Genomic DNA, 144,179 nt, shown 5'->3' on the forward strand with positions numbered 1-144,179 from the left:
TTTTCAACACTGTTACTTTTTCCCCCACTTTGTGAGAATGTCTTTTCAAACCTACGTAACATTATCAGATGAAATCAAAGCCGCTCCAGGTGGCAGGACAGGTGCAGGGGAGCACAGAGGGGAGGAAGGAACAGAGACTGTTCAGCTCCCCATCACCCCATGAGACCCTTCACTCCATAAGTCTCTGACCCAATGACATGGGAGAGTGAGCCTCTATGACCAGGAAGACGCAGTCTGAAAACCACTGCTGTGACATGCCAGCCCACAGGAGGCCAGAGGGAGACGGGCATGGAACCAAGGCCCACTGCAGGTACAGAAAAACCAGGTTAGATCCAGGGCCTCGGGTGCTTTTCTACATCCTCCACCCTATAGTATACTGTTTATCTGTTCCTATCCCTCCCCTAAAAGTTATGAAACTGGTAAGGATTCAAATCTACACTTGGAAAGAGACTGGAGTCCAGACTCAGACTGCTGGCTCTCTCTACCCACCAGCAGGGCCTGGGAGCGATGCTGCTTCTCACTCATGCTGCACCAGGCCGCCTTCCTTTCTTCCCCAGGCCTGATTATTTTAAGCCGCCTTAGAGGCCCCACCGGGCTGTGCCTAGTGTTATCTCCTAAGCACAGTCGCCGCCTTGTTAAAAGGCAATCAGAGGAGCTGACTTTAATAAATGTTAACACCCTCAGTGTGAAGCCTGGCAATTAAAACACCTCACCAAGACCTCTGCAACAGGCCTGCAGAATATCCCCCATCTTAATAAGCTCCTGTCATCAGAGGACACTGAGAGAAAGGAGAGATGAAAAGGAGGCATTAAAACTTTCAAACAGGAGGGAAGCAACCAGGAAAGCCTTTTCCCCCAGTTCTCACCCCTCTCTCTGAGAATCCAACATCAGGTCAACGTCGTCCAACAGGACTTCTAAGCAAACACAGGCAGTCAGGGCTGGAAGGCCTTCAAGACCTTTGGGATCATCTAATCCCTTGGTTTTCAGGCTGTAGCTGCATTAGACTTGCCTGGAGGGTTTGCTAAAACACAGACTGCCTGTGACTATCCCCAGGGTTCCTGATTCCAGGGCCTGCGGGCAGGGGTGGGAGAGATAGGAGAATTTGCATGTCTAACAAGTTCCCAGGTGATGCCCACACTGCTGGTCCAGGGACCACAGCTTGAAATCACAGATCTAGCCCAAAAAACCTCACATCACAGATGGGAAACCAGAGAGAGAGGGACTGGCCCAAGACCTCACAACTAGTTAGTGCAGCCCTATTCGAAAAGACCTAAACAAGCCTCTTGAGAGTGAGCCCCAAATATATTATGTAAATTCATTTTCTCCCCAGGTACATAATGCTTATTAATAGCCATCACCACCGTCATCATCATCATCATCATCCTAAAATGAGAACTCTGGAAATCAAGGGAAGAAACAACTGGTGGTTAACACACTGAGGAATGGGACAGCCTGTCTTGTCAAAACACATGAAACCAAGTTGAAAAGGAGCTCTCCTAAGTGAGTCCTTTGATTTCCGCAAATGACAAGACTTCCTTTGTTTCTTCTTCCATTAGATCAGTTAGAGAGATTTTCGGAGCCCTCAGACATTGTCTAATCACTCCTTTTCCATGAGAACCAGAGAGAGCAGGAGGTCTCCCACAGCCACGCAGAAGGGTGAGTGGCAGAGTAGCTCCCCGGTTCTCAGTCCAGTACTTTCTCATCTCCTTGGTGCTCCTGGGCTTCTCAAGCATCAGAATTCCCCTGTCTAACCAGCAGCCCAAGCTCCGCCTCTCCAGAGTGAGGAAGTAGGAGCTGTCTGCCCCACAGCAGCAGGCATCAACCACGTGGCTGAGGTGCAAGGCTGCATTGTGCCTCTTGTTCCAAAGCGCTCTCCTTCTGCCCCCACCCAGCCAGCAACGCCCCTGCCGGAAAGCCTACTTGGCCTTTCTCACCTGTTAGCTGCCACAGTGGAATTCACAGGGGGTTGTTATTTCTTCTGTCTGGAGCTCAGAATTAAAATCCTCTCAGGGTAGGAACTAAGATCTAGGAAACAGAAGGCAGTGCCATGGAGTCATTAAGAACATGGGCTTGCCCTGGTCTGTGGCTCAGTTGGTTGGAGCATTGTTCCGTGTACCAAAAGGTTAAGGGTCTGATTCCAGTCAGGGTGCATGCAGAGGGCAACCAATCAATGTTTCTCTCAGTTGGATGTTTCTCTCTCTCTCTCTCTCTCTCTCTCTCTGGTCAATGAACAGATTCTTGGGTGAGGATCAAAAATAAAAACAAAAGAGCAAGGGTTTGTGTGTTATTTTTCTCAGGTTGCCATAACAAAGTACCACAAACTGGGTGGTTCAAATACTGGAAAGTCACTGTCCCACAGCTCCGGAAGGTACAAGTCTGAAATCGAGGTGCTGGCAGGACTCATTCTTTCTCAAGGCTGTGAGGGAGAGCCTCTCTCCTGGCTTCTGAGGGTTTTCTGGCCTTCCTTGGCTGTGGAAGCACCACCCCGATCTCTGCCTTTACCTTCACAGGGTGTTCTGCCTGAATGCATGTCTCAGGGAGATTTCCACTCAGATTCCCCTTCTACAAGAATATCAGTCATACTGGATTATAGCCCTCCCTATCTAGTATGACCCATTTTAATTTAACTAATTACCTCTGCAATGATCCTATTCCCAAATAAAGTCACATTCTGGGGTACTGTGGGCTAGGACTTCCACATAGGAATTTTGGGAGACACGATTTAATCCACAACAGCTTGGATCACCACACCGGAGTTTGCCTGCCCGCTCTCTCGGCGGCCAGCTCGGACACCCAAACGACAGCCCAATCCCTCTGAGCCTCATTCTCCTCAGCAACAAAAACAGAGGATTGTTTAAGGAACGAACAGTCACAAATGGCAGCTACTATACCAAACTGGCAAATCTGGGGGGAGGATAAAGACCACAGCTTGAACCTCAATCCCACTGCTTGCTAGTTTTGTGGCCATGGGTGTTTTAATGCATCTTTAACATCAGAGTGCAATTTTTCTCATTAGAAAAATGGGAATTACAGTAATCTAAACCCAAAGAATATATTAAATGTTTCATGAAAAAGTACTTTGAAAACTATTGGGTGGGGCAACCAACATTGGAAGTGATTACAGACAGTGAGTACAATCTTTGTGACGGGTAGCAAGCGGGTGCCGTGAGGAGGGCCAAGTGACTCGGACAGGATGCTGAATGGGAAATTTGCACCTGGAAGTCAACAGCCCTGGGGGCTTGCATGCAGCAAGACAGCCAGCCCCTCAGTGGGTTCTGAGGACCAGCACTCTGGCAGAGACACACCCTGAAGGAAGCTAGTTCTCCCAGATCCTGGGTCCCGGGTGCTGCAGGCAAGGCCCGAGGGTCTCCACAGGACAGGTGGTTTGTGTTCTCTGAGGCTGGGACGGATGAGTACAGCACCCCAGAGGCAGCCCAACTCCACCTCCCTGCCCCTTCCCAGATCTAAGCAGCCTCCGCCAGTCTATCAGGTCTGTAGGTCAGGGAAGAGGAAAGAGGAACTGGGGGCCTATGCAGGACTGGGAGATAAACAGTCTGGGGTCCGAATCCTGACATTGTTCCAGCTGACTATGTGACCTTGACAAAGATACTTCCCCTCTCTAAGTTTCAGCTTCCTATCTGCAAACCATGAATAAATGCCATACCTACCTCATTCACAGGGGGTTAATGCATGTAGTGAGTGGAAAGTGTTTAATACAGTACCCACTCTATAGAAAGTATGTTTTTTAAAAGAAAGAATGGATAAGAGAAAGAAAATAAAATTTCCAATGATGGAAAGCGCTCTGGTTTGAAGAAACTGCTACCAACTTCCTATGTAATTCTGAGCAACTCATTCAACCTCTATAGGCCTCAAGCTTTTTCTGTAAATGAAACAGTGTGATTGAATGGCTTTCTGCTCTGACCCCTGAACCTGTTATCTCAGACTTAATTTAGTCTCTGCAAAAGGGGGAAGGACCCAAGGAGTCAAAGGTAACAGAGGAGGGGCAGCTGTTCTCATGCTCACAGATAGACAGTTCCATCCAGCACGGCCCTGCCCCTGGAGCCCATGGGTGAGGAACCCTTTCCCCCCACCTCCCCTGCCTACTTCACATCAGTTTAGTCTGCTCCATCCACAATCACCTTTTCCTGTTCCTGAAATACCCAGAGCCAATTCCCACCTGAGAGATTTGTACATAGAGCTGCTCAGGCACTCTCTCTCTCACTCCCCCTCTCTCTCTCTCCACATACGCGTACACACACCCCACTGTATCTGCGGCTGCCATGTCCACACCCTGCTGGAGAATGCTGCCATCATCTGCTGGCAAGAAAAGCCCCCAGAAGAAAGTCAGCCCCTGTCCCAGTTCTGACATCCTCACATCGTGGAAACAGTGCTGCTGGGAGCTTTGCTGCGGGGAAGGGGATAGACGTAGGGAGGCAGAGAGGGAGGCAGCAGCTTCCTGGAGGGCCAATTCCAACTGTCTGGGAATGAGCCCCATATCACCTAGGAGGAGGCGAATCTGAGAGTGCCAGGGCTGGGGTGGGACTTCATTCTTTGGGGAACCTGCACAAATTAGTATGAAGAGCCTGGGCCTCAGAGTAAGACAGGTGAGAGCTCAAGTCCAAACCCTGCTGCTAACTTAAGTTAAGAGCTAGAGTTCCAGGGTTAGATCCAACAAAGATATATTGAGTGCTTTGCATGTGCTTGCAAGTCCATCAAAACAAAGGATCCAGCAGGAAAAAAATCAACAGACAAGGATTACTGCCTCCATTGAACTAACCTTCTGGCAGGAGGAGACAGATGATAAACATAATAAATACCTCACTTTTTTATTTCCCAGGGAACTGGGGAGACTGGTCAAAGGGTACAAACTTGCAGTTATATGATAAATAACTTCTTAGGATCAATATACAACACGGTGACTGTAGTTAACAAACAGTTCTGTATTGTATACATCAAAGTTGCTAAGAGGCTAGATCATGAATGTTCTCATAAAAAGGAAACATTAATTAAGCAATGTGATCGAGGTGTTAGGTAAAGTTACAGTGGTAATCATATTGCCATATACTGGGTTGGACAAAAATAGGTACACAGTTGTTCATGCGGAAAATAATAAATAATTAATAAATAATGATATAAGAACAAATTCTGTTTCGCATACTTATAACTATAAACCTACTTTTGCCCCACCCTGTATAAATGTATCAAGTCAACACTTAAAATTTACACAATGTTATTATGTCCACTACATCTCAACAACAAGAAGAAGAAAGAACACCCAACCCAATATCTCCCCAATCTTCCCAATACATTCACCTCCAAAAATACTGGCAAAGGGTCTGTAATTACAGGTATGGTGGAGCCTGTTTACCCTCCGTCACTAACCAGTCCTGGAGCCTTGGGAACATCACCTCTGAGTTCCAGAGCACCCTCCAATCCGATAATATTCAGAGACTGAGCATCACAACTACATGTAAATCGGGTCATGTCGTCCAGCTGACTGCTCTTGTCCGTGAGGGGCCCCGCTACTCTCAGCCTCATCTTGATCACTTTCTCCTCTTTGACCTTCTCCTCCCCCTTAAACATGCCAAGCCAGTGTCTCACCTCAGAGGCTTGGCGTTCACAGCTCTCCCTGCCTGAAGCACGCCTCCCTCAGCATTTCCCACAACTGGCTCCTTCTCTTCCTTCAAGGTTCAGCTCAAATGCTACCTCCTCAGGGCTGATGCCCTGACCACCCAAACAAAATACATTCCATTATATTATCCTTACCATTTATGTTTCTGAAATTCATAATTGTTTATTTTCTTGCTTCCCGGTAACCCTCTCTACTAAAACACAGCTTCCACAAGAGCATGGATGTTCTTAGACCAAGGCATAACACAGGTTGTTTTTTTTAACCTTTTTTTTAGACTATTTCTTTTTTTAAGATTTTATTTATTTATTTTTAGAGAGAGGGGAAGGGAAGGAGAAAAACAGGAAGAGAAATATCAATGTGTGGTTGCCTCTCATGTACCCCCCACTTGGGCACCTGGCCCATAACCCAGGCATGTGCCCTGACTGAGAATCGAACCGGTGGCCCTTTGATTCTCAAGCTCATGCTCAATCTACTGAGCTATGTCAGCCAGGGCAGCATGACACAGGCATTTAATAATTATTTATTAAATTAATGGATGTTCTTAACGGAGTGGGAACCGTATTAGCTAAAGAAGAATTCAGACTGATGAATTGATTGACACAGCAGGGAACTAAGTCCTGAGGACACGGGGTGGGTAAGATTTGATCAAGCAGAAGGCGGGAAGGTCATCCTGGCTTCCAGGAAGCAGCAGAAAAAGGGTGCTTCCAGGGCAAAGCGATTCTAAGAACCAACTCTAGCCTCTGCCCCTTACCCCATAACACACATATGAACACACACTCTCACACACTCTGCCTCCCAAGCAAAACAGCTTAGCAGCTGTGCTCCCCAAATCATGCCGTAAAATCCCAGACGGGGGAATAGCCATTCCTTATGCTGTGCTGTGCAGGGCCTTCCACACGGCACCCTGCTCAGAGCCGGGGAGCAAGCCAGGTCACAACAGACAGCTTGTCAAATTAGCTACTGCATCAAATCAATGAGCACTTCCCAAATGGTTTTATTTCTTTTCCCTCCTCCTCTTTTATCCATGGGTTTTTAATGTTCACTTTCTTCTTTTGACTGTTTAGGCTTCCTCTTAGGTGCTTCCCTTTGCCACATTCACAGGAAGGAGTTTATACTGGATTGGCCAAAAAGTTCATGTATGATGGCTCTAGTAGTGCTTAGTTGTCTTTAACTTTATTCAAAAAAATTTTGTTACATTGCATTGTGACAGCTGTCATATCAGCATGCATTTTTTAAAAAGCATATCAAAACTGGTGAATTTTTGTGCAGCTTACTCACCAACCCTGGCCTGCATCCAGCAAACACACCTAAAATGGATTAAACACACCTAAACTGAGGATTAAAGCCAAACACTCACAAAGTCAAGCACTCCCAGAGAATCAGATGGAAAGACAAAGGAACCTAACCTACTGCCCGATCCCAAGCCTTCTACATACATTACCCTATTTAGGAGTCAAAGCAACCTTATGAAATAGATTTTATTTTTTTAAAGATTTTATTTATTTATTTATTTATTTATTTATAGAGAGAGGGGAAGAGAGGAAGAAAGAAAGGGAGAGAAACATCTCTGTGTGGTTGCCTCTCGAGCGCCTCCAACTGAGGACCTGGCCCACAAGCCAAGCACGTGCCCAACTGGGAATCGAACCAGTGACCCTTTGGTTCACATGCCAGTGCTCAATCCACTGAGCCACACCAGCCAGGGCTGAAATAGATATTCTTAATCCCATTTTATAGACAAAGATTTTGAGATTTTGGTTAAGGAATTTGTTCAAGAAAAACACAGGAAGCAAGAGGCAGCATCAGCATTCAAACCTAGGTCACTCCAATTTCAAACCATACATTTTATCCACAGCACCAGTGTCAACAACGTCGGTCCTCACTCTGCAACTTCAGCCCTACAACTTCACTGAAGAAACAAAAACTCAGCCAGCCAAACAGGGCCTCGCGTCTCGAACACTGTCTTGAAAATAATCAAATACTGCATTGTGCTCTTGCCCTAAGTACAACTAAATCTCTCCAACAGTGTCAGACATATTACTAATTACATAATAACATTATGCAGTCATGTTGATAATAAAATTCTGGGAGTGCTTGCAGCAAATTCAAGTTCTAAGAGAATAATGGCTTGCTTTAAAATTATTTACTAAATTAAGCAATTCTTTATTCAACACTGTTTTTCATAATTCAAGAACAGGATGTTTTATTATGAATGTTTCCCCAAAACAAGTCTTTTTTTAATTCCATTCTTATTAGTATGTACAGGATTGCTCCGGTAAAGTATTTTTTTTAATGTTTAATATTCCTGCCTTGCTAAGGACCAGGAGGTTTTTCAACCTTTTGATTTCTTCAACTAGGATTAAACTGCCTTTCCCTCTGCCCTCAGGACTGGCAGAGCTGGGGAGGAAAGGCCACAATTTCATTTACTTTCCTCAGCAGGTGACCACAGATGTTTGCAAATCCTTGGGAGGAAGAAATTTTAAGAAGATACCATGACAGAAATTCTTCTCTCTTTCCAAAGATAGCTACAACACCCCTCCCCCCACCACACACATGCTCTTCTGCAAAGTGACTTGCCTCCCCCCACCTACTTGCTCTCCTTGAACCTGGGTGGGCCTGCGGCTGCAGAGATCAGTGGAATACAGCAGAAGTGAAGTGAGCTCAGCCCTTAACAGGCCCAGCAACTTCTGTTTCCTTCCTGTGGGACACTCTTGAAATACCTGCTCTCGGAACCCAGCCACCATGCTGTGAGCCATCCAAGACACACAGAAGGACCCACCTGACACCCAGTCTCAACTGCCAGCCATGTGAGAGATCCACCTTGAATGTCCAGTCCACAGGAGCCTGCAGCCCCAGCTACCATCTGAGCAGAGCAAACCCAAGAGAGAGCTGCCCAGCTGAGCCCATCCAACCTGCAGACACGTGATGACAAATTGTGATGTACGCCACTGGATTTGGTTTGGGAGGTTTGTTATGCAGCAATAGATAACCAGATACCCCTCTTTTAATTAGTCACATGCATGAACCAAGATGAGACTTGGCCACAAGTCAGTGATTATGTCTCCATGAAGGAACAATTAGAAATTTCTTGCTCTGCTTTGTATCTCTGTTTTCCCATTTCTGAAACACAGAGGGTAACAACCTAGAGGTCATCATGGATAGTCACTGGTCAAAGACAACATTTCTAAAACCCCAATGGAAGCTACACACTTACATGTGACAAGGCCACACTGGCTAACTCAACACCGAGTCTTCTTGGTTTTTTTGGCTGGAATTATACAACCCAGTGTGTCAACACTGTTCCTTTCTGCTAGTCATAAGCTGACCAGCAGTCACATATGGCTTTGATATTAATAGCAAATAAAGAATTAAATGCTGCTTAATTCATACAAAAATATATTTCAAAATGTGAGCTTCCAGGCTGAAAAAGGTGCCCTCAGGATAAAAAACACAAGAGGGAGGGTGATGACTGGGCACTATGATCTGTAATAATGGTAACAGCTATTATGTACTGACCACTCACTACAGACCAATACACACACTATGCTAAGTGCATTACAGGAATTAGTTCATCAAATCCTTCAAATAACAACTACCATCCCCATGTGGCAGAGGGAAAAACTGAGGCAAGAGGAACAAACTATGTTGTATGAAGCCATACAACTAGTCAATGGCAGGGCCAGGATTCAAATTCATCAGATTTCAGAAGTCTGCATAATGCTGGATTCCTCCCACAAAAAAATCTAAATTTGTGTCTAACTCAACTTAAAGGTCCCAAAAGACTATCCTTTGCACCTCCCTTTATCTTAGAGTCATGTCAGGAGGACTGCTGGTGTCTGACCCAGAGAGTACAGGCCGTGAGTAAGTGGAATTAAGTATTTCATCATTTGGGAATGAGCTCTATACACTGCTTGGGGTGGGAGTGAAGTGTGCAAATTGGTACCAACACTTGGGAGACTTGTCCCAACACTTGATAATGTTGAAGATGAGACTACACCATGTCCCAGCAACCCCTTCCCTAGGCATGTTCCTTATAAGTTTATCACAGAGTGTTGGTTATAGCAAAAACATAGAAGCAAGCTAAACATCTATTAATAGGTGAGGGGGAAGTAGACTGTATACTATTGCCATTCAAGAGATTACTATGCAGCATCTAAAGTGGATAACTAAAAGTACAAATTTCAATGTGGATAAACATCAAAATAATATTGGAGGAAAAAAGTAAATTGCAGAATGATACATATAGTATAATTCCATTTTTATAAAGTTATAAAATATGCCAAAATGTTTAATTTACTTATACACACATATATAGGTACCTATATATATGTATATATAGTTTGCATATATATATAGGTACCTATATACGTATATATAGGTACCTATAAAAATATAAAGCATTATGGGAATATTAAACACTGCTCATGGACATGAGTAGCTCTGGGAATGGGAGAAAATGGGGAAAGGCTACATAAGAGTCATATTTTTTTGTAGCATTACATTTCCCAAACTAGGTGGTAAATACATGGGCGCTCACTATATTGTCAATTCTCTTTGGATGCTATAAGATTTTATAATTTTTTTATTGCTTAGAGACCCAACTTCCACACCACACCAGGCTTTCTGGCATTAAGAATCCTCTGTTTAGCTCTTTCTTTCCTGTGCCTGCCTTCAAGACCCTAATCTGAATCCCAGGCTTTGTATCAATAAAAAGATGGTATTTACTTTGAGCTTAAAATGAAAACAAAAACAAAAACCCTGAGATAGTTTGCATTTTAAAACATGCCCAAATGTGAAGGACTTTCAAGACCTAAAAAAGTAACTTGAAAAACCAGGGAGCCCAGGTCAGTGTAGTTCAGTTGATTGGAGTGTCATCCAATAAACCGAAAGGTGGCAGGTTCAGTCCCCAGCAGGGGCACATGCAGGAGGCAACTGATCAATGCTTCTCTCTCACATCGATGTTTCTCTCCCTCTCTTCTCTTCCTCTCCCTCCCTCCCTTCTCCTCTTTCTAAAGTCAATGAGCATGTCCTTGGGTGAGGATAAAAAAAATTTAATTAAAAAAAAAAGAGTGGAATGATTCTCATTGGGTCCTGCTGAGCCTCTGCTAAACCATATCTAGTCATCCTACAGGTACTTAACTGAGCACCTACAAAGGGCCAGGGACCCAGAGGCTGGCACACCTCCAAGGAAAGGCTGTTCCCCTGCAGTTCTGCTCTGCAGGCCCTGGACCCCCGGTTCTGTGAGACACAATAGCAACAAGGCATCAGAGGGCCATGCTCTGTTCACATAGGTGACGGCTCCAGATGGAACAAGAGAATATTCAGTCACGGATGATCTCTGTTGTCCAACTGCCTCATTTTACCAAATGGGGGGGAACAGAGGCCCAGAGAAGGGGGTGGCGTTGCCTAAAGTCACAGAGCAGATTAAGGATGAGAACTCAGATCTCTGGACTAAAAGCCAGCACTCACATTTCTGCCCTGTACTGTCTTTCTCTACACTCCACAAGGCTGTCCCTGAGCAGGGTAGACAGATGGAATAAACGAATAAAAAGAAAAAATAATTCCCTGTGCTTTGTTCCTTGAAATAATGCTACTTCTCTCCCCACTTTCTTCCTTTCACCACCTGCCCTGGCTTTCAAGTAGCAGGTGCTAAAAGGTTGAAACTGATTCCAGTGCTTGTCACACCCTTGCTGTGGATCCATCATTACCATTAATCGCCCACTCTACAAAGCAAGTGTCTATACTTTTCCATCAGGACTTTTGAGAACAGCTCTTCCAAAGCCGGTTGGGGAGGTAGGGAAACATGAGGAAGAGAGATACAACCTGACTTCCCCTCTGAAAACCCCACTCTCTACTACTTCAGCCAATGGGCTTTGGAAAAAGTTCCACCCCTAACTCCATGTGTGGATCACAGAACCCCCCATCCACCACCCTAGTCAGACCACGCTTTCCCCACTGGACACAGCAGGTGGTGCAGAGAGATGTGTTTAAAGCAGAGCCAGTGAGAGAAACTGCCTTTTGCTGGTTTGAAGTGAAAGTAGATGCTCTTCCCTGCTGGGTATAAAGCTGAAAAGATGGTAAGACTCAAGTTTCTGCTCCCATCTTGGAGCCTGAATGCCAGCTTGATCAGCAAAAAGTGGAGCCAAGGGATGGAGAGAAATAAACTGGTTCCCTTTGATATCACTGGAACTCAAGTTTCAAATCATCCCTGAAGCCATCCCTCTTCCTGAACTTGGAGTTCCATGAACCATTACATTTTCTTTTTAGTTACAGGCATACCTCGGTTTATTGTGCTTTGCTTCATTGCGCTTCACAGAGGCTGCATTTTTTACAAATTGAAAGCAAGGCCCTCCACCAGCACAAAGATTACAACTCTGATTGTGAGACTTGCTTTACTGCAGTGGTCTGGAACCAAACCCACAATACCTGTGAGGTATGCCTGTACTTAAGGTAAGTTTTCTATCACCTACAGTTGAAAGAATGCTGAATGACATCTTGTCCCACACAGGAAAGTCATTGGGACTCTCTTTGATTGTCTTCAGCAACAGGGATCACTCTACTTCTTAGCATTTTTTCCAAGCTTATTGTTTCCCTGCCTCTCCAATCCATTCCAAGGGACACATGCAGGGCATCTGAGAGGAGAGGAAATGACAGATATGAAGAGTGAGACCATCCACAGCTGCAGGACTGGCTGACATTTATGGGAAGTGTTAAATCACTAGGGTTTTCCAGGTTGTTTAATATCATATATTGATTTTCTTTTGTTTCCCTGAAGGGATGAAGGATTTGACTAACAGCCAATGTCCCCATGAGAGCAAATGCCAAAGGGTTTTACTGAATGTAGAAGAATGAAAAGCAAGAAAAGAAAAAGAAAAAAGGGAAGAATGATGGGTTATGAAGATGGAAAATAACATGTACTTCACTGGGGCTGACACGGTCCTGAACAAGCAAGTGAAGAAGGTGACATTTATCTTGGGCATCTTGCCACTTCCTCTAATAGCATCAGTAACCTCCTTCCTACTTCACTGCTCCCCTCCCCAAGGAGGCGCCGTCTTATATGTCAGAAAACAAACGTAATTAGAGTTGTTCTTAAGTGCTTTTCACACATTCAGCACTTGGTCCGTTCACATACTCTCATCTATCTACTAAGTATTTGTTAGGTGTCTATCATATGCCAGGATAATCTTTTTTATTATTGTCATTCCTTTCAGAACACAATTTGAATTTGCAATTCAATTTGTAATTATGATTTAAATTGCTGATCCTTTCTACAGTATTTCTGTGAGCATCTGGTCCTCTCAGTGTCCCCATGCAGTGAGCACGAAAGAGACTGTTCAGCTGGACACCAAAGGAGAGCCAGGATGTCCTCTGTCTCTCCACACCTGGTTCAGTGCCCAGCACAGAGCAGTCAGCAGTTCACAGATGAATTACACAGACACCTTTTAACAGAGTAGGAACAGAAACTCAGAGAGGAGAAGCACCAGCCCAAGTGAAAGTCGGATGGATTGAAACCAGGTTTTTTAACACTTTCTGAACCCAGCAATCTCCCCACCACCATCCCATCCTACTGGTACTCCAGCCACTCCAGCCTGCCTGGCTGAACCCCAACCAGGTTCCCAGCCCTCTTTCTTCCACTGCAGTGGTACAGGAAGTGGCAGGCCACACAAAAGACACACACAGTGTTGTCTGCCAAACCTATACCCCACGAACACCAAAGACAGGGGATGATAAAGACAACTTCCTCAAGGATCATTGCCTGGTTTCCTTTTGACCCAACTCAGATCTAAGGCTGATCTGATGTTATCCCCTACCAGAGACCTTGTCTGCAACCCAGGCATATGCCCTGACTGGGAATCGAACCAGCAACCCTTTGGTTCACAGGTCAACGCTCAATCCACTGAGCCACACCAGCCAGGGCTTGATCTGATGTTATCAATGTCATTGGTGGCATCTTCATCATCATCGCTGATATTTACTGAGTGCTTACTATGTATCAGGCACTGTCCCAAGCCATCTCATATGTAATACCTCATTTAACTCACCAGCAGCCTTATAAGGCTATGATATAATTATGAATAATGATGAATTATCCCTTATTTGCCAGTGAGAGAACTAAGGCTTAGAGTTAGCTGCAAGTCTGTGTGGCCAAAAATTGGCAGAATCTGGATGTAAATTCAAGTCTGTCTTATCTCCTCTCTCCTCCCACCAGGTCCTGAACTAACCAACAGGCAGTTTAAAAAGAGAGAGAGAGAGACATATTTTCCAATGCAGACAGTCCCTAACTTTTCACCTGCTTAATTTCTTTTTTTTGTATGTGTCTTTTTTTTTTTTGCTCAATCCCTCCCCCCAGTACAGCTCCTGCCCCATACTGGTAGCTGTCAGCCTGCTCACTATCTATGAGTCTGTCACTATGTTGCTTGTTTGTTCATTTTGTTCATTAGATTCCACATATGTGTAAAATCATATGATACTTGTCTTTCTCTGATTGGTTCAATTTACTCAGCATAATGCTCTCCACATCCATCCATGCTGTCACAAAGGGCAAGATTTCCTTCTTTTTTTGTGACCAAGTAGTATTCAATTGGGTAAATATACCACAGCTCTTTTTTATCCATTCATCTACTGATGGGCAGTTGAGCTGCTTCCAAATCTTGGCTACTGTAAATAATGTTGCAATGAACATAAGGGTTCACGTATTCTTTCAAATTAGTGTTTTTCTCTGTAATAAACTAGCTGTGTGACTTTGAGCAAGTCACTTAGTCTCTCCAGGCTTATGTGTTTATATCTGTAGATGCAAGGAGTTAAACTACAGCTATCTGGCTTTACAGTGTCCTTCCAGCTATGACATCCCATTTTCAGATTCCTTCAATTCTCTGCTGCCCAAAGGCCACATCTACCTTTCGGGAATTAAGACTATCATGGTAAAAATGAAAAGTACCCAGTGTTTTCCCTTTTCAGAAATCCTTAAAGGAGATTGTTATAGGAAATCACTGAATCCTAGAGAGCCAAGAGAATGTTCTAGTTGCAAATTAATAGCCACACATTGCTCCACTGAACCCTTAAACAACCCTGTAAAATCTGTGCTTGTATTATCCAAATTACATCGAGGAAAAAACTGAGGCATAGAATGGCTAAGCAAGTGCTCAAGGTTATACCATTGGTAAGTGGTGAAGCTAAACTTGAAATTCAACTAGTTTACTCCAAAGCATCTCTCAGAAATCTTCCCACCCAACTGTCCAACCCAGAGCAGAAACTGTCTCTGAAAATCCAAGTTAACGGGCTTTGCCTGAAGACCTGCAATAGTGAGGAATTTCCAAAATATACAGGTTATTTTAAATGGAGATCACCAGCCAACAAAACCTGGGGACTGTGTCCCAATTAAAGAGAGAAGAGTACCACTCTACGTATGCCTCTATCTGGAGTGGTTCACCAAAAGCAAAAGGAACTTGGTGTTATATCTGCTTATAGCAAAACAACAAGAAACACCTTTTTTAAAAAACATTTTTAAAGTGCACCAATCAGTCTCCCGTGCAATGCCCACATCATTAGCCTAGCCAACAATAAGAAGGTAAGCCAGGTGACATCAGGATGACTATCGATAGACTGCTGCATTAGAGTGTATTTCTTGCCTCTAAGCAGGGAAAGGTGTGATGATAATGATTCCTGTGACAGCCACCAGGACAGACAGCAGCTTATGGAAGAATCTTGCCTCAAAGACCAGGCCTCCCAGTCCTCCCCACAACTTGGAAAACCTGTACATCACTATAGACGCTGCTCTTCTCTCCACCTGGCCAAATCCTCTCAGGTCCAGACACTTCCAATCTTTGCTAGAAATCCTGCCCGGAGTTTTCTAGCTCCACTGGCTTAGCTCTTCATTGTGTTCTGATTCTCTTGTGGGACAGTTTTACCCCCACCACCAAGAAATGTGCAGTTCTAACTCTAGCTCCACAATGTGACCTTGTGCTAGTCAATTTCCCTCCCTGGACCTCTATTCTTCATCTATAACAAAGGGACTGGATAAAGAATAGCAGATCAGTTCTATCTCATGAGATTCCTCCATTCATTTACTAGTGGCTGTCTGGAAATTCTATGCTAAGAAGGATTATGAGGCCAACTCTGAACTTAGCATAAAACACTGTCAAGGTTGATTAGTGAGATCTGCCCCTGTGTGCTATTGTGGCCATCCAGAAACTCGATGATACCTGAGGCTCTTCTGCTCTGACAGTTCATCATTTCTCTTCTTTTGTATCTACAATACCAGTAGTACATTCGATCAAACTTTCTCAAATTTTCCCAACAAAGTATCCCAAATGGCAGAGGTGAATTAACTGACACAGATTCCCAGGAGACAAATGGAATAAAGATGTAGAGAAAAGCAAAATGGAGTCACTGGTTCTAGACTTACCAGGTCAGTCCCTGCAAAACCAGCTAGATTGTATATCTCATCTTTGGTTGCCTTGAGATTGCCTGTTATTTTCTTCAAAAAGCCTTCTTTTATCTGAGCTAAACTGAGTTGATTACTGTTGCCTGCAACCAAATTAACTCTGCTCTTGCCAAGAGCCACTCAGTAAGTCACCACTTACTGAGCACTTACATTTACCAGGCATTGTGCTAAGAGCTAAACTTAATTTCATTTAGTCTCTATTTCTATTCTAGGAAGTAGGTATTATTACCCCCATTTCACACATGGTGGAATTGGGATTCAGAGGGGTTAAATCATTTGCTCAAGCTCACATGTGCCAAAGCCAGGATCTGGCACAGTTCTGCCTAACCACAAGGCCTGTGCTCTTTACCTCTACATTTGCAAAACAGCTTCCAAATTATATCCCTATTAATTTTAATCTTTAAAAGAAGAGGAGGAGGTGCCAAGACCAACTGGTACTACGGAATATGTCATGTTTATTCTGCAACCTCACATGCCTCTTGGGCACAGCCCCATGCCAACTGGAAACACAAAAAAATCAAATAGGTCAATCAAAACTTATTCATAAACAGCTATTCTGAGAGCATCTTTTTAGAGAGCATTTGGTTAATTTTCTGAAACTGCCAGCTCCACTAGGCTGGGGATCTCAGGCACCTACTCCATCTCAGCAGTAAGTCTGGCTGTAGCAACTTGACTGCACCCATTGCAGAAGCCATCTCCTGGCTTCAAGTCTTCTACTCTTGGCCTTGGCTGGGTAGTTCAGTTGGTTGGGGCATCATTCTGATACACCAAGGTTGCGAATTGCTGGTTTGATCCCCGGTCAGGGCACACACATGAATCAACTAATGAATGCATAAATAGGGGGAACAAAATTGATGTCGCTCTCTCTCCCCCCTCCCTCCCCTTCTCTTTCTCCCTCTTTCTCTCTCTTTTTCTCAAAATCAGTTTTTTTAAAGTCCTCTCTACTCTTGCCCTCTTTCCAGAAAAACTTATTTCTTCCAAAAAGGCACCCCAAAGTATTTCATATGCTTAGTTATTTGGGAGTGATCAGGAAGTGGCAATATTTAATTCCCTCTCCTATTTTTTTAATCAAGTGTTTGATTTTAAGACACAAAGTTGGCAAGCTGAGCAATAATAACATGCCCGAGAGTGGAGGAATAGTATGCTATTAATGAATGCCTTTAAGTTAATCTGAGGATATTTCCAACATGGAAATGCTCCTCTTAACACCCTTATCTCTTTTGGGACTCATGCACCTGGCTGTGGAAGAGATTTACCCTCGCAAATTCTAAGCTCTAACAGAGTAATATTTCTGCTTCCATCAAGCTTCAAGCTCTTCAAAAGAAAAAGAAAAGACTTTGTTGTATTTGGCATTGAGATTTGTTCAGTGCAAAAAGGTGGCATTTGCAGAGATGAAGGAAGAAGGAATATTTAAGGACTAGCATAAAAAATGGAAAGAGTTGATCGTTTGTGGGACTTCAGAACAGACCCAATGGGAAGAAAGACTTGTCTATTTCTGCACATTTAGTTCATTGTTATTATTTTGTTTGGTGGGGGTGAGTCTGGATTTGACCCAAACAGTTTGCTAGTTCCCTCCAGGTGAGAGAAGACAGCATAATAAGAACTATAGGAACAATTACAGCTGTTTATTAAATATGTACCATGGGCTGGGCACTGTGTTCAACTTCCTACTTTTTATTATTTCATTTAGCTTTAATCTTCTCAGCAACCAAGGATGGAAGTCCCTAACAATATAATATGTGTTATATTATTAATATAATAATAACATTATTAACACTATTTTATAAATGATGACAAATGAGAGGCAGATAGGCTAGAAAACTTGCCCAAAGTCACGCAGGTCATAAGTGGCAGAGCTGGGCACTCTGAGCCCCGAGGCTGCCCTCCCAATGGCTCTGTAATTCTGCCACTGTGAGGAGGTCCCCCAGGCCCCAGAGCTATAGTCCTAACCAAGGTCACCTTTTCCAACAATGGAAAGAACTTAGGCTTCAGCGTGAGGCCAGCCTAGCCTGTTCTGTAGTATTCTATTTTCCACAGACCCCACGGACTTGGGATCCCTTGTAAGTGATAGAGAGCTGTAAGATAATCTACTCCCCTTTCCCACTCCATTATACTATGAGGTTGCTCAGGTCCAGAAAGTCAAAGTAACCTGTCCAAGGTCAGAAACAAGAGCAATGTCTTCAGGATCATCCTTTGCTCACTGCCACATCTTGACTGCTAATACCATACCCTTTCCACCTGGGACTACCCATCACAGCACATCTGCATTCAGTGGTACATCTCTTAAACCCACCTCCCTCATCAAAACTCATCCACCCAGCATCACAACACAAGTTTCTGCTAGTTGACTGTTATGTTGAGAAACTGAAAGAACCCTAAAATGTTAGAATAGGAAAGTCTTGAACACATAATCTTATTCATTTCCCTCATTTTAAAGATAGGAAACAGTGTCCCCCCAAAAGTAGGGACTTCATAGTGTTTGTAAACCTCAGGGGGTATGCAGAATTGGAGTACAGGAAGAGAATAAATCAGAACCTCTTCTTATATTAATTTTTATGTTGAAATTGAGAAATAAATTGACCTTTACTGCTACATAATATGCAAACAACGAGGTAGTACATTATCTAAAGTACATGATGGATCCTGAAAGAAGAATGAAGTTGCACAGCTCAGAGGAGACAAAAGTGGGCCCTCTTTGGTTTGTTTTACAGTGTTACAATGTGTTAAAGCTTATATGCTCTAGGACATCTCTAAGGTTGTTAACTTATAAATGAAATAAGGCTGCTAAATAGTGAAATATTGATACTGCTCTTAAATGAAGTAGAAAGTAATCATGATTCATCTTTTATGCCCCACTGAGATTAGCTGTTTATTTTAAGGGTAAATACTGAAGAGTTGTTGAAATGAAATTAAAGCTACTCTTTTTTATAAACATTTCAATCTTCAAATTTTGACTAAAAAAAGAAAAAGCTCTTAGTATAGAAAGAGCATTTTGAAAAGGATGTTTGAAAGGTTCCCTATTTTATATTGCCTAAGTTGTATCCTGAAAAAAAAATTCTACTTTCTAACCTGTTTAAAATCTTCCAAATGAAGAACTTAAGTAGTTCTAACCCAGTTTTAAAAATAAACCAACTAACTGACATCTAAGAAGATAGAAATTTACTAGCTAAATTTCAACCAAAATCTTTACATGAAATGGATAGAATTTTAAAATGAGCTTCATGATTTATAAGGTACATCCAATTACACCCTTTTCCAACTGGATCAACATCTCTCTCTGCAATATCTGATTTTGATGGCAAAAATCAAGTGTCAAAATAAATTCAACTTAAACAAGAATTTAAGATATCAAAGTCCTAAACCAAGATTTCTTAAAAAGCACAGTGAAGCATTGTTCAATCATATTGATATCTGTAAAATATTAATAACGTTTAACTATTTTACATGCTATATGAATTTACATGCTATATTTAACTGAGAGCAAAAAAGATTTTGCTTTTATTTTAAATGTTTCATTTCCATTTTCATGCTTTTAGAAATTTAACTGGCTGAATATTTTATAACGTACTAAATATCTAGTACAGTAGAACTTGAATATAATTTTAACATGCATATATTTGAGGTGTATGCTCAACAGTACTTTACTGAGAGGAGAACTGATTCAGGATGTTTGGCAGCTTCTGCTCTAAAGGCTCCCTGCAGCTGGGGATGCAGCAGCCCAAGGCCCAGAAGCGCTGCTGGCCTCCAGTCACCTTTGCCAGAGGCAGAGCTGCTCCACGTCAGATGCCAAGTTCCTGCCATGGCGGCAGCCAGATAAGAACAACTAAGTCCTTTGAGTTCCCTGAATCCAGAGGAAACCCCAAGGGTCACCCTCCAGCCCTATCTCCAGCCCAACAGGCTATGGGCTATTTGAAAAGCTTTACAGAGTTTGAAATTTTGTGCCAAGCTGGTACCCAGTCATGTTAATACTCTCCTTGAATGTCTTCAAAATCTCCCCCTTGACCAAAATTTACAGCCCAGGGACCTTTCCTCATTTTCTACTGGGTTTCTTTTACCAAATATGAAATCAACCTCACAAGAGGAAATTGGGTAAAGATTTTGGGGACATCAATTCGATGGAAGTATAAGTAGCCATTAAAATAAGGAGGTAGACACATAATTATTGATATGTAGAATTATGTCTATGATATAGTATAAAGTAAAAAATAATATGTACAGGATATGTACAAATATATGTAAAGAACAGTTTCCCTCAACACACACACAAAATCCTAGCTAAAGTTATCTCTTAATGATAGGTTTAGGGACAGTTTTTTTTTATTCCTTATCTGTATTTTTTCCTATTATAAACTTGCAGCATTTGCATTAAAAAGTTAGTTTTTAATTGAATTGATCCAAACACACATTTCCACTGAACAGACCCTAGTAAGGGTTTTATTTACAACAATGAGAATGACAACTACCCCTAGCCATAGAATGGTAGTTTTATTTTAAAAAGCCCTTTTTAGTGCATTATCTCCTCCAACCTTTACAACACAGTGATATTCCCAAAGCACCATATGAAATTGTCTCTCCCCTCCAAAAATCCCTTTCTAAGCCTATCTGCTATTTCATGGGAAAAGCCCAAAATAATTTGCATGACATTCACATCTTTCATAATCAGGCCTTATCCTACCACTTCAAGTTTGTTTGCTTCTGCTTCTTACCACCATGCATATTCCAAGCCATCCTTTGCTGAATCCACCACATATTTTCCTGCCTCTTTTTGTGCCTTTCTCTCTACAATGAACATTCTGTAAGTTCTGCTTTAGAAACACCTGTCTGATCTTTAAAACAAATCAAGTGTTTCTGTATTGAAAAGTCATTACTCCAGCATTCTATTCTCTCTACCCCCATAGCCCTTCCCATTTTCTTTTATAGAATGCTCTTCTATGAGAAAAAGCCTGTTTATTCAATTCTAAGGTCTCAAAAAGAAGCATGATTCCTGGCACATAGGAGGTGCTCAATAACTAGTAGCTGCCTTAAAGAAAAGCAAAGCACCCCTGCACATGACATAGAAAAAAGTTAGATTAAGAAAGTATTCCCAAGAGACCCAGCCAGACTGATAATGGAAATCTCAATGTGGTTCAACAATAAGTGACAAGACAGACCCACCCAGGAAAAAAACCTTCTGCTGCTACATTTGAGTCACCCCACTCAATCAGGACTCCTGAAGGTCTGAACTTCTGTGGTCTCTGCCATCTAACGACAGAAATTGGATCCTCTCCAGGGACGACCTGCTGGGAGCTTTCCATGGTCCTGAAGCTTCATCTACACATTTTCCTTCACTGTAAGGAATTGCGACACCCGTCCTTCTGTAACAGAATTGTTCTTGGCTCTAGATTAGAAATGCAGTGGTCAACAGACAAATAATAATTCTGCCTTCTTGAAATTTACATTATATTTGTGGATAGACATTGAATAAAAAATATATGCTCACTCCTGATAAAGACTATGCAGAGAATTAGAATAAGGTGACATGACAGATAAAAATGGCCTACCTCAGGCCTGACCAGTGTGGCTCCATTGATTTGGCATCATCCAGAAAATGAAAGGTTGCCAGTTCAATTCCCAGTCCGGGTACATGCCTGGGTTGCAGGTTTGGTCCCTAGGCGGGGCACATACGAGAGGTAAATGATCAATGCTTCTCTCTTGCATAGATGTTTCTCTCCCTCTTTTTCTTCTGCCCTTCTGCTCTCTAAAAAATTTTGTTTTAATTAAAAATACATACATATGTACATACATACATAAAGCTACCTTAGAAGGATTGGTCAGGAAAGGCCTCTCTGAGAAGATGGTAAGTCAGATGAGGTCTGGAGACAAGAATCTGCCAGCCAAACTAAGGGCATTCCAGGCAGATAACACATTGTGGGGAACTTGGTGTGCTCCAAGAACAGAAACAAAGCCAGTGTGGCTGCAGCACGCTGAGTGGGGAAAACAAGATTTGGGAGAAAAGGCATAATCGAATAAGGCTTTTTACACTCTAGGAAAGGACATCAGTTCTTTCTGAATGTGACAGCATAATCTTGCTGAGGAGGATTTCCAGGCAGGGCCTACAGATGGATGGAGAACTCCTCTGAACTAATCCTGAAACTTAATCCTTGGAACTAGCCAACCTTGTGATTTCTCTAGTAATGTTCTCAATCCCTAAGATCAGATGATCTAATTTTGAGTTTAAAATAAAGTAAAATTGAATGTAACAATCAAGCCAGAGAAAATACGGGTAAGGACTACACAGAGTTGAAAGAGTAGAGTATTTATAAATCTATGGTGGATGAACATAAAACCCAGGGAAGTCCAATGGAAAATTGATAATCAGACTACTAGAATATAAACTTCATGAAGGCGGCACCCTTCCTGTCTTATTTAAAACTAGATCTCCAGAGCCCGTAATGGTGCCTGGCTATATTAGGTCCTCAATGTATACCTACTGAATAAAAATGGGCAAAATATGTGGTGATAATATAAATCTTCATCTTCATACAAATCTCATACATCTTCAGCCCCAGGGAACATGATTCACCAAAGACCCTGCTGATGACCTCCACCAAGTTTCTCCTGGCCTGCACCCAACCAATGGCTTAGTGTGGTAGGGACACTATAGCATCCCACTCCTGGAGACACATGAACCCTGATAGCCTCACTGAGCTTTTCTTTTACTGCATATCACCTATGATGCTTCCACCAAGGCTTCCTTCCCTCTCTCCTTCATTAGGAATCAGATTCATGATGCAGTCAAACAGATCTCCCAGACTCCCCTGCCTCCCTCCTCAGTTTTTTCCCAGTTGTTTCCACTAGAGAAGTCCTTGGACATTTAATCCCATCTTGGCTTCTGCTTCTTGGAAGACCCAGACAAAAGCAAAGGATTTAGGGCACTACCCAAATAAGCAAGATACTTAACAGAATCTCTTACTCCTGTAGAAGAACATCTACTTATGTACTTACTTCCAAGGCAGGAATTGTGTGACCCTGGAGCTAAAATGGAGGGCAAGCAAATAACCACTCCTAAACGGAAAGGGAAGTTCAGAGAGACAAGTTGAAGGAAGCGTCTGAAAGTCTTTCTTCTACTTTCTCCTATTTCTTACTGTATAGGAGCTACTTTTCTATCCCTAGTTTCATACCATAGTAAATTCTATTTTTAATGTCTTTAAAAATTAGTTCCTGCCCTGGCTGGTGTGGCTCAGTGGATTGAGTGCCAGCCTACAAACCACAACATCGCCAGTTCGATTCCCAATCAGGGTGTATGCCTGGGTTGCAAGCCAGGTCCCCAGTACAGGGGTGCATGAAAGGCAACCACACATTGATGTTTTTCTCCCTCTCTTTCTCCCTCCCTTCCCCTGTTTAAAAATAAAATAAATAAAATCTTTTTAAAAATAGCTATAGCTATAATTTCCTCTCTAGCTATAATTTCCATAACTCAAAAGTATTTGAACAGAAGGCAGTTTCTCATCCAGTCCCTTGAATTGCATTTGGTTGATAAAGGAACCAGTGGTTGTGGATTGTAAAATATTTGTGCTGTACTTTAAGATTTACAAGTCTCTTACACATCCTTGATCAAAATTTATTCTCCCGATAATCATGCAAATTGAGTGAGAAATATTAGCTCCATTTCACAAGGGAAGACACTGTCATTTAAAAAGGCAAAGTAACTTTTTAGTAATTTACAGAATACAGAGTACTCAGACCTAGGTCTTTTAACTTGGAGCAAGGATCTCTTTCTCCAATGACACTATTGTAGATACTCCATAAAGTGGATGCCTTTTTCTTTCCCAGGAACCATTCTACTTTCTTCTGGTAAGAGTATCATGTGTTAATTATGGGATGAATTACATTACAGCTCCAAAGGTGAACATGTGACCCAAGACTGGCCAATCATAACACTGAATTACCCACGGAGAGGCACATAACCCAAGTAGGGCCATGAGAGCCACCTGAAATCCTTGCTGAATCCATTGGGGAAAATGTATTTTCACATGAGTTGCTAAGTTGGTAGGCTATAAAGCATGTTACCACCATATGCAAACTCCCTGCTGGGATGAACCAAGACAGCAAAAAGCGGGGCTGAAAAGTAGAGAAACAGGAGCCCCCGATAATTTCATTTGAGAACCTGGATCTAGCTATGCCTAAAACCATGTACTCTAGACTTTACAGTTATGAGAACCAATAAATGCCTTTTCAAAGATCTAGATAGTTTTAGTTGTGTATCAGTCAATTGTCAAAATCTCGACCAATTGAATCAATATTATATAAGTAGCAATAGGAACAAAGTTACCTTAGAAAAGAAAAACATAATAAGTAAACAATTTTTATGATTTAGATACAGAATTTCATGTGGCCTTATGCAAACCAATGCCCTCACCACTCATTTTTATTTCCCATTTCTACGAATGGCAGAGAATAGAACTGAAATGAAGAACTTGCAAAAGCATTTTTCCTTGAACTTCAAGAACTCAGTTGGCTAATTCTCCCTGGACATGTTAATGTTTTCACCAGAAAGAATAAAAACATAGTAACTACAATTCCATGAGCTTTAGATTGGGGAGGGGTAGTTGGTCACTGAAGTAGAGATGAAAAGTGGGGATGATAAAGCCGTCTCTCTCTAAGGTTCTCAAAGGAAAAGAGGAAAAACTTTAGATCACTACTGGATAATGTTAGAATGTACGAATGCAGTCTCATCCCAGCACTCACAATTCCCCTTTCTCTATTTCTCTCCATAGCACCTACCTGATACCCAGTGTGTGTACTTGTTTCTGTACAGCCCGCCCCCACCACGAACATGGAGCTCTGTGCAGGCAGTGACTGTGCCTGCTCTTGTCCACTGTTCCCAGAACAATGCTGGTGCCTAGTGAGGACTCACACATAATGGTGGAATATTTGTTGAAAGATATTTGCATTTCTATAACTCTCATTCTAAAGTATGTATTATAGCAACATTAAAATATTATAGCAACACCAATTGATAGTTGTGTTCAATTATTTAAATAAACAGACCTATAACAAAGCAGAAATGTGTATTATAAGCCACACCTCCATTTACCATATAAACTGGGACCATGGTTAACTGAGTGAGTCATGAATTGCGGCAGCATTGTCTTTGCAGGGAAAGCTACTCAGAAGCAGCAAATAGGCTGTAGAATTGTGCTGTTTAATACACTAGCCACCAGCCACATGTGGCTATTGAGCAATTGAAAGGTGGTGAGTCTGAATTGAGATGTGCTATAAGTATAAAAAGTACACAGAATTCAAAGCCTGAGTACAAAAAAAAAGAATGTAAAATGTCTAACTGATAAGTTTTACTTCATTACATGTTGAAATGACAGTATTTTTTACATATTTGGGTTAAATAAGATATATTTAATAATCTCTCCTGTTTTCTTTAACATGGCTATCAGAAGTTTGAAAATCTCTGCCTCACATCCCTGGCTTATGGCTCATACCAGGAAACTGAAAACCTGAGCCTTGAACGGGTGGCCCACCTCCTACTTCTGTGGAACGGATCACTCTGGGGTGACAGTGGTGCAGACTCAAGCTTGGAACGTCGAACGATGGACCCTGAAGTCCTTTGCCATCCTCTGGCTTGATCATTCCAGGAAGGATCGTTATAATAATTGTTATAATAAAACTTTCTCTTGGCTACATTCTTTTTTCTTGAGCCAACTTTCTAAAGGCTTCACAAGATACTGTATTTGTTGTGCCAAGGATTTCCAGTAATGGAAGCCCTGACAAAGCAAATGCCACGGGAGCAGCCATGATGGGCCCTGGGTAAGTGAAATGTTTGACTCATCCATTCTGATGCCAGAGACAGTTTGGTATCTCTCTGTTTAAAAAATCTCCCATACCAAATCAGCAACTGTGAAAAAAAAATGGCTTCTCTTAATCCTTTTTCCCTTTCTGCATTGCAGTTCAGAATGTTCTCTCTTCTTGGGATTCCTACTTCATTTTCCATCAGTTTCATATGTTTTTTTCATCTGGTCACATTAACAGGGAGACTGTAATTGTTGCATAACTACTTTAGGTATCTATTTCATCTCCCATCACTCAGAATGGGATTAAATTAGGTTTCACATGGCCCTTCTCTCCAACCCAGCAACTGTCTCAGAAACAAGGCCTTCTAATTCTTTGTTTCAGTCCTGGCTCCCTGGAGACAATAGTTGAAATGAATGAATGACAATAGTTGAAATGAATGAACGAATGCTTCTAAGTTCCCAGGATACTACCTACATTGTTTAGCTGATTTCTCAAAACCAAAAGAAACCAGAGGAACTGCTCTGATTTCCCACAATCCAAGGTTTAGATGCAACACATGACCCCTTTCCTGCTTTCTCATGCCAAGTCTACCGGCTGGACTTGCTTGTAGAAGGCCTGGGAGGCAGGGAGGTCAAGGAGTGTGGTCCTCAGAGCAGGTAATCCAGAATCACCTCCAATATGAAATTGTGATGACATGTGTGAAGTGCTGTCACCAAGGAAGCTCATTAGAGACTTGGCACCTAGGGTTTTTATTGTATTTGGGGTTGCTCATGTAGCAACCCCCATCTAACACATAGCCAAATCCCAGACCCCCAGGAGGAAAGCAAGGGTGCAGCACAAACCATATCGTTTGTACAGACAGTTTATGTACAATGGGGGACTCTGTTAAGAGAATGATGGGCACCTCCCCAAAGCTAAGTTTCCAGACACCAGCCAAGGGCCCACCATGCAAGCAGATCTCTCTCAGGATAGTTTTCTCAAACCTGCTATTTTAACCTTTTTCTGCACAAGCAGGAAAGGCTTCCTGCACCCAGCTACCAGGTCCACTATGAGAATGAGAATGGAGAAAAGGTCACCGCTTTAGAAAGGGATGTAGGCAAAATGCAACTCAGTCACAAAAGGTTGGACCAAGAAGTGGGCCTTCATCTGCCACAATATAAGGAGCTAGACATATGCTGTCCCCTGTGCAGAAGTCTGTGGAAGGTCATAGTAGTACCAACTACTTCAATGGTCACACGAGGTAGGTGACAAGTTCCCAACTCTGAGAGAATGTGGCTGCTCAGCCGGAACAAGTGGACAGAGATCACGTGGTCCTCACTGAGCAGTTCACGTACCCAGAGGGCCCATTCACACTAGCAATCCACTACAGCAGAAAGACAAAATCCTGAATGCTAAGGGCTGAATGCTAAGGAGTGTCTGCAGGGGGTTGAGCAGAACTGAGTCTCCTCCCAGCTCCGGTGAAGGAGATGAACTGAAGTTGCTGGGTTGTAGCAGGGATAAGGAACTAAACGACCAAACATTTGCAGTTGAGTGGCCCAATCTTTAGGATGTGACTATTTATTTATTCATTGCACATAAGCTCTAATGGTGCTAAAAAAAAGTAGTGTTGGCTGTTACTAGAGTTCCTTTGGTTGCAATAAAATACTCTCTTTTTGTCATTCAGAAAATAAAACTTAAAACTCACTTGTAATTCAAGGAACATTTGCAGAAATATTTTTGCTCTGTTTGGTCATGAGGTTAGAACTACAAATATGCATCATATGTTTGAAGGAAAAATGCCCTTAAATCAACAAGACACAAGGACTCTGTCGAACAGAGATTTTAGGGGCAAAAAAATCTTCTGGTGGTATATAACTGCTCCTGCCTTAGAATTGGAGTTGTGGGTATTTAGGTGATTGTTTTTATTTTTTAAAGTGACTTTCTGAAAATCCTTGGCACCATCTGAGAATAACCTCAAGGACAAAGAGAAAATCTACCTGCAAAAACGCCTTGGGTAGCACTGACAGCTCTCCTTGGGTAGGACTGAAGAGCTTTGCTACACACAGTTCCAAGGGGTTCCTGCACTACAGCTACAGGAACATTTCCTTTAAACACATAACTGTCTTTTATAATCAGAAAAATCCTTCAGATACCAACCCCAGGGGAAGATTGCAAAAGCAAGGTGGGCCCATCTGTTAGCTCGAAAGCAAGCACTTGGAGACTGTGAAGGCATAAACAATGTCTTCCAAAGAGCATCTCACTCCCTCAGTCTGATTCTGTTATGCTGATTGTCATCTGTTAGCAATTTGCTTTTTAAAAGACTAAAAAGTTGAATTCTGAAGTCAAAGGGAGCCACCATCTTTGTTAGGTGAGACAGGATCTAGGGAACTGTGAAGAAGAGATGAAAGCTCAGCCTCAGTCTATGAATGATAAAGTAGTCTATCCAGAGATGTAATCATCCAACATATAGTGCTGTGTCCCACGCTAAGGGAAAAGATGCTCTAAAAGCTTTTAGTTGCAGACATCCTGTATCTTCCTCCATCTTCCTTATCACTAACAAGTGGTAGAAATAGTTGTACTTGGTATTTACCTTTGGGAGGGAATCTTGTTATGTTAAAATGCACTTGATGATTCTATCATAAATCTGAATGTAAAAACACAAAACAGGGAGGAAGGAAACTAAATTGTGTTCCTGCTGAAAAGCAGTGGGAGGATGCAGACACGGTGATCAAGTTATCTTCAGCCTTCAGCGAGGCTAGGGAAATGACAGTTTTTCCCATCACTCTCTTGGTTCCCAAACTGTATTAAACATCTTCCCAGCTGTCTGTAATTTCTCCCCCGCACCAGATATTTTTAGTTGCATTAGACAAAATGCATCAAGCCTAGCATGCTCTCACATTTTAAATGGTTGTGTCCAGAAATCTATTAGAGTTCTTATGAAAAATTTTTCAGTGTCAGAGTCAGGGTACAGTAAATGGTTTGTGCAAGAGGAAAGGAAAACGAGAATAGTGGAGCTGCACACCACCCTTCCTTTAATTAGAGTCAGTCCACCCTATCTGTACATGTGTCTACACATGTGTATGTATATATGTACATGCATGTGGGTATAGATATATCTCGTATGATTGATTTGAAAAAAGACTGTTGCAAAGAGTAAAATTTATAAGCCATTTATGAAGACAATGGATTAGTAGACTAGGAATCCAAGATTAAACTCCTATGTAGCCTCAGGCAAGTCACTTCATCTCTCTAAACCACTTTATCCTGATCAGCTAAATAGAGAGGGGCATCTCTTCTGATGTCCAAAGTTTCCTCTAGCTCTGGAAGTTTGTAACACTTTGGTGGTGAAGGGAGCAGACATAGGGAAAGAATCAAACTGTCGTGAGCATAAAGAACTCTCTCTGGAAATCAGAGCAGCCATAAACACCCTCAGAAAAAGTGAATTGCCTTTCCTGTATTATATCAAATAAAAGACTTGGCAAAAAATGCCACCTCGAGTCATGTCTGAGTTTCCAGACACTTTCTGAGACAGCAGCAGAGCTAGAGAACACAGTAGTCCACACCTTGCCCTAAATGCCATGGCTGTGCTGGCCTGGGGACTCTCCACTTTGCTTTCGTGCCCCTCCCCTCGTGGTGCATCCAGCACTAGTCTGCCTATGAGCAAGAAAACCCTTCATCATCCTGGAACATTCAGAGGGTCCACAAGTTCTACTGGTCCTCTGGAGAGGCAAATCATAAATGAGGCCAAAGTGACTATGGCCCATCAGCTACCCTTTTTAACTTTTCCCTGTCGGACTCTTCAAGCGCAAGGTATCAATTTTATGATGCTCTGATGTTACAAAGATGAATAAATCCGGTTCCCTTTTTGAGAAGCCCCTGAATGGGTAGGCAGAGGACACCCACTCATTATAGAGCTGAGAACTCCGATGGGTGAGGGCAGGGATGTCTTGGGCTTAACTCTCTATTCAGTGTCCAGTAAAATGCCTGGTACTCAATAAATAGTAAATGCTCAACAAAGGTTTGTAGGATGAATAAATGAACTTATGGGTGTGTAGAAAAGAGTGCAATTAGTGGTGACTGCGTTGTGCATGGAGGAAAGTACAACTGAAACTTTTCTACTTAATTAATCACAGGAAGACTGGTAAGGTATGAAATGCCCAGTGAGATTTGTTGCTGTTCTAAGTAGACATTTATCTTACCAGGATTCAAGAAACTTTCAGACAAAGAAATAAATCTCTCATCCTAAAAATCTAGGCACAACTGAGAAGGGTTTTGTAAGAGTTGTTCTGTTTAGCTTGTAGGGTAGAAAGGGGAACACAGACATGTAGCCTCAGTTCTAATATCTACCCAATGCATCTACATTTCTTTGTATTGCCCTCACACCTACCTTCCAGGAATACTCACCCCAGGCAACAAATGACTTATGATTTAATGCCCTAACCACACTCATTTAATTGGGAGGTGCCAAAACACTAAATCCTCAAAAATATGATTAACATATTTCAATTTACTCAAACCTTTTTCTCCAATTATAATTAACAGTGTTGGAGTTAGGATTGCGAAATAAAATACTGGATGTCCAGTTAAATTATAATTTCGAACAAACAATAAATACTTTTTAAGTATAAGGATGTCTTAAATATGGCATGGGGACATAAATAAACCCACAGACTGGTTAAATCTGGCAACCCTAGTTGTAAGAAGAGTAGTTAAACACAGTGGAGAAAGGGGTCCTTAAGAAAAGTTACCACTAATTCTGAAGCTCATGTGCTAAAACTGCTCCATATTTTTTGATATGGTTCCATTTCCTTGGCATTCCATTAGTCCTACATTTTCCCTCTTATGGATATTCTTACAACATTCTTGCTCAAAAATTAATTGAGTGCAGGTATACAGAATACTCTAAGAGAGAAAGCTCAATACAGTTTAGCTGAAAAAGATACTCTGCTCTACACAGCCCAAGGCCAGGCTCACAGCAGTAACTGTAAACCCCTTTATAGCATCTGCAAAGCTCTCCGAGGACACAACATGACCCTGCCCCCAGTCACAACTGCTAGTCCCTTTCCTTTTGAAAATGGAACTGAGAGATTCTAAGTCAATCTAGACTAGTCCCTTGTATAGAGAAGATACAAATTCAGGAGCTATGACAGGGCTATAATCTGGCATCCCTATGGTCCAAGAAGTGAAGAAAACTGGTCTTTGGGGATATTTAAAAACTAGTAGACAAGAGCAGACATTCAGAAAAGAAAGAAAGTCCAGAGACTGAAAAGTCTCCTTGTCTTCACTTTGGCCCCTTTCAGGATTCAGCTGAATCTCTGCCTGTGATTTCCATGGCAGGGCAGGGGGAGATGGGGAACCTTACAATAAATTCCTGCTTTCACTTAATCTAGTTCAAGTCATTTCTTTCCTTTTCTACTGACAGAGCCCCAGCTAATACTGCCATCAATTCATTTTTTAACCTGTCTATATTCACAAGAGACTTCAGGCACCCATGAGTAAAGAATGGAAGGGCAGATGGATAGAGGGTAGGGTCATTCTTCCTGAGAGGGCAATCGAAGATGGGCAAAGAGACTAAACCACTCACTTTTCAGGATCTTTTGTCGTGGTGCTAAGATACAGCAGACTCCCAGTAAGGTGAGCAAAGATGGGCCCTCCCAGAGCTGTATGTGCGTACACACACCTGCGCGCACATGCACGTCCAATGTGGCTGCAATCCAGACCTCAGTGATGCTGGGAAGCAAAGGACAGGCAAGTTCAAACACAAGAAGAAACTGAAGAGAATGGCACACTGAATATATGGAAAGGAGACACAGATAAAAAGATGATTTCTGTATCTACTGTCCAGGAGAATAAAGGTACCACTTAAAAAAAACAAACTAGAAATCAGGAAATACTGAAACTAATCTTATGTTATGTTCCACGTACAATACAACTATTTCTATTGCTATCTCCAAATTATCAGCCTTCTTCTGACTTTCAACAAATCCATGATCTCCCCAGATTTCAAAAAGGTGATTCAAAAACTACCACCTTGGATCTAATCAGAAAATCAGGAAAAAAAAGGAAAAGATTCATAGGAATAAAACTGACAGAGAAAGAAAGAAAGGAAGGGAAGGGAAGGGAAGGGAAGGGAAGGGAAGGGAAAGAGAGAGAGAGAGAGAGAGACAGAGAGAGAGAGAGAGAGAGAGAGAGAGAGAGGGAGGGAGAAAGCAAGCAAGCCTGCCCTGGCTGGTGTGGCTCACTGGATTGAATGCTGGCCTGCGAATCAAAGGGTCACTGGTTCAATTTCCAGTCAGGGCCAGGTCCCCAGTAGGAGGCACACGAGAGGCAAATATACATCGATGTTTCTCTTCCTCTCTCTCTTCCTCCCTTCCCCTCTCTCTAAAAATAAAAAAGTAAAATAAAATAATAAAAAGATATAAAAAAGAAAAAAGGAATACATAGAGTTCATGAACAAGGATAAATATCTCAGTGTAAACATCCCAAAAGAAAATTGGACCACATATGGACAAAGAAACATAAAGTAGCTGGTTGGTAAATTTAAAGCCTCTTTATCCCTCTAATAAACAAAAAAGTAAATAAAAATAAGAAACTTATTTTTTACCTATCAGATTGGCAAAGCTGTAAAAGAATAGTAACATTCAGTCAGCATGGGTGGGTGACCTAGTGGGAAGCCCACTGTGGTGGACCAAAGAGAGGGTTCCTAACACTTCCCAAAGAGCATTGTGGCAACACATATCAAAATGGTAAGTGTGCTCACTCTGTGACCCAGCAATCTCCCTTCTCTGAACTATTCCCCAGGAAACAGGAAGTGACATGTAGTTATTACTGCAATATATTCTCTGTAGACATGTTTAAAATAAAACAATGAAAACTTCTCAACTTACCTTTTAATCAATTAACATGAGGAGTGATCAAACAAACAAGGTATGTATCTGTACAGTGAAATACTGCCCAAATAGTAACATGACAATGTAGGTCTATACTACACTTATTGGCATGGAAAAGATGCCTGCAATCTAGTACATGAAAAAAGCAGTTGCAAAATAGTATGGAAACTGTCATCCACTTTTCCTCATTTCTGACATACGTATTTCATGTGCAGATACATGATAAGGAGAAGAAACTCCATAAGCACATTCACTGCAGCATCAATAGTGCTTATCTCCAGATGGTCCAATTACAGCTGATATATACTTTCTTTTTAAAAATGTATCTTCTTCTTCTGGCTTTTTAAGAGAAACCTTACTATCAGAAAAAATAGCTATTAAAAGCATTACTATATAAAGATCTCACTCAATGAGAAAAAAATCACAATTTCAATAGAAATAATTGGCCAAAAGATATCAGTGAGTAATTCCTAAAAGAAGTTTAAATAACATACAAACATATGTAAAAATATTCAGCTTTACAAGTAATCAAAGAGATGAAAATTAAAATATTTACATCTTTCAATTTAGCAAAGATTTTTTATTAGTTTAGAATACACAGTGCAGTCAAGGAGTATTTAAACAAACATGATCAAACACTGTTAGTAGATATGCAAAGTAGTACCACACTTTTAGAAAGCAATTTTGCGGTATTTTTCAAAAATCTTAAATTCTTTAATTTATTCATATATGTTAATGCAATATTTCTATTTTGGGTAACATTTTATTATAAAAAGTAATTTTCAAACAAAAGAAATATCAACTGGAGAATGGTTTGGTGTATCTTAGAATATCATGAAACAAATATATTTCTGTAGATTTTATAATAATATAAAAGATGTACATCCTTAAAGCATATAAAGTTGAATATATACATTTTACATATACAAACTATATGTGTATATGTAAACACTAAGTAAAAGAAAATTAAAAAACTGTAACAAATTCTTTAAAATATCTGTGACTAGTAAGACTAACATTTTTTCTTCTTGTACTTTTCTGCATTTTCAAAATGTTAAGCCACAAATCATTTTTATAACTGAATTTTTTCTCCAATATTTTTCTCTAGACTCGGCAGATTTTCTACTCAGCAAATATTGTTGCCACATGTATTGTCATGCCCATTTTGTCACGTCACTCCCTTGTCAAAAAACCTCCTCCAGCTGTTCACTGCCTAGGATATCAAGTTCCAATGCCACATTGGCATGACTTTCCAAGACTCAACAAGCTGCCTCCAAGCTTCTGACCTGCTTTGTTTCTTACTTCTCTCTGTAATGGCACCCACAGGCTTGTTTCTGACCATCGGTTCATTCCTGGCCCCAAACCTTGGTCCCAGCTATCTCCCCACCTGAATAGCCTCTCCCCATCACCTCAGACTCATCAAGAACTATCACTCCTTGTATGGTTTTGACAAGTCCCACTTCTTCAGGAAGCTCCCTGTGATTACTCTGGCTGTCCTGACCTCACTCTTCTCTAACTCAGTCTATAAGCTTATGACTCACTTTGGCCCTTACCTTACACTGCCCTCCCTGGCTAATGGGGACAGCATTCTTCAGGTAGGTTATGTCTTGGCACAAAGAGACTTCACACACTTAAACCCACTAAAAATATTCTGAATACTTGCAAAAATAAGCGAGAAACTTAAAGGGAAATGTCCTTTCAGTGCAAAAAAAACAATACAGCATTTCTCAGATGTCCCCATCACTTTCTCCGCCAAAGCTAGGATCTTCCCTGACCTGAAAAACTTTGCCATTCAGGAAGGATTTACCCAAACAACCTGTGCATATATGGATCCCATGTGAGGGAATATTTCTAGACATTGGAACTTCCTGGTCCTTGAAACAATCTTAGCATCGGTGAGGCCACATCTTTACCCAGGAGGGAGAAAAGCAGATTCTGTGCCCAGGAATTCCTCAGGAGCATAGCCCTTTCGAGCACCCCAGGGAGCCATTGTCCCTCCCTTGGTTATTGGATAGTTCACAAGCACATGGCTCCACCCCCAATGAGACTGTAAGGGTGAGAAAATGGGAACCAGTGCTCACTGATCACTCAATGTAATCAATGTAATCATCAAGGTCATCGTCACATTAAGCACCACGAATTCTGAGCCCCTCACATGGACCCCATATGCAGTATACATTACTCAGGCCTCTGATAATGCTGTAGGGTGGGTACACCACCTCTGCTTTGTCAGACAGAGACACAGGGTCTCAAGGTCGGTACTTTACCCAAGGCTGCATACCTCAAGAGTAGCACAAGCAGGAGTAGAACCTCTGTCTTCAAAGCCTCTATCTTTCCACTACCCTGTGGGCCTCTCGATAATCCTTCACATCTACTCTATCTAACCTGTTAAAGACCATCTCAGTCTAGGAATCCTTCCATTTGTCTAACCTAATTCCTTCTTGCTGCAGCTCCAGTTCTTTCCTCCTGTTCTGTTCTTGGAGGAACTGGTCCCCAGACTTTGAAATAATTGCTCTTCTGACAAGATTGTTATAGCACCCCTTAACCAGCTTTTAGGCTGAATCAGCCTAGGTATTTCCAGGCCTGACTGTTGGGGCCAGTAACCATTTCCTTGCTCTTGTCCCGAACACTCTGCTGGTTCTCTGCAGCCCTTGGACACGCACTCTCCACTGTGAAAGGTTCTTAAGAATGTCCAGGTTTGTTTTTTTTTTAAGGTATGGCAGTTGGGGGTGGGAAACCTTCCATCTGTCCAAACAAAATGCCTTGTGTCTGAAAGAAGAGAAATTAGAGGAAAGCTCCGAGGACTGGGGCCAGGGAAATAACATCGAGAATGAAAACAGATGAGTTTAAATGAAGATGAATCAGGAACACAGGATTAAATTTCCTCAAGGCCTTCAATCTTACCAAGAACTGTGCTGGATAAAATAGATATGGATTTATCAAATGCAATTTTTTTCTTCCTTTAAATAAAAAAAAAAGGCAAGATGCTGAGTATACTCCCAGCCAGCCCACTGTCTGTCCGATTAGGTACTGCCCCTGAGTAGGAATCAAGTCGCAGGGAGGGGACTGCCTGAGTCTCCCTGCAGCCAGCATTTCCAGGCAAGGTGCCTCCCATGTTCGTTGGAATAGGAGGCAGTGAGGGTGTGAGAGTAAATACCAGTCTGGGAATCAGGAGAGCAGGGTTCTAGCCCTGCCTCTTCTACTAATGACTGGATGACCCTGGATGACCTTGACAAGTCCCTTCACCTCCCTGGGCCTCAAACTTAAGCTTCCCCAAATTTAAATCCTAGGCTTTCAGACTAGAATCTTCATTATACATGCCTCTGGCGTGCCTCTCCTGCCCAGTCATGCCTGGTCTTGGAGAACGCCACCTGGGAGCTGGAGACTCGGAGCACTCCTCATCCTCCAAGGAGCAAGCACACTGGACAGCACGCAGCCAGCCTCAGAGCCCTCGTAATCTGGCAGAGAGAACCAGCGCTCAGAGAGCAGGGTGATGAGTTAGTGCACAGTGCTGGTTTGCTCTTGGTGCCATGCAGACAGGCTACAGATGCTTCCCCACCCCTGAGCTTTACCCGCGGAGGGCCGCACAGCACACTCCTTTTCCCACAGCCCCGAGAGCTTCTGGGAGAACAGGAAGAGCAAGGAGACCATTGGAAGCATGACTCCCCTCTTGACTTCTATTTTGGAAAAGCCTCGCCTCATTGAGGTGCTATCTTAGTCTCCCAGACTTTCATAACACAATACCACAGTTCATGCAGCTTAAACAACAGAACCTTGCTTTCTCACAGTTCTGAAGGCTGGAAGCCCAAGATCAAGGTGCCATCAGGGCTGGGTTTTGGTGAGGCCCCTTCTCTGTGCCTACACATCCCTGGTGACTCTTCCTCTTCTTATAAGATGCCAGTCCTACCAAATTAGGCCCTACCCGTATGACCCCCCATCTCCAAATACAGTCACACTGGGGTTAGAGCTTCAATCTGTGAAGGCTTGTTTTTTTTTAAGATTTTATTTATTTTTAGAGAGCGCAGAAGGGAGAGAGAAAAAAAGGGAGAAAAACGTAAATGTGTGGTTGTTTCTCATGCACCCTTTACCGGGGACCAGGCCCACAACCCAGGCATGTGCCCTGACCAAGAATCGAACTGGTGACCCTTTGCTTTGCAGGTTGGCACTCAATCCACTGAGCCACAGAAGCTAGGACTCAACCTGTGAGTTTTAGAAGAGATACAATTCAGTACAGAACAGAGGATTCCTACGGATTATCATAGAGAGGGGAGGCAAAAGGTGAGTTTGGAAGTTTAAGAAGCAGAAAACACCAGAGAAGGAAATGTCCTCCAGGGCTTGAGCAGATCAAGGACAGTAGCCTACAGACATCTCCTGCCCCTTGCTGGGCTGGAAGTGGTGGAAACTCAAAGGGGACACCTTGTGGCCCAACGAGGGAGGCTATGCACTGTCCCTATGTGTGATCCCCCAGGGGTCACCTGCCTACAAAGGCACATAGATTTGGACAAGGACAGTGTTAGCTATGACAGTGTGGACAAAGGGCTCCAGCTGCCCACTAAGCACCCAAGACCTCAGGACATCTCCCCAGGCTCCGGCACAAGGAAGAACCCCAGGGATGACTGAAATTAACCCCCTACCACCCAAAACAATGAAATCTTACAGCATTCAACCTGTTTGAGAGTAAGCTTCACACCTGACACTCTGATGTTACTGCCTATGAGAGGGGCAGAATCCACGTGGGGCAGAGTGGGAGGCAAGGCCACGGAAGGTGTGTCTGGGCCCTGGGGAAAATGACTTGGGGGACTCCCAGCAAAGGTGGATCAGCTAAACCTCCTTATGCAGGACTGGTAATGATAAGCTTTATAGTTGGCCCTGACCCCTTTAGGCCCCAGTGGTTCATCCTGTCTTAGCCACCTTCATCGACTTGGTGGGAGGAATATCAGTTTCCAGAAGTAACAAGTTACCACAAACCTGATGGCTAAAAACAATGGGAATTTATTCTTTCACAATTCTGGAGGCCAGAAGTCCAAAACCAAGGTGTTGGCAGAGCCAGGCCCCCTCCAGGGGCTCTAGGGGAGAATCTGTTCTTTACCTCTTCCAGCTTGGCTGGTGGCGGCAGGAGCTCCTGGACTTGAGGCCACATCCCTGCAACGCTGACCTCCCTCCTCATGTTGCCTTCTTCTCCTCTGTGTACATCTCAGAGCTCCCCCTGCCTCTCTCACAAGGATACGTGTGACTGCATTTAGGGCCCACCAGATAATCCAGGGTGAACACCTCCTCTCAAGATCCTTAATTCAATCACAGGGTTCACTCACAGGTTCCCAAGATTAGAAAGTGGGTATCTTCTGGGAGGCATTTGGCCTCTCACGAGAGGGTCAAGAACTTCGGAAGCTTGACCAGGTACAACCCCCTTCATGACCAGCCAGGCCCACCACTGCAGCTCCTGGTGCGAGGCCTAGAACAGGACGAGCTCTTGAGATTTGCTGAACGAAGAGTTTTTTAACAAAAGCCAATATGGTAAGCACTAAAGCCAGGACTTAACAGTAGATCCTAAGTTTTGGGATTTTTATTGACTAGCAAACTCACACCCAAACGGAGAGGAGGAGGCGGCATACACGGAAAGGTACCCACAGAGGACTTTCAGCTCTTTAAATTGCTAAGTGAGGAGGATGAAAGAAAATGCCATTTACTTTCATAATCACTTCATAAAAGAAAGAACATTTTAATACCAAAAGGAAGGTCATTGCCTCAGAATAAAGAACAGTCCTTAAAATTAAATAAACCCAGACTCATTAAAAAATCACTTCACAGTCCTTTTTTTCCTCCCTAGTTTGCCACAGACAAATAAAGATTCCATCACAACCTACAGCAGCTTGCAAATGGGCATTTGGAAGCACCCTCAGAGAAAAAATGTTGGAAGGGGAAAAGCCACTTAATCCCAGGAATGACGGAATGAGCATCTATCGTCCATTGAGCCTCCCCCTCCCCAAAACGCCCCAACTGACCATCAGAAGAAGTCTAAGGCATCAGCCTAAGCGTGACTTTTTCCTACCAAGAAGCAGACACAGCAGCCTCCTGCCAGGACCCCCGGACAGCTCCTGAGGGATGGCAGCTTTGACTCCACACCTGCTGGTATTGAACCTGGGCCCCTCCCTCTAGCCTCTGCCCTCAGATTTCTTCCCTCTCATCACCAACTCAACCCCTGCCCACTCTGCCTCTCACAGGTGCTCCCCTTCCACTCTGCAATAATGTCCACAAGGCCTTTGCCACTTCAGCGCCCATCACTCATCCCCGTCAGCCCCACCAGGTAGGCCTGCGGCATGCATGGGCTCCTAGGCATACCTGTGCACCCTTCAAGAGCATCTTCCCACATCAGGGAGGCATCATAGGACTTTTCCAGCAGCATCTGTGTTTTAAAGACTTAATATGTGTCTGTTCCCCATCACCAGGCCCAGGAGAGGTGAGCTCCAGGTGCCACAGCAAGAGAAGGCAGCCAGGGAAGGAGGCACATTCTGCCAGGTGCTACAGGAGCGGCAGACTTCACTGCTGGACTCCATGAAGCCTTCGGGATGTCTCACGGAAAGAAGCCACTGCATCCCTAGGCCCAGGCCTGGTGAAGACCCCAGAGCCTCATACATAGTCCACTCAGGACTCTGGTGTCTTGCTGACGGACCTGAAATGCGCACAATAGTCTGGAGGAGAAAAAAGGACAAACGTCTTAAAAATAAGCCAGACCAGAGCTGGAGGGATGAAGACATGGGATGTGCTGTTCGCTGGGTATAAAATTTCAATTTTGAAAAATGAGTAAATCCTAGAGAGCTGCTGCACGACTTTGTGCTTATACACAACAACACCTATGTACACTCAAAATCTATCAAGAAAGTAGGTCTCATGTTTTCTGCTCTTACCACAATAAAAAAAATTAAACAAAATACAGTAAAAAAAAACTGCATACCCTCCCTGGCCAGTGTGACTCGGTTGGAGCATTGTCCTGTAAACCTAAATAAAGGCTGCGGGTTCAATTCCCAGTCAGGGCATGTACAGGAGGCAACTGATCAATCAATGATTCTCTCTCACATCAAGATTCTCTCTCTCTCTCTCTCTCTCTCTCTCTCTCTCTCTCTCTCTCTCTCTCTCCCCGCCCCCCACCCAGTCCCACCCCTCTCTTCCACTCTCTCGAAAAATCAATAAGCATGCCCTCAAGTGAGAATGAATTAATTAGTTAATTAAAACATGCAGACCCTTTGACCCTGTAATCCCACTGCTAAGAATTCTAGGAAAACATCAAAGATTCATCCACATTTTAGGTGTAAGTATGTTTATCACAGTTATATATAATAGTAAAGCACTGGAAAAATTGGAAATACCCATATATTGGGACCTCTTGCAGCTAATAAAGGTTACCCTGTAAAAGGATTCTTAGTGACATTTAAAAAAGTCAGTGTGTAATAATAAGCTGAAATATTTATTGGTATTTGCTGCCACTGTGAAGAATTGAGAAGAATGAGAACTATTGTATTTTTAACTCTCCCACACAAGCCAAGACTGTGCTCACTGACCTCAAGGGAGATTTATTTGTGTTGCAAGACAACTTTCATTCTGGGCTCTGGTTCTTAATTCTAAACTCATTGGGGCGATCTGCAAGGAGGAGGGAGAAGCTGTTGATGGGGAGAGAAAGGTGAGAGAAGGGAGAGGTGGGAGAAAGGTCTGCAGGAGCCGCTCCCTGCCCACTCCTGTCCCAGCAGCACCTCCCCACTTCTCCACCCACCCCTCCCCTGGCTGCACCCCAGGCAGACGGCAGTCCTCAGGAAAATGGAGGCAGCGTGCCCCACAGGGCTCTACCCGAGTTCCAGCCCTGTCCTGCCCCACCACAAGGAAGAGCCCCTTGCCAAACCTGGCAGAGAACCTGCAGCGGCACCCCCTCAGGGGACCTCACGCGTTTGGCAATGAGTCCACACTCATGAAGGACCTGAGACAAAGCTGTCACTATTGCCAGGCCAGTTCTAGGGACCCCCATGGGGTGGGCATGGAGAGAGCCTCCAGTGAGGTAGGGTGGATGTGCAGAGTGAGAAAATATGTTATTTAAAGAGCTAGTACCCAGATTTATAGAATAAAATCCATATCAACTGTAGGAGCAAAGTGAAAAAAAAAAGTATCACAAAATAATGGGTGTGCCTCATTCAATAAGGAAGGTAAAGTCATTACTCTCATTTCAAAGATCAAGAAACTCAGACACAAGGAAACCAAGTAGCTCCCTGAAGGTCACGCAGCTATCAAGCATCAGTGCAAGGTTTTGAACCCAGGTCATACAGCGCCAGAGTGCCCCTGACCTTCCACTGCCCCCACTGTCCACCACACCCATGGGACTGCGCCAATGCAGACAGGACACTCAGAAGTATAGACACTAAAAGGCTCATAGGGTGACCTTAGTCAAAATAATTTTTCTCTGTGTTCTTGTCTGCAGTTTCTGCAATGAACATGCATTTGTTTCATAATTAGAGAAAATTAACTTGTATTTAAAACAGAACTGAAAAGCCTCTGTGTTCCCTGAGGTCCCGAGCAGCTCCCCAAGCTCAGAGCAGCCCTGAGGCAGAGCAACACCTTGCAGCACAGCCTCTGGGACTGAGCTCCCGGCCTTGCTCCTTGCCCAGCAGATCAGTCCAGCTGCCTCTCTGGGGCCCAGGGGAGGAAGCCACATAGGCACAGGGGTCAGCTGAGTAGCCTTCTCCCCTCATTCAGAGAGTCCAAAAGGGACCCCAAAGGGCAGATCCACGGTGCTCTTTTCCCTGGCCCCAGGCCCCCATTCCCTGAATCCCCTCACTCACTGGGTGGGCAGGCTGCTGGGGGCAGTCAGGCTGACCAGGGTTGGCAGTGTGGGAGCTGTCCTCTAATTGACTGCTAACTCATGCCAAGGTTCTCTCCCCTCTCCCTGAGGTGAGGTCTGGCTTGAGCTCTCCATTTCAGGAGGTCCAGGGGCACAGGAAGTCGTTCTCTGCCTCAGGCCCTTTGGGCTTGCTCTGCCCTGTGAACACCCATCATAGGATCTCACCAAGTCCCGAGCAGAGCATCCCCAGACCAAAGTTCACAAAGGTCAAAAGAATGAAACAGGACCAGTGTAGGCGACTGCATGGCCATTGCACTGGACTGCTGGGCTGGATGATGGTGGGAAGAATGGGTGCCCTGTCCCAAAGGAACGGCTGCTGTGCATCCCCAGCTGGGGGGCTGTCTTGCAAAAATGGGGGCTGTGCTGCAGAATGTCTAGTTTTCCAAGGGAAGCCAAAAACCTGGGTTTCCATGCAAACAATTCAGATTGTTTATAACACCTTCCATATACTACCATAGGCATCAACAGGTTGCCCAGGTCTCTCCGCTGAGTCCCTGTGGTTGAGGTCCACCCATGGCAGCTAGACCATCGCTTACCTGCCTCCTGGTTCCCCCCCACACACACCCAAACTCAGGCCTTCCCCCCGTCATGCCTGTCCTCAGCTCACACCCCACCCACAGGATGTGCCGAGTGTCCAGGCTCTGACCTTGCTGGCTTCACTGCCCAGGAGGCAGAGTAGTGGCCCCTGATCTACCCAACAGAAGGAAAGAGTCTGGGCCCCCTTCCAAAGGCTGCCAGCCTCGTGCGAGTGCCCAGCAGCCTCGCTGCCAAATCACCAGGGAACACAGACAAACGCCTCCCCCGCCCCTGGAGCAGGCGAGCTATTTCCCACCACATCCTGTCCTCCCACCCACAGTCTGCAAACCAGCATGTGTGCCTCCACTGCACTAATTGCTGGCTGGCTGATGGCACTGAAACAGCCTTCTGGCTCCTGGGCACTAGCAAGCAAAAGCCAGGCCGGAGCCTCAAGAAGGCACTGCCTGGACCCAAGTGGGCCAGGACAGGGATCGGACCCCTGCCCGGTTCCATGAGCCCTGGGATCCTTACCCTCATAGTCTGGGGCTGATCCCAACATCTTCCTAGCTCTGGAGCTTGGTTCCCACACTCCCCTGGAACAGCCTTCCAGCTAAAATAAGACTGTCAATCTTCCAGCCTCCTCAGGCCCTGCCTCCACTAACCCACAGGGAGACAGCCGGAGAATCCAGCTCTGCAGAACATGGCGGGGAGATGGAGTGACCTTCTCCAGCTGATCAGTCAGGTGTGGAGATGCTCCATCCCCGATGCCAGCTTCCAGGCTGAAATCCTTCACTAGGTCAACACCTGGCTGGGCAGTGCCCCAGAGCCAGGGGCTCACCATACGTTAGCTCGTGGAATTCCCACAGCAGCCTGATGAGGCTGGCATGACATATCCTTTTTACAGACTAGGAAACCATGGCACAGAGCAGGTAAGGAGCTTTCCCAACGTCACAGAGCTAAGTAGTGGCAGCATTGGTATTAACACCCAGCCAGTGAGACACCAAAGCCTTAACTGCTACATTGTACTTGTCAAGAATCTCCTGTGGCTATTGCACATGTGTATTTACTCACATGGAAACATGCTCACAATCTATTATTACATGAGAAAAGTGGCAAAAGAATACACAGAGTACAAGCCCTTCAGAAGAAAAAACAAAGGAGCATGGAGTTGCAGAGGCGGGGGCGTGAAAGGCCATGTCACAAAGAGAAGGTGGTGGAGGACGTGGGTCACCTCAGTTCGACCCAGGCTCCTGCACCCACTACCCACGCAGCTACCTCCAGCAAGGCACTCACCCGCACATAAAATCTCAGCCTCATTTGTGAAGGAGAAGACGCACCTGACATCATCAGCGTACAGATTAAACACAAAAGACCCCTTAGTGTATTCCGTTTACACAAAGTGTCCAGAAAAGGCAAATTTTCTCAGACAAGCAAATAGGCAGCAGCTGCCCCGGGCTGAGGGTTACCAACGGGCATTCACGGGAACTGGGCCTGGGGGATTTTCCTGGGGCGATGGAAATATTCTAAAACTAGGCTATGCTGATGGTTGCACAACTTGGTAAATTTACTAAAAATCTTTTCATTAAAATAATTCATTAAAATCAGTGGGTTTACCATATGTAAATCATACTTCATAAAGTTCTTTAAAAATTATGTAAAGTCGCTAGTACACACCAGGCCCTCAACATATAAGGGCGGTTGTTAACATTATCATTGTTAATGGGACTGCTGACAGGCTTACAAGATGGCATTTCCAGCAAATTAAAATGTTTTTGCTTACCTGTATTATTTACATTTGTATGATAAATATGTATTTCTTGCACAATAAAAAAAAAGAAAGGGAAAACTCAGTTCCATTAAAATATCATCAAAAAAAAGATCCTGTTATCATGGGGGTGATTTTAATTTTCTTCCCTTGGCTCAGTTTCTGCTTTGCAACCGTGACTGTGCACTGCGTGGATAGAGCAGCAGACTGTTATTTTCGTCTATAGCTTATTTTATGTTCAACCTTGTGCTAGACACTGTGAGGCATACACAGGAAGAGAAGAGATTGTCCCCCAGAGTCTTTCCATCTGGAGTGGAGGCAGGACAGATAAAGGACCGATCTGGGAAGCTGGAGAACAAGGAGGCAGTCTGTGCGTGCTCCCGGCAGAGCTGAAGGACCCCAAGAATACAGAACACCCACTTGGTTAGGCAGCCAGGGAAGAGAGCCTGAGAAGATAGTCAAAGAGGAGGAATGCCCATTCCCTCCATAAGTACTGAGCACCGACTGTATGCCAGACCATGCTAGGGTGGGGACACATGGTGACAGGGCTGATAAGTTCCCAGACCCACAATTCCACATTCCCAGCCACCTCTGGGCACAGCCCTCCCCCACAGACTCCCTGTTGCCCAGGCGCTCATCCACAGCTGTGTGAGGTCAAGAGCTAGGGGAGGCCCAGAATTTGGAGAAGGCCTAGATTCTTGTCCCAGTACTGCCACAAAATCCCAGGAGTAAGTCCCTTCCTTTTTCAGGCGCCAGTTTCCCCATCTGTGTAAATGAGAGCATAAGGTTATGTGGATGCCTCTGAGGCCAGAAACTTCTAGATCCAAGCCTGGCTTTGCCATTTCACCAGCTCCTTGACCTCCCCCAAGTGACTTAACCTCCTGGAGCTCAGTTTTCCCTTCTGAACAAACGGGTGGGATGATAGCCCCGAACTCAGAGAGGTTTTGTGGGGTAGGGAGGATCAACCAAGGTAATGCAGAGGAAGCATTCAGGGTGCCACCCATATACTTGGCAAATGCAAACTGAAGCGACAGCTAGCATCCAGGTCTACAATCATCAGATGAAGGCTCTAGGGGACTTGGAATTCCTAGGGTGCCTCAACCTGGAAGACGACGAGGTGCTAAAAAGCACTAGCTCAGCAAATGTAAATCCAACAGCCTAGGATGCCTCAAGAGTGGGAAGAAAAGAGGCTGTAAAACCAGTTGAGGAAAACGAAAGATTACAGTCCTCCAATTAGTGGCACCATCGCCTTACCCACAAACCTAGTCCAGCACTGCCACCTGCTGGCAACAAAGGAGCTTTGCAAGAAAAGACATTTCCCCATGGCTCGGGAAGCTAGAACAAACCTTCAACTCCACGGGGGAAGTATAGAGGCAAAGAGTTTTAGAAATGGGGGTGAGGAAGCGTGAGGATGGTTTCACTGGGAAAGTTGAAGTAGAAGGGATTTGGGCTGTGGAACTATGAGACCCGAGTTCAAATCCCGACTTTTCAAGTTTGGATAAATTATGTAACCTCCCCAAGCCTCAGTGTTCTCTACAAAAAGAGAATAATAATGTCTCCTTCTCAGGTGATGATCCATTTAATGTGCCTGACATTGCTGAACACTCAGTGAAGATCACTTTTCCCTCTGGACCTCTCCTAAACACCACCCCCTGGGATTTAGAAGGTGAGGGGTCCTCAAAGTTCTGTCGTGTTGTCACCATTCCTAAGCACCTGTCAAAAATACAGATGCTCAGGTCCCACTGACCCTACTATGAATCTGCTCTCTGGGGACAATGGCCTAGGAGTCTGCATTTTAGGGAGCTCTTGTGTGATTCTTACACGACTTTTGGCAGTCACCTGCATAGTGCAAAGAATACCAGGCCACAAGTTCCAGTTCTGTCTGCTCAGGGTCCACTCCCCCTGTGACAGGTGGCCCGGAGTCCTGCCTGGCATGCCTCATGGAGGTGGGGCGGGGATGTGCTTTGGAGACAACGCTGCCTGTGCTGACAGGAGCAGCAGGAGTGGTCAGAACAGCGCACGTCCCCCTTCCTGCACCGGCAGAGATGAAGTCACGGGAGTCAGTGCGAATGAAGAGCCGTGGTGGGGGAAGAGGAAGCGCAGGTCTAGCTCCCTCGGGCCCCTCCAGGAAAGGCCAGAATGCCCAGGGGCTGAACGTGCAGGGCACTGAGCCCAGCACTCAGCACAAACAGGAGCTCGTGACCCGTGAGCTATGTAACCTGTCCCAGCAAGAAAGAAGAAGGAGAGGGAACTCCAGCTGTGGGGCCCACAGCAGCTACCACAACCAGCTGGACCCTTCTGAGAAGCCAGGGGGTAGCGGGGGTGAAGAATCCTGGTTATGTCTAAAGCAGTAGCCCTTCCATTCCCCCAGGGCCCTCCTGAGTCACCGTCCTCTCCCCACTGGGTGCTGCTGTCCTGGCCAGATGAGCAGCCTTCCTGCACCCTGGAGACAGTAACACCAGGGCCCAGAGAGGAGAAGGGGGGCCCTGACCCAGCATGCCTTGGAGACTCCCCAGCCTAAATCCTCACGCCAATTACAGAGTAGTGTTGGGAGGAAAACGTTTCCCTTCTTCTCTCCTAGGCTCTTTGGCTGGTCTAATTTAGTCGATAAAAGGCAGATTAATAGGAGAAACACAAATTTGATTTTGCACATATGAGAACCCCATTACAAAATACGAGACTCAAAAAAGTGACCAAAGCAGGCAGCATTTATACCTTCTGGACAAAGAAACAATAAATTGCGAAGAACTGACAAAACAGCGCAGTTTGGACCTGGGATAGTGAATGAGTGACGAGGTGACGAGCTTGTGTGCACAGCTTTCTCCGTCCTCAAGTCCTTCTCCCTGGCGATAAGGATGTCCCCCTTCCTCCTGCTACAGGGACGGCACCTGTCACGTCCTGGGAAACTTATGTCCTGCTTTCAGGGACGCAAAGGAGCGCAGCGAGTCCTTCTGGCTCTGGCTGTTTTTCAAACAACTGTAACTCAAGATAATAAATAGGCCAAAGTGGGATATTTGAGGGCCGCAGATGCATTCGGTTCTCCTTCTGTAGCTAGGGCAAGAATTACGGACCCCACCCCCCCCTGCCCCCCATTATCCACGGAGACGCGGGCCGCACACCCCAGACCCCAGGGGTTACCCGAGACCACCAACAGCACCAACGCCTGTGTATACTGCTTTTTTCCTATATACACATACCTATGGTAAAGCTTAATTTATAAAGACGGCATAGTTAGAGATTAGCAATAGCTAATAATAAACTGGAACAATTATACTGCAATAAAAGTTAGGTGAACGTGGCCTCTCGCTCACAAAACGTCTTCTTACACTGTACTCGCCTTTCCACCGAACGGAAGCACCTCACGGCTCCTCTCTGGCACGCCCGCACTGCCCGCATCACTAGCCTCCCGCTCCCGGGCTGCTCCGAAGTGAACCGCGGCCGACGAGAACTTGGACTCCGCGCGCGCGTTACCGAGAGACTCGGTCTGGTCCCTAAAATGGCTGCTGCGCGGCCAACGTCGCGGGGAGCGTCCACGCTGTGCAGGCGCTGGGTATAGGGGGAATTCCCGCGAGAGGGCGCGAGATTTCATCACGCTTCTCAGAACAGCGGGGTCTTTTTTAAGCTTACGAATTGTTTATGGAATTTTGCATTTAATATTGTTGGACCGCAGTTGATGGTGGGTAAGTGAAACTTTAGACAAGGAAACCGCCGATAAGGGGAAATTACTGCAGTGTTTCCATCACACCAGAGCAGAAACCCAGATCGGAGATGGTAGGTAATTTACCCAGAACCCACAGCAGAGATGAGCCTCAGACCAGGCTCTCTCATTACCACCAAGTCACGCCTTTTTATTCCCACTACAGATAGAGTCTCCCTTGGCTGGTGGCCCCGCCCAGTGTCACAGTGCCTGTCCTGTCACTACTCTGGATAGCAATACACCCTCTCAGTGCTCAGTCGACTCTGATGTTCCAGGACTCTTGATTCCATGAAAATCCACTCGTGAACTTTCAAGTCCTTTTGCTCTTCCAGAGTTCCGTGTGAGCTCTGAGTTCCGTGTGTTCCAGAGTTCCATGAAACTGTCTCTGGAGTGGCTCACTCGTCAGTAGGTTCGGGGGTGGGTGCCCAAACCAAGCCCTGATAAACAGAAAGCAGAGGGGAGGAAAGGGGTTTAGAGAAGGGAGCAGACGCCTGTCCACTCACTGGGGGAAAGTCTGGGGTCCCTCTGCAGTTGTTGGAGGTTCAGCAAAAACAAGGCAAATGTGGCCCCTGTTCCCTGGAGTCCTAGACATAAATTCTTCCTTCCCCCCAAGTCTACTACTTTCCATAGTCAGACTGGTGTGAAGGGCGTCAAGATGCCCGCCAGGGGCTAACTGCTCTCCCTCTCTGCTGTCCCACAGTCCACTGCCCCACCCCTCCCTGTGTGCCCCTCTGGTCCATCCAAACAGACCCCAGGCCAGGGGCAGGTTCTGATCGCCTCCAGCTCCCCCCAGGGCCTAGCACCTTGGAGATGCTAAAAACATTTTCTGAAACAGTGAGCGAGTGAGCGAGGTCAAAGAAGGACCTAGGACAAGAGGAGGCTCATGCTCCACGGTCTGGATGCTGTGAATGCCCCTGGATAGCGACAGGGCATTGAAGGCCTGGAAGGAGGAAAACGTGAGTAATTTGGGTTAACCTGTCTTGCCACCTGAGAAACCGCCACGTGGCAGGCAAGCCACCAAATGCAAACAAAGAGCAGCCAGTGCATGTCCACACGGAGCACCACACACACAGTAACTGTGGTCAGCTGTGGTGTGGTGACCCAGTGGGTTCCAGCAGCATTTCTCAAGGAAGTCTCCATGAAAGTCTAGTTTGAGAGGCGACCTGAGAATAGAGCACTGGGGCCAATCTCTTCCAGTGACAAGGACACATTCCTCCCCTTCTTACAGGCTCACAGCACGGCAGCCCAGCGTGCTAAGGCTCCAAGAAGCCGTGCTACAGAGGTGGCAGTTTGACCTGGCGCTTCCCACACTTGACTTTCTTTTTCTTTTAAAGTAAAACCTATTTATTCCAAGGAAGTAGCATCCTCCTCAGCTCTCGTTCCTGCCCCCCCAAATTATCTGTATTATACAAATTACAGCCTTAATATAAAAGGACAAAGCTCCAACAGTAGACTTTCAGGAACTAGCCAATAAAGTGGGAAAGGGGAGGAATCAGCCATAAAATCTCCTTCACCCTCCATCGCTGACTACAGATAGGACCTTGAGCAAGCGACAATTTTCTATACTCCAGGTTCCTGTTCTGTAAGTGGTCGTGAGCATCATGTGAGTTATTAGATAACAGGTGATTAGAACAGCACCTGGAGAACTCACAGCACCCAATAACATTCTGTTTTATGAAGAGCTCTTACTCTGAAACAATAGGAAGTTCGTGATTTCCTTTTTCACTCACAGGGTTAGTGCAATAGGCTTATAACATACAATAGCCCTTCACATGACATATTATGGAGCAAAATGCACTAAAGGACAAAGACAGTAGGTACTGGGAAAGTTTAGAAAGGGAAGGCTTCCCGGAGGAGTGGGGCTTGGCCTGAGCAGAGAGGACAGCTGGGCACTCCTGGGAAAGGAAGAGCATCCAGTGAACTTCAGCCTGGGGGTGTCAGTGGGCTGGGGCTGAGCCTCATTAACTCTGCTCTGGGTGAGCGGAAGTCCGCCCCCAGGAACGCCGCCACTGACAGGAGACGCGCCAACCACCAGGAGTTGGCGGCTCTGCTGGTGTTTTCCGGGAATAGAGTCATCTCCAGGTCCTGGAGGTAATGAGAAGTGACAGACGGTCTGTTGAGCAGAGTGGGGCATTTGCTTCCGCAGCTTGCAGCATTTGCTTCTGGGATGAATCAGCAAGTGCCCTCAGCCCCTCCCCACATGCCTCCAGGGCAGGGTGGGTTGGGAATCTTTGCTAGAGGCAGAACCCCCTGAAGCTTGCCCTAGTGCAAAGGTAGTTGGGGGGAGATTCAGGGGTATTTCAGGGAAGATAAGGACAGGGAAGGCAAGTGAACCATAGAAAAAACTGGAAAACTACTGAGTGCCAGGGCAGGGCTCTGTCTCTGTCTCTGTCTCTTTCATCATCACTGTCGCCCTCTCTCTCTCTCTCTCTCTCTCTCTCTCTCTCTCCACACACACACACACACACACACATACACTGTGGAGCCTCCCACCCCTGCCTATTTCTCTCTGCAGGCCGTCTTTCTCCACCTGCTCCCCAGCAGCAGGGAGCTACCTGGAGGGCTGGAGTAAGAAGAAAGGCAAGGATGAGGCGGCTGTGCTTCACCTGCCAGTCCTGGCTGGGGAGGACCTGAGATGGCCATTGTTCTCTTCTCTGGCTTCAGAAGCTGGAGCCTCCAGGTAGAGTCTAGGCTTGAGCTCATTCCTCCTGCCCAGAATCTACTTGTTTCTGGAAGGTGACTGAGCACAGGTTCAAGAGAGTGTCTTGGAAGCACTTCATTGACCTAGAACCCATCCATTAAAAGCCCAGGAGATGTAAAGGGAGAGACACAGGGGGAGCCATTGGCCTCAGTTGCCCCTCCCTTTTCCTGAGATCCACCACTTCGGGTTTAAACTGGAGGGAGGCCTAGAGGAGCAGCTCCAGGAAGAGGCTAAACTCTTTCCCTGCCTGGGTGGTGAGCTCTCCGTGCAGTAATCAGAACTGACCAGAAGATGGAGCCAAACACCCTGGAAACCGAAACAGGTTTACTCTGGGGTGTTTAATTTCCAGGGCTACAGCCCAGGAAATAGACCACAAAGGCGCTGAGAGAGGGTGCTCAAGGTCTCCCATTTGCTCCGTGGCAGTGCTTGGATCCACCCCCCACCCTCTGTCCCTGGGGCCAGCAAGAATCCTACCCCACTCTCCTCTCTGCTGTGCCTTGGGATTCTGGTCCAGTCTAGTTTGTTCCAGATGCCCTGAATGGTTACAGCCATTACCCCCTGCGTTAGGCTGATGGGGGCCTGGGTCGGGGCAGGGGGCTAAGGGCAATACAGTGCACTGTGATGTGGATGGGCTCGGGATTTTCGTGTGTTTCCCAGGTAGACAGATAATTTGAACCTCTCCTGTCCCCCCACCCCACAGCCACGTTGACTTTAGGCAAGCCTCTTAACCTCTCTGACCTGTTTCTCACCTGTAATTTAGAAGCTTGCTACTACAGACCTGTTGGGTGGTTTGAGGAGTTGCATCAAACAACCGATAACAGCTCCAAGCACCATGACCATGGTACACATAGCAGGGGCTCAGTAAATAAATATTAGGGCTTTGCTGTTGCTAGGATGCTAGGTCGAAATGACCTAAGTGAGACAAGAAAGCAATGGTGAGCACATAGGCCTGACTAGTGTTAAGTAACAGTGTCACTGGGTGACATGCCTCCTTCACTCCCCCTACCCCCCACCGCCCTTTCTCCTGGGCTCCCATGTCAGCTGGTTCCTGCAGTTAACTGATGGTTAATCTCTTCCTTGGTGATCATCTCCTGGTTCTGTGTGACAAGAGGAAAAGTCAGACCTCGCCAAGGAGACAAGGCAGAAAGGAAGTGGCAGGGGCAGCAGGGCTAAAGCACATGGGAGCCCCCAGAGAGGTCATGGGGGTCCCAACCTCTGACCTCAGACTCTACTCCCTCATACCCTGAATTCCTCCGGAATTCAGTAGCCCTTCCCTGCTGCTTCTATCTCCCTCTGCACTACACACCACATGCCCTGGCCCCTCCACTCCCCGGACCCTGGCCTGAAGGTTTCTGAGGGCCCACGGAGCGCTGTCTCCCCTCAGCCCGCTGCAATCCTGGGCGTCCAGCACTGGACTCCATGGGGTCTGATTCACAGGCACACATGTTTCTGCAGAGAGGCCCAGCGCTTCCTCTGGGGACAGAGATGGTGCTTCCGCCCCTTGTCTCCTCCAGCTCAAGGCCAGGAACTCAGTCTGCTTAGGGCAGTGGGAGGAGCCCTGTGCTAGGATTCAGGTGACCCTGGTCCAAGGTCCGGCTCTGCTCTGACATCTGACACTGGGCACTCCCTCCAGCCACCTTCGGGTGACAGCAGCCCTCCAGCCAGAGCCTCCCCAATGAGTTCGTTTCTGCACTACAATTGAGCAGCCCTGGGATCAGTCCCACTCTGCTCTGACTCCAGGGGTGACCTCTGACAAGTCCTTTCCCCTTCAGGACTCAGTTTCCCTGGTTTTTCAGTGCTTGGGGAGTCCGAACCTGCAGGCTGGAGCCTCTTACAGCACTCGTCCTCCTGCGAGGGAGACCCAACGCCAGTGTCCAGGGCCTGGTGCTGGGCCTGACTCTCCCTCAGTGTCCGGTGCCCTCGCTGCCCTCCACTCTCCTCCAGACCCTCAGCTGGGGTGGGAGATGCCCAGGGCACCAAACCAGAAGAGGAGCAGCACTGGTGGGGAGGAGATATAACCTGGGGCGGCACAGAGCAGCGAAGGGAACACTGTGATGGACAGACACAGGTTTTAGTCCGGACTCCCACACTGTCTCAAGGCTATATAACCTTACACCGTGAATGGTGGATGTCAGAGTCCTTCTGGAGAGCATGGGGAAGGCAGAGGAGGGAGAGAGCCTCCAGGCACTGAGAGGCTACGAGGACAGGACAAAGGGGCGAGCAGCAACCACAGGAAAATGCTGGGTGTCATCTAACTGTCCCAACTGTTCAACTTCAAGAGCTGCTCAAGGCAGAAGGCAGCTACACTGATTCATCTGCTGCTTCACAAGCTGCAGAGAGATGTTTGTTTGGAAGGTAAATTTCCAGGGGTGAAGGAGAAGGTTGCCTGGGAATGTGGCTGCACTAGACAAAGGACGCTTAGACAGAGCTGATGGCCTCCTAACCAACTAAAGGAAGGCTGGCACAGGATAGGGAGCAGGGTTCCTCCAAACCACCGCTGCTGCCCCGTGAATCCTGCAGTCCCTTTTCCCAGGCCTCTGAGCCCTACTCAGTCAATAACTTCTATAAGTGAGGTTTGAGTCCACTGATTTGCCCAGTCACAAAGCAACGAAGTTCCTTCACAGCTAACCAACAACTTTATCCCTGGGTCCTCTTGTCCCTGGGCAGAGTCCCCCCCCCCCCCCCGCCGGCCCCATCCCAGGACATCTGCCTGCCAGGAACAGCCGAAACCTGGCCAGCAGTCACCCAGAGAGCGTGTCCACATGGGCAGCTGGCCGGGAGCCACAAGGAGGCTCGTCTCCCAACTGTTCTGACCCAGCAGGAGTACGGGAGCCTCACCATCAGCTCCGCCTTCTTTGCTGCTCCGCACGCAGCCTCCCTTTGATTTCTGCTGCTCCTTCTCTTTGTCATTAGCTTTGCCAAACCCTAGAGGCGGTGGTGGAGGAAAAACAGGCCCAGGTGAGAGGCTGGTTTGATGGTATGACTTGAAATTGTCAGGGCTCACTTCTTCTGCCATCCACCTCTCCCCTTTTCCTTCCCCCTTTTGCATGTGCACAGTTTTTTCAGCTTTCTCAAACCACTTCCACATCCATTATTCCATTTAATGCCCACTGCCATTTTCAGAAGTGGGTATGGAAGGGATTATGGACCCATTTTACAGAAAGGGAAACAAGTCCAGAGAAGAAAAGTGACATCTCCAAAAACATACCAGGAAAGAGGTGCTGTGGTGAGAGTGGGATCCTGGATTGCTTCTGCCCGTCCAGGGTCCTTCCCCAGCCAGGCAGGGCATGGCTATTGTCGAGGAAGCCTTCCTGTCCCCTGTCGACAGTAACTGGTGGCCCTACAGTTAAGCACTTCCCCCAGGAAAGACCTGGAGTCTTCTAAGCACCACACACACGGGGATCTGCCTCGGGGCTCCTGTGGGCCGTGGGAAGCGGTGCGGACACCTGCTGTATGGAATGACAAGCGAGTGACCATGTGTGGTGTATGTACACATGACATGCATGAGCTTGTCCGAGCGAACTTGAACCACTCACAGGCAGGAGGGGCCATTTCTGCTCACATATTCCCTCCCGTACCCCAATATTGTTGTCTGTGGCTCCACACTTCCTGATAAACACTTTTTTTCCTGTAAATCCTAATCAGACTGCTGGTGACACTGGGGACCTTTTCTGCTGAGCGGGCCCCTTCTCCCACCATGCCCCAAATCATAGCCCCTTGAAGGACATGCCCTGGACACAGAGGAAAAAAAACCCAGGTAAGCAGAAACTCTGGAACTCACACGTTAGGGCAGAATTCACCTAGACGGAGTTTCCTTCTGTGCGCACCAATCTGAGAACAAAGAGAGTGACAGCCGCTGGCATCTGCCTGGCAGGTTACAGGTCACAGAGCCTGTGTGTGGACAGTGTCTCCTATGCTGAGCACATCTGCCCTGTGGGGTCCATATTGTCAGCCCACTGGGCAGGGGAGGAAACAGAGGCCCCCACGGGTGCTCTCCCAAGAACCCACAGGGACTCGGTGCTCACCCCAAGTCCCTTTGCCTAAAACCCCATGTATCTCCAGGCAGGAGACGGGTCAGGCAGAGACCTGGGCTGCAGAATGAGGACTATAGACCCCCCCTTGTCTCCTAGTCTCTGTCCACCTCAGCAAGGCCTCGGCCTCAAAGAGCCTGTAAGCCTGAGGGAGCTGCCTCTAGCCCAGGAAGCACAGGCTCCAGGGACCCAGAGCCCTGGATACTTTGTTTCAGGGCAGGGGCAAGGGCCTACCCCTCCGTTCTTCACGATTCTGTCGCCCTGCCCATCGAAGCCTGGAGGAACTGGATGTTGTCTGCTTGGCCTGAGTGGACAGTTAGGAAGATTGGGTGGAATTTCTAAAGAGGCAGATCCCAGCTCCACCTAAGACAGAACATTCTTGTGGTCACAGCTGCTCCGAAATGGAATAGGCTGTCTCCTGAAGTGGTGGGCTTCCCAACACCAGAGGCCACCCTGGGGGCAACCTGCTCGGGATAAAATAGAACTGAGCTCCTCAAAGCGTAGCCCACCTGCATCCACAGGAATGGCCTGGGGGGATTCTTACAGGGGCAGGTTCTCGGGGCCCACTCCGGACCCACCGAATCAGACTCTGCATGTGGGCCAGGATTTAACATTTGTACGAGTCCCAAGTGATTCTGTTGGAGGATCCCGACTCACAAATGAACGTTTGAGATTTCTGCTCTAGAAGAACACTGTATGGAATGTTTTCCCTTTCATCTCTACAATTCTATGCTTCTTTCATGCTATGAAATACATATTTCGGCATTTGCGTATATAAGGGCTGTACTAAAGACAAATTACTTTTAAATTACAAAGTTACCACTCCGCGATGGAAGATGGCTGACAGAGGAGACATGTGGGGGGCAGGCCGACCACAAAGGCGGCTGTTAATCCTCCCTGCCCCTCCACACAATGCTCGCCTGCCGTGCCAGCCCTGGCTGTTTTCACAGGTCTCTGGCTACTCGAGACTCAGTGGTCCCATCCAATTTCATCTCAGCTCCCGTGCACCACAGCAGGCACCTAGGAAGACAAGCAATCTGGAGCTGGAGGGCAGATGCTCTCTGTGCTGGGCTGGCCAATGTTTTCTTCTGGGCCCTCTCCAAAATTTTACACTCTCTCCCCTTCTGGTTTTCAGCCCTAAAGTAGACAGACTGTAGCCCAAGTGTCCTCAGACATAACAGTCAGATCATGACAAACGTCTAGCCAAAGCCTGGGGCCCAGTCCCACCCTCCCTGACCCCTACACCCCACCCCCACGATCTCCCTGACAGCTGCAGGGCACACCTTCCATAGAATGTGAACACGTTCTGTGTCAGCTGTAACCACGCTCTCCCCTCAGACCCAGTGATGTAACTTCTACAAATAATCACTTACATATGCAAAGATGTGTATATGGTATCAACTGTAGCATTATCAAAATAACAGAGCCAACAGAATATTAGCTAACACATACATAGTACTTGTTTCATTTCCTAAATGCTATTCTTGTATTAATTTATTAAATCCTCACAATGACCCACAAGCCAGGTACTACAATTATCCTATTTAGAACTTGCACATTGCCTTTCAGTAATTGAAAGATAATTGGAAAAAGCCTAAGAGTCTAATGATAGGGGATGCCTCAAATAAATTACGGAGGTCCCCTAAAATAGAACATTATGAAACTCTTATAAGTAGAGTTAAAAATATTTAATGAGCCATAAATATGCTTGTAGTAATATAAAAAGCACAGATAAAGCTACATTCCACATGATTAAATTTTGGATGGATATGAATGTGAAAGAAAAAAATATTATAGGGAGGTCTTAGCAGGAAAGGCTTTCCGGGAGGCTGGCACTAAGCTGGGGTTCAGAAACCTGTGCAGGGGCCTAGGGTGGGCTGCTCCCCAAAGGAAGCTGCAGGAGCTGTTGCCACTCATAATCCCCAGGTCAAGGAGCCCAGGGGGCACTGAACTTGAGATGCTCCATGCTGAGAGTCCAGAGATCACTGTTCGCTCCTGACTGTTAGTAACCACAGGGTGAACACAGCCAAGGCCTACCCCGTCTCTGGGCCTCAGCTTCCCATTCGTACAAAGGTGGTAAGGACACCTTCCCTGACTCTCTCCCATGAGCCAGGCTGGAGGTGCAAAGCCCAAGTGAAAACAAGCTACGGGGTTCCTAAAGGAGTGAAGCTGGGCTCCCTCTGCTGACTATTACTTGTTCTTCAGGGCCAGCCCTACAGGCCTGTGCCCGGGACAATCACACAAGGCCCACACTTGGAAGGGCCGACACTTGGGGTTTAATGTTCTATAGTCACCATCTTGAAATGCTTACTAACTTTATCTTGCATTTAACTTCTGTTAGCAAAGTCAGATGTGACCACGAAGCAGGTGCTGGGGGCTTGAAGCCTCGGCTCACCCACGGCTCCATTCACTCGGCCTCCAGGCGGGCCCCAGGCACCTGTGCAGGTCTGCATTCCCACAGCAAGCGTCCCTGTGCCTGCGGTAGCACAGCTTTCAATTGGAAACAAAAAACAACATGACAGGCAAAGAGAGGGGACCACGGAAGAAGATGCAAAGCTTTATTCTTGCTTTTTGAACAAAAACCCCACCCTCTCATTTTGCACTGGAGGCTGAAAATTACATAGCCAACCCTGGGTAAGCCCAAAACATCCCTATAAGGAATGTGCTCACAGCACTCCATTTCACAGGCGGCATGACGCTGGGCTTACAAGGGACTTAGCCAAGCGAATGCAGGTAGAGATCGCTTAGGCAGAATGTGAACCCAGATCAGTCGGGCCCCAGAGCCTGTGGCCCTGACACCGCCCCTGGTGCTCTCTGACCACCTTCATGGCCATCACGGTCCACACCAGGTCAGCCCCCCCATGTGGACGGAGAAGGCAGAGCCCACGGGGGGGGGATGCTGTTTTGTGTTCTCTCTCTCCTCCCGTTGGATCTTGGTATCTATCTCCCTTCCACCTTGGCCTTCAGTGCCTCCTATCCTAGTTTCTTTCTAGAGTCTTAGGAGCGCCAGGTGCTTTTCCAGGTGGGCTTCATGTAAACTTGAAGGAGCCAGCACACAGACATTTTATCTCCCCACTGCCTGTGTTCTAGTTAATCAAAAGAGACAGTTATAATGTGCATTCAACCAATGGAACCCTTTAGAGACCAAAACTCCATTTGAGAGAAAGGGCGTATTGTTCACCTTCCATCAGGATGTAACAGAAAGTTCCAAGTTAAGTCACGTCCCTTTGAAGGGTGGAGAATCATTCAGTTACCCTCCGACTCTTAGCTTGCCCAGGCTGATCTTTTCCCCTGTAGGGCAAGATTGTCAGTTTCTGAATTATTTCTTCACTGCTCCCTGTTAAGTTCAGGTCAGAATTAGCTAATTGGCTCAGCATCCGCTGGCGCCACGGAGAATACAAACCCCTTGACCCAACCTCCTCTTTTTATGGCCGAGAACCAAGAAGTCGGTGCTGCGGTTATGACAACAAGCAGAGAATCCGCTCTGCTGCCTCACCCTGTGTGACCCCAGGCGACTGTCTTAACCTCGGCAGGCCGCAAGCGTCTTCATCTGTAGCCAGACACAGAGCAGTTCCACCTCTGTGGGGCTGTTGTGAAGGTAACGGCAACAATGTGTTTAAAGCCTTCGGCACAAAATAAGCACTCAGCGAACAGCTATGATCATTATTGAGATTATAGAGTGAAAGTGGCTCCCTATCAATCCTGTGAGTGAGGGGCTGAGCCAGCATTAGAACAGCTGTCCTGGGGAGCAGCTGTCAAAACCGTTGTTCATGCAATTTGTGCTGCGTCTTTTCCCAGTCTGATACAGGATATGGCTTTAGTGATGCTGGAAACAGGATTCTGTAAATATCTTTTCCACTAAATATGTGGATTTCAGGGAGGAATGATTGATGGTCCAGAATCGCCCAGGAAACCCTTCTCAAATTCCTCCTGTTCTCCCCTCAGCCTGCTTTGAAACCTGCTACCAAAGTACCTGCTTATTAAGAGGAGCCAGACTGAGCCGAACTTGGCCCCAAACTTGGCCCCACTCCTGCTTCCACGTGCTCATGACAGGGACAATCACAGGACCCCTGGGTGTCTGTTAAACCCAGGAAGTGGACAATGTTTCTTCACTCTTTGGTTCCCTTAGCCCAAGGCCCCCTCCTACCCTCTTTAAAAATAGAAATTGTTATTGAGATCACTGTAGATCCACATGCAAATGTAAGAAACAGTGAGATCCTGTGTGCCCTTTACCCAATGTCACAACCAGACTATTGACAGCAATGCAATCCACCTACCATTCAGAGTCCTCGGTTTTCCTTTGTACGCGCGTGGGGGAGTGCGCACTCAGCTCCGTACACCTTATCACAAGCAGGTCTGTGTAGCCACCACCACAGCCAAGGTGCTCCGTCCCCACAAGGAGCTCGCCAGTCACCCTTTTAAAATCATACCATCCTCCCTCCTCCCCCAGCCCCATCCCTAACCCCCGGCAACTGTTCACCAGCTCTCCGTTTGTATAATTTTGTCATTTCAATGTTACATGAATGGAACTATACAGTATGTAAGATTTTAGGGTTGGTTATTTTTTTCACTCAGCATAATTCCCTTGAGATTCATCCAAGCTCTTCTGCGTATCAATAGTTTGTCCCTTTTGGTTGCTGAGTAGCAATCCATGGCACGGGTGCACCGCATTCGTTCCGTCATTCACCGGCTGAGGGGTATCCACCTAGTTTCCGGTCTGGGGCCATACGAATAAAGCTGTGAACGTTCGAGCGCTCCTCCCTCCTTTGATCACTAAGTGATGCAGATGCTCTTCCTTCACTGTGATCTTTGCTCCTGCTGTTGCAAACGTGACTTGTCACCACACCGTCCCTTCTACGCCAACTCCTAGTGGCTTTGGATAATCTGCCCAGATGTTCCCCCACACATATTGATCACCAGACAGGCACCTCCAAGCTCTTCCCCTACAAGAAATAAAATATAACGAACATGAGCTGGGGAGCCAGATGACCCGACCGCACATTGCAGAGGCTCTTACCCTTAGAGCTGTGCAATCTCAGCAAGTCACTTAACTCTCTAAATCTGTTTCACAATTGTAATAAAGTAGCTAATAGGCAGTGACATTTTTTTTTTACTGATAGCTTATGGCAGCAGCCATCAGTGTAATGTAATGGTTAAAAACAGGAACTCTGGTACCGAGCCACCTGGGTCGGGATCCTGACTACTAGTTAGGTATGGTGACCTGAGGCAACTTAGTTAACCTCTCTGTGCCTCAGTTTTCCATCTGTAAATGGGCATGCTCCTAGTTCCTATTTCATGAGGACTGAAGTAATACGTGCAAAATGTTCAGAACAGTGCGGGCCACACAGTGTTCACGAAGCATTCGCTCATCTTGCTCTGTGGCAGGCACTATTCTAAGTACTGTACACAGATCACTTTATGTCATCTTATCAATGCCTTTAGAATACAAGTGCTATTATGAGAATAATTTTACAGATGACAAAACTGCATTTAAGGGATTAAGTCACTTGCTCGTGATCCTTGGGCTGGAAAATGAGGGAGCTGAGATTTGATTTTGCATGTCTACAGCACCCTGCAAGCCCATAAATGAAGGTGTCACTGTCCTGCCTCGCAGAGCAGTTGGGAAGATTTACAGAGAAAAGTGTACTCCACGGTGCCTGGTATTCAGGCTGCTCCACACACGTTAGTGTCCTGTTAACTACTGCTGGTTGATGGACAGTAGATCACTCTGCAGTTCTATATACACAGAAACTGGCCACTTAAGACATAAGCCACCAAAACAAAAGTAACAATTTGAGGGTTTTGATGGATGCGTCTGCAAATATTTGCAATGCTGACCGGACCCAACTATCATACCCAGATTTGTGATGAGTCCATCCAACTCGCCCACAATTCATTACAACAGAAGGCTTTGCATCTATGATGCAGACATTGCTCAGCTAGTGGCACCAATGTGGCCTCCTACAGGACAGAGGCCACGCATTCTGCATTTTGTTCCCCAGCCCGTGCCTGGGAGTAGCCTCTCAGTGTGTGCAGAGCCCTGGTGCAGCGCTGGTGCAGCAGAAAGAGGCCGGGCCAGGCATCCAAAGACTTGTATTCAGGTCCCCCCAGAGCCTCCTATCAGCTGTGCGGCTTCAGGGGACTCACTTGCTTATGAGGTCTCACTGTACCTAGCTGTGAAATGAGGCGTTTTAACTTTATTTGCCTGAGAGTCCCTTCCAGCTCTGTATGCTCTACCACCAGCAAAGCACTAGGCCACTCTTATTCGCCTTATTATTCCCCACTTTCCTTCCTTTTTCTTCCTCTTTTCTTTCATTCAGCCAACATATATATATATATATATATGTCCTACCATGTGTAAGACCCTATGCCAGAAGCTGGAAACTCAGGGCAAGCAAAACAAAGACCAAAAAAAGGTAACTTAAGTGTTTGCTGATTTACTGACATAAATGTGTATATTCAATTCTAACTTGGAAACTTTTGCTACAGCATACATGCTGACTCTGCAGTTCTTATTATTCTCAATGGCATGTGTGGGAGAAATAAAGGAAGACAACGGTTAAGAAAAACCCTTCAATTCTGACAGAAACATCTACAATGATTGTGAAGGCAATTCAGGCCTCCACAGGCTTAGCCGAAACTGCCGAGGTCAGTGCAGCAGTCACCAGGTGAGACTGGCTGGTAGATACTCTGCCACGAGCTACTCCCATTCCAACTTAAAAATGTTTTAAGAAACTAAGCATATTAGTGCATTCACAATGAAGCTGGGAAAATGCATTCCTCTTTAGAGCTAGATTAACAGCATAGCAGCTCCCTGAGTGTACAGAAAGAGCAGGTGAGGCTGACAAGCAGAAACGGAGCATGTCACTCCATTTGCAGTCTCGGCATCTGCCCTGACAACAGTAGGCCAGCCAGAAACGGACACGTCTGGGAAACTCCACACTGATGTGCAAGGGCGGGGTGATGGATCACGGTAGTCTTCGTCTTTCCCTTAGAGGACAAATGAATTCAGAGAATGCTCGATTTTTAAAAAAATCTTCCCTGAAGAGTCGATTGGGGAAGCAACAGTTAGATGTGAATTTGACCAAATTTGGGGATTTGACCAAATGATGAAATAACAAGACAATGAAATAACAAGACAATGAAATAACAAGAGCCGGAAGTAAAACAGGGAGAAATGAGTGAACTGGTGTTTGAGGCGTATCAGGGTGCAGTTGGAAAATGACACTAGTGAGGAAGTTCTCAGAATTCTCCTCATACATATTAGCCAGAGATCTTGATGACAAGTTAATTAAGAGGCCTGCTATTGTTAGAACTTCCTCATTTCTCAAATACTTCAAGTCTTTTCTGAAAATGAGCATCACATTGTTGTTAAGACATAATAGGAGATTTCAATATTTACCATTTGTGAAATATCGTGCTTACTAGGCGCTCGCTGTGGCTACAATTTTATTCTGGATTTTCCCAACATGAAGAATATTCTCACCTTTAAAATTTAGAATGCATCTAAAAATACAGGAAAATGTCTTTCTCAAATGATGACATCAATAGCAACTATTTATAAAACATCTCTCCCTCGATCAGGTCTTTAGATAAAAACAAGTGCAAAGAGCGAGTCCTCATTCAGACGGAAGAACCCAAAGGTCCTGTTACCTGACTGTAGGAAACGTGTGTGTGTGTGTGTGTGTGTGTGTGTGTCAGCCATAGTTTCGGATTTGTGGGAATGCCACCTATATGAATTACTATTTCACATTTCAGAGGTTCGTCAATCTGGGTACCTATGCCTTAAAAAATTACACACACACACACATGCACACACACACACACACACATACACATACACACATAATCAAAAGCAGTAAGAAAAAATAGCTTGTCCAACAAGTTTCTGAGGCACTAGATAAAATGGAAAATAAAACAAGAATCAGTCTATTTTATATCAAATTTATAAAGTTTCTTTTTAATCATAGCCTCTAAAGATCTCAGTAGTAGGAAAAGAAGCATTTACTCCAGCTATAACTGAACATGTTACCTATTGAGCTGTTAAGTGAATTGGAAAAAGGGTGGTAGCATGTATTAGGACATAACAGTAAATCCTAGACACCAGAAAATTTAAAGGAAAAGCACCAAAAGAGTAGGTATCATCAAAAAACTACATCATATACCCACCTCAAACAGAATAATGAAGCAGGTACCATCCAAAAACCATCGTCACAATCCAACAGGTTCCAAAATGTCCCTTAAATTGACCTATTCACCTACAAATGAATGTTTATGCTGCTCTTTTTCTATCTCTACTGAATCAAGGAACTTTATTTTTCATGTATTTTAGGAGTTATTCAGAATTAATCGGTCCTTTTGTCATTTCATTGGTGGTCTCCTAAATACAGTAAAAAATATTTGGGTGGACAGGGGTGGGAAGCTCAAGAGAGAAATGAGGAAGAAAAAAAGGCAGTGAGTCACACCTGGCTTTTGTAAAGTCGTATCTAAACCTGGTCGAATTCAGGACTACATTCTAGTTAGACACAAAAGAAGAGTCACTGCTCTGTCCCTCACATCCATCTCTCTCCTCTTGAAAGAAAGCCTTAGATGTGCTTCTGGATCAAAGAGTAGAAACTGCGGGTTTTCAGTTTACAGGAGTCTGAGCAGGCAGCAGGCAGTGTGTGACCAGCTCTGCATCCTCCTCATGGAGCACCCTGCTCAGGGTTCCAAGCTCAGACCCAGCAACTGAGCTTGAGGCAACAAATCAGACCTGGAACACCAACTTTATTAACAACGAGGCAACTGTTTTTCTGAAACTGCAAAATTACTCACTTTGGGGAGGATAAAATTTATCTATATAAAAAGAAATATTCAATAATTTTTCTGAACACATTAGAGGAAAATAAAAGCAGAGCTACATTTTTGTGTGGTTGGCGTACCTCCTTGCTTACAAACTGACCCCTACCCCAAATAAGGTGAGTACACAGAGACAGTCTTGGTATCAGTCTTCGTTATGGTTTTGTGATTTCTTTGGTCTGAGAAAGATATCGGGGCTCATATTTAAACAAATGAAGGGATCAACTGAAACAATTATTTCATTTTATTTAAAGGTTTTAGAAGATGAATGGCAGAACTCACAAAAGTTCTCTAAATCATTAAAAATCACAAAGTTGAAGAACTTTCTAAAAAAGAGAATGCCAAAATAACTTGTAGAAAGATGACACCCTTTTACTCTCTTAAATTGTCAAAGAGAACAAAGAGGAGGCTGAAGATCTAAAGAATAAAGCTGTATTTATAAACATGCTAAAGAATACATTAAAACAAAAAGAATGGAGAAAAATATACCATACCTAACAGGTCAGATCCTGTGATGAATGAACATCATTTCTATGGGACTCTACAGTCCACCTCAACAAGATTCGAACAGCGAAACCCCTTGACTAAAAGCGCTTCCACACTCCCCGGAGCTGGCTCTTACAGAGTTTATCCTGCACATGGGACATGCATGCATGGAAAACACCCTGCAGAGACTCAGAACACCTGCAAACACAACACTGTTTCTCTAAATGGCACTCTTGGTCTGGAATCCAGTTGAGTGGAGGTCAACTACAACTTGGAGCTTGTCATTTTGGGGTGGGAGGGTAATCTGAAGCCAAAGGGCACACTGCTATTGCTACAGTTAATTTGTGGGACTACAAGTATATTCAATAAGCTTTTCTTCAATGCCAACTATCTGCTGAGAATTAAAGAGCAGATGAAACTTTCTAACCAATTCCAAGAATTTGTGTAATAAAAGGTAGTCATCACGGAGTTTATATATGCTCAGTTTCTTAAAGCCATAGATTTTATTAAAGAAAGAAAGTGCATGACATCAACAGATCAAGCACATGAATTCCAGATTAAATTAAGTACTTTTTCTCTTGCTTAACAACCAATCATATCCATGGGCTACAAAATGGTATCCTTGACAAAATTGTTAGTGTTCTGCACCATCAAAGAAAAGACCAATATTTTTGCCTGAATGTCCCACTAACCTTTAGCTAGAGGGAATATTTTTTAACATTCTTTAAAAAGTTTCTTTTCAAATAATTTATTAATTATAACAACTGGGGAGAGCAGTGTGAGAATCTGAATACGTCAGCCAAACGGTGAGGGCAACAAACTTCCTGTGAAACTGCTATCCTGCCTGAATTTTTACATGCTAAAAGAGCTCTTCCCCCTCAGTTCTGCAAGGGTACCCAAAATAGGACGGCATTTCTCGGCCATCACAAGTCTCAGGTCAATCTTCTCTGTTCTTCAATGTTCTGACGAAGGCTTCCGGCCCTGCAGCTCATTCCTCCGGCAACTCCGTCTTGTTCTCAATGAGCGAGATCTCCAGCACAGGCAAGAGGAGCTGAAAGGCATCCTGAATATAAGAAGCACTGTTTGATGCCTGTTGGGATTGGAAAAAAAACAGCAGTCACTTAAAAAATACACCATAAGACAGCAACAACAAAGATTAATTTTTATAAATCTAATTGAATCTGAAGCCTGGCAAATAAATAAAGGCAGACTTAACCATTTCAGTAAAGTTACATGGGAAAAGAATAATCTAACTCTTAAGATAGCATGAAAGCACAAAAAAAAAGTCAGCATTTTTGTCCAACTTGTCCATCAGAAATAACAGCCATTCTTTGGCATCCTGCTCAAATCTGGCACTCAAAGCTTATTTATTCCTTGATTGAACAGGAAGATCCTGTCATGGCATTTTACTCAATTACTCAAAGAGGATTTCACAAGCCTATAAAACCTACCCCAACAGGATTTCCAGCCCATTGTGATAATTCCTCTTTTATGGACTTAACACAATCAGTGAACATGAGCTAGGTGCTCACAAATATAAACAATATAGCTTTCAAAGAGGATACAGTGTAGATATATTTCTGTCTAGTAGAACAAACATATTTATGACAAGCCTTATGAAATCATGCTCAGATTTTGTCAGACTTCTTTTATATCTGACAAATTCTGACCTTCCAAAAGAGTAACAACAGAGTTCATTACATTAAGGTAAAATGTATACTTGCAAGGACAAGTGTTTCAAATCTGTAAGCAAGAACAACCAACTCAAAATAGCAACAGAGAACCCATATCAAGTGAGTTTACCTATTTTGAGTTTACCAATGGCAAGTACTCCTATTTAAACTTCAGCGAGACATCTGATACCGAATTTCCAAGCCAAAGAGACCTCAGAGGCTCTCCAGTTCAATCTCTCATTTTGTAAATAAGGAAACTGAGATTGCTAAGAAGGTAAATGCCTGGTGTCGGGTCACGCAGAGAAAATCAGGGAAGATCCAGGACAGGGCTAGGCTCCTGGTTTGCAAACTTCTTTCACCCATACTACTCTGCCATCTACTAAATCACACACTTACTTTTTAAAAAGTTGTTTAAGCAATCAGAATGATCTCCCTGACTGTTCAAGGTAAATTGTGCAGTTAAAAGAATTAAAGACATCTCATTGGTGGTGACTTTAAAATAATTTAAAACTAAAGTAACAGTCCAAAAGCAAAAAAAAAGTCTTTTTTAATTCATATTAACCAATTATCAAAAAAATTTTCTCCCCACCCCCAGACTTACATAAATGTTTTAAAGAAATCATCAAACATCTAAATTGTTCACACAATTAATTTATAAGATAGAGTTCTTAAAACATGGAATCCAGAAAGTGTCACCCATGGAAGCGATATAATCCATCGTGGGCTCCTCCTGAACCCCCTTTTCCGTGGATTTAAACAACCCTCTCCTCATATCTAATGGACTAAGGATTATTAAATCATGGTTACCCCTCTGACAAAACAAAGTAAATTTCTTGGCAAGAAAACGACAAACTATTCTGTTTCATTTTAATAAATCTCTCATAAACCTTAGCTCTTTAAGAAGCAATGCTTGCCTGTTTTTAGTTTTCAACCCTTCATATTTACCCGCCAGTCTCCAGAAGGTGTTTTGTTACTAAGAGTTGTCCATTAACTGCCAAACACTAGTACAAAGTAATGGTAACTTACAGTACTACTGTTTCCTGTGTACTTTACCCAGCAGCTTCATCTTTTATATTTTGTAATTAATGAGGAGGGAATATTCATCAGATATACATCATTTTGGTCATATATGCATCAATATGGCTAACCTACCAATCTCGTGAAAAAAACAAAAAAGCCAAAAAATAATGACTTAAGAAGAGTTAATACAAAATGCCCAGAAGTGAGAGACTTAAAAACAATTGCTACTAACCTCCAGAAATACTGCAGTAATTAACAGATTAAGGACGTCTGCCTTTTCTTTGGCCTAGAATAAAGGACAAAGTGGTAAATACAGCAGATTAAAAAAACAATAAACATGGTATGATCCCACTTTGAAACACGTGTGTACACACACATGCTTACACGGCATATACACACACCCATACATAAATGTAAGCACAGAAAGAGTCTGGACTGACAGAGCAAAATGTCATCTCTGGAAGTGCTTTAAATTTCCTTCTATCTTTCTGTGCTATCCAAATTGAGAAATGTATACCTTTGCAATTTTTTATTGATTTTAAAAAGTATTTTCATTTTGGAAGAGGGAACAGACATGGGACATCTGACCAAAAAACTTCAGAAAAATTTTAAAACAAAATATGCAGATATGAAGTGTGTGCTCAAAATACTCAATGGTTTTTAAGATGGCTGTTTGAAAACCACCAAAATAATGCAAATTTATTGCTCGCATGCGTTAGCGCTTACAGCTGACTAACTGGGTTCAAGTACCCTTATGAAACACATGGGAAGATTTGGCCTCAAAAGATTAACTTCAGGAAACCAAGATCTCTTTTAAAGAAAATATAAGAGGAAAAGAGAAGCTATATCATTCGGTTAGATCTGTAAGGTATAATCTGAATTCAAAAGTAAAGGAATTAAATTTGGGCCATTCTCTTAACCGAAATAAATTTAAGGACTCAGAATAACTGCTGCCACGATGACACTTATATGTACTTATTATAAAGTAATTTTTACTTCAATTGAGGTAATAACTGACATGTAATACTTTAGTGGTAGTTTCATATGTACAACATAATGATTTGGTATCTGCAAATACTACAAAATGATCACCACAGTAAGTTTAGGTAAAAAAAAAAATGTTTTCTTGTGATGAGAACTTTTAAGATCTACTCTCCACAACTTTCAAATACACAGTACAGCATTATTAACTACCATCACCATGTTGCATACTGCACCCCCATGGTCTATTTTACACCTGAAGTTTATACCTTTTGACCATCTTCATGTACTTTGCCCTCCTGCACCCCCTACATCTGGCAAGCACCAATCTGTTCTCTGTATCATGAGCTGAATTTACTACAAAGTAATTTTTATTTGCTCATTTATAATGCCCTTCACTTTATCCTAATTCACGATTACTGATTTCTGAATCATTTTCCATAGTTCATACACCCTCAATACATTTTTATAATACCTTAAAAAAAACACGTCAGCTTTAACTACAACTGTCCTACTGACTGGCATCTGCAACATACGCCCATCTGCTAGCATCTGCAGAGTTGCCAGAGCCTAAGGTGCCAGTCCTTAAACCAGAGTTGAACTTTGGGTTCTTCTTTTATCAAGGACTCCATTTCTCATACCAGTCTCAGAGAACAGCACAAAATATACTGCAGACTTTAGAGCTGCAAAAATCAGACATAAACAAGGAAATCCTAAAATTCATATAGAAAACCCTTCAAATACAAAAATAATTTTGAAAAAGAAGAACCAAGTAGGAAGACTTATACTTCTTGATTTTAAAACTGATTACAAAGCTACACTAATCAAAACAACATGGTACTGGCATAAGGATACATATGGGGGTATGGTATATATCTATGAACTAGAATTTTTTTGGTAATAAAAATTGATACAATGTGGGTGAACCTCAAGAACATAAGTGAAGAAACCAGATACAAAATGCTATATATTGTATGATCCCATTCATATTAAATATCCAGAATAGGCAAATCTATCAACAGAAAGTAGATTAGTGTTTCTTTGGGTTAGAAGAATATGGAGGGAAAGGGAATGACTGCTAATGGTATGAAGTTTTCTGGGAAATGATGAAAATAGTCTAAAATTAATTATGGCAATGGTTGCATAATTCTATAAATATATTATAAAACCACTGAATTGTACACTTGAAACGGGCAAATGTTATGGCATGTAAATTGTATCTAAATAAAGCTGTTTTAAAAAACGAAACAAAACAGACATCCGCCCACTAGCAGGCGGGCACCCTTACCCCAGCAGTTGTTAGGCAGGTGGTGAACTCTTTAGCCAGCAAGGACAGCTCTCTGCACAGCACCACGGTCATCCTGGGAAAGGAGGGGGAAATGTCAGGAGGGCTCCTTTTTCGCTTTTCTTTCTCTCTGTGTTCTAATAAACTACACCTAACAACTGCCAGAAGAAAACAAATCACTACTCCTGGAACTAAATGTGGAAGAAGAAAGCTTTCAAAGGGAGTAAATGTGCCTGAGTCAGCTGCCTGATGAATTTGAGGGCCCACGTGAGTAAGCATTCAGGCAGCAGGAAGAGGAGGTTCTCTCCTTGGAAAAACATTTTCCTACAAAATCCTCTAGAAAGTCATCTACTTCCAAGTTAAATCAAAGAAAATAACTAAAATACATTTTAAGGAGACAAGATGATGCTTAAAAGATCCTACATTCCATTTAGAAATATAGTTAAAATACGCATTCATTCAACAAGTATCTTTTGGAAGTTGTCTTTGTGCCTGACTCTTAAGTCCTGGGGATGGATCAGTAAATAAGCAAAGTCCAAATTTTCACGGATTCTAACTCACTTGCTAATTAAAGGGAAGACTATATATATACACACACAAGGATGGATGTGTGTATGTGTTTATATACACACATATATACTATACATATAAACATGCACACATCCATATACCCATACACACACACACACACACTGGGTGGTGATATGAGCTAAGAAAACAAAGCAAGCGAAGGATTAGAAAAGAGTAGAAGGCACTGGTTTAGACTGGGTGGTGAAAGGAAGCAGCACGGAGTGGAAACCTGAATTCAGTGAGGGAGTGAGTCACGAATAGAAGGGCATTCCAAGCAGTAGAAATAGCCATTTTTCCACAGAGCAGGCTGCTCTGGGGTTCTGAGTCCCCCATCCTCAGGGTGTTCAAGACAAAGCCAGGCATCTCTTTGTGAGATGTTACAGAGGGGCATCAAAACTGCAGGTGAAAAAGAGGCCTGGAGGACATCAAAGTCCCCTCCCAATTATAGCGTACTGGACACTCTCTCACACGTCTTTCCAGTGGAAATTCTCGTTATTCAATTAAGAGATTTATTTAAAAGTAGTAGTTCTCCTTTTCCCTGCTTTGACTACATAAATTCTATTACTATTTTTTATTTATTATTTTTAGACAGAGGGGAAGGGAAAGAAAGAAACATCAATGAGTGGTTGCCTCTCACACGCACCCCACCAGGAACATGGCCTGCAACCCAGGCATGTGCCCTGACTGGGAATCAAACCAGCGACCCTTTGATTCACAGGCTGGCATTCAATCCACTGAGCCATACCAGCCAGGGATATTTTTGAAATTTTTGTTAAATCACCAATATAGTGGGGAAAAAAAGGGTTTAACTCCTACTCTGGATAACCTGGGCAGATTACTTCTCTTGAGTCTGTACTTCTTCACATTTAAAGCTTTACTGATCATCTAAGGTTGTTATAAAAATTAGAAATGATACATATAAATGCCTTAGCATGGTACCTGGCATATACTTAGCACTCAGTAACTTAATTATCCAGAATTAAGATTCTTAAAACTGTTTTCTGCTTTTACTTATATAAAATCCTATTCCTACTAAGGCTAACAATCTGAGAAGAACTAATTTTCAAAGTAAAACGTAGTTAATAAAAAGGGCAGAATTATAATGTAGACTTAATGGCTCAGTAAAAAGAAATACCATCCTTGGCTACATACTAACTAAAACCCAAAATGAGCAAACATCTAATATGTGAATGATACAGTATGAATAGCATTGCATCTTGTTGAAAGCTTCTAAAATTTTGGAAATAAGCCAAGAAAACTTTCAGCAATTTGTAACATTTAGAGGGATACTTATTACTTACTGGGAAAGGGTTCTGCTTCTTTCTATAGCTGTCACTTCCTGTTCCCGGCCATGCAGAACCAGAGCTGCTGTTTTGTGGAACAGTTCGATAAAGCAGGCAGTCAGCTCTGCTAGGCTCCGGATTGCAAATGCATGGATGTCCTGGACGGCAAAACAAAGCAAAGCACAGGTTTCTTTCTTTTTATTTTTTTAATCTTTTCTTTTTTAACCACCTTGTTTCTCTCATACTGAAAGATTTAGTGTCTTGACACCCTTCAGTAAACCTCTTCCTCTTACATAGTAGTAACGTGACTTTACATCTGGACTCACAGCTGCAAAAACAGAGGCTGCCCTGAAGTCAGGTGTGACCATGTGACTAAGTTTTCACCAAAAGATTTAAAGTGTCCTGTGGCGGCTTCTGGAAAGCGTCAGGACACCACACATGTACCCTCTGTCTCTTTCTTCACCCCTTCCTTCCATCCTAGAGTTGGGAACTAAGACGGTGTACTCTTGGAAAACAAGGTAGAAATCATGGATGGCAGAGCAACAAAATGCAGAGCGCTTTAGGTCCCTGACCCCTGACTGCAATACCCCCATCCCAAAACTTTAAAAAAGGGGAAAAAACCCCACAAAAACCTTAATTGCTTTGGTTACCTCTATTGAATTTTCATCGATTTGTTCAGTTCTTTCTCCTTGCAACTGTTTTTCTCCTTCCTTCTCTTCTAATGGCTTCTCCAGAGATGTCCTGATCCATTCATAGGCTGTATTTCTTGCCTGAATAGAAAAAATGAGTACTATTCATCAATAATTCAATTCAGCTCACCAAGATTGCTGTGCACTGACCAAGAACATGTTGGCATCATGAAATCCAGTCCTTCTGTTTACAACATCCAGCTTTTTAGTACTTCACTTACTAGATCCCTCTCCAACACTTAACCACTGCTGTCCACTCATGGCTTCCTGAGTTCCCTAATCCTTTCGCTTTTTTTGAAACTGAGCTATAACTTACATACAGTACAGTGCACAAATCCTCAGAGCACAACTCAACAACTGTTTACATGTGTATATGGCTATGCATCTGTGACCTCGATCAAGATAAAACATTTTCATCCTCCTAGCAGGTCCTCCAAACCCCTTCCTAGTCAATACCGCTCAAAGGGAGTCTTCCTCACCCTATCGAAAAGTAACCATCCTTCTGTCTCACTATAAATTAATTTTATGTCTCTTAAAATGCATGTAAATGGAATCATAAGTATGTTCTAATTTGTGCCTGGTTTCTTATGCACAACATACTGCCTGTTAGATTTATCCACATAACTGCTGCATGCATCAGCAGTTCATGTTTATTTATTGCTGTGTAGTATTTCATTTTATACATAACACCACAATTTACCCATTCTGATGATGGACCTCTGGGATGTTTCTAGCTTCCTTTAACTTTTGTAATACTACTGTCTTCTGGTTCTTCCCCCACCCTTATGAGCATTCCTCCTCAGTCCCTTGTACGTCCTGACCCCCTTCGGCAGTCCCTTACCCACCGGTGTTACCTGGAGCCCTGGCCTTGGCTCTTGTCTCACCCTAATCCTCCTCCCCACCCACCCAAATGCAGTGATTTTGACTGTTCCCTACCTGCTGCTGACTCCTAAATCCTCAATTCCAGCACTGACCTCTCCTGAAAACAACAGATTCCAACTGCCTGCTGGACTGATGTATCTGGATATTCTACAGGCATCTCCCATATAACATGTACAAAATTTGAGTTGCCTTTCTCTCCCAAAGTTTTTAACACTCTTTTACTCCCCAGAGCTTTAGAGGAACAAACATATATTGGTCACCCAAGCCAACATATGTGAGCCACCCAAATTCTTTCCTTCCCAGTCAGTCACCAAGATGGTCTGATTTTACTCTACATACTTCTCCAATCAGCCCCTCCTCTTTCTCTCTATTCCTGCTTAAAATCAGATCCCCTTTGGGGCAACAGCACTCTGATTGGTCTCCCTGCTTCTGGTCTGGTTCATCTTAAATCCATCTTCTACAATGCCACCAGTGATTCTACGTAAGCCCAGAGCTGATTGTCTCTTCCCTTCAATGAACGGCTCCTCATCAGGTAGATCACATTCTTTCACGTGATTTTAAACCCTGAATCTCCAGCTTCATCTCTTACCACTTCTCCTTGATGATCTGATAGGAATGCCCTATAACATGTCTTTTCTTTGTTCACCTATCCTCTTGGTCCAGAATGTCCTTCCCATTTTCTTCCCTCCTAAATCAGGATAGCTCTTAATTTTCTTTATTTTTTAAAAAAGTAATCTTTATTGTATTTTTTTCCATTACTAATTAGTTCCCTTTCACCCTCCTCCCTACAGCAATCACCACATTGTTATCCATGTCCATGAGTCCTTTTCCCTTTTTGCTCAGTCCCTCCACTCAAACGTCATCTCTTCCAGGTAACATTCAAGGGCTTTCCAGGAGACTGGCCATCTAAACAACTCTTCCTTGTATGTCCACAGTCCTCTGAGCATCCCTTCATTAGTACTCACTAAAATACATGGACATTTACCATGGGACTATCTCCTTAACAAACCACCTACATTATCAGAGAATAGCGGCAGAGTGTCTTAGTTGGATATGCACACCCAGTGCCTGGCACACTGCAGAGAACAGGTACTCTTTGTACCTAACCAGCTTCCACATCCCCTTTCTTTTGGTAGTAGGCTCTACATTTTTCTCAGCCCATGTGGTATGGGTGGGGCTGCTTCCATCCTCTGCCTCCAAGGGTTGACAAACAACTCATGTTTAGCTACTAACAATATTAATCCCCAGCCCAGTGATTATTAGTTCATGGATGAAAAAGTGACCTAAGCCAGGTGAGTGGGCATCAGCCTGAGGACATCTGATAAAATTACTGGGAAGGGGAAATCTTTCTGTTGCAGTTACTCAATGGGAAAAAGTTACCCTGAGGCTTTCAGTAGTCATCTTATAAACGTGTGGAAAAGCTTCCCTAACAACAAAGCCAAACAAGAAAGCAGGTCAAGAGACGGAGACGGACAGGCTTCTGGGCAGAGGGCCATACCTGATGCCAGTCTTGCCCCTTGATTTTAGATTTGAGCTAATAAATGCCCTGTTTTGCTTAAGCCAGTCTGACTTGAGTTTCTGTCATTTGCAACTTAGAGAGTCCTGGTTTCTAAGGAAATGTTTATTATAATTAAATGAAGGCATCCACTTGAGTAACTTATAGACAGAATGTGTTCAGAGGTGTAACCAGGCAACAGGCATCCAGAGAACACTTTGAGAATATTCCAACTGAGAACTGAAGGGATCTCAGTTTTTATTACAGACACAGCATTAGGGCTGAGCCTTTAAAGTGGGGCTACCAGCTGTCCCTGGCGAGGAGGCAATGGATACCTGGTGTTAACTGGTCCCAAAATGTTTCTGGAGAGCGGGAGAGGAGGGTGAAGAGGCAGCAGGCAGCCCAAGATCCAGTTAAACGTCCCATTAGCTGATACTAGCATATAAACTATGTGGGTGCTGCTCTGGGAACAGGCTTTGCCTGAAGTCCCTCCAAGTTCCAGATGTGTAAAGACAGCTCAGGTACCACCACCTAAGACCAAGGCCTAGGCCATGGGACTCTCTTATTTCCACAACCTAAATGGTCATTACCTGAGTCCTTGGGCTCTAGGAAATGGCAACCTCTAGCTTCCTAAGGGCTGGGGCCACAGTCCTGAATGTTCTCTGAAACATTCAGAGTGCTGCAAACAGTTAAAACCTCAACAGAAGCTGGCCCATTGGTATCATGAAGGCTGGTGAGCACTGCCAACTTTAGCTGACCAACTCTGTGACCTAATTTAAACTTTCAGACAACCAAAGCACACGAAATAAAAACAGGTGAGGAATGGCACATGTGTGTGTTCCGGGGGAATGGGAGGGGGTGTGGATGTGAGTTTAGCATGCTAATCTGTGAGAGCAGGAAGCAGGCAGAAACTCAGAATATACCCTCAATTTTGGTGACATCCTCGCTAGGAATTTACAGCCTTACCTTCTTTATCCACTGAATCCATGCAAGTAAAAAATGAAAAAGAAAATCACCAAGAAATAACCACTTACCCTGGCAAGTTTCTCTGGTTTGGAGGAGACGTGAAGCTGGGAAAATAGCTCTGTTATCTCTTTGGTAAAGTCTTCATCCCCTAAAAAAAAAAAAAAAAAAAGAAAGAAAAGTCCCATAAAAACACTGTAGAAAAAGACAGGGGAGTGAGGATCATGGGGACAGGAAGGGTGGGGCAAGAAGAAGACAAGAAGAGGAGTGGTAGGAGCAGTAGTATTAATAGCAGTATAATAATAGCAGTAATTATGAGCATGGTGCTTTAGTGCTTATAGAATTCTGATAAATATATCAATGAATTCTTGAAATGGACTTACAAAAAGTGTGTCATTATCCCATTTTTGAGATGAAGAAACTAGAACTTGAAGAGGTTTATTTGTTTCCCATAAATCTCATAACAAATTAGGAGTCAAATTTTGGCCTTTCTACCCCAAGTTCAAATCCTGTGCTCTTTGTATTACATCCCGGAAGTATAAATGGACCACTAGTGAAGGCAGGGTCCTAAGCAAGTACTATGCATGTGCTTCCAAGGAAGTGTCCCAATATAAATCCTAAATTGCAACAAAAGGAAATCAGTACAAGTTGAGTTAGGAGAATGGAAAGAGTTTCAGGCACAGAAAACAAGTACAAAGATCCAAGGTGAAGGAAAGCATGGTTAGACGTTTAATATGGTTGGGAGTATCTTTTTTTTCTTTTTTAAGACTTTATTTATTTACTTTTAGACAGAGGGGAAGGGTGGGAGAGAGGGAAACTTCATGTGTGTGTTTGCCTCTGGTACACCTCCTACTGGGAACCTGGACTGCAACCTGGGCATGTGCCCTGACTAGGAATCAAATCAACGACCCTTTGGTTCACAGGCCAGCATTCAATCCACTGAGCCACACCACCCAGGGCTTGGGAATGTCTTAATATAAGAGAAAGAACAAGGGTAAAGTGAAGCTAGGAAGGTAAGCAGGATCCAGGTAATATGGGGCCTTATAAATCATGCTGAGGAACTCAAACTTTTAATTAAGGGAATGAGGAGCCACTGAATGATTTTAAACATAGACAGATATGTCCTATTTAAATTTTAGAAAGGTCAACTTTGGCTCCTGGGGGTGAGGGGTGGACTGAAAGGGGAACAGGAAGGGAGGCAAGAAGGCTAAGGTGACAATCCAGAATGCAGGTGAAAAATAATGGTGGATAAAAACAAAGAGGAAAGAGACTCCACAATGTTGAAAGGATGGTAAGGATGCTGCTGGAATAGGCCTGGTGGGAGACGATGGGGAACACGGGATACTCACATTATGGAAACGTACATGTAAACAGGTGAGTCAAGATCAAAAACAACACACACAAACAAATGGCAGAAAATGGTCTTCTCCACCCTTTTCATCTAAATCCTATCCAATATCCCCTTTGAAGCTCAGCCCAAGGCTTCTCTGTACTACAGAATGCATACTACAGAATGCAGAGAGAACTCTTATACACAGAAATCTCCTAGCACTAACAATCTGTATGAGTCTTTCTTAGGCACCAACCTCACGGTTTATCAGGGCCAATTACTACTGCTTCAGAGCAGCTTTTTCTTCAAAATCCTTAGGGTAAAAAAATCCTATCTTGGCTCTTCTCTCTCCATCTGCCATTCTTCTGTCCTTCTCTTGGCAGTTAAGGCAGAGAAGTCAAATGGCTTGGTGGTCCCGGGTATAACGGCTTTGGGAAAAGCTGATCTCACTAAACGATACTACCGTAACTGACAGAACTCACAGAAGCAACTCCTAGCCGTATCTGTCTAAAAGTATGAAACCTGATTCTTAGGCAGGCATTTTGTTTTCCCAGCTAAGCTCAAATTTATGTGAGTGCAAGGGATGAATCTGAATCTACACTAGGATACATGCACCCAAAGGGGGTGGATGTATAATCACAAAATAATCCAGTAGAGGACAAGGAGAAAAATATGAAACTTTAATTTACAGACATTTATCTCATTCTTTTAGAAATTCTATTTTAGGGTATACTTTAGAATGTAAATAATATATTATTATAGTATTAAATGTGTATAATTTATAAATATTGAAATATCTAAGTGCTCAAAAAGCTCTTACTGCTAAGAGTTGATGAAAAAATGTTTGGAGACCATTGTCATGTATTCCCCCACAGGCCTGAGCATGAAAAGCAGCTGTTGCACTAGAATAAAAGTATACAAGGATGGAAAGGAGACAGGGCCAGTGCTTTGGAGGGACTCAGGAGACAGGCTAACATCTCCCTTCCAAACATGTCTCCTTTTCCCCACATGTCTCCTTCCAAAGCGAAATGATCAGCTGCATAAAACAGGGGCAAGGGCTATAGGCTGATGGATATAAAGATGGCCAATGTCACCAGAACCAGCTTCTGTGGTTTTCTCTCCCCTCTGCTGCCACCACTTCTTTTTTTATCCACTTCATTGAGATATAATTAAATACCGAGGCTGCATTCTCAACCAAATTCACTGGGGAGGGCTGTTAGGAACAGGGGCACGCAGCACTCCACGGCCATTTTTGCAGAGCCCTGATCTCTGGCAAATGGACTGAAGAGAAAAATATCACAGAACACAAATCGATCTGTTTGAAATCTCCTTAGAGTCCTCTAAATGGTCTTTAAAGATCAAGATTTCTGATTACTATGCAAAAGCCAGATGTTGACTAAGTTGAACAAATATTGTTAACAGCACTATGTACAAACAACTTAAGTTTATAAATAACTAGGGATTGTCACACCAGGCCTTGGTTAGGAACACTAAAGAAACTCAAGCAAATAAAAATTAATTTATGGGTTTCCCACTAAGTGAGACTTTTAAAATGCAGATCTCTATGTACTGGGTCCAGCAAAAATAATGCCCCTTTTTTATTACAAAATCTTTTATTATAAAATAATAAGCATGTAATTCTACAATATGACAATATCATACTCAAGCACACCACATGACATTTTAGGTAAATGTTCAAATTAAAACTATAAATCATTACATCCATATTATTACCCTACCAACCACACTCAAGCAGGCCTTACTTCTCTCAGACCCTGTATTTATGCCATCCTAATAATAAAAATAATATCCATCATTTATCGAGTGCTTATTATGTAGCACAAATTACGTATAACATTTCATTTAGTCCTTATAACAATCTGAGAGGAATTAGTATCCTTTTCTTACGGTTGAAGTAACAGAAACTCAGTGTTAAGTAACTTCTCAATGCTGCATGGCTTAGTAAATGGTAGATCTGGATTTTGAACCCAGGCCTAAGCCCAGCTTTCATCCCCCATGCTTGAGGTATTGTCTTCTCAATACCCCAAGGCAGTTTCAAAAGTTTACTTTCAAAAACCACTTCTTATCAGGATTCTGTAACCAACCAGTCTGACTTCTTAGAACACAGCACAGAACACAAATGGGAACAAAAAAGAAAAATCCATCTGAGTCCAGAATCCACACATTCTTCAACTTTACTTCATCTCTCACAAGAAAGATCCTAAGATTGTCACCCACAGCACTCTGCTTCTAACACACTATTTAAATAAAAGGAGTTATCTGGTTTTCCACTCGTAACAGACTAGAAATAGAAAATGAGGTTTAGAGAAGAGAATCAGAGGCAAGCTCAATAATAGTGAAGAGAATTTTAAAATGGGCAGGTAAATGCACAGAAGGAAATAACAATGCACAATTTTTAAAAAACAAAGGCATTTCTAAAAGTATAGCAGTTTATGAGAATTTAACTTAGCAGATCTGAAACCTTTTGGTCTCCAGACCCCTTTACACTCTTAAAACTTTCTCAGAACCCCAAATACTCTTTTTTAATGTATATTATATATCAAATCAACATGTATCATTTTAAAATTTCAAACTAAAATGTTTGAAGTATTTATTAATTCATTAAAATAACAATAAACCCACTACTCATTAACACAAATATACTTTTAAAAATAATTAACATACTTTTTAAGAATATTATATTTTCCAAAAGAAGGAAAATTTCAGTGATACAAATGCCATGTTTTAAATCTTTGCAAAACTCTTTAATGTTTAATTTACAGACAGGTCTTTAAATCTTTGTTACATTCAGTCTGCTACAACAATATGTTGTTCTGTGGAGAAGCTACAGAGTCTGGGGGTAGAGGGCTGTCATGGGGACACACACACAATGCCAGCTGCTCACGACAATGTCTAGTCAAGGGGCAAGGCTACAGAGAATTTGCATGAAAATACTAAATGAAAAAAGTAAAATCAGGCTAGTGTAGTTAGAGAGAAAGTAATTTATTTTAAAGGCAATACAGTGCATTTAAACACACTACATACATCTTCCCACTCACATGCTGGCTTTTCCTATTACCTTTTTTCTCTTCCTCCTCTTCCTCAGAGAACTCTTCTAGGGAAAATGCTTCTTTCAGTTGATCCAATTCAAGTTTCAGAGTCTCTAATTCTTCTCCACTTAGAGAATTAAGAATAGATTTCACCTGAATCAATATAACATAAAAGAATAAGTTGTGGGAATATAAAAGAAGAAGAAAAACATTCTCAAATGAAGAAGAGGCTATAGATCAAATTAAAATCAAATTATGAGCTCACTAGCCAACACAATCTATTCCTTAAGAACCTCAATACAAGCTGGTCATTACAGAAAGGTAGAATTTGTACTTCCAAAAATAATATAAGGCAGAAATGTCTGCAAATTATTAGTGCTTAACAATGGCTTAGAAATTAGGGGGGAAATAAAAGTCTTGAATTAATTAAAAGCTAACAGCGAACTATATCCAAATTGGCAGCTTAAGCCAAAAAAACTTAAAAAAAAAAAGACCAAAGTGAAGAAAAAATAACAAATGTGCTATTAAGACTTCTTTGTTAATTTTTCCCTTTTTTGTTTAAATTTAGAGAAATAACACTTGACTCATTCTGTTCCTAGCTATTAGTTCAAGCATTAGTTTCTAGTTTGTTTCAGCACAGTATTCTCAGAGTCTCAAGGCTCCATCTGAAATTTCATCTTCTAACTGTACAAAGAGAAAAGAAACTATTAAAGATTATTCCAGTTGAAAGTTTTGGTTTAGAATCACCTTCACTTCACTTTCTTGAGAAAGCATCTCCAGAGCTTCTAGATGTGAAAGGCCTTGAAATTCATCAAAGAGTAGCCCATAATGAGTTTTCTTGTCTGTTTCCATAGTAACCTCATTGGTGGTCCACAGCTCTTGTATCTCCTTCGCCTCTCGTAAAATCTGAAAAAGAGAGAGAGGTATTACCCTGAAACAAGTAATGAGAGCTCAAGGGTGAGTTTTGAGAGTCCAGGGACAAAAAGCTGAGATGAGTAACAGTATAAACCTACTACCCTTTCATTCCTGGCATTGTGATTCAAATCTGCTAGGCTTAGGAGCCGCAGGGAAAAAATGATCACACATAATTTGATTCCAGACAGAGTAAATAAACCCAAGGAACCAGGTGTTTCTCTGAAAGTAGTTTAAATATTAATCTAATAAACAACTCTGAAAGGATTTGGCATCTTACACTGCACTGACAGGAGGCTCCTGTCAGAAGGAAAGCAGAGGAAAAAAAGAACAAGGGAGTTTTCTAACCTTTTGAGCACTCCCACCTCTCCTATCCCACCACCCCCACACACACAAGCCTTAATTAAAAAATTATTAAAAACTTCCCTAAAGGAAATGCTAACAGCATCCCAAGTTACAACAGGCAAAAATACAGATCAAAATAGAAACAGGGCCCCAGCTGGTGTGGTTCAGTGAATTGAGTGCCAGCCTGTGAACCAAAGGCTCACCGGTTTGAATCCCAGTCAGGGCAAATGTCTGGGTTGCAGACCAGGTCTCCAGTAGGGGGCCTGTGAGAAACAACCACACACTGATGCTTCTCTCCCTCTCCTCCTCCCTCCCGTCCCCTCTCTAAAAATAAATAACTTAAAAAAAAAAACAGAAAGAGAAAGCAAACAGGTAAAGACAGTACCTGAGACAGTGTATAATTCCGGTTCATTAAATCCTTGGTCCTTTTAAATCCAGGATCTCCTTCTGCTATTACATCCATTGTCTTTTTCCCAATGAACTCTAAGGCATCCAAACCCCCACTGATAACGGTCTTTCCCTAGGAAACACATGCAATCTCATTACAATAATACTGAAAAAAGACACCTACGTGTTTTGACTATATAAAATAATGGCTTACAATACCAAGTACAGACAAGAATATAAAGCAATTGAAACAATCATACAGTGCTTGTGAGAATATAATTTGGTATAACCACTTTGGAAAACTGTTATCATCTACTACAGCTGAACCTATGAATGTCCTGCGACCCAGCAACTCCACACATGGTTACATACTCAGTAGATGTTTATACAGAGGCTCATCAAAGGACATACAAGCATGCTCACAGCAGCCTTTTTGTAAAAAAGCTAAAAACTAGAAATTACCCCCATACTCACCAACTGCAGAATGAATAAATATCACACAGTCACCCAATGGAACATAGCAAAGAATATAGATACGTCACACAAACTTCACCATGATAAATCATATAAATGTAATGTTGAGTGGAAGAAGCCAGATACAACAGCATACATTCTGTATGATTCCATTGATGTACAGTTTAAAAGCAGGCAAAATTAGTCTACGATGGCAGAAGTCAGGACTATGGCTATCTTGACAGGCAAGAGCAGAAGGCACAGATGATGGGGAAACAGCCTAGGGGCCATCTGACATACCACCACGTTGCTCGTTAGTCTGAATGTGTTCACATTATGAGAAGTCAAACTGAACATGTAGGATGTCACTTGTCTGTAAATGTGTTACACTTCAATAAAAAGTTAAAATTTGAAAGTACTGCCTATCTACCCTCATATAGGAAAGATGTTTATATTACCCTTTAAAAAATGTGTCTAGTCATATATAGTTTTACAAGTAACCATCATAAATATAATATTTCCCCTTTGCCTAAAAGATGCAGTTACGAGGAAAATATTTTCTTAAAGCAGTTTTCTATGGCCACCAAAGTAAGAACCCCTAGTCCATAAAATATGATGTACACTGCCTCTCTGTTACATTTCACCTCCCGCTCCCTCCTTTAAAGCAAGTTTTCAAGTAGTCTCACTCTATCCCTAAGATCAAAGTAACTGATCTTCAGTGATTTGGAATGCCATAAGAGTAATTAGTCCCACGGCTTTTCAAGGAAGAAGGAGGGACAGAAACCGGTGTGATCATGGAAGGGAGAGGAACACTTTGCATTTTATACTCACTGTGCTCTGAACAGCAGTCGAGATGGTCGAGAATACACCAAACGGTCCAGTCACTGGGGAGGAGTTTTCATTCTCTTTGGCATTTGTCTCCCCTACAGGAGGAAGGAGATATGCAGACATAAAGAGATGGCTCATAAATACTTTTGTTTTGTTAGCACCTATGTGAATTTTTAAAAACTAGACCCTACTTCCCACATACAAGGTATTAGCCTTTTTTGTTTTATTAAACTATTTACTTGTTTTAAAATAAAGGTAAAATAGCTTTTTTCATTTTCATTTCAGAAATAAAATCCAGTATTTGAACAAATAACTGAGAGATATATAGATAGCTATTTACCTTTTTATTTTAAAATTGGCAAGTATATATCACAACAGGTTTATGCTGTGTGGTTCTATTTACATGATCTTCTGAACAAAGTAAACTAGAGAGTCAGCAAGCTGAGATCAGTGATTGTCAAGAACTGAGAGTAGGTGGACACATGAGGGAACTTTTGAATGAAAACATTCTTGCATCTTTTTTTTTGTTACATTCTTGTATCTTGATTGCCTATATATAGAAAATACTATCTGTATAATAATATTGGACTGTGATTACAGTGTAAACAGAACTGTATGTATGTCAAAACATGTAAAGCTACATATTTAAGAAGAGTGAACTTTACTGTCTGTAAATTACAGCTCAGTAAACATGGCTTTTTCAAATCTAGTCTATTTTAAGTTTTATCCTAGGAAGGCCGAAGCACCTGGAATTTGCAAGTCAGAGTATGGAGAGGTAAGGGGTTCCAGGAACCTATGCAAGAGTGTTCTTCAGTCTTAGGCTAAATACTGAGCTAAATGGCACTGGGAGACTCCAGGATACTAGACAAAAACTACCATGGAGCTATAAACTAAACAACGCCCAAAGCTCATGCCAGGTTACATGACATCTGACTTCTGACCAACCACAGTTTAACTAGAGAGGCCTAGTTTAACACCTTGGAATTAGGTAGAGACTTCAGACAGACCAGAGGCTTTAGTGGTAGGGCTAAACTAGCACTTAAGAGTAATGGCTGTTTCAGATTCACCCTAAAGAAACTTAAAAATAAGTCTTAAAAGGATCAGTGTAAGCTACAAATATCTTAACTGCCTGCCAAACAAAATTCACACCCTTTAAAAGATGACAAAATCTACTCAACAACGTAATATTTGTGATGTCCAGCATCCAGTTAAATAAATGGTCAATAGAAACAGACTCAAATAACAGAGATAAGCTGTGCCTAATTTATAAATTAAACTTTATCATATGTATACACGTATTAGAAAAATACATAATACAGGTCCTCGAATTCAAAAAATTAATAAAAATAACAGATGATAGGATTAGCAGACAAGGACACTAAAATATGTACATAAGGAAGTGAGAAGTGGAAGATATAAAAAAGAAACATATAATTTCTAGAGTTGAAAATACAATCTGAAGCTAAAAAGTCATTGAATGGACTTAACAGCATTAGACACAGCAAAAGAAAACAGCAGTGAACTTGAACTTGTGGGACAATCACTGTCTAAGAAATGTGTGCCTGGAACACTAGCAGGAAAAACCTGGGAACAGAAAAGTTACATGAGCAATGGCCAAACATTTCCAAATCTGATTATATCTCATAAATCCACGAAGTCTGATGAATCTATAGCAGATAAACACCAAAAAAAAAAAATTAGAATCAAAACTGCTGAGGAGCAGTGATAAAAAGAAATTGTAGAAGCAGCCAGTTCCCAACAGAAAGAATGTAAGCCAGACACAATTAGATGCCACTTTTAAAGTGATAAAAGAGGGAGAAAATGTCATCCTGGAATTCTATCCTTAAAAATGGAAGGATAAACAAAAAAAATCCTTAAAAATGGAAACAAAAACATTTTCAAACAGCTCTGAGCAGTGTGGCTCAGATGGCTGAGCATCATTCAGCAAAGCAAAAGGTTGCCAGTTTGATTCCAAGTCAGGGAACATGGCTAGTGTATGGGTTCGGCCCCTCACTGGGGCGCATGCGAGAGGAAACCAATCAGTGTTTCTCTCTCACATCAATGTTTCTCTTCCTCTCTCTCTCCCTCCTTCCCCCTTTCTATAAATAAATAAATAAATATCTTAAGAATTTTTTCAAACAAAATCTGAGAGAACTCACTGTCAGCAAATCTGCACCAATAAGAAATGTAAGGGAAATTCTTAAAGCTGAAGGAAAATGGAATCAGCTGGTGAACAAAAGAATGGTCAACAGAAATGGTAATTATGTGGATAAATATACAAGACTCCTCTCCACATTCTTAAACATGCATGGAATATAAATGGGGGGAAAGGTTTCCCTTTTTTCCTCTTCAAAAATGTTATTTAGACAGTAGTCTGGCAAATTGCATCTAAATTTTACCTGAGAGTACCCCATTACTTAGCAATTCCAGGGTTAGAATTTTCTATTAAAAACTAATTGCAAAAAGACATAAGTATAAGAATATTAACATTGTGCACAATGCTTCAAAAATGATTAATTATATATTCAAAATACACCTACATAAATGGAATTCCCTGCAGCTATTAAAAATGATGTTGGCATGTTACTGACACAGAACATGATGGGTTTTTTAAAAGGCAGGTCTTTTTTAAAAGTAGGTACAATTACAGTTTTCTAAATGTGCTTACTCACATTCACAAAAATTTTTGGAATGATGTACACCAAATGTTATTTCTGGATAGAATCTGATTTTTTCACTTAGCTGCTTGTAACTTCTTTTTTTATTTTTTACTAAGTTTTTCTATAATGAGCAATGCTATTTTCAAAGTTTTTTAAAAGTGATTTTTCTTGATAAACAAAAATCCCTAGGACATGTAACCCACTTTTCAGGCTTGTCTCTCCTCCATCGCTACACAAATCCTGGGTTTCTCTCTTTCCCAGATACCCTCATGCCCTCTCACTTTTTTATTTTTTATACATGCTGTTCCCTTAACCTCAAACTCCCTGCACCACAGCTTCTCCATCTGTCAAAACCATACCCATTCTCAAGATCCAACCCAAATATTTTCCTTCATGAAAACGTTAATTGCTCCAAGTTTCCAGTCCTTTGCTTGAACCTCAGCCACATCTGGCTTTACTCGATTTGTGCGCTGGTTAGTTCTTTCAACAATGGGTTCATCCATTAGATCCAAAATGAAAAACCTCTCTCTATTTTTTTCATTTCATTTTACCACTGAAGTATAGAACCTTGTTTGGTTTGTTCACTGATATCTCCACAGCACTTACGATAGTGCCTCACACAAGTAGACACTCAATAAATTTTTGTTGAATGAATTAGTAGGATGAATTGAGTTCAGAAAAATAATCTTCCTACAATAGTTTTGATGCCTGAAGGTAATGCTTAATTACACTAGGAAGGGAAATGAGTATTTGATGCAAATGCAAGCATAAAACATGCTTTATTCCTTAACCCATTAGTGCATTCATTTCTCACATTCTGACAGTTTTAGAAATGGCAAAGGACTGTGGGGTTAAAAAGCATAAAAGAATAAAGATAGGACACTGGAAGCGTAAACTCTCAACAAATAGTGTGAATCCCAGGTTACATCACACATGTCTTATTTCCTTGATTACTCGTCTTTCCTGACATTATCAGGTATATTCAACCCTAGTCTTTAGATCAAACACTCCACTCCCACCCCATCCCTAAAAGATGACTGAATGATTTCCACTGGTGGCCTCTGGTTTACCTTTAAAGTTCTGAAAAGAGACCTCCCAGCTACAACACCCTTACCAGAGGAATTAAACCCCCTCCTCAGGAACTTTAGTTCTCTTCATAATCTTGTAACTCTTTAAAAAACTCATTATTAGCCCTGGCTGGTGTGGCTCAGTGAGTTGAGTGCTGGCCTGTGAACCAAAGGGTTGCTGGTTCAATTCCCAGCCAGGGCACATGACTGAGTTGGCTGTAGGGGGCCTGTAAAAGGAAACCACACATTGATGTTTCTCTCCCTCTTTTTCTCCCTACCCCTCTCTCTGAAAATAAATAAATAAAATTTAAAAAAAAAAACTCATTATTAAACTAAAATCTAAGTACACGTAACTTTCCATAATAATAGTTCTCTTTTTATGAGCCACAAATAAACCTCTTCTCCAGAGTAGTCTTCAGACACATGAAAAGAGCCAACCTATTCTCCCAATCTCCCTTTCCCAGATTTCCAGATTCGATTTCCATGATGCCTTCAACTTTCTCTCGTAAAACAGTAGTTCTGTCTATCTGCTCACTCTTTTCAGGATTCACTCCAGTTTTGTTTTGTTTTTTCCACTCGAATTTTTCAATGCCCTTCTTAAAACATGGCTTGTGTGGTATACTTTTAGGTGTTGTGGAAGACATTGCTGTTATCTATTCAAAGCCATTTCTAATCCCCTTTTCCTTGACTGCTAAGCCTACCTCCTGATATGGAGATTTATTATTATGACCAAAACTCCCTCTCCCAGCACCTCTTACTGCTACAGCAAAAACACAAGATCCTGTTAGAGCCACTGAAATCTGAGAAATATGCTGGGGGCTGCTGGGAAAACTTTTCCTCTTCAAAGGAAGGATAAATGGCATCCACTAACTTCCTGACTTGGAGCAGAGCTGTATTAGAACACTATACTTGGAGCTGCAGTATTATCTGTCAGCCATAAAGAGACAAGGAAAATTGCAGAGAAGCCAATGCAGAACTCTGCCATCAATGAGCCACTAACCTGGAACAGCCTATTTCTGAAGTTCTCATGAGAAAAATAAACTGACTTTTGGTCACATATTCTATTCCTTGCAGCCAAAGTAGTGTGATGCAGATATGAGTAAGAACAGTGTTACCAACTCATTCATGTAGTCCTTTACGATCATGTTATGTAATGTGATCTTGTCTTGTAACTAGAGTTGACCTTGTAAGGGCACGTGATCCAAGTTTAGGTTGATATAATTCTCTCTCCTGGGAATTTAAAGATAGAAATAACTAATACCAAACAGCACCTGATGGGTACTTATATTAGAACTCAATATAAAGCTGGAGCAGGAGACAACAAGCAGAGAAAGTCAGTGATTAGAAAGAAAAATGATACAGATGAGCAGAGGAAAGCAAGAATGGGAGATAAGAAAGCCTCTGAGGTATGAAGAAAGCAAACTCAGACCCTGAAAAAGCCTTCTATTTTGTGATGCAAGGTATTCTTGATCCCTGGTTATAACTCTGTCCTTTAGGCTTAAGAGGTTTCTACTTGACTAAGGCAGGCCTCCAGAATTAAATTTCATCTTCATAAAAGTCCAAGCACAAAAATACACCCCCAAAATTAACACATTAAAATATTTTCTCGTACCATGATAGTTTCAAATTCAGCGAACTCTTACTAAACTCTAATTGTGGCAAGCAATATAATGGGCAATTTTTACATTCTACATTCATGGCCTTATTTATTTAAGGTTTATAAAAATCCTTTGAAATATATAATATCATCCCATTTCACAGATGAAGAAAGTGAAGTGATACATGAGTGGTGAAATGACACAGACTTCTATCAGCCAAAGATTCCAACTGCCCTTTCTCACCAGTCCTATCATGCCTTGAATATCAGACACTCAATAATTTTCTACTAAAAAATGAGGTCAACCTTTCCATTTTGATACATAATTCTAGGTCTTCATGTTTCTATATACTGACCTGTTGCATATTGGGCCTCATTTGAAATTTCACTGGGAGTAGGGATTCCAAGGGAAATCTCTGCCTTCTCAATGACATTTGTAATACCTTGTCCTAACGAGAAAAATGACAGCATTTTATATTCCAATATTACTTGCTATTAGTCACCAAATCTGAACAAACCAAAAGTCAAACCCATAGATTTTTAATTTCATTACAACCACAGGAACATGTTATTTTGATCTTACATAATTTTGGGAAATGTATCCTTACCAAAAGAAAAAAAAATAATTCATTGTCACCAAAGAATAGTTTTATATTAACAAGTCCTACACATCAACCTTGTAAGGAGAAAATGCTGCAAATTCTAGTGGCTGTAATACTCATTACTAATGCATCCTCAAATGATAAAGTAAACATAAAAGAGAAATCAATAAAATCACTTTTAACACAGATCTATAGCAAAATACACATAAAAATTAATAAGATAACTGACGACCTTACCTACTGTGGCTACTGTAGCGGAGGCTGAGGAAAGCAAGGACTTGCCCCAGCTGCCCCAGTAGCCCCATCCAGTCTGGGGTACATCTTTGGAAACAGTCTCCTATTTTTCCCAGTAGCCAGAAAAACAAAAGGCAAAAGAAAATTTAAAAATTAGAGGAAAATAAGAGTCTATAGACAAAGCATCTAATTATTGGCCAAAAGTATGGGCAAACAAACACATATTATTTGGCTCAAGAAATGTATTGTTAGACTGACAGATACATGTAACCTGCATGTAAGCACCACAGAGCAAAGACAATTACTCATTTATGAAACTGAAAATATTGTTTTATGGTTATAAAAGGAAAAAAATAGGTACAATCCTAAATTGACATTGATTCCAAATTATTTTTAACCCTATCATTTTTTAATCTCAATTTTTAACAGATACTCTACTTTGCCTGCAGCCTGTGGTGCTTGAACAGGAAGAACTTCTGAAGTTTCAAGGTCACTGGGAGGTTTGGACTCTGGTCTCTTCCTAGTAGAAACTACAGGTTCTGGTTTACTCTCTGGCTTGATACTTTGGTCAACAGACTCAGAATTCTTGGCCGGCTCAGAGTTCCCATCTTCAAAGCTAGGGACTGCTTCAGTTATCACTGGAGTCTCAATATCATCTTTATCCGACATGATTAGATCATCACCTGGTAAAATAAAGGCCCAAGAAAAAACTAATTATATAGGCTTTTTTGTATAAGTTATTTTTTAAACTTTTGAGATTATCACAGACTTACATGCAAGTTTAAGAAATAACAGAGAAATCTGACATACCCTTCACTCAGTTTCCCCCAATGGTAACAATTTGTATAATTATAGTATAATATCACAACCAGGATATTGATAGATAATCCGCCAACCTTACTCAGATTTCAACAGTCATTTTGTGCATGTATAATTAGTTCTACAAAAATTTATCACATATATATATTTCTGTGATCATCACCAGTCAGGATACAGAAACGTTCAATTACAGGGATCCCTTGGGTTATTCTTTTATAGCTATAGCTCATTCTCCTCCTATCTTATGATAACCACTAGTCTGTTCACAATCTCTATAATTTTGTCATTTCAAGATGTTATATAAATGCAATCATAGAGTATGTAACCTTTGAGATCAACTTTTTTCACTTAGCATTAAGACCCTCAAGATCCATCAAAGTTGTTGTGTTAACAGCTTCTCCTTTTTATTGCTGAGTAGTAGTATTCCTTTGTATGGTTGTACCTTAGTTTGTTTCACCATTTAACTGTTGAAGAATATCAGAGCTGTTTCCAGTTTGGGACTATTACAAATAAAACAGCTATAAACATTCATGGACAACTTTGTATGAAAACATAAGCTTTCATTTCTCCAGAACAAATGACCAAGAGCACCATCAATGGTACTTATTCAATTTTTTAAGAAATTGCCATATTCTTTTCTGAAACAGCATTCTCACCAGCAATGTATTAGTGATCAAGTTTCTCTACACTCTTACCAGCATTTGGTGGTATTATTTTTTACTTGAGCCATTCTGATAAGTGTGTAATGATATCTCAGTGTGGCTTTAAGTTGCATTTCTCTAGTTGCTAGTGGTACCAAACATCTTTTCATGTGCTCGTTTGCCATCTGTGAAATACCTATTTGTATCTTTTGCTCATTTTCTAATTGGATTTTATCTTTTACTCTGGAGTTCTGAAAGCTCCATTTATATTCTACATTCAAGTCTTTTGTCAGATATGTGGTTTGCAAATATTTCATCCCAGTTTGTAGCTTATCTTTTCATCCTCTTTAGAGGGTCTTTCACAAAGCAAAATGTTTTCATTTCAATGAGATCTAATTTATCAATTTTTCCATTTATACTGACATTTTAAAAAATGTTTTTAGTCATTAATCATTCCATCAGATATGATTTACATCAGACCAGCAACTGAAAAGCAATGTTAACCAATTAAATTCTTTTCAGAAGTATAGCTCTTTGGCAATTAAAGCTAAGATACTATCGGTGTTTTTATAAAGAGCAGATGCTAGTTTGCAGGACACCCAAATTATCACCAGAGACGAAATAAATGTATCTCATACATACATACACACGCAATGAGACCTTACGTGTGTATAAGCACAGATTTTGTACTACTATATACTAAGTGCACAATTAGACCCAATCCATGCCATAAAAATATTTCTAATGCATAATAAAAGAGAGGTGTGTTAACAATTAAGGCACCTTGGAAAGAGTACTATAATTGAGGTATACACAAAATTGCTAAAATATAGAGAGAAAAAAGTCTGCTAGAAACAAGGAATAATATTCATAGACAACATATCTGAAATAAACATAGAATACTGGCCACAAACAGGGATTTTTGAATGTCAAAGCCAACCTGCAGATGGTTTTATTTGGCCTGCACAGTGTTTAAACATTTTTAATACTAACTGCTAACATCTAAAACTCAAACTTTGTTTACAAATAATCTCTACCCAAATCAACCTGACTGTTTCTTTACCTGATTAGCCCCTATAGGCATCTGACCTTGCAAGGCCTGCTTCAAAGAGCACTTTGGATTTCGACAGATGAAGACGTCAATGAGAGAATGCAAGGGTGTGAAACAACACATGGGAACGCTCAAAGGCCTGAGGTCTGACAGTATGGACCAGGGACGGATGTCAGCAGCAGCACAAATACAGCAGGGAGGAGAATGGTGGGAAAGCATAAGCTGGAAAGACTTTTATAAAACACCATGGGTCCTAGGTCATATGGTTATATGATATACATACTTTATAATTCCCTAAACACAAAGGAAAAAATAATCTAGATACAATCACCTGTAGACATATAAACCAAGTCTGTAACACTCCTTCATTCATTCATCCACTTACAAACATCTGTTGAGTACCTACTAGGTACCAAGCTCTGGAGACTGAGAAATAAAGATACAATCTCTGCCCTACTTACTTCAAGCACCTAAAAGGAAAGACTACACAGTTCTGGCATAAATTTTAATTAATATTTTATGTAGTTGAATATATACTTTTTAACTATCTTTTCAATCTCCTTATGCTCTCTCCAAACACAGTAATACCCATATATATATATTTTTTAAATATAGCATATTACACATAGTATATATAGTATACATACTACATAAATAATTTCTATAATTTTATAAAAGACTGGAAGGGCATACTCTAAAATACTAAACACTGGTTATCGCTATTCTTTCATTTGTGTAACAAAGAGTTAATGAACATCTGGAATGTGCTAGACATTTGAGCTAGATGGGAAGAGTTTTTATCGTGCTGGCTGTTGATTCCTTACTAGTTGGCTTGCACCACCCCTATTCTCAACGGATTCATAATCTAGCAGGAAAGGTGGGGAGAGGAATAAATACCAAGTATGTGGATTGGCACTATTTAATGCTTTGGTAAGTTTTCCAAGTATTCTGTAGTAAGTGTGTTATTTTCATAATTGGAGGAGAAAGCCTCCAAGAACTGGGACCTTACAGGCAAAAGTAAATGGCTGAGTCATTTGTTAAAAAGGAAAAATGTATACACTTAACACACACACACACCCATTTTCCTGGAGAACTTGCGGAATGGAAAAGAGGTTTAGCTTAGTAGCCAAGAGCACGGGCTCTGGAGTTAGAGCGACTTCCAGCCGACTCTCTACTGCAGTGATTGTGAGGAAGTTACTTCACCCATCTGCGTCTCCGTTGCCTCGTTTGCAAAATGCTAGGAATAGGAATAGTGCCATAATAGCTATTTGACAGGGTTCCTATAAACATTCGATGGCACGATATAGGTGAGGGGCTTGGAACGGAGGCTGGGTCAGCTACTGTCAGTACTTGCGGTTGTTCACATGATTAGCATCGTTACTAATAAGCTGTCTCTAGAGGGACAATATGCGCTCCCACGTCTTCCCAGATACAAGAACAAGTCTAGTGTAAACAAGCGCTAAGGTGACAACATCTTGTCCAGGACGAGTTTTCCTTATACAAGTGTAGCGCTTCAATAACCAAAGCGCTTCCGCAGCCTTAGCGTTCGGCCGCGAGGTGTCCGCCGCCTAGCCCCAGACCGCTTCTTGTCTCCCTCCCCCGAGAACCGGAACGCGTGGAGACGGCTCCGGGGCCCCGCACCCGACCAGCCCCCTCCCAGGAAGCCCCGCACTCAGCCTGCTGCCACCCTCACCGCCGCCACGGTAGCCGACGAGCTGCTCCTACTACCCCGGAAGTATTCTTTCAGAGCGGAGGAGGCCGCGCCTTGCCGAGAGCACTTCCAGGTCAAGCTGCTCCAGCCGGAAAAGGCCGGGCGCCGTACTGGTGAGTGGGGACTCCTTGGGGGTCGCTGCCGGGGAGCTGCTGGGGTTGCCTAGGTTCAGAGCGGTGGGTTGGGGAAGGGAGCTACGGTATCCGGGGTTTTTTTTTTTTTGCAAAGGCGTGGCCTGAGCTGCAGGAATTGAACATCCCAAATTTACCTAACGACCACCACCTGGCAGGAACTACCCTGGGCGCTTGGGACAGACACACTGGTTTAGAGCCGACGGTGGTCCTGCTCTGAAGTACTTGACATTCTAGTGTGGAGGCGGACCCTGAAGCAGGAAACAGGGGAGGGCGGTTGGGGGCTAAATGAAAAAGGCGAAGGGATTACGAAGTATGAATTGGTAGTTACAAAATAGCCGTGGGGATGTAAAGTACAGCATAGGGAATATAGCCAATAATATAGTTTTAAAGATTTTATTTATTTATTTTTAGAGAGGGAAGGGAGGGAGAAAGAGAGAGAGAAACATCAATGTGGGGTTGCTGGGGGCCGTGGCCTGCAACCCAAGCATGTGCCGTGACTGGGAATCGAACCTACGACACTTTGGTTTGCAGCCCGAGCTCAATCCACTGAGCTACGCCAGCCAGGGCAGCCAATAATATTGGAATAAGTTTGTATGGTGCCAAGTGGATACTGGAAATACTGGGGGGGACACTTTGTGAAGTATATGATTGTCTAACCATTATACTGTACACCTTAAACTAATACAAAATATTGAACGTAAACCATAATTGAAAAAAATTAATAAAAATAAAAATCGTATTTATTAGAGGGTAGTGAATGATTTAAAGAAAATTAAACAGGATGATGTAATGGAACAAAGTGAGGGAATAAGTCTTATGAACGTCTGGAGAAGAGAATTCAAGGCAGAAGGAATAGCAAATGCAAAGGCCTTCTGGTGGAAATAAACTTAGCGAGGTCAAGAACAAGAAGAACAATCACTGTGACTAAAGCAAAAAGAGGAAGATGCAGCCAGAGGCTGAAACAGGCCAAATTTTGTAGGGTCTATGAGCCAGGACAAGGATTTTGGCTTTTATTTGGAAAGCAATGGAAAACAACTGAAGGTTTGTACACAGAGAAATGACATGCTCTGACTTACCGCTAAGTTTACAACTGACCCCTCATCAGAAAGAATCACCTCCCAGCAGTGTGAATGCATGAAACCCGGATTGACAGCCAGAAAGAAAGGCATTACAGACACCCTCCTTGTACAGTCCTGAAAAACGGTCCCAGTGGGGTGAAGGGACTCGGCCATTTCAGAACCCAAGTCTTTTCAACTACAGTTCGTGCCTTTAGAATCATGATTTTAATGTCTGTATATATAATTGTCACTTCCTAAAAGAAAGCCATCGTTTCACATTTGTATAAGTTTTTAGTATCTGGCTTAATAGAAAACAGCTAGATTTTCACATCTCCTGCATTCGTTTTGATTATCACCCATCATGTAGCTTCTGCAAAATTGCAGCATATTGTGTGAGAAAGTGAAAAAGGCAAGTAATGTGTTAGTATTATTATGAAAATTGTTTTTGGAGATCATATTTAACAAGTCTCATGGAGCCCTGACCAGTGTGGCTTAGTTGGTTGTGCGTCATCCAGCAAAGCAAAAGGTCGCCAGTTTGATTCCCTGTGAGGGCACATGCCTGAGTTGTGGGTTTGGTCCCCTGTCGAGAGGAAACCAGTCGATGTTCCTCTCCCTCTCCTTCACCCTCCCTTCCCCTCTCTCTAAAAATAAATAAAATCTTTTTTAAAGAATAAGTAAATAAATAAATAAATTAAAAGCCCCGGGGAAACCACCCCCAAAGTATGACACACTTTGCAGATCACCAAATTACAATATTGTTATGTAAACAAAACAATTACAAACTTGATTTGAAAATCATATGCAACTTGAAATGCTGATGCCCAGGCCGCCATTATAGAATTGCCAGATCAGTAAGTCTGAGTGAGGCCAAATCTGCATCCTTAACAAGCACCCCAGATTAATTTGATGTAAGTGGTCCAAGAATTAATTGCAGTTTGAGAAAACAAATTATAGATACAATTCATTCTAGAGTTTTCTGCCTACTAAAATTTTTTAAAAAACAGTAACTATTATCATATCTTCACATCTCTGCATTAACAGTTTCCAGAGTCTGAGACTCTGGAAAGTCAGTGAGAAGTTTGTAGCAAGTACCGTTCTGACTACCAAGTTGCTGAGTCTCTAAATTCAAATTGTTTGAATTGTGTGAATCCCATCCTTTTCCAAGGACTGAGGTTTTTAACTGTGTCATCTAAGCTTACAGTTTTTTGGACAGATAGATAACTGATAGAAGAAAGAAAGTGGTAAGTCTTAGAATCAAGTACTTTCAGTGAGCTAGGGGACTAACAGCAAAAGAAATCCATCCAATATTAAGAGGGTAGAGATGAGAGTTTAAGTGAAAAGGCTTTTTGAATAAGGTGAAATTTCAGTTGGCTATTGTAGAGAGGATCAAATTTCCACAGGATATTGGTCTGGAGGGGCAGGAAGTTTTAAGCAAAAGAACAACTGTAACTAGAAGTTCAGGTGAAAAATTATTTGGAGAGAATAGAGAGTAAAACAAGTATAGTTAAGGCCAAGCCATGTCAGGGAAGCTGGGAAGGTTACAGGATTTAAGCAAAGGAAGGAATGAATATGATAATGAGCCTCTAGATAAGGAAACACCACTCGAGATCCTGACTAATTATTGACAGGTATAAGTAAAGGCCAGGCTTGACTTCTAAATCCATTTATTCCTTTAACAAGAAATTATCATTCACGCAGTCACTGCTGGGCTCTGTCTAGCAACTTCTGTTCTGCCACCTGAATCTATTCCTGGAGAATTATGCGTGCCAGACTAGAGTTTGAAACTTATCCCTTAGGCAATGGAAAATCTCCAATGGTTTTGAAATCACTTTGACTTTCTTGGATTTGTGTTTAGGACCAGTTCTGAGAGAGCAGTGTTTGAGACATCTAAGGGATATAGTTGGAGTTAAGGAGTCCCATTTGGAAATTAAAAGGATAGTGTGATTTCCAGGTAAGGTAGAATTTCTATAACCTAGGTTAGGGACGTAGGACTTAATAGAAAAACATCTAGGAGTTGGACTAATAATAACAATAGCATGTGTTTGTAAGGTACCCACATTAGTTCACCTCACAGGGTAGCTCACAATTACCCTATGAGGTGCTTACTATTAATAACCTGATTAAATAGATATGAAAACTAAGGCTTCTCAAACCCACCACTTCACCCAGTGATAGAATCAGGTACTCTTAATTCCAGTGCTTCTAACCACCAAGCTGTAGTGATCCTATAACTTTGATCTTGAAAAACTGGAAGAACTCTATTGTGTAACTATAATCAAGTTATGTATATGCTGGACAAGTAGATCTGAGGTTGGGAGTGAGGAGCTCTGTTTTAGTTATAGTGAATTTTATCGCTTCTCGGCCTTTTGGCTAAGATCAAGTGTAGTATCTGTTCTTATCAGTTATACTGAGTTTTAGATACTGGGGTATTTTTCAAACTATAGAGAAAAAATGGATAAGGAGATCATAAATCAAACCCGTTATTATCAGTGTTTTTGTCATTTGCATCTAGTAGCTTCAGCTCATGTCAAAAAGGATAAAAGTCATAAGTGTAACAAATACTCCTGGGTTTAAAACAAAGTTCCAATAAATGCAGAAGGTGTTTCTCAGTGTGCCCGAAAATATGTTACAGTTGGAGCAAAGTGCCAAAGTGCCAGTTAGGAGGTATGGGACGGCTCCAAGATACCACTGGGAACACAGGAGCTATTTTAATCAGAAACCTTTTAGAAAATAGCCCTCAAAATGGTGATTTCTTTTTAAATGTTACCCTTTTATGCTACAGGTCCCTATAAAATGCTTCACTATAAGCAGAACAGCTTTATGTTTGTCCTTTGCAAAGAATGGAGGAGTGCTAACAATCTGCTAACAAAATTGGATCTTCCTTTGCCTTTCCCCCCTTTGCCAATTCAGAATGCCACTCGGACCATTTGTGTGACAGAGATAAGGGAACTTCTCCATTTTTCCAGTGTAACAATGCAGGCAGAGAAGAGTAGATGAGCTGTAAATACAGCCTAAAACACATTTAATTATGGAGAATGAAGTATTAATATCCCAGTATACTTGGAGCAAAAGCCAATACCATCTGGGCCTCAGTGTTTTCCTCCCTTTGAGTTATCCCAGAACTATTTCTGCAAACAGCCGTTTCCTCAGCCAACTTAATCTTGAGCCACAAAAACGGAAATCAGCCACATTACTTCCTTATTTACTGCTGTTGAGAATTGGAACAGAATGCAAATATTTCATAGAAGTTGGCAGGAACAGCAACAAGGCAATCTGTTAGGGATGACAGTTTAGGCACTTTTCTTTCTTTCTTTTTTTTTTTAATGATATAACCAATATTCAGAATGGTTTTGTAGGGTAAAATCATCTACATTTCTGATTATTCATGAACTTAGAAAAGCTTACATTTTACTACACTTAAAAGATGAAAAAGGCGTTGGAATAAATTTGAGCATTACATTTTTCTGTTTTTCTTATTCATGCTGAAGCAAGGTAGTAAAAAATTCTACCAAGTAACTTCATCCACAAGCATAGCATAGCCTTTTAACTGTTTGCAGGAAGGTGGCACTTTGATTTTCCTTTTTGAACTCTTTCTTCTTAGCCCCCAAACGTCAGCTGCTGCATTGAGAATAGCAGGCATGATAATCTGGAAGTTCCAGACTTACAGGTGAATTCAAGTTCTTTCTCTTTTGCGTACGAAGACAATTATACTTCTCTCATTGCATCTCACAGTCTTGTACATAGCGGTTTCTGCCTCCAGGCTAGTTTGTCAGTTCTTGACGGTCTGGGACTGTATCCTAGTTCACCTCAGCTTCCCTTGCACGCACGCCCAGGACTTCGTCTTGTGCATGATGAGCCCCTGGTGACACTAAGCTGTTTTAAAATCATTACTCCAGAATGAGTAGAATGGTTTTAATCAATATAGTTTTGATTATATTGATTTGTTGCCAGTAGCAGAAACCAATTCACACTAACTTAAGTAAAAGGAAATTTAGTATAAGGAACCCTGGCTGGCATAGCTCAGTGGATTGAGGGTGGGCTGCGAACCAAAGTATCGCAGGTTCGATTCCCAGTCAGGGTACATGCCTGGGTTGTAGGCCATGACCCCCAGCAACCGCACATTGATGTTTCTCTCTCTCTCTCTCTCTCTCTCTCTCTCTCTCTCTCTCCCCTTCCCTCTCTAAAAATAAATAAATAAAATCTTTTAAAAAAAATTTAGTATAAGGAGATAAGTCAAGGGTATCCTAATCCCAAGTGTGATTTGTTCCCTTTACTCTCTTGTCTGCTTTTGTCCCTTAGAACACGCACATATCTTTGCCATTGTTTTCTCTCCCAACTGCCACATAGCCTCTTATCTCCCATGGGTTGTGTCTTTTAGTAGCTCAGGCTAGTAGAAGTCCTTTGTGTCTGGGATGCCCATGGTGTGAGTATGAGGCACCCAGACTGGACCTGCCTTTACTGGCTGGCCATATAAGGATAGTGTGCTGCCCCTCGCTCTCCCGGCATGAATTAGTGGGCCCAGGTACTTCTGCCACCTTTGACCTAAGAGCAGTTTAAGGGTGTTCACAGTATTTTCTAGACCCTGTTGTACATTTTTTCTCTAAATTTCTCATAGAGGCACATGGTTATGTCTGTGTAGAACGGGACCTGAAATCTTGACTGCGTGAGCAGCCTCTGTGCCACCCCAGGGTGTGGGGAGGCGGGGAGGACTGCCTGCCAGCCCTAGCACAGCCTAGTCGCTTTTGCTGAACTCCATCTTTTTTCTCCTTTCTAGCCATGTTTTCCCTTCCTTTCTTGTTTGCACATTTCCTTTACTTTTGTGGTCTTCATTTTGAATAAAGATGCTTATTTCTTTGGGCAAGTTGGGAGGGGCGGGGAGAAACCGTGTTACTGAAACCAGGGAGTAGAATTCTGTCAGGAGCCAGAACCACATGTGTGAGTCTCTCTTTCTCTTCCCCTCTGCTCCTCTCTACCACCCTCTCTCTCCCTTCTCCCTCCCTGTTGTCCTTTCTCTCTCCTGCTCTTCGTCTGTGGCCCAAACCTGACTGCCTCAGCCCTATATTCCTTCTCTTCCTCAAAAAGCCCTAACCCATGGTGTCTGGATTCCAAGTTCCAGGAACAAAGGTTTCAATGAGTTTAGCCAGCCAGTGGGTTGGCTTCCTCCTGGCCCGGAGAAGGCAGGGTTCAAAAAAGGGAAGCATGGGCTAAGTAAATCACATCAAAGGTTTTCCGCCACAAACTCAGGACAAGTGAAAACTATGTTAGCTTGTATGTGGTTGGAGGCCAAGCATAGTTTACAATGCTTGTTTGATCTGCATTTTTGCAAAATATTTATTTGCAGTGAGAAAAAAGAAAAATTTTAAATTAAAGATTGAAATTATGTAATGGAATTTTACCCCACCCCCTAAGATTTTTAAATGGTTGGTGGTATTCTGAATAAAAGTGTTATATCTAATTTAAGTAATGGTTTTGCCATAAGGTGTAGAATTTAGTACAATGTCTCAAAGGACCACTAACAATAATAACTAGAGTTTATTCCGTGATTACTATTTCTAGACTCTCTTATATATACTGTCTCATTCAGATCTCTCAATAGTGCTATGAGAATACATACTATTATTTCCCCTACTTTAAAGATGAGGGGACTAGGGCACAGAGAGATTATTGTCATTAACAAAAGTTACAAGGCTGGTAAAAGTGGAGCCAGATTGGAATCCAGGAAATCCGGCTCCAGAGCCTGTACTTTGAACTTCTCTGCTACCCTGCCCTTATCAGAGGCCTGCAATTATGATGTTCCAGGGTGATCTACTCCCGAATGGCATGCGAGTGATAGTTCTGTCATCTTGGCGGTGTTCGCCCAGGCTGGAGCACCACTGGACAGGGCTGTTGTAGAGGAGATAAGCAAGTATATTTGTGGTCTCTGGATGCCACTCATGAACCCTCTGCCTCAGGGTCACTCAGGGAGCTGATTAAAAACCCTGAGTTCCAAGGTCTGAACCCAGTGGTTCTTGTTCTGTAGATGATTGTGATACTCAACCTGGTTTGGAAGCTCTGCACTTGGTAATCTTTTGTTCCCACCGTCATCTTCTAGAACAAGATAGTACATGAGACTTTGGGGGCTGGTTCAAGGAATTTCTTTAGGCGTTACGCCCTTAAGTTCTTTCGAGATTGTCAGCATTGTCTCTTTTGTGTCCAAGAAGATACGCACTATAAATGCCTGTCGGTTTGAGTAACTATGACCCCTGTTGCCTAGCATTCTTCGATTTATAAAGATTCATCACATACTTTATCAAGTTTAAACTAATCTCCATCAGTAGCTATTTACTGAGCGTGTGCTAGTTATACAGTATAGCAATAAAAATTACAGTCCCTGTGCTCGCAGGGCTCACAGGTGAGACGGGGAAGACTGCCTAGCAGTACAGAGCAGCATGTACTAAACCAGGCATGTAGTATAATGGGGAGGACTACAGGGGTGGGGAAAGAGCCATCCTGGATCCAGGTGTATGCTGCAACCACGTGGGAGGAAGAGCCAGGCCTTGAGAGGAGGCCCGGGGAGGCTGCCTAAAGAAAGGATTCCGCACAGCAGTAATACGGCCAGGACACTGCTTGCTGGAAGCCCTCTCCCTCCTGTGGAGACTGTTCATTCCCCCAGAAGCTCCTGCATCTCAGGCCAGGGGATTCCATTTCTTCTATTTCCAGTGTCTTCTACCCTAGCTGCCTTGATCTGGGGGGATATCACTGTGCTTGCGTCTCCCCCACTCTTAGCCTCTCACTTTGGCCTCTTCATCCTGGACAACTTATCTTCTTCACTCACTTCAGCCTCCCAGTCCAGTTCCCAAAGTCCACCTCCAATTTTGCTGTTGCCCAGACTGTTCCCCTCCAGAATCAGGCATCTGACCCAGCACTCTCTGGTCACCACCTCTCCTTACCACAACTTGAGCTCTTATTCCTGACCACCTCCTAACCAGTGACCTGTCTGTTTTTCCCTGTCTCCAGTCCTTTTACCTAGAACACTTCTCTTCCATTCTCGAGTTTTGTTTATCCCTCAGGTCCTGTTGCACATCTCACTTTCTCAGGGAGGCTTTCTGCAATGAGGTTAGTGTCCCGTGTTGGGCCTCCTGGTGCCTCCTATACTTTCCCCTGGGTGGCATGTAGTATATTTTGTATGTCTGTAGTTAGTGTCTATGTCCCCTAGCAGACTGAGCTCCACGAGGGCAGAGATAGTGTCTGTAGTACAGTAGGTTGTACATATAGATATTATTGAGTAGAAGAAAAATGTATACCTTGAGTCTAAAATAGTGGTTCTAAACTCAGTGGTGGGCAGAAGTGTAGGGGAGGGAAATGGCAGGATAAGAACCGCGGTGGTATTACAATATAGTGGAGTTTGGGGGCTTTACTTGTTTTGTTTTCCTGTTTCTTTTCACTACAAAGAGCACAGGCCTGTAGCTCAGAGCCTTCAGCAGATGACAGTCTCTCTGAAAGTTAATAACACTGCTTTGTTTTTACTGTGTTTATGTGTACAGTTACTTTTATGTGCAGATGTGATACAGACTTTCCTTTTAAAATAAATGTATGAAAGTGAAATAATGGGTTGATTTTTTTAAAAGAAAACATAAATAATAACTTTGTACACGGATATAGCAAAAAAATGCATGAAAGGAACACCTCATCAAAGTCCCAGGGAGTGCCTGGGCCCAAGTGCCGTGTTTCCTTTGTGTCATTTCAGTGGGGTGTGAGGAGGAAATGGAAAGAAGTGCATGTGTCCACCTATTATGTGTAACAAAGTCTGAAGTTCTTTTGTTGCACTCTAAATATTAGTCTGTCCTTAAATTTGAAAGATATAGGAAGATACAGAAAATTATTTCCATCATTCAACCATCCTTTCAAGGGCTAATGAAAATTAAATGACATTTACAGCTTATAATTCAGACTTTGAGGAGTTTATGGCAAAAAACAATGATCCGTTGCCTTTTATGTTACATAAGAAGCCTTCATGAATGTATAAAGGGGAGTAAATGTCATTTCCAAAACTAATTATTTTGGGCCCTTGTAAGAAATGAAACTAGTTGTTTCATCCCATATTTTACAGAAATAAGAGTGGAAATTTTTCTTCAAGAGACAGTAATTTAAAAGAGGAGTCAGACCACCAGGCCAATGACCACCATCATGTGAACTCTTAGACTGGGATACCATTTTCCTTTTTATTCACGATATTTTATTCATCTTTTAAATTTGTTTGGTAATCATTCCCTGTGGCTTATATTCACATTTCTATCAACTAGTTGTTTAAGATGTCAATTCCTCTCTTAGCTAGTTTTGCAGACTTTGAGCTAGAAATTTGCTATTCTTACAAACTTAAATGTACTATATTTTGTCTCTTGATATTGAAGAATCTATTAAAGGAAAATTATTTTGTCTAACATTCTTGCCCAAGTGATATACCTCAGAAGTCAGTACACATATATTTATGTATATAGAATAGTGCAATTTTCTTTCTAATATTAAATCTAAAGAACTACCTCAACTGTCTGCATTATTTATATCTAATATATCTATGTACTTGAGCTACTCAGATTTTGAGCTCCAAGGTTATGATTACGATATACCAGTTGATTTACATTATTGATATGACAACAGATGGTACAGGTTGAAATAAAAGATCGTTAGGCTAAATATTTTAGCCTTCATTGACTCCCCGTTGCATAGAATTTGTCAGAGTGAAATAGAATCATAGGTTTTCAGAACTGGAAGAGTCTTTAAAAATTGTTTTTTCCAGTCCCTTATTGAACTGATGAGAAAAGAAGCCCAGCTACTTGCCAAGGTTGTACAGCCAGTTTGTAGGACCAAAATCTAGGTCTGCCATTTCCCAATTCAGCGTTCTTTCTGCTATCTCTGTGTGAGATTTTTAGGTGGTATTCTCTCTGTTGCACTTACTCCCTGATGTTGGTACTGATTATTCTAATCAATTTTACGTTTATTCATTTATTGAACCTAAAGTTTTACCCCATTATGAGCCTTTGTTGGTTAAACTTTATATCTGACTTTCTTTTAGGTTGGTCTTCACTCACATGTTTTAATCTTGAAGATCCATTTCATAGTGGAAGACTTCAAAATCCATTTGGATCTACCACTGTTTTTGGAAAACTCCAATATCAAGCAATAAATTACCCATTGTACCCTTGTTACAGTATAGAAGCTTTCTCCAAATCTAAGCAAGATTGTCTCCCGTTTTCCCATGAAGCCACATTGTTGTTTATTGACTTTAGTGGTGAGTGTTACTATGCCAGCTGCTTTTGTTTTGGAAGATGTAGGCTTCGACCACATAGACCCACTGGGAGCAAATCATAGTTCTTCCAATATGTCATTTCCTCCGAGCTTTGAACTCTCAGCAGGCTCCCACACAGGTGATGATGTCATCATAGCCAAAGAGGGAACTAGTGTTTCGATCGAGTGTCTTCTCACAGTGGAGCGCTATGAAGATGTCCATTGGTACAACTCGAAAGGACAGCGGCTGGACGACAGAGGCAGAGGTAACTATGCCAGGGTATAATTAATCAAGGTCACTCATTCCCTGTTACTCTTTCTTCTTAGTTTTATGGTCTATTCAACAAGAAATCTCAAACGTGAGATACCAGGGTGAGTAGTTAAAACTTTTGAAAGGCCTGGAGCATTATACCTATCAGAAAAAGCAAATTAATTATAATTAACCAAGAGAAGAACAAACTAAGGAACAGTTATACATTTAAAAGGTGTTCACAGGATGACAGTGAGCCACTTTCTCTCCTCTTGGTGAGTTGGTTTCCCTTTCCTCGAAGGTGGACTCCATCAGGGCTGCCGCCAGCAGCTGGGCAGGCTCTGCAGTGGACGGATCCGGGGACCGTTCACCTGGACTGTGGTGTGGACAGGACTGTGTGGTGGCCCCACTGAGGAGCAGCTCTGTAATCCCTCCTAGCTCATTTTTTCCTTTCTATGCACTTAATTTACTTGAAAACAGGGGAGTTTCTCTTGTATTTTTTTTTGTATCTCCATCTTAAAAATCACACAAACGTCATAATAATGTGACCAAGATCTACTTTTTGACAGGTTTTTGATTTTTCTGTTTGTGGACCTGTGAACACATCTTAATCAGCAGGCTGTTTCCTCAACTAGTTTTCTGTTAGAAAGATATTTTTAAAAATACTACTTGTGTTAAAATATGCCAGAAAGAAATCACCGTGAAAAATTATTAGGATAAAGATTAAATCTCCAGTCAGGGCACATACCTGGGTTGCAGGCCATGACCCCCAGCAACCACACATTGATGTTTCTCTCTCTCTCTCTATCTCCCTCCCTTCCCTCTCTAAAAATAAATAAGTAAAATTTAAAAAATATATATTAAATCTGGGATTCTTACAAGGTTCACTTTTGGAAAAGGCCCCTTATCTTTCTTGCTAGAAAGATAGTCCAATCTCTTGGAATATAAAGGATATTTGGTTATAAAATAGAAGAGGAGACAGGTGGTGTTTCCTCCTAAAGTGTATACAAAACATTTTAAATGTCTACAAACTGAGTAATGGGTCACCAGGGGATTTGAAGTGTTTGAATTGTTAGAAAGAGCAATGCATGTTTAACTAGCTTCTTAAGAACACAGACCTATGAAATCAGAATCTCTAGAGTGGTGTCCAGAATGTGTGTTTGGAACCTGATTTGGGGTTCCACATTTGGACTCACCGGACTAGACTCTTACTTCCTTTGGGCTGTAGGGTCCTGACCAAATACCACTGAGGTTTGCATTATTCAGTTAATGTGATTATTACAGACTGACTGCATAAACAAAGCTTAGGTGAGGTTGAGACCAGCCAATTGGAATGGCAGCTTTATTTTCCTGTTTTACCTTCACTTGGAAAACCACTGAACTAACATTTGTCATTGATGCTTTCAACAGCAGCTTTAGAAAATTGTATTAAGTTTTATGAATCTCAAGTGAGAGGAGTTTAAAGAGCTTGCCAGTCTAGTATGAGGTTCATAAAGCTTGAGCTATTATCAGCAAGTGAGCTGGAGAGTTTAGATTGCGGTCATAGCACAGTAACTGATGAATGGAGTCTATGTAGCTCATCATATCTTCGATTCCCGGGGTATCCTTTTCGTAGCTACAAGTTCAAAAGACAGGAGCTTGAGGAATAATTGCTTTATTTATAGTTACATATTTTCCTTCTCCTTTTACGTTGGTGAAGTGATGGCTCTTAAATATAACTATAGAATTTACATACATTTTGATGATGAAGACCATAAGCAAAATCCAAAGTGCTTACTAAGAAATGTGCCACTAAAATAATCCAGAACTATAGGATCTTGGGGATTAAAGAGATCTGGAAGATTACGATTCAGGTGGTACTTAAGAAGCAGTCACCTAGCCTCCTCTGGGACACCATCTGTAGTCATACCTACACCCCAGATTAGCCCATCCAACCCATCTTTGAATGACTGTTATAGTCGAAGCACAGAATATGCTGAAAATTTACTGCAGACATGAGAGTGAGACTCCTGCAAGGAGAGCCAGGTTATGAAAGGCTATTGAGTCAAGGTCAATATGCTTTGCTCTTCATACCCTCTTATAGTTTTGTACACGTGTTTCCTGAATGAAGATACCTTCATATATGAGAGAGGAGTGGCATGTTTTAGGTTAAAAACAAGCCCAGGCATCTCAAAGGCAACTTTATTCTTTTAGCAAGCTGCTCATTTACCCTGACGTGTGGAATATGTCTTTTGGCCTGTGCATCAGTTACTCTTGCCAGAAAATCAAGATGATATCATCAACAAACCTTTTCTAACAAAACAAATTAAGGTGTGCAAGGCATGCCCCATTAGCCAATTAGTAATTAAACAAATTCATTAAATCGGTAGGGGTTTTTTTAAAAACAATTTTGTCTATTGTATAAGTTCATTATTGAAAATAAGCACAGTTAAATAAAAAGAAAATAATAAAAATTACTCATAACCCATCATCTGGAAATGAGCACTGTTTTATATTTCTGAGGCATATTCTTCTAGTATATGAAAATGTGTAGGTAGACACTGTGATGTAGACACACATACAGGCACACCTAACTGTGCTGTGCTCTATTGTGCTTCACATATGTTACAGTTTTTTTACAAATTAAAGCCATGACCTCAACCAGCAAAATGATTAGGACTTGCTTTATTACGAGTCCTATGATTAGGACTCACTTTATAGAGGTGGTCTGGAACTGAACCCCCAGTATCTCCGAGGTATGCCTGTATAAATAGAAACATTTTTTAAGATTAGTCATTTAGTGTTATATAGATGTACCTGTCTCCCTAAAAGTCTGGTTACATTTAGCAGTGGAAAGGTGGCCACAAAAATCATTACTGTCAAGAAGGAAGATCTTAATTTCCTTTTTAAGTTCCAGGCTATTTAAATTCGGACCCTGAACATAAGTGTCTGCCGTTTGTTACATGATTTGCACAAACAGCAGGGCCTAACAGATGAGTTATAGTACTTTCATGAAGAAAAGGAATATTGATAAGCCAGTTGGCATATTAAGTGGTAATAATCTTTATGCTGTAATCCTTTTTATTTCTGTTGGGTTATCAGGTGGAAAATGGTTGGTTTCTGATAATTTCCTGAATATCACCAACGTAGCCTTTGATGACCGTGGGCTCTATACATGTTTCGTCACCTCTCCAATCCGTGCCTCCTACTCTGTCACCCTGCGTGTCATCTTCACCTCAGGAGACATGAGTGTCTACTACATGATCGTTTGCCTAATTGCCTTCACGATCACTCTCATCTTGAATGTCACACGGCTCTGCATGATGAGCAGCCATCTTCGCAAGACCGAAAAGGCTATCAATGAGTTCTTCAGAACCGAAGGGGCTGAGAAACTTCAGAAGGCCTTTGAGATTGCAAAACGCATCCCCATCATCACCTCCGCCAAGACCCTGGAGCTTGCCAAAGTCACACAATTTAAGACCATGGAGTTTGCTCGTTACATAGAAGAACTGGCACGGAGCGTCCCTCTCCCACCACTCATTCTAAACTGCAGGGCCTTTGTTGAGGAGATGTTCGAGGCTGTGCGAATGGATGACCCTGATGACATGGGAGAAAGAATTAAAGAGAGACCTGCCTTGAACGCTCAAGGTGGCATCTACGTCATTAACCCAGAGATGGGGCGGAGCAACTCACCAGGAGGAGATTCGGATGATGGCTCTCTGAACGAACAAGGCCAGGAGATAGCAGTTCAGGTTTCTGTTCACCTTCAGTCAGAGACCAAAAGTATTGGTACAGATTCTCAAGACAGCAGTCACTTCAGCCCGCCTGACGATACAGGATCTGCTGAGTCAAACTCTAACTACAAAGATGGGGTGTATGAAAACGGCCAGCTTTGAGCTCTCCCAGTACCTGCAAAAACTGCTCTCGGAACAGGAACCTGTTTCATGTAGGAAATAACATTTTTAACAAAAGATGACTAGGGTTTTCCCTTGTTCCAACTAAGCACATCAGAAGGTGCATTATTGCCAAAATCTTTGTAAAAAGGCAGCGCTTTCCTGTCTGATATTTCTCATTCCTTTTCCTCAAGCTTGAATAGGTGATACGCATGAAAATTGAAAAGGAGCCTCAGAGGTCAATGTAATGGGAAAAGTGCTACACTCAGAGTTCTGTGGCTTCTCTGGTCATGGTTCATCCATTGGGTTAGGGCTGACATGTATCTTGAAGCCTCAGTTTTTCTATTAATAAGATGAGGTATTTGCATTAAATAATACCTAAAGGAGTTTCTAGCCTTATAACTTCTTCCCCATCACCTTGCATCCACTGAAATCTTTAGCACGTCTCTGAATAAGTCCTTCCCTGGACTTTTAGTCCCCTTTTATGGAAAGGGCCAAGCTGAGACTTTCTTCTGTGGTTTAGATTTCTATACCAATGTCATAGCGAATGAAGATGAAGATGTGGGTGTTCTCCCATCGTTTTGCCTTGCAGAGTGTGCAATTGCATGTGCTAGGTTGAACCTCTTCAGTGTAGTCCGTGTCTATGTTATACCTATTAGGAAGCTAGCTACTCATTAGTAAACTACATTCCATGAGTAAATTGGTCCTTTGGGGGATATATTATATCTTTTTAACTTACTGAGGTGTCATTGAGCTGGCGTGATTTCTCAACTGATCTCCAAAAGTGAGCCATTTGTTTCTAAGGAATATCTTCTGCTTTTAGAAGAAGAAACCGTGTCAAATCATCTGTCTCTGGTAAATCATGGGATTTGACATTTCTGTTAAGAGAATTTCTCAGGCTTTCCCTTTTTAAAAGTACTGGACTCGACAAGAGGGTTCTGTGTTTGGGATATTATTCCTGGGGGTAACCTGGAGTTGGATTCATTCCTCTTTGGACCGCTGTCAACCCTCTTGCCTTCTGTGGTCTTAAATATGGTGCTAAAGGTTGCATGCATGCCTCCTTACCTTGTTCGTTTTGTTTGTATTTTATTGTTGTTGAGGGTTTCATTTTTGTACTTCAGATAAAGAATTGAGTTAAGGCTCTTGCAGCCTTTCTGGGAAGCACTAACCTGAAATAAGATTTAATGATGGTGTGTAGTGTATGTTACTGTATTAAAAATATTATTAAATAGATAGATATGGATACATAGATATTTATATACACATACATACAAATGATCAAGACATAAAGAGGGAGAAAAATTATGGATGATGCCACCTGATAAATTGTTTGTAGTAAACACTTTAAGATACTACTTCTTGCCTGGCTAAGATCTGGCATAATGGAATTGTTGATACTCTTCAGAATAATTTCTTTAGCTACAGGAAGCTTGGTGTCATCCTATTTTAAGAACTTGGCAGTGGAGCTCCATTGGTACTTCATGTTTCTTCATTTGGCTTCTGATTATTGAAGCATTGCTTGAACTAGGGGGTCCTGTGGGAAATGTTCAGAGGAGGTTTTATCAGGATTTTAATTTGAGGTTTCAAATAGAGGAAGGGAGGAAATTCGAAGTGTGACCAGATAGAACTCATGCCTCCCTTTGTCCAGGCTTATCAGAAACAATACATCTGTTCCGTAGAGCACGAATGAATCAATGTGCAGTTTTATCGGGTAGCATTATAGATAAATATGATAATGCTGCCTTTTCTGTCTCTCAGGCTGTTCCCATGGAAACCTTCAGAGCCAAACAAAACCTACCATTTAGCCATTTAGCCAGAGCTTGCCTTGGTTCCTAGACCTGTATTTCTCTATGGAAAACTACTTTCATACTCTTGGTTATGAGAGCAAGGGCTCTGGAACATCCCCTAGCTTATAGAACACATTCCCTTCTAGAATGTTTCTCTGGGAATAAAACAAAGAAACTTTTTAAAATCCCTTGTTTGTGATCTGTCCCTGACCTTTCCTCAGAACTTCAGATAGTATCCCCAATCCTGCCTCAATGTAGCATCCCTGGGGTCATTTCTTAGACTGTAACTTGTCACATTAAAGAGAATGAATTTACCCCACATGTTTTCATAATGGACACAAGTGTTTGGAACCCTAAGGTAGACCTTTTTTAATGCAGAGTCATGGGAATCAGGGCTTTGTAAAAATGCAGGAAACATTGAAAAGCCTGTAAATTCACACTATCGTATAATAATTAAGTTCAGGCTACTTCAGTATATCCTGGATAAATTGTTTTAGAAACATAATGGTGACTTAATTTGGTGGCCAAACTGGATTACTTTGAATATTCCAGGTTATGGTGTCATCAATAAGGAATTAAAGTAGGTCAAAATTTAATCAGAGTTGGTATTTCTAAAGCTAGTTTTCAAGAGAAAGGAAATCGCACTTACTAATGTTTTCTATATCTCATCAAATAATCTTCATTATAAGTAATAGTCTCATAATAGTCTCATGTTTTTGTAAAATTTTTAACCTTTTGAACTTAAACTATAGCCTAAAAATCTTTCGATAATAACGTATAAATATACTTTTGTCTCATTAGATTTTATAGTTAGTGGAAAAGCCTTGACTCAAGATGTATCTGAAATATTTATCTGATAAATTTTGTCTTGTATTTAATGAAACTTGTTGTCTTTATGAAATGGTGGCTTTAGGAAATAAATGTACCAAAAATAGACATGTAAGCATTTTTATAAATTTTTTACCAGCTGAAAGCAGGCAGGCATCTTTTGAGCTGATAAGCCAATCCCCAAAGGTGCATCTGTTGTGATAGGCTAAGTCTTAGGTCTGGCCCAGTGATGAGCATCTGTATTTCCTACCAGCTTCCTTGTTATAAACATCTTGGGAGTTGCTGACCTGGAATGGTTGTGAGAACGACTCTGGCTTCTTTGCTTCACTTAACATGTATTTTAAAATCAAAGCACACTGCTCTCCCTTCAGTCCTTCAGCCTCAGCGAAGCCCTTGGCACAGCCCTCACCACGCCCTGCATGTAGTCTCAGCCCAGATCAGACTTCGTCCCCTGTGTCCCAGAGTGGCATGGGAGCGTGGCATGCTTACTTCCCAGAAAGAGGCCAGCCACTCGTGGGTGCTAGCCTTGTCTCCACACACCAGTACTTACGACACAAGTTTCCACATTCCCTGCGTCACCAGTAAGAGGACACAATATAGGCCAGTAAGGTTGAAAATGCTCAGCCCTTACACAAAAACTTGTAGGTGCTCAACATGTTTCATAAAGGTAAATGATTATTATTTGATATGGTTCAGATGATATTTAAATGGTCACCATTTTAATGGATATTTACATTAAAATTTTGTCCTTTTTTAAAGTCATTTTTGAATGTAAAATATTAAATGTTTAATGTATTATATTTTACTTGTCTGTCGTCTTCTATAGAGTATGTATTCATTTTTATGTGTGATGGAATTTAATGTTAATGATTTTCATTTAACCAGGAGTAAATTTGGATCACGGTGGATGCCACCATGGCTACCTATTTTAATTTTACAAATATTTACTAAGCATGTATGTTTTCAGTGCTGTGATTCATACTTCCTTACGTGGGTTTCCTGCCCACAGTCACCACGAGGATGCAGTTACTGAACCATCCTTGCCAGGGCCAAACGCAACAGTTTCCCACTCCTGAAGTAAGGCGTTCCTGGCAAAGGCAAAAAGAGCTTGAGCCAGAGCCTACAGATACAAGGATTTCACACATGTGTTGGAAAACATGTGACTAACAGAAAAAGTTCACGATGAGGTTTGGCAGGTGGGAGGGGTAGCTCTGTTAGAAGCAAGCAATTGCAGTCCAATGGGAATGAAGGGTGATGATGGAAAAGCACAGAATCTCAGAAGACAAGCAAAAGAAACAGGTAGAGCGGTGTGACTCATTGTTTAAATGCCACAGACTCCTTAGAAGGAAAACAGCCCTTGTCTCCCTGAGGCAAAGGTCACTGGACTTGGAGTTCTGATTTCACCACTGGCCATGTAACCATGGGACTTGGCTTCTCTGGACTTTAGTAAAATGGGGTTGATGATACCTACTTCACAAAGTTAGCACTTAATACAGCATCAAAACCAGATGCTAGCTGTAACATGCCATGCAGTGTGGAGCTACAAATCAGCGGCAGCTTTGCCAGCAGCCATGTCCAGCTGACGACTGGTTGCATTTGTACTCAACTAAAAACTCCTCCAGCTCTCTGTCAGTTAAAAGTACATTTGGCTACATGCTATAACCAAACTGTGGTGGCTAACCCAAATGAGAGGTTTATTTTTCTCAAATAGGAAGTCCAGAGGAAAGCAGAACAAGACTGGCATCAAGGGCTCAGGCTCCCTCTAGATTCCTCTCCACCTTTAGTATGTGGCTTTCTTCTGTATGGTCACAAGATGTCTTAGATTGGGTTCTCCCAGGAGTCCCCAAGAGGATTCACGTGCAAGTAGTTTATCTGGAAGGTGATCCCAGGCAGGTAGGGGAGTGGGGAAGTGAGACAGCAAAGAAGCTAATACAGGACTCATTAATGAGTGGGTTGCTGCTGTGGGCAACTGATGTTCCTTCCTACTGAGGACCTCAGGGAGCTCTGTCTGCCCCCGTGTATGTAGTCCATGCCTCGAAGTAGTTCCCAATTGTCATTGAGAGCTGTTTCCAGGGTCACTAACTCTGGAACTTTCAACCTGCCACACACAGGCCAAGCATGATCCTGTAGCCTGCAAAACCTCTCAGGTACAGAGTCACAGAAGCTTTTGGTAGGAAGCCTGTGGTGAATATAGGAATGGTGTCAATGGGTTGTGGGCAGAGCACCTGCAGTACCTGCTACACAGGATAACTTCACTTCCATGTCTGTTCCAGGCAGGGGGAAGGGTAGAATGTCAAAGGAGAAAAGACACAGAGCAACTGGGTCCGTACCTTTTTATCAACAAGGCAATAGCTTTCTCGAAGCCTCACCCGACTACTGCTACTCAGCTGCCAGAACTGGGTTACATGGCTATCTGTGTAGTGGTTAGAAAGCCTGGGGTGATGAGTACGTGTATTTTTAACTGAGTGCATTGCCTCCAAAGGGTTCTATAATTTTAAAAGGAGAAAAGAATGGAAGTCGTATACAACTGGTAATATACAACAAGGTCATCTTCACCTGAATTAAAGAAGCAAAATGTGGTTCTGTAGTAGATAAAATTGCAGCCATTTTCCTTGAAGGTATTTACATGCATGACCAAAGTGAGAATCAGAAGCAATAAATCTTAGGCTAAATCTTCAAGCTGTCACTTACATTATTCCCAATCATGTGGCTCAAACAGCAGACAGACAAGTTATGGGATTCTGCTGGGGCATAATTGGCTTATCTTAGCCTTTTTGTTCATTAGCATATTTACTGACCACCTGCAAGAACACGCAATGACAGAGTTCCTAGAGGGGAACAAGGTTGGCCTTCAGAGAAAGAGAAGAAATAGGCCTGTGTGGCTGCTGAGGGGAGACGGTCAGAAGCAGGCAGGGGCCAGAAGTATGGTTAAAAGATTTCAAAGCTCTTTTTGGCTCGCCCCAGAAAAGCACTTCTTAGAAGAAGTACTGGATCTGGAAGAGGAGATTTACATATGTAGGAAACAAAATTAGATCATTCAAACATTATTCGTTTTCTCCTGAAGTCAGCTGCAGGGGAAAAAACAAAACAATTGTGCTGATTTCCTTTATGGAATTAAACTCCTTCAGAACCCCTTAAATTCCAATTGTGTTCTTGAGTTTTCATGTTTTCTCTGGAATCTATTGATTAGGAAATATATATGTAAATATACATATGTCACTCCATCTGCCTAGAAGATCAGTCGCTGCTGGCAGCATGCTCATTCATGCTGACAGTTGGAAACACTCTGCTTTACCTCCCGCTCAGCTGTGTGAAAAGGAGGACTCCAGTGTCTTAAGTGATGATACATTAGCCTTCAAGGGGCCTCCTTCACATATAAGAGCCACTCTCTGGGAAATTGCTCCTAAGGAGAAGGGGACTTCATCAAGAGGAACTCCCTCTGTGAGATAGTTCTGCTGTGCGAATCTCATTGCTCTTTCAGAATCTTCAGGCAGATATTGGACCTACTTTGCTTAAGCCCTTTGACCCTGAACACCTAAGGCATGTCTATTCCGTTTTCAGCAAATGTCTGTAGCACGAACTAGGGATACTACCCTAAGGAAAATCAGAGGTGGCCCCTGCTCTCTGGGAACTTAGAGCCCGTGGGAATACATGTCCTATTCAAATAGTCACACATATGGTGTAGAGTTAAAAATGGAGACATGTGCTGGAAAATGATGCCACAAGAGCCTAGAACAAAGGAACCTGAGCTAATCAGAGGTCAGAGAAGAATTCCCTGAAGGAGTGGCACTTGAAGCAACAGGCACTGCTCCCAGGTCTTATGTTCCTGTCTGTGCGCCAGAGACTGGATTTAAGTCATGGCACCTTGCTTAGAAGGAATTTATAGATCAGTTTAAGAAGTAAGATGTTCCTGCAATAAACCATCTGGAAGAAACAGTGTGTCATCCAGTGCTAAATGGATCAGCACTAGATGGCAAACACAAGGACTTAGAGATGAAAAGTGAGTGGTAGCGGAAGGTGGACAATACTTTATAGATGAGGTGAGATTTCGAATAGACACAGGAGAATGAGTGCACCAGGAATGGGGAAGCAAATCTGTTACTCTGATCATGGGACTCAGAAATCTTCCACGGTGTCCTGCTGTCTAAGCAGGAAAAAAATATCCAGATTCTTGACCCTTCATGATCTGCTCCCAACCTGTCTTCCCAAGTTTATCCTTGGAAGCTCCCCTCCACATCCTTGGAAATACATTCACCTATTCTATCTTTTATGTTATCATTACTGTTTCCTTGTCAGTTTGTGAGCAACTTGAGAGATAGCATTACATATTAGTTGCCTGTCTTTGTAGCCCCGTATTCTTTAGGGTAACCCCTTTCATATAGAAAAGCCCGTGAATGTTTAATTTAATGGAACGGAAGGGGTGAAACTGTGCTATGATATATGACCATGACCATGGGCCAGTGTGCGACTTAGAGATGAAGGTTTGGCTGCTGCTTCTCTGCCAGCACTGTTTTCCTTGGTGACATCACCCACTTTCAACATTTTAAATACAATCTTCATGCTGGTGACTCCCAAATGGATACTCCCGGCTCTAAATTCTCTCTTTCCAACTAGTGGATCCAACACCTCCCTCCTTGGCATCCCTACTTCAGGCATCTCTAAAAGGCATCTCGAAATTAATATGTTCAAAACAAGTTTTGGTTCCCTGCCCTGATAACAGACGGATACATCAGTGTCATCCCTACCATCTTTTCTTAATAAATGGCACTACCATCTACTCAGTTGCTCAGGCTGAAAACCTGTGTCATCCTTGATTTATTCACTTCACTCTGCATTCAAAAGGTCAGCACGTCCTGGCGTCTCATTTCAAAAGACATACCTGACCTTTACTCTCTACTTCCATTGACATCATCCTAGTCCAAATAACATCATCTCTTACCTGCACTATTTAATGGCCTCCCTGAGCCTCTTGCTTCTACTCCTGTCCCCAGGTCATCCCTTCTCCACACTGCGACCAGAATGAACTCTCAAAAGCACACATTACATGATGTCATCCTCTGCTGATATTCTACAGTGCTTCCCATCACAGGCAGACAATTCTGGAGAACAATGTATACTCCTTATGACGGCCTACAAGACCCACTGTGAGCTGGCTCCTTCCTGTGTGTCTGGCTCTTCACCCACCTCCCTTCACCTCACTCATGACATCCAGCCACCCAGGTCTTGGTGCTCCTCAAACACACAAAGCTTGCTCCCACCTCAAAACCCTTGGTTTTGTGGTTCCCTTTGCCCGGGAATTACCTCCCCCCAGATGCCTCCTTCACTGGCTTCTTCGTGGTAGCCAGATCTCGGCTCAGTGGTCACCATCTCAGAGAGACCCCCCCCCCTATCCACATAATGGTAGGTGCTCCCAGGGCTAGGGTTAGAGTCAGGGTTAAAGAACTCTAATTTTTATCATAGCTTTTGTCAGTATTTGTCTTAGTCCACTTGCACTGCTGTAACAGAATACCATGGACTGGGTAGATTAAACAATTGTAATTTATTTCTCACAGTCCTGGGGGTTGGGAAGTCCAGGATCAAGGTACCAGCAGATTTGTTGGCTGGTGAGAACCTGCTTCCTTGTTCACAGGTGACTGCCTTCTGGCTATATCCTCACCTGGTGGAAAGGAGTGAGAAAGCTCTCTCTTTTATAAGGGCACTAATCTTAGTCATGAGGGATCCACCTCCATGTCCTGATTACCCCGAAAGGCCCACTCCTAATACCATCACATTGAGATTATGTTTCAACATATCAATTTTGGGAGACACAAACATGCAGTCTGTAGCACTATTTGATATTTGTTATTTCTGTGTTTACTGGTTATTATCTGTTTCCCCCACCTAGAACATCAGCTACATGAAAACAGGGACCTTATCTATTGAAGTATCTTATTTCCCATTACACTCCCAGCACCAAATCAGAGTATGGCACCAAGTTGGCAATCACTAAATATTCATTGCATCATTGATATGGATGGATGGGCCAATGCTGATTAACTGTATGAACTTAAGTCTTTTAGCATCTTTGCCTCAGTTTACCTCCTTCCCTGATATAGATGGAAGGTAATACACTGTTTGCCTCTTTTAGAACACAAAGAAGGTAACCAAGACAAATGAGAAGGCCAAAGGCTTTGCCACTTATTATGAGAAAAATATTGGAGTGTATGGGCAAGGAGCCATTGGAAAGTGGCAATGACAGGCTAATGGAGAAAGAAAGTCATTTGTTTTATTACCTGTGAACCTCCTGGGGACTGAATAAGAGGGGGGAAATTGAAATGTACCCATTTGTAATATAAAAATTCATAAACCCAGCTTACATTAATTCAAAGTAGAGTAACACTTTGTTTATCTGGCATCAATAGGCACTTTGCTAAAATTCATAAACCCAGCTTACATTAACTCAAAGTAGAGTAACACTTTGTTTATCTGGCATCAATAGGTACTTGGCTAAAACGTGTATGTGTGTGTGTGTGTGTGTGTGTGTGTGTGTGTATTGCTCTCATTGTAAGAAGATTTTTTTCAATTTGACCATTGTAATGGAAATGGTTTTCAAGTGAATTTCAGTGCCACGTCTCTGACAGCCACTGAACAGAGCCTTTTGCCAATAACTTGAGGACATCATTATAGGCTTATATTATTATATTCCAGTATAAAATAGTGGTAAACTCTGAAATCACGTATGTGTAGAACTGTTACGTTTCCTGAGATCTCTTATGCGTACTGCATAGGTTTTTCTCTCCTCTCTCATTTCTTTGATCAACACATAGGGCGCCTGGCACCTGCAGACTGTGCCCATTGTGATAAAGAAGAAAAACGCAGTCCCTGCCCTCTTGGAGCCCACAGTGTGCTGGGAAGACTACCGTGATCAAGTGAGTGCAAGTGTGGCGAGAATCGCTAAGGCCTGCCCTGGGGCCCAAGAGGGGCCTCCCCAAGGAAATGGCCTTGAAGCTGCTTTCTGCTCAAGGAGTTGCTCAGGGCAGGAATGCTTTGGGCGGGTGGAAAAGCATGTGCAGTGGTTGCAAGAGCCAAGGTGCATTTGAGCAGGCCCCTCCGCCCCTAGGCACAGGCTAGGAATGTGAGCCTCGGTCCTATAGACATTGTTAGCAAGGGGAGCAGCGTTACACTTCAAAACGTGTCAGGAGAAAACAAAGTAACCACTAAGCCTGGTGCTTTCACAGAGATTTTGGGTCTAGATGAAGTTAAAATAAATGGTCCAAAGAAAGCCTCCACCCACAAATTACCGCATTTTGACAGGTGGTGCTCAGGGGCCCAGGGACAGTGCAGACATCACGGCATGGATATTCAGGTTTGGGAAGTGCGAGTTTCAGAAAGGAACCTCATTATCGGAGGCATGTTACAAAATTGTCCACATAAGAGCACAGGTAAATTCAGTTCGACATGGCCTGAAACACCTGGTATACACCCAAGGCCTAAAGAGAAGTGTGTTAGAGTAGATGAACATGCACCTGAGTCCCACACCTGCCTCAGCCACTACCCGAACCTGGCCGTGAGCAAGCCTCTTCCCCCTATGGACCTCAGTTTTCGCTCCTCCAAAATAACGTGATACCTAAGGGCCTTACCCTGTCTGGAATGCTGAGATGCACAGGCAGGAGGCTCAAAGTGGGGCGCGGGGCTCCACCCCCTACTCACCAAGTGCCCTCGGACAGGTTACTTAACTTCTTTGAACATCCGTTTACCCCTTTGTGAAAACCCTACTCATCAGGTGATTGTGAGGGCCAAAGCTCCTGGCTCAGAGAAAAAAAAACCAGTAAATACTAAGTTCACTCTGTAATTTTATAGCTGGTGGATAGCATATTAGTCCACTAAAGCAGAGCAAGAATTTGAAAATGTTTCCTGAAGGGGGGGAAAAAAGAAGCCTCTTATGAATTAAGAACTCAAGCTACATACTGTATTTTTCTGTATCCTTTGAGACTTAGCAACATTTGGGGGAGCATCTGGTCGCATCCATCTGCCCAACATTTGTGCTCTGGAACATTTCCTCTCACAGTTTGGCCAAACTCTGTTTTAAAATGTGTTCAGTTCTGCTATTCCTGGCCTATCTACTCCAGCATGCTATGAACCTGAACTTGCATGGATCAATATAAATTCTGCTAAAAGTCAGTGTTTTTTTTTAATTTCTGAGCACCAGAGCAGAAATAAGCTTGCGTGGTTTCTCTGTGGTCTCTGCAGATCCCAGGGTGGCAGTAACAAGTCACACCACATCAACTTTTCTTATTATTTTTAAATAACTGAGTTTTAAATGATAAGCTTAACACAGGCATGTTGTTTAAAAATTTGAAAAGGTTTCTAGGTAAAAAAAAAATCTTTTCTTTGCTTCCAACTCCTTGCTTCTTAGTTATACTCCACATATATTAGCATTTTATACATTCTTCCAAAAATGTTTTCCCTCCCTCCCTTCCTTTCTCCCTATAGATATTCTACATGATTGTCTTTATTTTACAGAAAATTATACCCTCCTTCTTTCCCACCTTCCTTTCTATATGTATTTATTACCGTTGTACTTACTTTTACACAGATGAGACTGTACTATTCAGATCCTGTATCTTGGACATTTTCCCATAGGAATACCTACAGATCTGCCTTTTTTTTTTTTTTTTTTTGAGGCTGTCTGGCATTTTATTTATGGGATGTATCCTTTAACCATCCCTGTTGATGGACATTTTAGATGTTCCCCGGCTTTTGCTTTTATGCACATTTCTGTAACATATATCTCAGCACATATGTCTTTGTACACTAAAGGGACTTGATCTGTAAGACAAGTTCTTAGAAGTTCTGAAACCTAGAAAAGCATTTTTCTATATGTTCACTAAGCCTGTTACTGCTAATATCAGGCCTCCAAAAAGAGCTCCTTCCAAAGTTAATGGCTGCTTTATTGGACAACATACATACACTCGATACCTTGAAAGATATCATTAATCTTTATTGTAAAGATAGGTGATAACATAGAAAAGCACTTAACGAATATCTGATGTACCCTTGTTACCTGATAAATGGTGGCTATTAGTTATATTGCCTTTATCCTTGTGAATAACCAGTCAAGAATTTATCTCCAAGGCCTGAGGCTAAATATAACTAGAGTCAAAGGGTTGGTATAATATTAGTAAATTTTAGGTGGTACTATTTTTTAGGATGTTTGGCCATTTATTTAAGAGGAATGTCAAATGAAACAGGAAAGTCCTTTTCAGGTGGTAAAAGAAAACCTACAAAGAATTGTGTTTCAATGTCAGAAATTTTCTCTAATCTCTAAGAAGTGTTGACATTTTCAGCAACAAAAATCAACCCATAGCTGGTAGGTGTTAGTCTGAACATTTGTAGAAAAGGAATTGCCAATTTAAACAAAGTAACGTTGGTTTTCATCTTAGCAAGCCATAAGATATGATTTGAAGGAAGGAACCCTTGGCTGGAGATCAGGCATTTGGATTCCATTCACTAATTCATTCATTTGTTCAATAAATGTTTATTGACCATCTGCTAGGTAAGAGGCAGGGTTCCAGGTTACAGATGATATAATGTGAACCAAATAGATACGGCACCTGCAATTAAATAATCACGTGACCATGGACAAGCCTCTTGCCCTTCTTGGACTTTACCTTCCACGTCCTGAAGCTGGCTGAACTGCAGTATCTCTAAGGGTCCTCCCAGATGTAGTGCTCTGTGCCTCCCCTTAGTGTGCACTTAATGGTGATCACAATGTAGTGTAGCACCAACTGACGTGCATGGCACATGGGGTACCACAGAACCCTTCACTGGCCAGTGGGTACTGTATTAGTTTCCTTAGGTTTCCATAACAAAGGACCACAAATGTGGCCATTTAAGACAACAGGGATTCATTCTCTCACAGCTCTGAAATCTCTAAGTCTGAAGTCAGCAGAGCCGTGCTCTCCCTGACGGCTCTGCAGAAGGGTTCTTCCTTGCCTAGTCCAAGCTTCTGGTATTGCCAGCAAATCCTCAGCATTCCTGGGCTTGTAGCTGCATCACGCCCACCAATCTCGTGGCCATATGGCATTCTCTCTGAGGCTCTGTCTGTGACTCTGTTTTCTCTCCTTATAAGGACAACAGTCACTGGGGTAAGGCCCACCCTAATCCAGTGCGGCTCATCTGTAACTTTGCTTTTAACACCTGCAAAGACCCATTTGCAAATAAGGTCACATTCTGAGGTTGCAGGTGGACATGAAGCTCGGTGGGGGGGCTGGGGGCCGGGGTGCACCACTCAAGCCAGTAAGATGTGTGTTCCTTTTGCTTCTACAAAGGATGTGGTCTGTTATGAGCTGGAGAGGTCATTCATCCTGGTGCAGAGAGGAGTGCTCTGTGTGGAAGAGCAGGGAGTTATTTCATCCCTTCTAGCTGAGCACCTAAAATTCACGCATTTAAAAGGGTGTCCACGTGCAGGAAGCTCGGTAGCCAGACTTTGCACAACTGGGGTCAAAGGCTCTAGCTCTGGAGATGATTCCAGGGTGGAACCTCTGCTCTCCCACCTTATTGGCTGTGTGTCTTTAAGAACAGTAGTTCCTTTCTGAGAGCTCAGGTTCCTCTGTCTATAAATTGGCAATAATAATAGAACCTTTTATTAGGGTTGTAGCAAGGAAGAGATGTTATGAGGAAAATGATTCATATGTGACAGAGCCAGGAGCACAGAGCCAGGAGCATAAAAATGCGCTTAATCAATGTTTGTTGTTATCAAAGTGTCTACTCATTTTTCCCTGTGCTGGAATATCTTTCCCAAACAAAGATGGAAACACGTTATTTCTCTCATATTAAAAAAAAAAGCAAAACACAACCTTTCTTGACCCTATTCTCCTCAGCACTATCCCTTTACAGAAAAATTTTGCAAAAGAATTGTTTGTCCTCTGTGTCTCCAATTTCTCTTCTCCATTCATACACACAGGCCTTTGCCCCTCCCACCCACCTCCACTGATTTCCCTGGCAGTCACAGTGGCCTCCTGACCTCGGGGCTGCTAAATCCAGCAACCAGTGTTCAGCCCTCCTTTTGCTTGTCCAGGCAGCACCATTTCCTCCTTCCCGGAGTATTTCTTCATTTGGATTCCTGGGGCATCACTGGCTCTTGGTTCTCTTCTTCCTTCCTTCCTACACGGGGTTCCCCCCAGTGTCTCATTTTCATCTGCACTCCCTCCCTCCCTCCCTAAGCGATCTCACTCACTTATGGCGTCTATTAGTGACGGCTCCCAGATTAGATGTCCAGCGTAGACATTTTCCCCAAACCTAGTCAGCCTCTCCATTTAGACCTCAAATAGACATTGAAACTTAACATGCTCAGAATAGAACTCCCGATTCCCCGCCCCCCTCCACACCTGTTCCTCCCACCAACCTCCCCATCACAGCAGATGGAGCCCACAGCCTTCCACTCGCTCAGTGTAAAAACCTGAGCGTCACTCTGACTTTGCACTTTCTCCTACACCCTGAATCAAATCCATCAGAAAATCTTTATAGTTCTGTCTTCAGAACGTATGCAGAATCTGACCACTTCTCACCACATCCACTGCTGCCACTCGGCCGGCATTCCTCACCTGCATTACAGCAGCAGCCTCCACGCTGAGCTCCTGGAGGCTTCTAGAAGGTCCAGTGCCCAGCCCTGTTGCAGACTGGTTAAATTAGACTCTCGGAGGTAGAACCAGGGCACGCGCGCGCGCGCGCGCGTGTGTGTGTGTGTGTGTGTGTGTGTGTATTGTCAGATCGTCACTCCTCTGCCCCCAAACTTCCAATGCCTTCTCATCTTAGAATGCAAGTCCAAGTCCCCAGTGGCCTTTGAGGCCCCCTATCGGTGGCTTGGAGACTGCAGCAGCATCAGACTCACCTGGAGGGCTTGTTAAAACACAGCCTGCCAGAACCCACTCTCAGAGTTTCTCTCTCAGTAGTCCTGGGGCAGGGCCCCAAAATTTGTATTTCTAACAAGTTCCTATGTTGCTTGATGCTGCCAGTCTGGGGAGCACATGTCTGTCAAGACTCGTGCCTCACATGCCCTGGCCCCCAGCCTCTCACTCACACAGCATCTCCTGCTGCTCGTCCCTGACTCAGTCTCTTCCAGCCAGCTGGCCTCCTTGTTGTTCCTGAAACAGGCCAAGTGCCTTCCCGCCTCCAGGCCTTACCTCCGTGCCGTTTCAGCCACCTCACATATCCCTCCCCATTTTCTCCAGTCCCTCCTAGATGTCCCCTTATCAGTGAGGCTTTTCTGACCACCTTATTGAAAAGTGTCCCCCTTCTCCCCATTCCTACTTCTCTTTCCTGCTTTATTTTTTCATAATTCTTCTGAACTTCAACACAGTTGGACACATACGTATGTATATTTTCTGACCCCCCACACACTAAAGTATTTACACTTGTGAGCGAAAGGACTGTTATGTGTGCTGCTGTGTTCACCGAGTCTAGAATCATGGCTGGCACCCAGTAGTCTCAATAAATACAAATGGAAAGAGGGAAGAAAACCAGACAAAAGTGTCTGTAGTTCTATTGATGGACACCAGAGGCCGCTGTCGTGTCACAGAATGGACAGGAAGGCGTTCAGCTGCAATTCCTCCCACAGTGAATCCTTTTCATATAGAGTCCTGGGTGGGAATCAACAGGCAGGTAGCCACACAGGCCCAGCTGGGACATGGGAACGTTATTATTGCCTCCGAAAGCCCTGTGCCAAACACCAAGCCAAGCTACTCCTGGAGAATAGCTGCAGTCCATATCCGATGAGCTTTGGAAAGAAATACATCAGGCTGAAAGCATTTCAGCAAGTCCGCAGCAGGATTCAGTGGACACCAGCTCCTGGGGAAAGGCTGAGGGGAAGGAGTGGAGCTGGCCTGGTCCAGGCAGACACAGGCCAGTCGGAATTAGAGTGAGTGGGGCAGTCACTTTGAGTTCGAGTCCAGAAACCAAATTTCCAAGAATACCAGAGGGGATAGGTGAGGGACAGAGCTTGAATATTTTCCTTCCTGAATCTGGGCTGTCCCAGGGCCCACTCGTTTTCTTCATTAATATAGCCATCTGTCTATCCCCGTGTGCACGCAGACATGTCTTCACGCACCTGCAGGCTCCCGGAGAGCCTGTTTTCACTCCTCTGACACCCCAGTGAGCGCTCTGGGGTTGGGAGTGAAAAAACAAGACTGCTTTACCTCCAGCCTGTTACTCATCTTACCGGAAGGAAGTGGCCAGCACACACGTGTTCCCTGCCTCACAGATTAGTTCTGCTGATGGAAAGATGAAGTCATGTGAAAGCTCCTGTGACCCACCCCAATGGCAGGGCGGTTTTTCTGGTGACGATGGGAACAACTTCTCAGCTTGCACAAGGGCACTTGAAACCAGTGGAGATTTACCAGAAGATCCCGCCCAGCCGTGGAATTCAGGGGAGCCACCGGTTTATTCACCTGTGCTTTGCATGCAATTTAAGAATAATGTTAATTATAACAATGACAGAAACTAAGAAGCCCTTGCTATGGGCCTCTAAACCCATTCCATCCTGAACTGTATTTAATCCTCACAAAAAAATCTATAAAAGAAGGGCTATTCTAATCCTCCATTATACAGATAAGGAAATTAAGGCTCAGGGAGGTTAAGCAATTTGCCCCGAGTGACAGGCTAATAAATGAGATTTGGACTCAGCCAGCCTCCTCCTGCACCAGAGGCTGTCGAATGACAGTGACAGAGGAACAGTGACAGCTGGTTCCTTTGTAAAATGGTAGCAGGACATGGTGGACCAGCCTGGGGCCTTAGGGTCAGACAGACCCGGTGGGCACCCCAGCTTTGCTACTTCCGACTGCATGAACTTGAGCAAGTAACTTACCTTCTCGAAGCTGTTGTTTCTTCCTCTATAAAATGAAGACAATATTTTCCTAGAAGGGTTGTTGTGAGGATTAAATGAGATAACACTAATATCAATACTAGTCCACCCCTGACTGCTCATCAAAGATGAAAAAAAAGCAAAGCACCAAGAAGCTAAATGTCTTAGCTGCTGGTTTCCCAGCTGTTCCTTTAGACTTGTGCTCGGTCCTCAGGCCATCTTCAGAAAAGATTTTATCTTGACTTTTCTCCCTTCTCTTTTAGTCAATTCTTGACCTCCCACCCCCACAAGGTGGGACCCTGGGAAGGAGGACCTACTGGAAGCCTTTGCCCTGCCACCCTCCGCTCTTGCTGGCCTGCCCCTCTCTGTAGATCAAAAAGGAGAAATGGGACAAGGAGAAATTAAAAGTTCCCTTAGTCATCAAGAGAATTAAGGCGAGAAGAAGGGGTAACGTTCAGGGGAGAGATCAGTGGCTTGGGTCACGCCTGCTCTCCAGGCAAGAGCCTCTCGGGTATAAGTCACCCAGGCACGGCGAGATTCACTTAGCACGACCCAGTCTGGAATCACACACTGGTCGTAGACCTGAAAAAGACCTCAAAGATCACTTCATTTTCAGCCAAGCTTCATGCTTGGTAGATGAGGAGTCAAGGGTGATTCACTTGCCTAGTCTCACACGTTAGCAGAGTCATCCCAGGACCCCAGGGTCCTGGATCCCCAGCCTCTTGGACTCCCGTGACCTCACCAAGCCTCTGCAGGGGGGTTGCCCTGGAGTTTGGCGGGGTCAAGGCTGCTGCAGTGGTGGACTTCGTGCTCTGCCGAGGTACCACTCAGGCCCCAAAGATTTTCTTACTGCCTTCTGGCTACTCAGGACCCCACATTGAAGTAACATCCTTGGGCAAAAATCCATGTTCTGAAACTTCCCCTCTGCCTGTTTCTCTGTCACAACTTAACCTTTCCTACATCCCAGCCAACTGCCAAATTCAAAAGGAAATCTGAGACGTAACAAGCTCCAACACGCTTATGACTCATAATGGGCTCAAACGGTTCTATGGTTGTTTATTCTTAAAAAATGGTGTCCTAGAGAAATGAAACCTTTGTTCAAAAGGATAAGGCCCTTATGGTGGAATTCTGGGAACTCTGACACAGAAAATCCTGGCCGGCACGCCTCCACGTGTCCAGTGGGGGCAGCCCTCATGCCGCCCCAGATGACACCAGCCTGGAATTGGAGGCATGTGTGGCTTCCAGCATAGCCCAATAATGACCTAGTCTCTTTTCCGGATCTAAGATATTTCTTAGTCCTATCATAGCAACTCCAAAGTCATTTATCTTCATTTCCTCGGATTATTCTTTTAATCCATCTCTCCTTTTCAGCCAGTGCCCGCAGTCAGAGGGTGAAGGAAGGGGGGAGGGGAGGACTGGTGGGGGACGATACTGCCTGCTCTTTGCCTACTTCTTGTAGCAACTCCAGAGGCAACTAAACTCACCTCTTCCTGAAAACCTCAAACACCAAACCCCAAATACCTCATTTCCACAGGACTTTACCTCTTTCCTAACATGTTCCCTAAGGTCAATATGTGTTCACTATAATAAGGGTAGTGCTGCCAGCCATAGTAGAGCTCCTCTCCACGGCGTGGTTCACCGTGGTCCTGACGGGTGGGGAGGGCCCAGCAGTCAAGAGCTGAGGCGGCCCCGTTTCTGCCTGCTGTTCTGGCATAACCACTAATAATGCCTTTGCTCTCGGTGTCCTGCGTTGGAGGGTAAACCCTATAGTCATCCCACTACCGGCATGGGCTTTGGAGTTAGACCTGGATTCAAACCTCAGCCCTGCTGCTTGGTAGCCGAGTGATCTTGGACAAGTTACTCAAGGTCTAGAAGCTTCAGTTTTCAAATCTGCAGAAAGAGGGTCCTGTAGGCCCCCAGTTGATAGGGCCGTCTGGAAGTGCTGGCCTTGCACAGTGCCCAGTCCCTGATAAGAGTGCAAGATGAGTTAGCACTGACTCCAGAATACAGAACATCCATGTGCATTCTCCCCATCTGTGGACTCACCTCAGAGGGGACGTAGAACCCTCTGAGGAATACTACACACTAGAAAAACCTGGGCATGCGACCAGGCAGACTATCACCCAAATCCCAGCCTCACAGCTCACTAGCCCCCTGTGACCCTGGGCTAATTTAAATGCACTTTCTGAGCCTCGCCTTGCTCATCTGCACAAGGGGTATAAAAATCTCAGGGCTTTTGTGAGGAGACAATGAGGCAAAGCTATTGGGAAGCAGTGTGCCCTCTGTCTGAAATCACTAAATGCTGCGTCCTGTTGGTACACGTGGGGAAAGTGAGGTGTAGAGAGGTGAGAGGATCCACAGGTACACAGCCAGGGGTCACCAGGGAAACGCAGAGCAGGTCTGCCCTCCCCCCACGCCTGCACGTTCTACTCTTTGGTTTCTGAGGACTGGCTGAATTTTCCCCCCTCCTTGGGTCACAATTATGCTTTAAGCCATCAGCAGTTTCTCCAGCTCTAAATCATTCCCTCCCAAGCTCTTCTCTTCTTTAGCATAAAGATTAGAAACAGGGAAAGGCATCGTCACAATGACATGCAGCTGGCCCTGGGGTTTCTGGACTAGAACCAAGTTTCGTGTTTCTGGGATTGATGTCAGTTTGCTGGCTGTGTGACATTGGGCAATTACTCCATGCTGCTGAGCTGGAATTTTCTCATGTGTAAAAAGAAAATGATACTCTTTGCAGGATGGGTGGCAACCCGAAGTCATTGTCTCCCTAACCCATGCTTTTAACCTTGATTCTCCTCAAGTTCAGAACCTATTGAGCCCCATGGCCATTTGAGAGACAGTTAAGATAATGGCAGATAGTAGGGATAGAATTGACATTTCAGGTATGTGAGACTGACTTCAGAAGTTTGGGAGGTGAGCTCAAGTATGAGATACGCTGGCTCCATGAGCACATATTTTATTCAAAATAATCTACAAAGCATTCGGTTTTGTAGATTAAAGTTTTTATCTTTCGTACCTATCAGCCTTTAGCACGGACCACAACTTGCAGGTCAAATCCAGCCTACCACCTATTTTTATAACTAAGATTTTACTGGTTTTGTTTATATACTGCTCGTGGCCACTTTCTCACTACTATGGCAGAGTCAAATACTTGTAACAGAGACCATATAAATCACAAAGGTTAAAATACGTGCTACCTGACCCTTTACAAAGGTTTGCAATCCTGCTGTGGTGTATAAGATCATTTAATAATGGTAATCACGATAATGCCTGCTGCTGCTGTGTACTTACCCCATGCGAAGTCCTATCCTAAGGGCCGTATAGGGTCTATCTAATTTAATACTTGCAACAATCCCATGATACACACACTATTATTCCCATTTTACAAGGGAAGAAACTGAGGCAGGAAGAGGTTAAGTCACTTGCTCAAAGTCTTGTAGCTGATAAGTGGCACAGTTGGGATTTCAATTCAGATAAGTGTTAAATAGTAGACTTCCTTAGAAAACTGACAACTATTTTTTTTTCTTGACCAACCTGGCCATTCATGATATGAGAGACAATTTTAGTTGCTTCACAAACGCACTTAAAAAACTCATCTCCTGAGAAAAGAATGCCATTCCATTGTAAGTTCTCTTTAACACCGTGGCTCTCCCTCTTAACAGAGTGATCTCCTCACATACCTCAGTGCCTTGCTAGAAGTTAACTGCATTGCTTTGTTTCATAGTATTTATTTGTATAGTTGCCCTCTATTTGCAGCCAACAATTCTTGCTTTTCTTTTACAGCAGTTTCCCTTCAAAACAAATTGATTTAGGAATAAAATAGAATCAATTCAAGTATTAAAGAAGCCACGTTAATAAAGGTGCAGATGGTGTGTAGATATGACAAAAAGCATGGCGATGGTGCAGAAATGAATGACAGAGCCCCGAGCACTGGCCCCTGACACAGACGGCCTGAGCCCTGGTCTGTTTGGTGCATGGCTGTAGGCACTTCAGGCATCCCCTGAGCCTCAGGTTCCTTTTCTGTTGAGTGAGGGAGTCGAATTAAGTTATCTCTAACATTCTGTGGCATCCCAGTTTATTCTTCTTGGGCAGGAATTCACCGTGATTTAACTTGAGCCAAGATTAAATTAGACATGTGAGAGATCCATCCTTTCAAATCCCCTAAACACGAAGGACTCAGGACCCCTGCATCTTTCCCTCTTTGAGTGAGTCCATTAATCCCCATCTCGATTACACAGAAAAGGGGGTGGGGGAGACAAATGCTTACGGTGCAGGATTCAATTTGTGCTTCTGGCCCAGAAACTAAACAAGTCTGGGTTGGTGCAAAGCATTTGTCAGGAGAAAGGGAAGGCCCTCGACATGTCCTCCTCTTTCATCGTTCTTTATCTGGCCCTGGCGGGCCTGGCCTGATGGGGTTTCTCTCCCCTTGGAGGGCTGTGTCTCTTCACCCAGAGACAACTGTGGTTGTATGCTCACCGTGGCTGGAAGGAGGAGAGAAGGATTCTCATTAGAAAACATGAGATGCAGCACTTCATTGGGGTTCCGAGCCTGTATGGAAAATAACCTGACCAGTAGTGACAAGAGTGGGAAGACCCATTCTTCTTATCTTTAAGGAGACCCCGGGGGATGGAGGGTAGCCAGGATGGGCCGGATACAGTAGCCTATCTACAGCATACTGATAGATTTCATTCTTAACCCCCACATCAATTCTGAGAGGCTTCTCAGCATCATCATTAATTTTTTTTCACAAATTAGCATTTTTTATTAACAAAACTCTTGCAAAGTTAGAAAAATCTAGCCTCATATAATTAGCACAATTCATTCTTACTATTTTTTAAAAGATTTTATTTATTTATTTTTAGAGAGGGAAAGGAGGGAGAAAGAGAGAGAGAGAAACATCAATGTGCGGTTGCTGGGGTCCATGGCCTGCAACCCAGGCATGTGCCTTGACTGGGAATCGAACCTGCGATGCTTTGGTTCACAGCCCGCGCTCAATCCACTGAGCTATGCCAGCCAGGGCTTATCATTATTTTTTTTAACCTTTATTGTATAGATGCAGAAATTAAAACTCAAAAAGGTTACAGTTCCCTCTAACTTCTGTATAGTCCTGATAGGTGCAACTATTATCATTCCCTACTTGACGTGTAAGGAACTTGAGATTTAGAAAGGTTAATTTACCCAGCTGGTAAAAGATAGAGAGTCAGGAGTCGAAGCCAGGTTTGACTGTCTAATTCTTATCTCTGTGCTTCCTCTCATGCAGGCCTTGGGGAAACTTGGCCTTTCTTTCTGGCCTTCTAGCACTTCACAGAACTGGGGAGGGAGGAGGGGAGAGGGAGAGAGAGGCAGGGAGAATTTCCCCCTCTTGTCGTATCTTCATAAGGGCCCCAACCTCACTCAACAGCATTGTCATTTTTCATTCCTCACTTGTGTCAAGAATTCCTGTGTGGTCAATACAATGCACATTTTTTTCTAGCCATCCGTGTAGATTTGAAACCATCTGTCAGTCCTTTCCAATGACAGCTAATAGAGGCATCGGTGGCCACAAGTCACCAGGGTCCCTCCCACCACTGCCAGCAAGGAACACGTTAAGAGGCATGTTGTCTGTCTTGATTAAAAATTTCCCCCACAGGCTCTTACTTAGGCTCTATACCCAGTTATCTAAAGGGCCAAAACCTCTGTCTCTAGGGAGCCTCCATCTGCAGTGGCACCATCGGGACTCCACCCAGCCCCTCAGATGCCTTCTCCATTTCTGTGATCTCTCGGACAGCTTGTGTGTGCCCTGCTGCATTTTGCTCACCCCTGTGACTTTCTTTAGAGGCCTGCCCTTGGGCTCCCCGGTCTGCTCTGCCCTCACTTTCAAAGACCAGAAGTGCCTGGGAGCCAATGACCAATCAGGGTCAGAGTATGAAAGTCCAGCTTCCTTGCTTTAAGTCAAAGCCAATTAAGTTATCACTTAAGCTCAGGCTTCGCCTCTTCTCCACAAGTCCTGCTACCTGACTCCCCCATCGGTTTCTTCTTGGAGCACTTAATAAGTCACATGCAAAAACAGAATCGTCTCAGAGTCTCCTTCTGGGAGCCTGCCCTAAGACACCGTCTCTCATCCATCATCACCCTCCTTCCCCTCCATGTCCACAGACAATATTCCCATGAGTAAACATCCCCTCCCCATCATCTCCTGAATCAGGCTCCCTTAGGGGAGGTTGTCTTATGGATGTAAGTGTGGTAAATGGGAATGTCACTGTTCAAAGATATCTACTTTATCAGCAGGTTTCCAGGCAACAAAAAACTCAGTCTGGTGTTGCGAGTGTCCATGTCCATCTTATGTGCGAAGACTTTTGGGTAAGGGGGTTTCACTACATGGAATGGTGACCTTATCCCATCCCTTTAATAGAGACAAATTTGAAGCTGAGTTTCTTCTGGTCCATCTACTTACTAACCTTGACTAAGTAGACTAACCTTTACTTTACTTAAAAAAAGCAAAAGCTTTTTTCCTATATTTTTTTCTATGCCGATATTCTTTTTTTGTTTAATTTAATTTTATTTTTTAAAGTGTTTTTATTGACTATACTATTACAGTTTTCCCAATTTCTCCCCTTTATCCCCTCTCTACCCCAATCCCCCAACTCTACAGCATTCCCACTGCCCCCCCCCCCTTAGTTCATGTCCCTGGGCTGTACATATAAATTCTTTGAGTCCTCTGTTTCCTACACCATTTTTTTTAAATGTTGAAAGCTATTTTTTTAAAGATTTTATTTATTTATTTATTTTAGAGAGGGAAGGGAGGGAGAGAGAGAGAGAGAGAGAGAGAAATATCAATGTGCGGTTGCTGGGGGTCATGGCCTGCAACCCAGACATATACCCTGGCTGGGAATCGAACCTGCGACACTTTGGTTCGCAGCCCGTACTCAATCCACTGAGCTATGCCAGCCAGGGCTTCCTACACCATTTTTATCTTTCTCTGTCTATTTTGTGTCTACTAATTATGTTTCTTCCCTGTACCTTTCCCCCACTATCCCTTCCTTCCCCCTCCCCACTGACCTCCCTCTGTGTGATGTCCATCTCTCTGATTCTGTTCCTGTTCTGGTTGTTTGCTTACTTTTTCTTTTCATTGTTTTTCTTTTCTTTTAGGTTCATTTGTTAATAGTTGTGAGTTTGTTGTCATTTTATTGTTCATATTTTTTGTCTTCTTTTTCTTAGATAAGTCCCTTTAATGTTTCATATAATAAGGGCTTGGTGATGATAAACTCTAATTTGACCTTATCTGGGAAGCACTTTATCTGCCCTTCTTAATGAAAGCTTTGCTAGATAAAGTAATCTTGGATGTAGGTCCTTGCCTTTCATGACTTGGAATACTTCTTTCCAGCCCCTTCTTGCCTGTAAGATTTCTTTTGAGAAATCAGCTGACAGCCTTATGAGAACTCCTTTGTAGGTAATTGTCTCCTTTTCTCTTGCTGCTTTTAGGATTCTCTCTTTATATTTAATCTTGGGTAACTTAATGATGATGTGACTTGGTGTGTTTCTTCTTGGGTCCAACTTCTTTGGGACATTCTGGGCTTCCTGGACTTCCTGGAAGTCTATTTCCTTCACCAGATTGAGGAAGTTTTCCTTCATTATTTGTTCAAATAAGTTTTGAATTTCTTGTTCTTATTCTTCTCCTTCTGACACCCCTATAATTCAGATATTGGAACATTTCAGGTTGTCCCAGAGAATCCTCAGCCTCTCTTCATTCTTTGGATTCTTGTTTCTTCATTCTGATCCAGTTGGATATTTATTTCTTCCTTTTGTTCTGAATTGTTGCTTTGAATCCTGGTTTCCTTCTTGTCACTGTTGATTCCCTGAATATTTGGCTTTATTTCATTTTGGGTATCTTTCATCTGTTCTTTCATTTTTTGACCAAGCTCAATCAGTTCTGTGAGCATTTTGATTTCCAGGGCTTTAAATTCTCCATCAGATGAGTTGGCAATGTCCTCATGGGTTAGTTCTGAGGTTTTGCTGTGCTCTTTCATTTGGGCCATATTTCTTTGTCTTGGTGCACCGGTCTGGTTATTCTGGTTGATTTTTTCTTAATTCCTTGGATGTCGGAGTTCATTGCAATTTGATTTTCTGGTGTTTTTGGTTGTTTATTGATTTTAGATTGGTTGTCATCCTCCTTTTGGTTGTGTGGGGAAGTGAAGGGTTTCTACCTATACCTCCATCTTAGCTGGAACCCCTCTATGCCAATATTCTTAAATAATCGTGATAGACATTAATTGTGCCCATCACTTGGTTTTCATCTCCTTCCAGGTAATGCTATATTTCCTTTCCCCCTCAATATTAGGCATGGTCATGTGACTTGATTTGGTCAATGAAATGTGAGCAGTGTGTTTAAGAGCCAATGGCCATTCTTCATGCTCTCATCCCTTGCTGATGTGAACCCTGAGGCTTCAGGTTCAGATGGTGGCAACTCCTTCAACATGGGTACCTGAAAGACTATGATAGCAGAGTCTCCTGCCAACCAAAAATGGACATGTAGCATATGCAAGAAATAAAGTGTTGTTTTAAGCCATTAGAATTCAGTGGATGTATTATATTTGCTGGGGCTGCTGTAACAAAGTACACAAACTGGGTGGCTTAACACCAGAAATATATCGTCTCACAGTTTTGGAAGTTAAAGGTCTAAGATCAAGATGTTAGCATGGCTTGGTCTCTCCTGAGAGCTGTGAGGGAGAACCTGGCCCATGTCTCTCTGCTAGATTCTAGTGGTTTGCTTCTCATCTTTGGCATTCCTTGGCCTGGACAAGCATCACCTTGATCTGCATCTTTATCTTTACCTGTCATCCTGCCAGTGTGTGTGTCTGTATCCAAATTCCTCCCTTTTAATAAGGACACCAGTCAGGTTTATTAGGGCCCACCCTAATGACCTCATCTTATTTAATCATACATATAATGATTCTACTTCCAAACAAGGTTACAGTCTTATATACTGGGAGTTAGGACTTCAACATATGACTTTTCAGAGGAGACAATTCACCCATAGTAAGGGATGTTTGTTACAATGGTGTATCTTAGCCTAAACTGACTAGTATAGGGATCATCTTTCTCATTCTGCATTTTAACCTCTTACTTTCACTTTATGAGAGTAAATAACTTACCTACGATAAGAAACTCAATAAGAGGGAGAACTAATCCAGGTTTCCTGATTCAACAGACTATGCTTTCAACTACTCTGCAGAGGCTGATCTCTGACAGTTGAGAGCTTTGCACTCCGCCACAGTCCCCACTACTCGCTAGTAAGCCCAGATGCTGAGGGTAAGTCCTGTTTGTCTTTGGGCTTCTCCAAACTCCCTATCTATATTACTTGTTTTCCCTCTGTGGACATTGCATTTACAACCTTGCTGTATTTTATAGTTCCTCTATAATAAAGATTAAAAGGGTAACTCATGCCCTTTCCATTCAACTTCCAGGTCACCAAAAACCTGAGAGTCATTAAGACAATCTGTGCCACTCTCATCCTGAATGCATGTGCCCCACCCCCCACTCTCTGCTCCCACCTTCTAAGCACAGACCCATGGACTAGCTCCCCATTACTCGTCTCATACTTGCTTTCTGCTAAGCAAATTTCCCCTCAAAGGGATGAGCCAGGAATAAAAATATTTGGTTGATGAAAGCAAGTGGGTTCACAGGAAATGGCAGCTCCTCCCGTGTACATCCTTGACGAAAGAATCTCCCCATTGCAAGGGACTCAATTAAATGGCAACTTTCATTCCTGACGCTTGCATCTCACAGTGCAGAGAAAAAAAAAAAAAAAAGAAACCCTGCTTTGTGAAGCTTATGCTCGGGCAAAGACTCAGAAGCTCTTCAATCATTTATTGATTTTTCCCTCTTGCCATTCCTATTGAGCATGATGTCTTTTTTATCCCACACCGAGGGGCTTTGTGTGTGTGCTACTCCTCATTAATCTGATCACAGAGGGCAGATCTAAGATGTGATTCAAGTAAATGAAAGGTTCTCCAGAAGCTATGCAGGTATAGGCATTCTTTTCTAAGCCCTCATGCGTGCCTTTGAATTCATTAGCGCCGAGCACACAGCACCTCCAAAGAGGCACGCAGACCGTGTGCACACACCCCAGAGAGCCCGACTTGGCAGACTGGCACCGAGTCACCTTCTCCCAACCTGAGCAGACAAGACACGCATTGTGTTTACTCCAATTTTCTCATTAATTTTGCTGGCTGCCTGACAGCCTCTGCCTCCCCAGATTAGATTTCTGGAATTAGACTGATTTTAGTGCTATAAGAAAGCAGCAGACCCAACCCCCTCCTTCCAGGCAAAAAAGTTCCCGTCCCCATTTTGCAGATTAAGGCAGCTGAAGCTCCACCAGCAAGATGTCTCTGAACTGGTAAGTGCTGGGGAAATGCTGTCATGTGCAGGTCAAGTGATTTGCCTAACCAGAGAGAAAACCTCACTAAAGGCTGCCTGCCACTATGCTACAGTGTACAGCCCTGATCTGGGATTTAGATGGGGTATTTGAAAATGCAGCACTTCCCCAGAAAAATTGCCATAATAAATAAGCCATTAATGCTTTAGTGCAAATGAGCTTGATCAAATTGACTTCAGCCACCTAACAGAATCAGGAGGGACACAGAGAGAAAAATGCTAGCAAAAGAAAGGAAATCAAAAAGGTAGCACAGGCAGGAATAATAAGGGGCCCAGTACCCCAGGAACATCAAATAGACATTGAACACCAGGTGACAGAATGAAATGGGGAAAGGCCAAGAGAGCACAGGAAGATGGATCAGACAACTTGTAATCACCCAACAATCTTAGGGGGCCTTGAGATGATGTCAAACATGTTTCTGAATATCCAAGCTGTGTGACCTTGAACGAGCCCCTTAAAAAATTCCTGACCCTTTTGCAACTATAAAAAGCAATTAATAATGGCTTATCTACCCAAGGTCAGAAGGTGAATCAAAAGATCCCTGGAGACCCCCTCTCCTAGGAAGGCTTCGTGACACCCAGGAAATCCCAGTCAATGAAGCAATCCTCTGGTTCGAACCTTCCCAGCCTCAGCATCATTGTCATAGCCAGACAGACTTTAATTCTGAGCTCGGCCACTGCACAACTCCCTGAGCAACCCTGCATGAGTCCCTCAGTCTCTCTGGGCCTCAAGTTTCTTGTCTACAAATAAATCATAAAACCTACTTCACTGGGTTGTTGGAAGGGTTCAGTAGGGCAATGTATGTGAATCACTTAGTACAGTGTTGGGTACAAATTAAGGCTTAGTAGTAGTAGTAGTAGTAATAGTAATAATAATAATAATAATAATTTAGCTCCTATGTATCATCATCATCATCACCATCAGCAGCATCATGCCATACCCACCAGTGATCTTGTGCCTCCTGGTGGGTGGTAGTTCAGTAATGTCATGGTGAAGGGAATAGGAGTTCTAATGGTGGCCAGGTATCTTACCTTGGACAAGTTATTTACTCTCAACTTTGGTTTCCTCATCTGTAAATGGGGACAATGAAAATGCCTACCTCAAAGGTGAGGATTAAGTGAGATGATGCATGCGACTTGCTGAGGGTGTAGCCTGGCTCACAGTAGGAGTCTAATAAATGGGAGATCGGGACCCCAGAGCTCCCTTTGTCATCCTGTCTTCTGTATCTGCATCTCTTCCTTTCTGTGACAGATGTGGTTGAGGAGGTGTAATGAAATCCAGTTCTATGGATGATCAGAGTGGATACAGAAACCTGCTTTTCAGCCAGAGAAATAAAGAAGACCCTGTGAGCCAACTTAAGGAGCCAAATCTGGTTTCTTCCAACTCTTCCAGGCCAAATCTGGTATCTTAGCTTTTGGGCTACAGTCCAGAAAACTTAGTTCCCCAGAAGTTGTCCACATCATAGTGGAGCTTCGGAAGATAAAGTGCAGCTAAATAGCTCTGAACAGTAGCTGATTTTCTAATTCACACTGCAGAGGGAAGTGATAACAGGAGTCCACTCTCAGCAATAAGCCCTGGAGAACCATGGGGTCTGATCAATGTTTCCCGGGAATTCACAAAACCACCAGACTCCTGCCTTGTTGAGTTTGTGTTTTCCTCCTGGGGTGTTACCTTCTCACCCTCTTTTATTTTCCTCATCTCCCCCCCCCCTTTTTCTATCTTCCTGTTCTCTTCTGGCTTTCAGAACTCCCAAATCCCACCCCCAGTTCTTCCATCCCTTCTGTCTTAACTGCCATAATATGGGATGCATGCAACACCTGGGTGTTTCTTTATTTACGAGACATATACTGAATATGTACTAGGTGCTAAGGATATAGAAAAGACAGTCTCTTTGTTCTCAAGGAGATGGACTAACAAACAGTGGACAATGCTTCCAAACAACTACAATTGCTTCAGCAAGTATACATGGAGTGGGTGTATACAGGAAGTGCCAAATTCTGGCTGGGTGGGTCAGAGAAAGCTATTTAGATTAGTAGTGGCTGGGCTATAGACTGAAGGAGAAGTCTAGGATTTTAAATAGTCTAGTCATTCAGTCAGCTATAGTTCGTGGTCTTCCTTCATACAGCTGTGAGTTAGACATGTATTTGTCAAACAGGACCCAACATTCCTAAACTAACTCAGTTGTTTTGACATATGTTTAACCCTCAGTTTTCCCCTCTGTGTGTGGTGATCAATAGGAAAAAGCCTCCCCTCCTTTGGGGCTCCTTAATCCCCACGGGAGACTGAGGTGGTGTCGAGTGGGGAACTGAACCAGGGAAGTGGTTAGGGCAGTCACTAATAAGGCTCCTCACTCAGATCTGTAGGATGAGGTTTCTATACTGTATAGTCTCTGAGGTTTATTCCTTGTGATTAAGCCAAGACTTTCAACATACCCTAGTGCATTCCCTCCCCCTTCTCTCTCCAAGGCCAGAACTTACAAGTATGAAAAACGTGGTCTTGAAAGGCAGACCTCTTCCTACCCAACCATTGACGTGTCTCTCTCCCACCAGATCAGTGGGTGGAGCAATTTGTGAGTGACAGTTCACAGAGATGGCATGCTATATTTAAGCCATCGGGGGTTTGAAGCCACTGTGTCCCTGCTGAAAATCAGACCCTCACTCTGGGCCCGGGACTGGCTTTTCTCCCTGGGGTGTGGAAGTACCAGCTTTGTAAGTTTCCACTTTTCCCAGTAAAACCTATTTCTTAACTCTTGTGATTCAACCCACAACTTGATGCATGACAAGCAGAGACCAGGAAGAGGCCCACATGACATAGGCATGAGGACATGTAGAAACAGGCAGAACGGACATCCCAGAGTGGGCAGGGCATAAGCTGAAGGAAATTCGGGGATACAGTGAAAGAGAGGGGACATGCATGTTGGGAGTCATGGGAAATGGTCAGTGGGGATGGCTGGAACCTCGTCATGTGGGACCTTTATGTAGGCAACTGCTGTACCTGCCTGCCTGCCTCCCCTTTTTTCTGGTAGCAGCCATCCCTACTGTACATCTGATATCTGTGCATCTTGGGGAAACCTGCTTCCTCAGCATGCAGTTCGGTGGTACTGTCCTTCCTTGCCACACACTGGCCAGGAGAGAGCAGATCTACACCATCAGCAGCTGTCAGGGACTGGAATCCTGAGCAGAATGACACAGAGACAAAAAACCACAGCGCCTACTCACCAGAGTCCCACGGGAGCAAGTCTGTTTCTGCCCTGGATCCTGGAGCTGCCTCTGTGGGCTCTGTACAAGGTCTTTTCTTCTGATTCTGTCAGCCCCATAGCCTTCCATTAACCCCCTCCAGGCCTGAGTTAGCCTGAGTCAGTCTGGTGGCTTGCAAACAAAGAACCTTAACAGATGGCCTTAAACACCAGGCTGTGGCAAAAGAATGCCAGCTCAGGGCATAAGTCACACCAAAATCCGTGCCTTCTGTTTGGTGCCGGGTGGTTCCTTCATACCTTCCCCTAAAGTGGCACAGTTGGAGCCTTTACTCACTCTAGGGATACTGAGGGTTGAGATTCAGGGACTTACGGACCTCCCAGCCTACCACTGTGACCTCAGAGTCCTGCTGGGGATGTTCGAGTAGAGAGAGATGTATTGGTGGTCTGGAAGGGGTGTTTATCTGGCCAACTCCAAGCTACCTCTGAAGCTTGATTAACCGATTAAAGTGCTATGTGCACTGTTGTGTAGGTATGCCAAAGTGTCCCTGGATGGTATTCCACAAAGCCATGAAATTTATTTGACAGTATCATTTGCACACACTGCTCTTATTGATAAAATCCAAACCCACCACATCTTCGAGAGCCTGGTGGCAACTGCTCTTCCCTGGAGGTCTACCTGGGATCAGGCCTCCCTGACTGCTCTCTGCTTTTCTGAATAGGGTCCTGGCCATGGGGTGATACCTAGTGTGGCCCTGCGGGGAGGTGCTCCCAACCAGAAGCCCTTAATCTTCAGGTTTATCTGCCTGAAGGTGATGGGCTGTACACACATGCCCATCTCCTCCCCAGATTCTACTTCCCTGGGTAGAAAGAAGGAAGAAATCACAGGCAAAACTCTTGAGGGAAAGGGCAAATCAAGCAGATTTCAGGTCTCTAACCATCTGATTGCTGGGGCTCTACCCCCCTGGTGCTGTGCATGATCAGCAGCAGGCGACCCCGTTCCTTGCCATCAGGCACAGTTGCCTCCGAACCCTTTTCCATCTTACCAAGCATGCTTCCTGCGAGGTGCACACTGGGTAAGGAACTCAAATCTAAATCCAGGCGAGGGAAGACAACTTAGGTCTCCTCCTATTAAATATATGGTCTGATTAATGAGGAATATTTTATCGCCTTGGAATCTCAGAGCCAGAAGCAATTTTAAACATCATCTATCTCGAACCTTCATCTAATCCCCTCAAATTAAAAATGTATATACATAGATACATGCATGCCGAAGGCTTCCAGGTGCTGTGCTAAGTATTTTATATGGATTTCTCTCATTAGCAGACTTCGTATCCTTACAAAAACCCTCTGCAGCAGCCACTGCTACTTTCTCCACTCTGCAGACCAGGAACCTGAAGCAGATGTTTCTGTGACACTCTGGGTCACCCAGTGAGCGAGTGGCAGAACCTCTTCAGAGACAGTGGCCCCGCAGCTCTTGGCCAAGCCTTACGTGTGTGTGTGCTGTCAAGTTTCTCAATATATTGTCAGTAATTTAAAATGGGGAGTTTGACATTTAAAATAGCCAGGTTTCAAGTTTTCCCTGAGAAGTCAGAGACCCAGCCGGCCACACTGGCCCATATGCGCATTTCTGCATGGCAAGTAGGGGCTGCAGCTGAGTGGCAGTCACCTCTTTAGAAACACATCAGGTCACGTCAGTAACCGGCTTCCACTTTCCAGTGGCTCCTCATCACACTTGGAGTAAAACCCGAAGTCCTCTCCACACCCCACAGCAGGCCTGGCCCCTGCGGTCGGCCCCACCCTAATCTTGTCTGTTCCCTGTTCCTGGGCTCCGCCACACTGGGGTTCTCTCCAGTGCTTGGGCTTAGAGAGCTCTCTCCTCAGGGTTTTTGCCCTTGCTGTCTCATCCATGGAGAAAGCTGTTTTTCCCCCTTCTCACATCTAACTTGTGCTGAGTCTTTAGTTTACCTGTTACTTCCTCAGAGTAGCCTTCTTGACCCCTGTGGCCCCAGGGGTAGGCAATATAATGCCTATGCCCCTCCCCCAAAGATGTATAATCCTCATCTCTGGAACCTGTGAATATGTTACTTTACCTGGCAGAAAGGACTTTGCAAGCGTGATTAAGGGTCTTGAGTTGGGAAGATTACCCTGGTGTCTCTGGTTTAATCGCAGGAGTCCTTACAAGAGGGAGGTGGGAGGGTCAGAGTCAGGAAGGACATGTGACAATAGACAGAGGTTGGCGTGATTCGAGGAGAGGATCATGCGTCAAGGAATGAGAGTGACCTGTATAAGGTGGTAGAGGCAAGGAAACCAATTCTTTCCTAGAACCTCCAGAAGGAAAGCAGCCCTGAGACACCTTGACCTTAGTTCAGTGACACTGATTTTGAACTTCTCACCTCCATAACTGTAAGAGAATACATCTGTGTTGTTTTCAACCACTGAATCTGTGTTGATTTGTTATAGCAACAGTTGGAAACGAACACATCCACTATTCTAAAATACTCCCTCTCCCCTCATTAGTCTCCGACCTAGTCTCTTGTTAGTATTCTTCATGCATTTATCACAACCTGAAGTTCCTTTAACTACTTGCTTAGTTTGGGTCCCTTTGACTGCTCGACTGGTAATCCCAAAAGGACAGTGTCTATTGTAGAAGGCTGGCAGATATTTATTGAGAGGCTAAATTGGTTACTGAATAATTGACCTCATTATCCATCCCAGGTGCCTTCATCTGAGCACACTGCAGGTTGAAAACGTCCCTACTTAACGGTGGAACTTAGAATCAAACTCAGCCAGGTACAAGTATTTCTCCGAAGCATAAGAAACAACCGAAACTTTTAAAGAAATTAAGCCGCAAGCCCAATGACAAAATAGGCAATGCACCCAAGATACATTCATTTCTTGTTTTCTACATCCTTGCTACTCTCAGCACTATCTGGGAGCTTGTTAGAAATGTAGAATATCAGGCCCTGCCCCAGATTACTGAATTAGAATCTTCATTTTAACCAGATGCCCAAGAAATCCATATGCATGTTAAAGTCTCAAAAGTGCCACAATACATATATGGTTAGGAGGGGGCTGTTGCTCTTCTAAAGCAGATGTTATAGGTATGTTTGCCACAGGCAGGTGCCATCAGCATTAGCTACCCCATTGCAGCCCAAGTGAGCCCCTGACCCAAGAGCTCTTTGCTGCCCCATCCCATCACCTGCTCCCTATGTTGAATTCTCTGATTCTGCTGATGATGCCTTAGTCCCATCTCTCCACCCATAGCCACCTGCCAAGTCTGTGGAATTGGGCAAACAGATGATGAGTTTCTAAGCACCCATAAGACCAATGGGAACCAGGCCTAGTCAGTGGAAGAAGTCCCTTCCCACCAGTGGTGGTGGTGGGGAGGCCTGGCTTTGCTGAATCCTTCCCTGCACTATTTTCCCAGGGAGTGGAAGAAGCTAGAAAGCACTGAGGGCCTCTAGGCAGCTGGGTCTGGAGTTGGAGGTGGTAAAAAGATCAGTGGCTGCCGAGAGTTGGAGGAAGGGATGAATAGCTGGAGCACAGGGGATTTTTACAGTAGAGAAACTATTCTGTTCGATAGTGTAATGGTAGATACATGTCACATACATCTGTTAAAACCTGTGGAATGTACAACACCAAGAGTGGACCCTAGTGTAAACTGTTGGAGTAGGGAGTGGAGGTAAGGCATTATATGGGAACTCACTATAATTTTTACTGAGTTTTCCTATAAACCTAAAACTACTTTAAAAAAGCCTATTAATAGTAATAATAAAAGAGAGAAAATGTAGTGTTTTTTTTTAAATTTCCAAACCAATTTAAATTTTGGTTTAATCTGCATCAGGTACTTAAAAATTGGGAGATCTTAAGTAGGTTACTTAATCTCTCTTAGCTCTAATATGAGGACATTAATACTCACCTCACAGGACTGTTGTGAAAAGTAAGTTAATGCATGAAGTGCCTAGTGTGTTCCTAGCATAATGTAGCAACCCCTTGATAAGCATTAGGCTTGGGGTTAGGGGTCAGGGGCATTGTTTAATTGTTTTCTGTAAACACTCAAAAAGCCATTGAAATGTTACATGCTGGGAAGCTGCTATTCAGAATTACCCTTCAATAGTCTTTGAATGGCAACGACCTGCAGAATGGATTGTCATACAGAGAAGTTAGAGGCAGAAAGATAAGTTAGGACATTATTTCAAGGAGACTTGGCAGTAGAGACAGAAGAAAGGTGATGATGAAGGAGGTGTTGATCCATGGGGAATGTGGAGAGGGGCCTTGGGAGCGGAATGGGTGTCCTGTATGAAAACTGAGAATGTGAGGGTGGAGGGAGCCATCACTGGAATGTTAAGCTGGTCAAAGAACTGGCTGGATTACTGAAATTTTTTGCCCCTTCTTTTGGCTGAAGACACTCCTTATGTCCAACTGCCATCAGAGAATCTTACATCATTTCCCTGCTCCTAAACAGAAAGTGGATTTTTTACACAGAAATTTACCTGCCAGCTGCAATGCTGCCTTGACATTTTAAGTGGTACCTGCCCTTTTGTGTCAGACACTTGTCACAAATAAGAAAGTAATAAGCTTCCCTAATGGACATTCATTGTTCATTGAAATGAGAACCCTGTTAGGGGTGAGAAAATCTGGTGCCTGCACAAGACCAAGGGAGCATCAGCAACAAATATATTTTGGGCAATTATCTTGGGGGCCTCCCACCCACTGTCCCAGTGCTCAGCCAAGCAAGATCTTCTGGAGGAAGGCTGAGCAAATGAGTGTCTCCTCCCCGCCTCCTGCTGAGTCACTGTAGTAAATTGAAGCAGGCAAATAGAGCTGCCTTGCAATCAGCAGGACCAAGCCCCGGTGAGCAAAAATGTTGGCCTGCTTGATTTGAAAATAGGTGAAAAAATGTTAGCCTCAGAATCTCATAAGAGAAAGAACTGTAAAGGTCATGTGGACCCATCTCACCATCCCATGATGGAATCCCCTTTGTGCCTTTGTTGTCATGTGCTTCCCTACCTGTGACTCAAGCTTACTTCCAATGACAGGGAGCTTACCACTAAACCTAGACTACCTGGTGAGTTGGAGGCCTTAGAATGAACCCACTAATTCAGCTGGGGAATTCAAGGCCCAGGTGAGAAGTGGCTTGAGCTAAGTAACATACTGAGCTGTGGGCTGACCTTCCTGGGTCTTCTAGACCCCAGTCTTGAGCACATTCACTAGGCATAACATGGTGGCTAAAAGACTGGTTCTTGGGTCAAAACCCAGCCCTTGTCTTGAGTCAAGCCATTGTTTTTTTTAAGTTCCAGTTTTCTTGACTAAAAACATAAACAGGGATAATAATAGCACCTAACTTACTGAGTTATTGTAAATATTAACTGAGAAAATGGATACCTAGTACTTAGCACTATGCCTGGCATGTAGCAATATACAATAATTTTAGCTACTAAATATAACTAATACTAATTCTTCCAATATTCCCCTGCAAGCCCAGCTGAGTGTTAGAGAGTCATATTTACCATCCTGACTCTTGACTGCTCATTATTTGCATCTGTGTGGATCCCAGGATCTCAGAGAGAGCCAAATTGCTGTGGACTTCCAAAAAGACATGCTGACAGGAAAGGACTCCATGTGGCTGGGGACATCCCCTCTCTACCAACCCTTGTAGCCCTGTTCCTGACCACCAACCACCCATCTTCCTGATTACACAATGCGGTCTTTGAGCTGGCCAAGACCTCTCGTCTGAGATGAGATTTTTATAATACCACTTATCAGAACCACGGACAGCGCACAAATGATTCCAGGCATCAGGAGATGTCAGTTCCTTGACAATGCCAGATGTGTGGTATCTACAACATTTGGGAAGAAGGGCTTCAGCAATATTCTTTCCCTGAGACACATTTCAAGGGAAATTGTGCAGGCAAGGGAATAAAGCAAGCAAACCAAGAATAAAATCTTCCATAAGTATGGCTTTCATTCTCCATTTCCCACGGACAGCCCACCACTTATTAAAACTTTGGGATAGTGGGGAAAAGAAAACAAGGTAGGTACATATTCGTGATTGGAACAAAGTAGGCACATTTCATGGGGCTGGCTGATTTGCAAGCTTCCTCTCTGCAGCATTGTTACAATTACAGCTATTCTTAGGAATGTAATTCATTGTGGACCCATTATTCCCAAGAAGCAGAGAGGAGCAAAAATCAAAGGTTTATCATCTGGCTGTGGTGCATAAAACCACACAGCAGGCTGCCTGCTGGGCACATCCCGGGTGGCAATCAAAAAGCTCAGGGACAGATACACATTCCACTGAGCTGCTCCATCAGCCTGTATAAAATGATGCTATTTGCATCAAGGCTGCTGGCCTCTCAGCCTTCTGCAAAATTTCTAATCAGCTGACCAATGGAGGAGCTGCTGCCTGGAAAGAGAGGGGGATGGCCACCGTTACTCCAGAGCTCAGAGGAAAAACAGTTATCTGTTGTGGAGCTCCCACTATGTGCCAGCACTCTGCTAGATGTGTACAGGAGAGCTGTTGTTTAACCCCATTAGCAGCAGACAAGCCTGAGGCTGAGAGTGACAGAAACCCAATTCTGACTGCATTAAGTAAAAAAGGGAAAATATTGGCTCAAGTAACTAAAAAGTCTAGGGGTAAGTTGGTCTTCAAGATTTCAACTGACTAGAAGGACTCAAAGATGTCATGACTGTAGACCTCTTGCCTTGACTTTCTTCTGAATTGCCATCACCCTAGACAGGATTTTCCTCTTGGTTGTAAGGTGGAGGCTGCAGACTTCTGGCATCACCCTTCTAGCCTAGCAACTGGGGGGGGGGGGGGGGGCTAGGGAGAAGAGAAAGAGCTTCCTTAATAGTTCCAGCAAAAGTTCCAGAACCAACACTCATCGGCCTGACGTGGGTCCTGTGCCTATCTCCAGAGCAAGCTCTGGTTAAAGTAATGCAGTGCCTTGTTGGTCAAGCCTGATTTGAGGGCTCATAGCTGGAGTTGGAGGAAAACCCACCCCTCAATAATCACACAGACAGAGAAGCAGAGCAGGAGTGATTTCTTGGTAAAACTTGATTGGCAGCATCAAGAGGGTTGGGGAGATACAAACAGGCAACAAAGACCCATGCCCAGTATATTCACCCTGCTGACAAGTGATCACGTTCTTCCCATTATCACCTATGTAAATCACTCATCACACACCACATGCTGTATCAGGCTATCACCCTGGATGGAATACATCACTAGCTACATCACTAGCAGATAGTATTGTATGTTCCCACCGGGCTCCAAAGGAGAGGACCGAAAAATTATGCTAGGTAATTGAGAATCCAACCTGACACCTCAAAATCAGCTGTTTTTCTATCTGGGGTGATTGA

General features: G+C 43.2%; 2 protein-coding genes, 1 long non-coding RNA gene and 1 pseudogene across 6 annotated transcripts; 3 read left to right on the plus strand and 1 right to left on the minus strand.

Moving 5' to 3' along the window:
- Window positions 1-63,378: 63,378 nt before the first annotated feature.
- Window positions 63,379-92,278, minus strand: FAM114A2 (family with sequence similarity 114 member A2). 4 transcript variants are annotated; one of them, XM_036014210.1, is made up of 14 exons: window positions 92,133-92,152; window positions 88,388-88,632; window positions 87,953-88,052; window positions 87,470-87,562; window positions 81,793-81,884; window positions 80,507-80,641; window positions 79,612-79,770; window positions 78,894-79,017; window positions 74,556-74,635; window positions 71,106-71,225; window positions 70,474-70,613; window positions 68,606-68,678; window positions 66,569-66,622; window positions 63,379-64,733 (listed from the first exon to the last, which is right to left on the minus strand). In XM_036014210.1, the coding sequence occupies exons 2-14, from the start codon at window positions 88,616-88,618 to the stop codon at window positions 64,632-64,634; spliced, it is 1,503 nt and encodes a 500-aa protein (XP_035870103.1). In that variant the 5' UTR covers window positions 88,619-88,632; window positions 92,133-92,152; the 3' UTR covers window positions 63,379-64,631. The 4 variants fall into 4 exon arrangements, with proteins under 4 accessions (XP_035870103.1, XP_035870102.1, XP_035870101.1 ...); XM_036014209.1 differs by lacking the exon at window positions 92,133-92,152 and adding an exon at window positions 91,982-92,110; XM_036014208.1 differs by lacking the exon at window positions 92,133-92,152 and adding an exon at window positions 90,792-90,947.
- LOC118497940 lies at window positions 64,598-67,412 on the plus strand. Its single transcript, XR_004900459.1, has 3 exons — window positions 64,598-64,735; window positions 65,164-65,167; window positions 66,575-67,412. It is a non-coding gene; the product is annotated as an uncharacterized LOC118497940 (long non-coding RNA).
- Window positions 92,229-109,458, plus strand: MFAP3 (microfibril associated protein 3). Its single transcript, XM_028528275.2, has 3 exons — window positions 92,229-92,284; window positions 102,416-102,893; window positions 105,959-109,458. The coding sequence occupies exons 2-3, from the start codon at window positions 102,599-102,601 to the stop codon at window positions 106,750-106,752; spliced, it is 1,089 nt and encodes a 362-aa protein (XP_028384076.1). The 5' UTR covers window positions 92,229-92,284; window positions 102,416-102,598; the 3' UTR covers window positions 106,753-109,458.
- On the plus strand, window positions 95,714-95,845 carry LOC114510506 (annotated as a pseudogene).
- Window positions 109,459-144,179: the final 34,721 nt, after the last annotated feature.

The sequence above is a fragment of the Phyllostomus discolor genome, chromosome 13 (genome assembly GCF_004126475.2).
Source record: "Phyllostomus discolor isolate MPI-MPIP mPhyDis1 chromosome 13, mPhyDis1.pri.v3, whole genome shotgun sequence".
Classification (NCBI taxonomy): Eukaryota; Metazoa; Chordata; class Mammalia; order Chiroptera; family Phyllostomidae; genus Phyllostomus; species Phyllostomus discolor.

Bases quoted from the DNA above. Each gene is read 5' to 3' on its own strand.
- FAM114A2 (XM_036014208.1), bottom strand. The intron at 71,226-74,555 runs GTAAGTGGTTAT...TTTTCTATTCAG, and splicing joins AACCAGAGAAACTTGCCAGG to GCAAGAAATACAGCCTATGA. The intron at 70,614-71,105 runs GTAACCAAAGCA...TTTGCCGTCCAG, and splicing joins TCGATGAAAATTCAATAGAG to GACATCCATGCATTTGCAAT.
- MFAP3 (XM_028528275.2), top strand. From the start codon at position 102,599: ATGAAGCCACATTGTTGTTTATTGACTTTAGTGGTGAGTGTTACTATG. The intron at 102,894-105,958 runs GTAACTATGCCA...TTGGGTTATCAG, and splicing joins GCTGGACGACAGAGGCAGAG to GTGGAAAATGGTTGGTTTCT.